The following is a 144,179-nucleotide window of genomic DNA, read 5'->3' on the forward strand; positions in this document are numbered from 1 at the left end:
GAGTCCACCCCAGAAGTACCCGCCCAAATTCCCAAAATTTTCACTCCCAGAAGGTAACTTGTCTGTGTTGTTGCTTTGTCCTAAGGTGTTCCACACCACAGAAAACACCCCTCTTCCTCCTCCTACTCCTTGTTCTGGAGTTTTATTGTGGGTTTGCCTTTGCAATGCGGCGTCTGCTCATGACCACGATGCAGATCCAGCCAAACCCTTGCTTTGGATTCAGAGGTTAAAAGGCCCTATCGCACAGAAACTCTGTGTAACGCGGACACTTGAGACATGAGATGTTTCATTACTTTCCCAGAGCAGTCACCTTCAGGAGCTGCCAGTAGCAATCCCTGTAGCTCCTACTCTAATTACTCTTCTTTGAAGAGCGGTGAATATACAGCACAACTGTGGAACAAGACCCAGCTCCGGCAAAGCCGCCGTTTCTCCTATTTGTGCTCTCTTGCTCAGCACAGAGCAGTGCTCAGGCAGCAGCTCATCCAATAGGGACACATTAATTTAATTACCACTTTTTGATTATGTTGATTAAATATAGTAACTGCAACCTCTCCAAACAGATCCATTTCACTCTTTCCTCCCTGACCTCTTCTTATTTTTATCTTTTTTGACTGTACCTACTCCTTGCCTTCCAAGTGCTCCTCATTGCTGTCTTCAGGCTTTTCTTTATCCCTCTGCACTCTTCATTTTATGTTCCTGCTCCCAAATTTTCTATGTTTGAGTTTTCCAGTCAACTCTGTTTATTTTGCCTAGCCTTTTCACTTTTTTCCTCTGACATAACATACGTGGGTTTCTTCTAAAATGTTTACAACCTCTTTATGTCCATCTCCTTTTCCTAATTATGAATCCTATCCTGTGAAACACAAGACTTGAGTCTAATGTGGCAAATACCATACTAGTATTTTTAAAAAACTGTTTGATAGATACATAGCTGGCACATTGTTAGCACAGGAAGGTAATTTTGGTTCAGATTCAGCTACTGAGATAATGAAAGTGTAAGAAGGATTGCTTTTGCTGTCTTTGTGGTAGTAGTAAGGCTATTTACACCAAAATAAGGATGTGAAGATACAAACTGGTACTAAACAAACAAGCCTGTGGGACTGACAGAAGGCCTGTGTGTCCACAAGTTCTCTTGGCCCCACGTTTCTTTGCTTGCTGAGGGAAAATCACCCTTCTACCACTACCTGTTTTGGGGAGATAACTGCAAAGGACGTGTATTACACTGATCTCAAAAAAGCAAGCAAGGAAGAAATACTATTTTTCATATAAGACAGCCAGTCTCCTGAGTACCCAGGCTCTTCTTCTGACATGAATTATGTGTGGCAGTTTCATATTGCAAGAAACATTTATCTGTGCTTACTATACACAAAATATAAATGAAGGCATAAAAGGAACACCTTTAAAGTGTTTGAAGACTACCTACTACTTTCCCCACCTGCTTTTCAGGAGAAAAAGTCCCACAATCTGCTCTTTTTCATATTTGATTTTAATTGAGTAGCCTTGTTATAAATTCAAAGGTAACCAAAGGGGTCTATTGTTGCTGTCTGAGTGATTGAAGGGTACAGCCTCCAGATAGAGTTTTGCGTGTAACCAGCATGGAAAAAGAGCAATATGATACGTTCTGCTGATTTTTAACTCTTGGAACCTATATTTCAATTTTTGCCAAAATCAATAGAGTCATGGAACACTTAGAAACTTGAAGGGTTGATATTATTAAGGTTCATAAAATTGCTGGGTGATGGCTCAGCCATTGAGATTAACTGGGCCTACTCCAGCCTGCAGCAGATCAATTACCTTCAGGCTGTTTTCTTTTAATAAAATTCTTCAGGCAATTTATTTCAACAGGTACCACCCACAGAACCTTGTTACAAAGGCACGTACTACTAAACTATTCTAAAGGTTTTAAGAGTTACGGTAAGTGTGCAAAAAACAGAGCATCACATTCTTAAATGTAAAGGTGCCCATATTCAGCAACTGTGAATTGCTACAGAAAACCTCTAACACTACTTCAGAAGAGCTGCATTTTTATTGTCTAAAAATAAAATGACATTTGTTTCAATCTATAAGATACAAGTAGTAAGAAATAAAGCTTGGGCTTATATCATCACAGGAATTGCATATTTTTTTGAGAAGTGCTATGTTTAATATCCAACATCACGTTTCAGACAGTGTAGCTCATTACTAATCCTGCACATCACAGTGAAAGGAGTGACTCCAATAAATCAGCACATATCTTTCTGTTTATAGCAAAAAAGGAGGGGAAGGAAAGAAATATACCTCTGAAAATAAATTTGATTTTTCTCAACTCTCAAGGGTGCTGAAGGATATTTACAAGTCCACAGGAGAGACATCATCTAATCAGATTGTCTTAACTTCTTTTGTCCAAGGAAAGCAAAATCCATAAGATGTTGCTCCACGGTTTTCTGCTGTCCCAGGACAAGGCACATTCTGGAACACAACATTTCTGTTTCTGCTCGGTCTTCTCTATCTCTTTGCTCACACATTTTCTGTGATCACTGGACTGTCTCTTCATGTTTCCAAATCACTCTGACAGATATCAGCAATCTCAGCTGGATAGTGGTTGTGACACACTGTGGATGGAAATAATTCACAGTCCTCAGGAATGAGCCCCTGCAAGTGAAGCACATTGGCCTTGGCAGTTCCTATATATTCTCTAACAGGACACTGGACGGGCACACCTCATGACTGAACAGTCCAGAGCTTGCTTTCCTCCCCTTCCACTCATTCTCATCTTCTGTATTGTTTCTTGACACCAGTTCTCTCTTTTTCTCTTGCCTCAAGTGAGACCCTCACTTTCTAGTTTATTACCAATACCAACCCCTTCTCTCTTCAGTCACCTTCAAGGTGATCTGAATAAGGGTGCCTGCAGAGATTCCTTTTTTCAGTCTGTAATGATGTTTCTTTTACTGCTCTGCTTTGTTCCAGTGGCACTGCCTCCAAGCACATTCTGCAGATTTTGTGACAAGGCTGCCATTTCCACCTACCACAGGGCTTTGCTTCTGTGAAGTTTGTGTTGATCCCCCACACTTTCACACGTTCAGCAGCAGACTTAATAATAGCAGGACTGCATTGTAGCAAGTTAGGGAACTTCAGGCTCCCTTTTCTTGGTTCATTTAATCCAAGGTTAGCATGCAATGAAGGCATGTTCTAGAAAGTATGTCTCTTCAGAAAACAATTGTGTGACTGCTGCATGGTTAGATGTAGTCAACCTAGCATTAAATGAGCCATTTTGAGTGCTGACAGCAAGAGAGCTGCAGCAATGTGGAGCTCAGAGCCTCAGGTAACTAACTGGGATGTTAGAGCATTTTGAGCTCCATGCCATATGGCCATATCTGACTTAACTCATTATTTATACCACTTGTGCTTCAGTCACAGAGCAGACAAATTCTTACTTACAGAAAGATCTTTATGAAAACAGAAAGAGTTGGGACCCATTCTTGTGAAGACCAGGCTAAATATTAAGTGCAGAAGGCAAAGAAGTCTTGTAAGGCAGAAGTAAAGATGCAGGATTGCCCTTGGAGTTCGTACACAGAGGAATTTTCCAGGGAAAAACAAAAATAGCAGAATGCAGTGGCAAGCTATTATAGTGTGTACCTTGTCCTATTTAAAAGCTTTGTGGGACCAGTGCGCTTTCTGCAGGATACAAATATTCCCCCTTGAGCTAACCCTTTAAACATACATTACCTGTATTCTGAAGAGGGGAAAGTATGCTACTGGTAGGTTAATAATCTGATCTCTACTTGCACATGTCTGCTTATATGTATCTTCTCTCACTTTTAAAGTTGCAGCTTCACTTTAACTTTTATATATATGAAAAACTCTGTAGAACTGGATTATCTGTGTCTGTATGGCTAACTGCTCATACAAGCAAAAACTTGTTTCTACTAGAAACAAATAAGAACAATTTACCTAGCTTGCCTACCCTGGCAACAACAACAAAAGAAACAAAAAAATCACGTATTTTGAATGAGAGGTCATGAAAGCCCTTCTATCTTTGACACAGAAATTACTTCCTTTGTTTTTATAATGTTGATTATAAGTCTCAGGCTTCCTGCTGCCAGAATAACACTGAAGAACATTAGTGACTCAGAAAACCTAATTAGTCTCCACCAGAATTTTTCTTACTTCTTTGCTTTCTGTTTCCAGTACCATATATTCATGCTACTTTAAGTGCTTCCCTGCAGCTCTGAAAACAAAAAATAGTTAAAAAAAAAAAAAAAAAGGAACGCTAAATACTATGACTTCAGGAAAGAAATTTAGGCTACACTGGGAACATTTTAGGTAGTTTTAACATGTTTACAGTTACCCTTCTTTCCTTGCTGCAGACAGAATGATGAAAGCAGCACAGCATTCATTATTCATTTGCCCTATTGAGCAGCTGACTGGGGAGATTTGGCAATGCCCCTTCCTAGGCATGGAGTGTGATCATCTCCTCCCAACTGAGGCCTGGAATGTTTCTGTAATTCTTCACTGTTCTGAGGACTTTTAACTCCTCTGCGTGACATAATCTCCTTACAGATTTCAAAATGAGGATCTCTTGCTGTACATGCCACATCCTCATTGCGTGGCATTTGGCCACTGTGAGTAGTCATGCTAATTTGGCATAGATGCCATGATTCACAGCCACAGCAACTGCATCTCATTATGCTTCTATTTGGAGGAGCAAATTACAGAGTAAGTTTTCCGAGGACCACAGAACTCAATATTTACAAGCAGAAGTGATGGATCCAGCTTCCCCTAACCTGATTTACTAGCCATGGTGGTTTTACTTAATTTTTTATGGAGTCAGTGGTTATCTGGTGTGTCTCTAAGTAGCAGCTGCCAAAAGATGCGTCAGAGAACACGGAGGAAACAGCTTGAAGCGACAAGCAGAAGCTTAAGTGATAACAACAGAACAGGACCATATGAACATGGGCTGAGCTACTACTATATCTCATGGCAGATGCTCCCCTATGTGAGATTGAGAATATAGACACCACTTACGGTGGAAATACGGGAAGGCCAGCAATGGACCGAGAACAGAAGCAGGAGAAAAGCAATGATCTGGAAGTGCTCACAGAATAGCTTTTCAGTGAACAACTGGCAGAGCAGCCAGAGGTGAGAAACGGTAGGGCTCCTGAAATATTGAAGTGAGTATATATATTCAATATGAGGCCATATTGAAGTCAGTACATCTAGACTGGTGGAGATTTACTGGCAAATCTGTTTTGGCAAGAGAAGCTTGTGGACCACTGTGAAATACAAACAGCTGTATCAGAAACAGCAGCAGGGTCTAAGCTTGCCTGTTCAGATGTTAGCAAGTTTATTTCTGTTTCACACTTTGCTTAACCTGATTTTCATTTCGGTGGGGATTCCAGAATGTGCTTTGCTGCCCTGGTTACTGAAGGTAGAGAAGAGGCACATTAAGACAGTGATAGAAAGTACCTCTGGCAAACTAAGCAACATGGCAGACAAGACTGAAGGCAGGATAATCCTACACATCAAACACCCCTTAAATGACAAACAAAATCGTGGCTTGGGAATGTTGTTTGCTTCCTGTGTATGACTGAGAAAGGGTGAATCCTTTATGACAAACTGAAGTGACTAAGAGCCACTTTGAGGGCTGCAGGGCATCCTTTCCTGGTAAATCTGGTCTTTTTGCTAGATACCTGATAAAGAGGAGGAAAAAAAGATAATGAGGCTACAAACCCTTTAATTTATACCATAAAAAACTAAAAATGTGATACAATTTTTACACAGAAAAGTTTTGAAAATGGTACATGGAGTCCCTGTTGGTGACTAAAAACAGCAGTTGCATCTTCTCATCTCCTTCCTCACCTTTTCAACTTTTTGACAATCTGTCTCAGAACATGATCCTAAATACTTCATTATACATTCTTAAACTTCATTAAGAATAGCACCCGACTCAGGCTTTAAAGACTGTGTTCACAAAACATTAAGATGTGTCACAGTATCAAGCAACTTGGTGGAATTCATCCCTTTTTTTCAATTTGTTCATGTGGAAATTTGTAGTGATCATGCCTTTCCACTTTCTATAAGTCCGACCCCTCCTTGCTTTTTGACATCACTTCTCTAATTTCTTGAGCTACTGCGAAACAAACAGAGCTCTTTTTCGGTTGGAACAGGGCATTTGTGTCTGATCAGCTGTGCTTGCAAAAAGGCACAACTCTAGCCCAATTTGAAGCTTATTTTTGAGGTCACAGTGCCCTCTACTGTCCGAGGCATCCCCTTTGCTGCTGCATCATGATCATGAAAAACCACAGCATGTGAAATAACACATTCATTTGTGTTTCAATATACTCTTCCGTCTAGACTTGTAGGCCAAGTCTTCGGTTGTTTGATTGAATGAAAAGAAAACAGATTGGTCAGGCCATTGTCATTTCTTGCTGACTCTAATGCTGCTTTGTCAGAGTTGCTAGTAATTTAAATTAAGCCACTGATCTATGCAGAGCTTCAATCACACCTGATTTGTAAATGTTGAGTAAGTCTACATAAGGAAGCACTTTGACATGCATGCAAAGTAAGAAAAATCAGGCCTGTGTTTCAGGTACAAATTGTAAATACCTCTGCCACAGATTTGTATTGCTCCAGGTGATCATTCCAGCTCTGCAGATACAAATTACCTGTTCCATACAGAGGTGTTCTTTACAAACTCCTCTTCCGTTTGTGTTTGCCCTCACTCTCTATCTCTGTGAGTGGCACTGTAGGTAGTTTCACTTCCTTGTGAGTGTCACCTGGAGCACCACAGACTGTCCCTTGAGAGAGCCTGGGACCATCCCTGCCCTCACACCAACCACAGACCCTTGGTGACTCTCCCTCTCTCACCCCAAAAGACCCATTCACCTTTACACAAGGCATGGGCTGCTCTAGCATTAGAAAATCCTACTTACTTTTGATGTTACCAAGACCAATGCAAATCGAAAGAAGTGTCTATAGGCAACAAAAATCCTTAGCCTCACCCACTTCTCAAGAAGCATGCAGCTGGTAGCACTGAAGAGATTATGTGAGGGGAAGGGAAAAACTCCTTCTAAAATACATTGTTTGTTTCATATTCTCAATTTCTTTTTAGTTTGACAGAATAACTCATTATGCTCAGACAGCAGCAGCTGACTTACTCTTTCACAAGACAGGTGCAACCACTCCAGTTCCTCAATGTGCTACAACTTGTTTCCCAGTAGGGGATCTTGTAGCATGGTTCCCCATGGCATGACACGTAGGAGTTCAGAGAATTTCCCTTCTGGAGAGGTCACATTGATGATATATATCAAGGTATATATTGATGATGGACTGAAGCCTGAATATAGGATAGCATTCATTTTCTCCTGCTAGCCCCATAGCAAAATGAGGAGAATTCACTAAATAGTGCACTTTCAGGTATGCACGTACAAGTGTATGTGTTTGCATGCATGTATCTATAAAAAGCATCTATAAAATACTGAAAAACAAACTGTGCTGCTGGGCACAGGAGGCATATTTCACATGACAGACCTGTCTTTAGCCATTTCTCCCATGCAGCTGTCACATCATAAAGTCACAGAGAATTTCATGAGTAGAGCTGTGGTCCCACAGTGTGTTCCAGGGCTGCATTGCAAAGTAACTGTGGCCCACTAGTAATCCTGGGTTTTGCTGAAGAAATACTTGATGGAAAGGATGCTTTTAAAATTGCCACTTAATGGAAGGAGAAAAGGATGTCAAAGAGCAGAATGCAGAATGACTGACAGAAAAATGTGATAAAGTTTAAAGAGATACTTTCTCTTTAGAGAAATCTTCCCAATCTGTTGAGGTGGTACTTGGAAAAATTCTCTCTGCCTTTCAAAGAGAAAGAGCTTCAATGCCCACTAACAACTCACGAACTGCCTGTACCAGGTTTAAAGTAACTTCATGTTAGCACACCATATGCAGAATTCCATTTTGCAGGCAGCATGGAACCTCCACATTTCAGCTGTCATTATAGCCTTATTGCCAGCATTATTAGAAAAACTGCAGAAGAAAGAATACAAAACAGATGGTGTCAGTCTTACTTCGCAGTCATCTATTAACTTTAGTTAGTACTGGAGAGATCTCAGTTGAAGGAATGTGTCCAACAGTGAAAACTGCACTTCAGGAAAGATGTAGAGCCACTGAAAGATAGGAAATTTTCCTAATCTCCTTTATCCTTTACTGTCATTCTTATTTTACATCAGCCATGGTAGTTGCAAAGCAGATTTAGACACCCCTCCACCAAGCACATATACACAGCAGAAAACACCCTTGAAATCTACATGAGGAAGATGTAAAATGTAGCCTGGAGAAGAGTAATCAGAGGGAATGAAATATCAGTTTTCAGTTAGGCAAAAGGTTGCTACAATAAGTGACAGAAGCACTGGATAAGGAGTGAAGGGCTAAAATTTCAGTCTGGGTCAGGTTAGATATTAGGGCTAATTTGTAAAGAAAGTATAGTTAAGCATCAGAATATTTAAAGAACCTGTGGAGTCTCCATTGTTGGGGCGTCTTAAAAACAAATAAGATAAACATCTTCCAGAGGTGGTTTAATTATAAACTGATCTTGGCTTGAATCAAGGAGATGATCTCTGAAGACCCCTTCCTGCCCTACCTGTTATTATTATATATCGGCTAATCCCTCAATGAGTATTTGTGAAAAAAATTCATCCCAGGTATCCCCTGACCCAGCTTTGAGCTGGAGACCACCCAGCTCCTAATATACTGAGGAAAATGTTACTTTTACCCTGAGATGCCATGTTATTTATCATAAAGGCTCTAAGTGACCTGGAGATTAACAGTCTTCTACAATGAAATGCATTGGCAACACCTTCAAATTTTGCCAATACCGGAAAAAGAAGAAGAAAAACAAACAAGAAAAGAGAACTCTGGAAGCAGAAGAGCAGGGACAAACATAATATTTACTTGGGCCTTTCTTTCGAGGTGGGAGAGCAGAAGAAGAAAAGAAGCAGGAAGAGGTAACGCTGAGTTTACAGTGGAAAACTAGCTTGGGTCTTATAGAGGCACACAGGCTTCAGTAATGGGGCTGCCACAGATCTACTTTGTAAGTACAGTGGATGGTCTAAAATGAGGTGATAACAAGGAAGAGACCTGTGACAATAATTGATTAGTAACATTGAGAATAGGGGATGTATATGTGGAATGAGAATGAAGAGGAGCAGGCAATAAATGAGGAAGAAAATGAAAAGTCAGAGGACAAAGAAGGAAAGAGGAAAAAAAAGTCGTATTAGAAAATAACCTTAAATGTGCAAGAGCAAGAGAGGCCTAACTAACTCCAACAAAGATTCTGTGGTTTTCAGTGTTTCATAGGTTTTTAAGGGAGTGCTATGGGTGGGGAAAAAAAAAAATCTAAGTGCTAGAGTGAATCTTGGCCCTGGAACCTGCATCCCCTGACCTGTTGGTTATAGTAGGTCAGAGACCCCAAAACCTCACACTCCTAAGGACATGTAAAAGCCAGTCAGCCATGGTTAAATTTCTCATGTAATTCAAGAGATTGAGAAGGCGTCCTTGTATGTACCTTTTCTACCCCTGGATAAAATAAATGTTGCTTTCTCATGGAATCATATCCACTCTATTGCCCACATTCAAGAGTGGGTCTGTTTGTCTCTTGTGTGATGGATTTTTGCTGCCATCTTCTTTTGAACTGACTCGAGGTTTCTTCCTCCTCAGGAAGAAACAAGTAAGTCCCAAAGGTCTTGTGAAGGACCTGTTTCTGGTCCTCCCTCCTCAATGTCACTTCTACCTGAATTAGAATCATAGAATGATAGAAAATACTGAGTTGGAATGGCCCCATCAGGATCATCAAGTCCAACTCCTGGCCCTGCTCAGGACACCCTAAGAATCACACCGTGTGCCTGAGAGTATTGTCCACACACTTCTTGAAATTAGACAAGGCTTGGTGCTGTGATCCCTCCCCTGGGGAGTCTGTTCCAGTGCCCAGCCAACCTCTGGGTGAAACTTTTTCCTGATATCCAACCTAAACCTTCAATCTCAGCTTCACAATATTTCTTCAAGTCCTGTCGCTGGTCATGAAAGTGAGGAGATCAGTGCCTGCCCCTCCTCTTCCCCTCACAACGCGGCTGCAGATTGCAAAGAGATCTCCTCCTCTCCAGACTGAACAGACCAAGTGACCTCAGCCACTCCCATACGGCTTCCCCTCCAGACCCTTCACCATCCTCATGGCCCTCCTTTGGATGTTCTGTAACAGCTTAATGGTTTCTTTTATATTGTGGCATCCAAACTGCCCCCAACACTCGAGGTGAGGCTGCCCCAGTGCAGAGCAAAGCAGGACAATCCCTTCCCTGGCTGGCAATGCTATGCCCGAGGCCCCTCAGGACACGCTTGGCCCTCCTGGCTGCCAGGGCACTGCTGACTCACATTCAACTTGCCATCAACTGGGAGCCCCAGGTCTCTTTTTGCAGCTCTGCTCTCCAGCATCTCATTCCCCAGTCTGTGCACACAACCAGGGTTGCCCCATCCCAGGTGCAGAATCTGGCACTTGCCCTTGTTAAACTTAATAGAAGAACATAGAAGAACAACTGCACCCCTTGTGCAAGAAGAAAAGGAAAGCTAAAAAAGGCAAAGAAGTTCTCACCCACCTTGTAAAAAGAAAGATTGCAGCTGCACCTTCAAGGTTTTCTTACATTTCTCCTGTAGTAAGCTCTACCTTAATAAACATGATCGAGTTTCTGTCCTATCTCTGCTCTGCTCCTCAGAGTTGCCTTGTTCTTGTCTTACAGTCCCTGTAATTTTAGCACTAATGGACTTGGAATATTTTTTTTCTAGGGTTTAGTCCTCCAGTTTCTTAAAAGCTCTCCAAATATGTCTTGGAAGAAGAAGGAGGAGTCTAAACTCAAGACCAGTCATATGTCTTTACTCCTCAGAGGTGTCAGAGCTATGGCAGACGCATGCTTTGGAATTTAGCATTTCCATTAAAAGAGATTTATTCCTATTTCACTAGGGAGTTCAGCTGAGACAACCTGATCCTTTTGCAGAGAATGTATTCATCCTTTTCAGTGTGTGATTCCATTTCTTTCATTGCGTCCACTTGAATACAAAATCCAAAATCATGAAGATTAAAGAGGAAAATAAGTCCTTAAGCTCATGATTTTTACTCAGTTTCCTGCAGAAAAAGGTGTCTGCATATGCCTATAGGAGTTTTTCTAATTATACCAATTTTTTTACTATTTATCCAGTTTCAACTTAATTCAACATTACACTTTAAAATAGTGGGGTGTGGCTTTCTAATTGGATGGCTTCTGCATTAATAACAATTTAGATCAACACAATCAGTGGGAGGAAAAGGGGACAAAATGCTGAGACCACAGCTCACTGTCAGCATGCTTTCTGAGACTCAAAGCGAAGGGCTGCAAACCTGTGAAAATGATTGCCACAGGAGAAAATACATGTGTCTTTATGCAAACATACAATCTACATAGTTTTGCCCTGAGTAAGGTGTTAGGTGTGGCACACTTACCCGGTTCAGCAGCAGCAAGTCCTGAACAACTATTCAATTACAAAACTCTGGTGTGGAAAGAAAGCTCTAAGTGGGTGCAGACATCTGCTTTAATCCTTGCAAGGCTTCCTGAGCTTTATAAATTGGCTTTTGTGTAAATGAAAATCAGGCTGTGTGTTTTCTGCCTTTTATGGTGTTGAGTGCATGTTCCAAAAGTATTTCAAGATTATTCCTTTGTTAAGATACAGAGCAATATTCTTGTTCTGTCTACCTGGAAGAAATTAGAAGTAGTGCATGTGGATACAAGCCAATTATTTTCTCTTGTTCAGGTTCATTTATTGCAGACAACAGTAATATTTGCTGAAAATAAGAGAGTAAAAAAAAAAATTATATTTTACCATCCATAATCCAAAAAGACATTTATGACTGCCTGGCTGCCATCCAACCAGTAAGTAGAAAACAAACAAACAAAACTATTGAGATAAAGACAAACCAGAGAAAAGCCTAATCAACTTAATAAACCTAAGTAGCTATCCAGTGCAGGCCAGCATGCTTTCATTCACCACGTGGATTTTGCACGTGAGGACCTGGTATAAAATCTGGGAAAACATACCCGAGGCAGACTGTGTTACATATTGTGTATAGGGAAAAAAAAAAAAAAAGGATATCGCTGCCTGAAAAACGTCCCAGGCAGTGAAATTGTGCAGCAGTGGCAGAAGAGGTTCCAGGCGAAAGAGTTGAGTTACCACTGTGTTACAGGGGCTTGAGGTCAGAGGAGAGGGGCCAGCGGGAATTTAGGCAATACCAGAGGTGGCATTTGGGGCACGTGGAAAATACTGTTTATGCAAATCTCTCTTTTTCCTCCTTCTGATTTTTCCCTCTCGCTGTTTACTCTCCCGCCTGCCTTGTCCCGGAGATGCCGAGCCCGCAGGCTCCCTGTGCCAGGGCAGCGGCTGCCGGGGCCCGGCGGGAGCCGCCGGCAGAGGGCACAGGGCGCCCGCGGGACGCGCGGCCGCGCTCCCTTCCGCGGAGGGCGGCGTGCGGCTCGCCCAGGTGGCATCTGCCTCGCAGTTGTATAACCCAGAGACCATTAGTCGTCAATTAGGAACAAACAAACAGAAAAGTTCCTGTGTCTCCGTACGTTCAGGGTAGGCTGAGTGTGAGGGCGCAGGTGAGAAACTCGCTGATGCCTGACAAGAAATCATGAGGGTGACTGCCCTCCATTTAACGCAGCCCGCTCCATCCTCCCCTGCCGTGGCCTTTGCAGTGAGTCACTCCCTGAGAAAAGTTCCCTGATGGTGTCACCTGAGCTGGAAGCATTTCCCTGAGCTTTGAGGTTTCACGGCAAGGTTGCGCTGTGAGTGGACGGCTGGGGCAGGAACTGTGTGCTCATACACATGAACATCAGCGTGGCCATCAGCTGCAACACTCCTAAGCACGTCAGAGAAGGAGGCTTGTGGCACAGAGCAGTGCAAGCTGTTGGCCACAAGCAGAGCACACGAAAGGGAACCATGTCTCTACCTGTGAAACGAGGCTGGTGGGAAAAGGCAGGGCTGGGGCACCTCCATCCTTCAGCAGAACCAGCACTTCACAATGTGAGATCAGGTGGCACCCAGGGTAGTGAGCAAGGGGATGTGGCCCTCAAAGCACTGATCTTGCACGTGCAAAAAGGCCTAAAGCTATCACAGCATACAAGCTACAGAAAAAGGTGTGAAAACTTGTATTGTCTCAGCCTTTACAGTAGTCAGGATTGCAATTTTACGTAAGAGGTGGAGTTTTCTCTTGGGATGGGGTTTTTTTTGTTTGTGGGGTTTTTTTTGCATCTAACAATAAAAGCTATGATGGAGTGGCAGTGTATAATACAGTAAAGATTAGATAGTCACGTGAAGGAGGGTCTTAGGACCCCACATGGCCAAGAAATTCAGTGATAAGTGGATTTGTCAAAAGAAAGATCTGGTTCCTGGAAGCGGAAATGAGTTTCTAATTCAGACCAAATGATTTTCAGCTGGAAATAGAAAGAGGAAACTATATCAGAAGTTGAAAATAAAAAGTTACTTGATAGGTAATAAAGTGTTTTAGTATTTTAGTTGAAACTGATGTAAATTAGTAAGTTAACAAGGAGTGGTGATTAACCTGAGGACACAGTCAAATACTTTCAGTGAACATGACATTGTGTATTTACCCAAAATGCATGTGTGTTCTTGTTCTTCATTTAAATCAGCCCTTTATACTCCTCCAAATTTAATTTTTGCATTATCATTTAATTCTGAATTCATTTTCCCCTATTTTTCCAGTTCATCAGCCAACCAAAAACCATCCACAAGCCCATTTTTTTAGCATCCTAAGGACTGTGTAAAGAGTGACAGGGAAAAGTCACTTTGCCATTACTGTTTATTTTTGTTATGTAACTGGAATAAATTATATTAGAAATAAACTTATTTGCTGACATAGCAATAACAGCAAAAGTTATTCTGTTTCCAGCCCCAAATATTAAAAAAAAAAGAAAGAAAGAAAAAATAGAGTGTTCAAACAAGAATTATGAGGTGGTTTATTTATTACTATCCTGAATTTTGAAACAGATTTATTTCACCTTAGTTTCCTCCCACCTTTCTTCTTTTTAATGGAAGGTGGGCTTCTCATGTCCATGCTTTTAATGAAAACACAAGGTGAAACAACACAAAACTCACAGTAAAATTACAAAAGAAAAAAAATCAGAGGATCCCTTGGAGCGAAAAAGGTTAGTTTCCCTAATGCTGAAGTGAAATGTTTTAGTCTTAAAATTAGATTATGGGGAATGCAGCCATCCCATATTAAAATTTAAAAGTAGTCTTATACCTTATAGCGCTACGTGTGGATATCCGATACATGTGGGTCTGGGTGGAGCAAGAAGAACTAGTTTATAAGGTCCTGTATGTATAAATAAGGAAATCCAGTTAAAACAGCTGAAACCACACTTGTGTTAAATGAACAAGCTCCCTGGTATGGTCCTTTCCATCACAAAGATGCATAATACCTATAGAATCAGGTTTATGCCACAACTTTTTCATGTTTAGGACTCATTGCTCTCTTTACTAGCAAAAGTGCAGACCATCACGTAACATTTTTGCAAAGGCTTTTTTTTTTTTTTAACTTGTGATTTCCTCACTAACTTAAAACATTTCATTCAAAAGCTAGTTTTCAAAGTGACTTCACATGGAGAAATCTATTTTAAGGCATTGGTTAATTCAACATCAGTGAAGTGTGGAGAGAAACAAAAATGAAGTCATTGTTAATTTTAAAATTATTTATGTCATATTCAATGGTGGGGGAAATTTTGCAGACCTCTCTTTCTTTTCTCAATTTTTTTCCAACAGATTGGTGCACTTATTAATTCTTATGGCTTTCATTAGTTAAATGAAGATGATACACAGTTCTCTGTTTCCTTTTCTGGGGTCTTTTTCGTCTTCTCTGAATAATTTCTCCATCTGGATGCACGTTCAGCACTTGCCATGAATCCCAGATAAAGCAGAAATCCATTATTGTCGTCCCATTTGTTGTCTTTGTGTGTTTGGATAACTGGTTTAAGCCACAGTCGTGCAACTTATTTTATGTGGACATACTCCAGAACCAAAGCAGTAAACAGAGAATTAGCAGTGTATTCTAACACAAAAATTTAGAGTAAGCATTCGTATTTCCTGTATTTAGGCATGCTTACGCTGGTGCTTTTTAAAAGTTTTTTCAGTTAGAATCTGGTATAGCTGAAATTTGGATGTATGATCTGCTTTTCCTTCAGGTTACATGTTATGGAAACCTTCTTTCTAAGTTAGAGTTGTCTTTAACTGTACTGCAGTTTTGTTTACGGTCACATTGCACGTGTGACTTTTAGTATTCTTTTTTGTGGTTTGCAATTTCTCATGTGATTTTAGGTTTTAAAATGCCTGCCCTATTCTTGTGTTATCATGCAGTGCATAGTCAGTGCAAAGTTTCATGCTTGGCACATAGAGCAATTCATCTCAAAATTACATGTTATTTGCTTAATTTGGTATTTCTATTTACACTAACTCTAAATACCCACTTGGATCTTATGATCAGCTTCCAATTTATTTCTACTGCTGCATCCGGACAGTTGCTATTTACGTCTTTCTGGATTTTCCAGTGTGTTCATTCTGCTGAAAGTGTCCATCTCATCACAGCTGCACTGCGGATTCACATTTCCAGAATAATACAAGTGTTAAAAATATTCTAAGCCATAAGTTTTTGTGTGTGTGAGAGAGACTTGTACATTGCAGATCTTAGGTTCTAGGCTCTTAGATCAGTCAGGGAATCCACAGCCTTGAGCAGCTCTAGGCACAAGCTGACAAGGCACTTCCTCAGCATCAAATACACTCTGTGTGTTTATATGTTTGTGGGCAAGGTGGGGACAAACCAGTCCCAACCCTGCTGCCTGCTTTGCTGCCTATATCAAAGCTCTGAAGAGGAAAACATTTTGCTTTTGCTGTTGGAGAAGTTTTACGTGCAGAATGGCAGCATCTGCTCCGGAGAGGGGGGAGGCACCACTTCCTGGCAGCGGTAAGGGCTTGCTGATCTGATGCTTCTCCATGTCATTTTACATTCTGACTTCTTTTATATCAAGACAGCTCGAACCCATTCCTTGAATTTTGGACAGCAAAATTCAGTTTTGCCTATATTGTAATGATGGCAACTCTGCCTTTGAGATAAATATATGGACTATTTTGCAAAGCAAAAAAGAACGAAGCTCTGAAGAAGAGGATCCACAAACAAACATGTCCAAAACCCCACAAAGACAGAACAAAGTAAATTAACCTCTTCAGCTCACATGAGTTCTCTTATTATTGAGTTAGCAAATAAAAAGGAAGTATCCATGTGTTCTCTAACAGTTTGGCCAAGGTTGAAAGAACAGGAGAACAAAGGCATGATATTATGGCATGGAGCAAAGGAGGCTTTAAAATAATTCAGGAACAAATGTTAAAGTGTTTCGGCTGGTCTCTGAGAAAAACCATAAAGCTTTCAAAATAACAAACACCATAGCAAAGACTTTCTGTACAGGACTCAGAAGCACGACTCTTACTAAAATTACTGCGAGCTGTGCATCTATCTTTGTAATGGCTTTGAAATCTCAGCCTATAATAGCCCTTGGTAGTCTTTTCCCTCATCAGTTATATAGGAAGGAAAACATTTCCTGGGACTGAAAGCACGAGTAGTTGTCCGTCCATAACTACTGAAATCATGCCAAGTTGTCTTAAGTGCTAGATAGACTCTACAACACATACTAATTCATTTAAGAACAACTCAGAAGTGTTTAAAGCCTTGTAAAGGAAATTATGGAGGCACAAGTGTTTGGCTTTTATATGTTCAGTCAAAAATGTACAAGATTCCTAGTGCTTTGTAAAATGAAGGAGCAAAGAAGGCCAAAGTCTTTAAACATCTGAAACAATCGAATAATCCTCTGGAAATGCACTGTTTGAGATGACTATGTTAACTGAAAATGGAGAGAACAAATAAACTGAAGCTGATAAATCCCCTGAGTACTACTAACTTATTTGTAATATCATGGGAGATGAGTAGTATGACTGGTGTCTCAAGTCTGAAAGCTATGATGTTCAGAGGGAAGGTAATTGAAGCCTGCCACTCCAAAGCCCTTGGTAGGTGTTCAGATATTATCAATGCAAATTTTACAGCCAACAATTTGCATCAAGATAAAAAGTAATTCCTCCTTTGGCTGCCTTGGGATCAATCCATGAGAGAGCACAGGAAGAAATAATAATTGATTTGTGATGATGTATCAACCATGCCTTTAAGATAAACAGAAACTGTCCTCTCCCACACTTGACTTTTATACCAGAGTGAAGACCAGTGAAGACCACAGAGTTGTTGTCTCAGAGAATCACGTGGGATTTTGAATAGAAAACCCCTCAATTGAAAGCAGTCCAATTTCAGCGACCCTATTAAACGCAGACTACCTGTTTAAGTATCACAACTTACTCCACCTCTGTGAGAACTCAAAGAGAGGGTAGTTTCTGATGACAGCAAATACCTAAATGATTTAGTATTTATACTTACAACTATATATGCATTGTCCCTAGAAGCTGACTGGAAGACAGTGCAGACTAGAAGTAGACATAGTGAACTTCTCCAGTTCCATATAATTGTTTTCACATCATTTAAGATGTCTTAAGACAGAGACCGAGGTAAAATCCCCAAAATCATTCTAGTTTGAGGTGACAAAGCCATATGAATGCATTGCCTTTGAAAGTGCAGATAACAGACTTGTGACACAGGTGACAGACACAGATTTTTTGGTATGTACTTTGTTTCTATGACTCTCTCAGAACAGCTGACCGAAGTTAAGCATCTAAATAGAGAAAAGCCACAGCTGTTCAAGGAACTGTATCACGTCCACCTTTTGGGGGGGGGTTGTTTGTTCAAATATCATCAATTACAGAGTCAGTTGCAAGCATTTTCCCTTTTTTAATTTGTCTTACTCTTTGAGCTATTCTACAGTTGTTGGTAATTTAAACAAAGAGCTAGCTGAGTGCCCCTTGCATATCTGAAGGACAACCATTCAGCTCACCATCATTTCTGCAACCACCCTTCTCCAAACACAAGAGAACACAGACTTTTGAAGGGGGTACTCCGGGAGTTTGTGAAAACATGACTCAAACCCCGGAGATTCTCTAGGACAAAAAACCCTGAAGCCACTCAAAATTACTGCATATATTCCTGGAAGGCTTCACAATGGGAATAAAAACAATTCAAAGTCAATCAAGAGGCAAAAATTGTAGAGAATGGTTGCTTGATTTTAATTCATCAAGTTAGGCAGTGTGGTTCCTGCAACAGACCTACTTTCCATCCTAAAAAACCTTAAAATACTGAATTTTGATGTGTCTGCCTGTCAAATTATATTTTATATTAACAGAGCTAAAAATGCTGCAGTGGTGATATATCTAACACTCTCTGCATTGGGAGAAATTATTATCCTACTCTTCAAAAAAACCTCTCTGTCCTACTTTTCTGGTAGGCATCCCCATAGGTTTTTCTTGGTCCCTCTGGTTATTACCCTGGAGAATAAGGACCAGCTTCTGTATTGCCTGCAAAAGTCCCTAGAGCCTCACTGACCAACCCTGATATCAATGACTAACTTTAATAAAGATCTTGAACATTAGACCACTGGCAGTTTAATTTTTATAGTTATCATTAGTGATTATTCTTAGTTTATATATATATTGAACTGTTGGTGTATGATCTAAATATTTTATGTGTATTTGAAATGACCTTGATTCAAAATATTGTTTATTGCTCTGTATTTCAAGCATACCATTAAATCAGTACATTCATTGTGCTCCTGCACAGGAAGTTTAGAAAATAGCATTCTCCAAATAATTTGTTTTCTGCCTGCTTATCTCCAAGATAGGTAATTTGGATATAAATCAGTTTTCTAAATGCGAAACACAAGGCAGCCTACAGTCATCATGACTACTCATCGGTCTCTTCAAAGTAACCCTACTGCGAGACAGTTCAGAATCTTCATTTTGTTTAATCCCCTGGTTTCTCTTTGGACAACAGCAAATAAAGGCTCCAACTATAGAGGTGTTTGTTGCACAGACAACTTGTTCCCAAAGGCCTTGATTCTGCAAAGTGCAAGGAGTTTTGCTGTTGCAGAGCCACTGCAATGCTTAAGCGCTGATGTAACTTCAAGCAAGCAAACCTGCTGATTTCAATGGGACCATTGGCATAAGTATGACTTGAACGAGTGTACAACCAATAGTTCTGATTCAGGAAAGTGCCAATGCACACGCCTGGTGTTACTTGTAATCAAGAAAGCCCCCTTAGCCTCAGGTTAAGCAAAAGACTTTCACGGCATTGAATATCCATGAGAGAATGCAGGTGTTTTGCTACTAAGATGCCATAAAAATATAATACAGAGACAAAAGGCATCATACAGAGTTACCAACTCAGCGATCTATCCTAATTTTCATATATTCCAAATGTTAATGAGATACATTAATGCACAGTTGCAACTCAGCATAGTTAAAGGTAGATTTGAATTACCTGAGGCTGTTATCTCCTTACATTCACAAACCAAGACAATGCTAATGCTGCTGCTGCTGCTGCTGCTACTGCTGCTGCCGCCATAACTTGGCACCTCACAGCTCTTCTATCCCACTGAGCTTCTTTGCAAACCAGGGATCTTGTGACCTAGTTGCAAAAGACCCAGCAGCTGATCTCAATTTGAAAACAAGATAAACTACAGGTGCATAACAAAAACTTTTGGAGCAACATGAGAATTTTGTCAGAAGCTGCTTTAAGGGGTGGCTCTCATAGGAAGCTTGGAAGTACCTCAAGAGATCATTTGATTATCCTAAGGCAAGATTAGCTTTAATCACAACATTCTTGACTAGTGCGTGTTCAACCTGTTCTAAAAGACCTTGAATGATAGGTATTCCTCCTTATATTCTCTGGGTAATCCTGTACTATGCTTCACTATCCTTCCTCTTTGAATACCTTAGATAGAGTCTTAGGTAACTCTCGCTTGCTTTAATGTATGCTATTACAATTGAAATAAAATCCTATTAAATAAAAAGCCTTCAGCAGTTATGGAGAGGAATTTATTCCTCACTTCTTTACATTCTTCACTTCTCCTGACTTAACACCCCTAATTACATTCTCTTCTTACACTGTGTTTCCTAGGTCTGTATTTACTATCTTGGGGACCCTGAGAACCCCATATTTCAGCCATTTATTTGGGTTTTGCTGGCAAACCCAGTAATTTTTGTGAATATGATTGCAAAGCATTTTGAAAAAAAAAAATTGTGTAACTCCATGCAAACTACAATTGTATTTAACTACAGTACAATTATCACTCCATATGAATCCAAGACTTGGACCACCTTTTGTAGATGAGCAGCCCTAAAGAATTTTGTATACTCTCGGAAACATCTGTGACTGGTTCCACTGCCCTCAGCAACTTGATTAGAGGAAAAAAAAAACCAGAAGCAGAAAGATTTGGCTAAATAAGAATGATATATCAAAACACCCAATATTTTAATGAAAGAAACTGCATATCCACACATTTGCACTTCTGTACAGTTTTTGTGATATATATATAATTTTAAGCTGTTTACAAATAACATTTAATGCTTCAAATATTACATAATGTTGATATTATATTTCTAGCAGAAATAAATATATTGCACTTAAAAAGAAACTTTTCATTAGATGTTGCTTCATAGTTTATGTTCACAACTTTTTTTTCCATAAAAAGATTTCCCTCTACCCCCACCCCATACACACAAACACACACTTCAGTACATGGTGAATGTGCTCACGCAATGCATTATAAACAACAAAGTCAACACAGCAAACAGAAGAACTGTGGTACATTCTGTTAAAGAGGTTACATCCAGTTTTTTACCTTCCTTACTTTTAAACCAAACCTTTCCTCATGTTTCTGAAGGTACAATTAAAAAAAAAAAAGATTGTTTAAATGTGCTAAAGGTAAAATACAGCAAACTGTATTTTTTGTCCTTAAACTATCATAAAAAGTTACTTCAGAGCTTATTTAATTCACTGCTTAGTTTTCTCTTAAAAAGATAAAATAAAGAAAAAGAAGTTGTCATTTGATAATCTAGAGATTATATGCAAGGACATTTGATTACAGAGTAATACATAAATCCTCTGGCCAGCAAGTAGGTGTTTAGTAAAGAAACCGCATCTCCTGCAGCAGAAAGTGCTCTGCAAAGAATAGTGAGAATAAAGTCTCACTAAAACCAAAATTAATCTTGCAGTGAGTGAATGTCATCCCCCTGGAGATGATGAGTATACGCACTGTGGCCACAACTTCCTCAGGACAAGAAGCCAAAACTGTTACACTGATCTCACTGTTGCTTTTACCCTTATCTAGGAGTAAATTCCCACAATTTGTATTAACTTACTCTTTTGGAAATCATCCCAAGTTTTTGCAGTAATTTCCATTGATATTTCTGTTTCTGCATAGTACACACGCATAAAAGGATGTACTGTGTAATCAAGTTGCCAGCCCAAATGCTTTTCAGTTGAAAAAGGTTCATTTTCAAGTGCCAGTTAGTGTTTGCTGGACGTTGGAAATGGCAAGTTCTTCCTACATGTGTACATGTTCATGCAGTGTCCCCGCCTTCGTGGATAAAATAGGCTGTGAGAAATTCTGCAATTGCATTCTGAAGGTTGTAGTGCCAAGCCTGTTAGCTACCATACAACTTACCATCCTTGAACTCATGAAGAAGGATTTCCATTAGGAACTCTATCTACTTAGACTATGCTTGTTTTTCAGTTTATACCCAGAAGAGTATGACTGAAACCCAGTGGCATTGATTTGGTATCTTTGACAGTGCCTCAGGCCATATAAAGCAATGCTGCAAACTAAGGAGCTAAATTAAAAATGGGGGGTTTTATGTTTAGATCCTCAGGGCTCCAAAAGTAGAAGAAAAAAAAATTCAGACAAATACATCCAAACCGGTTTTGTTAATATATCAGATGCTTTTGTTGGATTAAAGACTGGAGGGCGTTGACAATCTATAGATAAAACAGTAATTCAAAAAAACCACAAAAATACTTGTAACACTTCCGAGGAAAATTTTATCATTCTCTTTGAAAAGCATATTCAGGCATGTTCTCTCCATTCTTCTTAAAAAGAGACAAACAGGCCCCCTCCAAAAAAAAAAAACCCAAACAAAATCAAACATAAACCAGCTCCATTTTTATGAGCCAAGAAAAAAAGCTCATAAAGGTGAAGAGCACTTCTCATGGGATATAAAATGTGAATTGTATTTGGAGTATAAATTCTAGATTATATTTGGCATTCCTAGCCCATCGACCAACAACAGATGTTCTGTCCTGAAAGTGATACAATTTCGACAGCAGTATAGCAAGTCCTTAAATAAATTACTGGGTTAATGTCAAAGTGATAGAGATAATTTAATTTTTTTTTTCTTTTCTTTTTTTTTTTTTTTAGCAAAAGTGATTTCACTCTTTAACCAGTTAATTACAAATTTGCATTCATTTTCTGCCAGTTGTGAGTTCAGTGCAAAAGCTGATTTGTACTTGGGCTTTAATCTTTTCTGTAGTGTTCCTATATTGTTGCTGTCATTGAAGTCACTGTTCTTACTGTGAAACTTCTTTTTTAGATGACAATGTGGAATGAAATCCTGCCCCCGTTACAGCCAATAAATTTCCATTTGACTTCAGTTGGGCCAGAATTTTATTCCTGGAATCACTCCCATGCTTCCCCAGGCCCACAGGAAGGTGAGAGGGAAAGGGAGCAGAAACACTGCAAGGTGGCAAGACCTCTTTACTGGACGTCCTGTGACCTCTGTGAACTTAATCCCTTAAACCTCAAATCTATGCAACTGGTTTTGTAGGTAGGTCTGGGAGGGCAAAGAAGAGGAAATGAGGAACGGGCCTACCTATTCATCTCATTCCTGGGGAAGGCTGTGACAAGCTGCCTTCATTCCCTTGCTTGGGACCTGCCTGTGATTCTGCATTAGTGGGGAACCCAATCGATTTCTGCTGCAAAGGAATGAAACCATCAGAGAGCAACACAAGGAGGGATGAGCACACTGAGAGAGACTTGGTCTAACTGGAAAAATCAAGCTGTGGATTTTTCTGCAGATAGTTCTGCATCATATATAATACAAAATTCATCAGAGAGAATTTGGATTAGGAGTTGGCTCTATCATGTTTTTATATCGAGACAGCCTACTGCCATGTTTTCTCAGATATGAATCCCACTTCATTTGTAGTGGAAAGCACTTTTCTTTCATTTAATATTTTTGTAAATGAAGTTGTCAAAATCCACTTTCATTCTCCAGAAGCGGCCTGGAGAATTTTCTCTGAAACAGTATTGGGGCATTTCTGCATGCCAAATATTGGTATTCTCAGAGCAGGGACTGGGACAGGGCTGAAAAGATTGTAGAGTTTATTTTTCTGAATTAGCTTCATGAAGGAAGGTCATGTATGAGTAGCCTTTATGTCACATGATGACCATGCCTAAATCAGCCCTCCTGTTTCAAACTTGTTTCTGGAGTCCTGTAAAAGTTGCCAACTCACTTGACCCTTTCCTGATGGAAGTATCGGCAGTAAAGCTACTGGCTTGAATTCTGAACCTAACCATATCCTCTGCAACTCCAGGTAAGTTAATAAAGCTGCAGAAGGAACCAGATAAGAGAAACTGAATCTCCCCACAGGCTTTAGCACATGTCATCCTAGGGTTTTCGTACAACTCTAACAGAAGTCAAGCAACGGAAGAGAAAACTTTCTTCCAAACCTCTTCTGTAATTTTTGTTCCTATAGAGTCATATGTACTTGAAGAATTACATTCCTTTAGGGTCAGTATCACCTAATTTCCTGAAAAATAGGGGGTTTATATCAAAACCAGTTATAAGTAGACACAACCTTGCAACATGCACTTTTCCTGTGAATCTGAGAGCCTACAGCAAAATCTAATATTTGGGTATACCAAGACAAATTCAGTGTCTGATTCTGAGCCATTTAAATACCACAACGCTTGGCCTGTTATATTAATTTATGGAACTCCTTGTAGCAGGTCTGAACCCAGAAATTGTAAATAAATGTTCCTTTTTATTTACATACAGAACACAGGAGTTGCAAATTGGCCCAGGTCATTTTTCATCAGCAGGTCCAACAGTGATTAACGGGGAATTAGGGTGATATTGCAGATAACTTCATTGAAAAGGTGATTGAAATGGCCAACTTGAGAAGATTTCGAATTTGGCTACTAGAAAATACATAGTGATGGTCCTTTTCTGTGGGATGCATGTGCTTTGCCTTGCACTTTGCAGAGATGGGAGTAGGTGACTCAGTGTACCGCACTCTGCTTTTTATCATACGACACCAACACAGAATGGTCAAAAGTAGAGGAGAATAGAGGGAAATAACTCTGTTTTGTGTTCCAGCTCTACAGAGATCTGTAATATATGAGATTATATGTGCTAGTTCTTTTTGGCCAGTACGTGTGTTGTCATCCACAGCTTGGATGCAACTTGACACAGAAACTCTGTGTCGACTTGTTATTTACAGTGGAATCCCAGCTCTTGCCACACGGAAAACCAACATCACACTGGTACTGTTTCCAGCAGTGCAGAGGATTCATGCTAGCTCTCTGCAGACGTCATTATTTTCTTATGCCTCTATAGCTCCTCCATTGTATCAGACACAACATACGAGAAAAAGAGGACAGTACTTTGAATGAGAACCCCAAATACTAACTGAAGAGAAGTCAGACATGAATTTAAAAAAAAAAATTGTGTGAAGTTCTGTATTGATATTTTCCTAAGGAAACTCCACCATTCTTGTGGGACATGGAGAAACTGGTAGTACAACCCTCATTTTCCTGGCCAAGGAGCTTGTATAATAAAAGCCATGACCAAACCCAAGAAAATCCAAACATGCAGAAAGATACTCCAACGCCACTCATACCAGTCCATTAATTACAGTTTGATCCAGAGAGTCTATAGACTGATCTAGCCTGAAATTGGGTTAACTTGGCACACACGTGCAGCTAGAAACAGGTCTTCAGTGGCAAGCACAGCAGCAAACAAGCACTGTTTTAAAATTTGAAATCTTGGGTTTCTAAGTTTAAGTAACAGATTTTTCCAAATCAGAATTTTTCCTCATTATACCTTAACCAACAGTTAAATTGCTCCTCCTCAGATATAGGACAAACTTCCTTTTAGACTGAAGGCCAGAATACATTATTACTACTACAGTCCTGTAACACAGTTCTTTTTTTGGAACCGATAAGTGTTTTGTGAAAGAAACAAACAAAGAAAGAAAGACTTGTTAATAATGTTCTCTTTGTGATTATAGTAGCAACTAAGGAATACTGGTTTTGGTGAATATAAGCCAGTCTTAAAAAGGACAGTGGTCTTCTCCACTTTGTCCCATTTTCAGCAAATGTATGCTGAGATAGCCTAAAACATGCTCAAAGTTATAGCAATACATTTTTCTGTTTAGATGCTCATCAGTCACAAGAAGAGATGAAGATGAGTAATAGTATTGCCTTTTTCAGAATTCATCTAGCATATGAAAAAAGACCTATAGACAAGTAGTTTGTACACTGCTGCTTAAAGATAATCTCTTTCTGCTAGATATAATGCACCTTTGGAACAAGCTGCACGTGACCAAAGATCCTGGGGACTTTGGGATCCATTTTGGCTGTGTTACACATAGATCTGCTAGCAGCTCCAAGCTGCATGCTCTCTTCTTGTGATCCCTCAAAAGAGGAATCTATATCCACAATGCATTTTCTTAGCTGGTTTGTTACGAGTTCAGCACTCCTGCCACAGGCCTTTCAGGAAGGTCCCTTGTATTTTTCATAGCAAACTTGCACATTTAAAATCTTGTGTTCCACTTCTCTTACATCACTCATACAAACGGTGTCATCACTGCGGAGGAGTGACGCAGTCCTTGGATAGCTGCGTAAGGACCCTGCTGAAAATAATGGTGGTACCTTGGCATGTGGAAAGATGGGAAAGTGGGGCCACTGCCTTGCATGGAGCTGGCTATAGCAGAGGGTGTAAGAGGCATCCCCAGGCGGCTGTATGGAGGCAGAGATCCTTGGATCGGATGAGGAATGGGTGTAGCTATGGATGCAGTGCTGGTACCCAGGGCACTCAAAGACTGTGGATGCTGAAATCCCGGGAAACTGGTTGAAGAGGAAACCCAGGAACTGAGAGACAGGTTATCAGATGTTGTAAAGGCTGACCCTGCAAGCAAAGAGAAAGAAGACCTAACATTGGCACTGCGACACACAAAGCTGGGAAAGTAGCAAAAAAGGAGAAAACGAGTCTTTCACAGCAAGCCTGGTTTCAATGACCGGTTGTCACTGGAAATACTTCCCAAATACTTCCGTCTTTAAAATGTTATTTGCTGGTTGCTGTCCTTTATCGCTACATCTTAGACAAATTTCCATTTTCAGAAGCTGTTTGCAGTGGTTCAACAGTAAAATCAGCTTTGCACATCGAATATTTTAGGTATTAAACACTGAAGCATCTTGTAATGGTGCCACTAAATACTGAAATATCTACTCTGACATGGAAGCTCACTGAATTACATCCCTGCTTAGAAGACATGCTTGTAGATTTTTACATCAGATCCTTAGTAGAACTGTTTTGTTTTGGTTTTTTTCCTAAAATTTCAGTATGGCAAAAAATGCAGAAAAATGTAATTTGCACTACAAGTTTTCCTTTTTTTTTTATCCCAGTAAAACTTGTCAACACTACATCTTTCCAGTCAACCTGATTCTTTCTATAATATAGAACAATAAATTATAAAAACATAAATGTCAAAGTATTTGTTGTTTTTCCAATTGTGTACAATATTCTAATAAACAACACTAATTCATAGTAAGAGATGCAGAACATGCTCTGAAGGTAATTATCTACTTTTGATCAAATGGAAGTGTTCTGTTTGTCATTTTGTTTTGGGCTTGTTTAATCTGAAAAGTTCCAAAAATTATTTCCACAAATCTTTCAACTCTTTAAAATACTTTTTTCCTAAAGATTGAAGAAACATTAAAAAAAAAAAAAGAAAAATGGTTTCTTGAGAACTAATTACTTATTTCATGTTGACAGTAAAATTTTGGGGAAATGATAATTTGCTGGGATAATTACACATGGTCATTTTCAAATCTGATGATTCTTTTGCCCTTCATCTCTGTAGTTCCTCTATGCATCTGGTCATCATTATATGTCTGATTTCTAGAAATGGGGAATACAATAAAATGCTGTAAATAAACTCTTTGTATTCCTCTTCAAACAATAACTCTTGTGTCTTATGTATTTTCTTACTTGACCAACTTTCTTACTTTAGAAAATAAATTTGTTGACAAGAGTATTTGATGAAATATAAGTTCAATTCAGTATTGCAAAACATTCTGAGACAACAAATTTTGTAACAGGTATTAGTTTCCTAAATCTGATTCAAGAAGGGACCTTCATCCAAACTGTAGAATGAAGACATATGAAGACTTCTATCCGTCAAGGTAAACTTACTGGACTTAAGTATAGTAACCAATCATAGCCACATACTTAAACCAAAACTATAAGCAAAAAATAACAGAAATAAAAAATGACAATTGTTATTTTTTAAAAATCATAAATCTCTTATAGGATATACTCTCAAATCATGATTAATTTTTCCTCTGCTTAATGAAACAGGTAAAACAGCCCAGTAACAGGAAAAAGGAATTGTGCCAATTTAGCAAAGGAAACTTGAACCAAATCCTGGTCCTACCACTGAACCAAATCCTAACTGCTGGGAAATTAGAATCCAGAGCCAAACAGTAAGGATGGCACAATACTCACAGACCACAGCAAAACCCTAGACAAATCAGAGGGTATCTGAGCATTACTGCACTACAGGGAAAGAAGGATGCAAATCTGGATTTGCCCGGGTTTGCATTTGGCTCTGTTCCAGGTGGCTACTATGAATCCTGTGTGTGGAAGCAGGCACACAGAGAACTATGTATTTCCTATTTGTTAATTCCTTTGGAAATAGACATCTTGGGATAAATACAGTACTGTAGGTTACTGCTTCCATCTTTAGATGGCTGAAATTGGCTGAGCAGAGAATGCTCTGGGAGGGTGCTGAAGTAGTTAGAAAGCCTATCACTGCTATTTATTCCTTTGGTTTATGCAGAATAAGGTATGTGATCCTTTCTCATGAATGACTGTGAAATGATTGTGGGCCTGGAACTCTTCTATAAGGAACAGCTTAGAGAATTGGGGCTGTTCAGTCTTGGGAAGAGAAGGCTTTGGGGAGACCTAATTGCAGCCTGTCAGTGCTTAAAGGGGGTGTGTGAGAAAGCTAAGAACAAATTTTTAGCATGACCTGTTGTGACACGTCAAGGAGTAATGGCATTAAACTAAATGTGGATAGATTTAGACTAGATATAAGGAAGAAATTTTTTACTATGAGGGTGGTGAAACACTGGCACAGGTTGCCAGAGAGGGGCTGGATGTCCAATCCCAGGAAACATGCAAGGCCGGGCTGGGTGGGGCTCTAAGCAACCTGATCTAGTTGAAGATGCCCCTGCTCATTGAAGGGGGTTTGCACTATGTGACCTTCAAAAGTCCCTTCCAACACTAACTATTCCATGATTTTCATGAGGAACTTTCTCAAGCATCCTTTCCTGCTCCAACTGCAATGGTCTCTAATTGCAGCTTAGTACTCCAAAAAGTCACATACCACTTTTGCCAGCACCAAGGAGATTAGTAATTCTGAGGCAATCAAGGTCTCAAGGATTTTATAACACACACCACCCAGCACCGTATATATATGTGGCTCTCAACTCTTATTTGTATGGGGGAACATCCATCAGTTTTGCATGCAAGGTGGTTTTAAAATAAATCAGAAGAAATAAAAATATCTATGGAATTTCAATAAGAACATTATTTCTCTCCTTGTGTCTTGGAGGACTTTTCCTTATTTAAGGGCACTAGACCTAGAGAGAGAGCAAAGGTAGTACCAGTTACTCATGTGCAAGAGCATTATGATTTACCCTCTGTGCATGTCTCTGGTTGCCCAGAGCGCTCACACCCCATGTAGCATATGGCTCCCAGATTAGACAAAAGTTCTTTGCCATGATTCACAATCTTCCTCACTTACTCATTTGCCATATTGTGAGCAAATGCAGAACTGTACCTTTTTATTACACATAAAATTCGTTGTCATAAAGTATTATTTCCCTCTATGACACCTTTCTAAGGATTCTCTCCTGAAGAGATTTAATGGCCTGCTCTCATACGGAGGTTCACCTGGTTCATTTTGTCACTCCCAAGGGAGGACATCATGCTAGGAAGAAATTTAATTCTTGAAGAGAAGGTGCTTTTCTCTGAGCACTTCCAGCAATGGAAAATTTAATACTGTCTTCCACAATAGCTGGCCTAGGATCTAAGCTGACATGAAGCAAGGTAAGCCCCCAGAAGTATGTGAAAGGATGGCATCACACCAGGTGAAAAGTTGCTTTAGAAACTCCATAACCTAAGGGCCTGCTCTTAGAATAGACCTGTAAAAACAAGGCCACCTAATCACATTTTGCTGAAGAGCAACTCATGGTTAAAAATAAGTGTGTTTTCCCTGCACAAGTCCAAAGAGCTATGACCAGAAATAATGCTCTTATCTCTTAGCAGCACTGTATGAAGTTAGAGGACAAGACAAGGGCACTGCCAGTCGGAAGACAGATAGACCTGCTTTACCTCAAGTGGCTGTGGCATATCAGGCAGGTCACAAAGTCAACATGCAAAGTATAATGCAACACAAGTTTGTGCTAGTCAGCAATCCTACAGGAAGGGCTTGAGATCTATTTCCAGTGGCAAATTATGACAGATGCAATTTCTCCAGTAAGCATCCCCACAAAGAACAAGTCTGTCTTGCTACTACTTTTGCTTCTACTAACGCAGACAAACTGTTTGATAAAGCATTTGGGGCTAATTTCTTCAGCAGGAACAGCATCTTTCAGAGACTAACAGATAACAATTAAACATCAATTTTTCAGGGCGCTGCCAAGTTTTCTTCCTGAGGAGGCAAAATAGGTTAACCACAGGCTGGTTGAAGATGAGGTAAGTTGAAGATGAAATAAGATGAACTAAGTCCTCTGTTCACAGAAGGCTGGAGAGGCAGCAAGTGGCACATCTACATGGTACTTTACAAATGGTGTGGATCCCAGCTAGAAAATCCTGCCAAGAGATGGGGGGTGTTAATTTGTTCTCAGCACCACAGTAATGAAGTTGTCTGGTTTGCAGACATTTTGAAGAGGAAGCAGAACTAATTCTCTTCTGATGGCAAAGACTATATGGTTGTCTCTAGAACTGCCTCCTGAATTGAACCACGCACACCAGCGCCATGGGCGTATCAGATATCCCAAAGAGCCAAAAGGTAACAAGTATTCTTCTTCATTATAGGACTTCATGGCAGAGAGACACACCAGAGAAATACTTTAGAGTACCACAGTACTGCCTGTGGTCCTGCTTTTCTCAAGCATAACTGGGTCACAACAGTTTACATCATGAGCATGTTTTCCTACCTCTGCTTTGTGTTGCCTGGCTGTCATCGCCAAGATCATCTTCTCCTCCGTAGGTCCGAATGGGGGATCGGGCATAGGAATGCTTTTGGATAAGGCTCTCCACACTTTCTCTGTAAAAGGAAACAACCTAGTGTATCAATACCATCCTAAACACAATCCTAATTCATTTAGGTAAATACAATGCCTTTTCCTGTCCAGATCATAGCTTTCTCACACAGATTCTTGAAAATTTCTTAACAAAAGACTTACCTCATAGCATGACATTGGAAATGCCAGATTTGGCCTGTGTTTTTTTAATATTGCTGATCATCTCTCACCAGCTTCTCCAGCAAAGTAGAGTCAACTTCCTACTGCGTTTCCTGGATGTGGTCTCAGGCAGTGAATGTAAGACCAGCACTCTTCATAAATTTGAAAATGCAAACTCTGCAGTTATTTTTGCTGAGTGATGAGTCTGGGTTCAAAGAGACACCTGTGGTCCAGCTCCTTTCAAACAAGCTGTTGCATCACACATGACCACCTCATTTCCTCTCCCCTTTTTCTGGAAGCAGGGGCAAAGACAGGTGTGTCCAGACACAGCTCAGCTCTGACCATGCTCTCTCAGCACTGGGAGTCGAGGGCAGTTTGTAGCAGGAAGTCTACAGATACTACCGATCTCATGCCACATCTATTCTGGGAGGTTAGACGTGCCTGACAGGCCCCTGCCTTGCTGGTAGCACAAAGCACTGAAGTCACCCAAACCATTTTTAAATAGAAGGAAGGCATATCTGCATGATAAGCCTTAGTAGTTTGTAAGGAAGATCCAACCTTACACATTCCCAGAGCATTTCCATGTAAGTAGGTGGCATTATACCAAAGATGAAAATGACCTAGGCACATTTCCAAAATGGCTTTGACCTTCTGTTCCTGTTTAAAAAATCTAAGTAGCAATAGTTGTTTAAATATGCTGCTTGATGAAGCTTTTGTCTGAATTTACCATTTGTCTATTCATACTTGCGAATGCCCTTCGCTTAGAGAATATGTCTGCTGCAGAAATTCCAAGGAAAAATATTTTTCAAGTAACATGAGAAATCACAATGGCAAATGTTTTCCTTTCCTACAGAAAGTCCATTATGGTCATTTTGTCCTTGGTCTATCACTGGCATCATTACTTATGCTAGTGTCCTCAGAAAAAAAAAATAAATAAAAAGAGGATCTTATCAAAGTGATTTACTTGTGTCAGGATTGGAAGTGGACTGAAAGCAATGGCAGTTCCTACATAGAGGATAATATAATTGGATTACTGCCTTTTAAGTGATTGAAAACAGTAGGCATATCAGGGCTATCTCAAAGAAGATTTTCCAAAGAAAAAGACAGATGGCATTGTTTACATTATGTGCTGAATGCCTCTTGAAACATTAGGCTTTCTTCTGAAGCAGAATGTGAAATGCAAAGAATTTTACTTGACCAAAAGGACTATTTCATATAAGTAGAGCATAGCAGAATAACAAATTAGACCAGTGTTGTCTGAGTGATTTAGATATTGGTATATAAACATATTCATAATCACAGAATTATTAGTCTATAAAGGTCTGAAAAATAAATTTGATACAGGTGATTGTCTGTATTGTCTCTATTGACATTATTTCAAGTAAGGGTCTGCTTATAACAACAGAGATTACAGCATGTAATAATATCCTGATGCAACAGAAACAATGCAGGCTCTAGTTTTAGCACAGTGGGCCAATTTCACCTCTCAAACATTGGATCCAATGGCGGCTTGGGGATAAACTCACCCCAATAAATTTACATTTGAATTACCTACAGGGATTTAAAGCTAAATCAAATGCCCACAATTATTGCAGACAAAATTATTTCCAGATGGGTTTGTATGCTAGACAGAGAACTCTATTATTCTATATGGTTGTCTTCTTTTAAAGGAAAAAGAGAGATGACTTCTTAGTGAACCCTGAATCTGCAAAGTTTGAAACCAGGGAACTATGTGGTAGGTTTATTTATTTATTTTACGATGTAGTGTTGCAGATAGTATGCAAAAGGTTTTGGAAGATTAATCTCATTCATCAGCACAAGAGGCAATGGTTTTTATGGCAGAGGGAATGGTCTAATGTGGAAACTTGGATCAGAGAAAGCAACTAATCTCACAGAAACAGTTCCTTTTGTGCAGCTGAGATTCAAGATTCAAAACTGTATGGGCTTGTCTTGACTAACCACGTTGGTTGTTTATGCTATAATCACAAAACACCTAGTGAATTTTCATTTTAGAGGTTGAGGCTGTGATTCTCATCATGAGTGCAGAGCTGAGATTCACACCAGAATTTAGGCACCTGCTGCCACAGTCTTCAGGTGGGGTGGCCCCTCCTCTTTCCACATACAACACATGCTGCATATAAACCTCCAAACAGACCTACAAAATGCAAAAGGCTGTGTGCATCTAAGTGTGCAAAAGGAAACAGAGGAAAAAATGCAGTGTATTTTCTCCACTCATAAAGCTTGTCTCTGAGTTATCCTCCAAGCACTTTCTTCCACTTAGAAAAACAAGAGCAGAAGTCCGCATTTAGATTTCTTTCCTTCCCTTTGTGTTTCAAAAAGGAAAGGGGTGGTGGCCTCTGCACCATGCTGCAATATTCCATCCTCAGAGAACATCACTTTGAGTCTTGATAGGGAAGACAGCAGTTGCAACTCATTTAACCTATGAAAACATTTGGAGTTTCCCACATAGGTTGGAAAGAGGAGACTAAACTCCTCCACCATTTAAAGACAGAAGTGCCTTAAGACTTACTCCAATGCAGATATGCAGGAGGAAGCAGAACTTTAACAACAAGACTTAAGTGCCTGTGAAATCTAGTTCAGAATGCAGGAACAAAGCTGGCAATCTGGAACACAGATTCCTTCTTATACCCTTTTTTTCCACTGGGTACAAGAGGACTTGAATCTCAAAATCTTTCTGGAAATTCTCTTTATGGAAGTATGAACTCTTTAGGTTATCCCAAATATGATTCCCTGGAGAGATGATTCATACATTTTTTTCAAGTCTCAAAATATTATGATAACACTACTAAAAGGGAAAGACATTATTACCTCTGGCTTTATAGTTCTGTATGCAACATCAGATATCTCAATGTGGTTCAAAGGATTTATGGAAATAATTTTATAAATTACTGAATGACAAATCAATATTTTCCACTTTATGATTCCATGATCAATTTCAAAAAATAGCAAGTGAAGAGTATGGTGTGGTTTTTAAAGCTGTTTTGCATATTTTTCAACACTGTTCCACAGTAAACTGTCTGAAGAACCAAGTGACTTCCACTTACTCAATACTCAACTTCTGTTTCTTTGTTTGTGATCAGAGACTTGTTATCTAATATGGGGACCTAACAATTTTTACCTTTTAATGTGTCTTAGAACTCCACAGTTTCTTCTATTAGCAGGAAATTAGCATCAAACTTTGTTCTGAGAGATCAAAAACTGCCAATGGAATAAAGGAAAGATGTCTTCTTTCTGTCAAATATTTTTGTGTGGTCGAGCAACAAGTTTCAAGTCTTCCACACTGTTCTTCACCTCACAGATATCTTGCAAATACCCAGAGGAGGGGGGAAAGCACACACATACATACAATATATAACTATGATTAAGCTGTGCAATGTGTACAGCTGGATAATAGTAGGAGATGACAGGCTGGAGAAGAGCAAGTTAGGGACTGAAGCTGCTTGAGAAAAAGGATCCACATGCCAAATGGAAAGGAAAAAACTAAGCTCGTATTGGCAAGCACACCCACAGAGGACAGGCTGAGGAAGGACAAATGTGAAGAGAGATAATAGGAAAAGGAGCGCAGGCTGATCACAATAATCTGCATTCCAGCAGAAGCACACTTTGAGCCCACCCCTGTCAATAAACCTTATTATGAATGAAGCACTTCTCTCCTTTGTCCAAGAAATAAAACAGCAAAATTTGAACCTGAAATCAAATCATGCAAAAGGCTGAGAGAACTCATCAATCAGAAAGGGTTTAGGGTACACAGGGAACATCTTGCTATTCTGCAGGTTCTAACCTCTTGATTAAACATTTCACTCTTGCCTCTGCTGGCAACTGATTCCAAAACTTCCAGCTAGGGATGCTTTGTGTCGTGCAGCTCCAAGCTGAGTCTTTGGCTTTGTTTAGTTAACAGTGCCCTGTACGTACAGAGTAGCCTCAGACGACCAAAAGAAGATAGGAAAATCCTGATGTAACTGACAAATGAATCACTTAACACTTTACAGACCAAACCCAAGTTTGCCATGGATTTGAACTAGGAGAGGGCAGAAAATAGAGCTGGCTTGGTAAGTAGCTGAGGCTCTGTGAGAGGATGCTCACTTTCTTTTGCTGTCAACCCAGATTATAGAAATTCTCTCAGGAGATGATAAAGTCCCAGATTACCCTGAGCAGGATCTTTAATCAAGATGAAAGAACAGAGCTTCTTTGTAGGTGGGAGCAGGCATCTCTGGTGTAATTTTTTCTCCTCCTTTTGCTATTACCCTACGTCAGCTGTGCATGCATAGCAGCCTGGTGATCACCACAACCCTGGTTCTGAATTTGGCAGAAAGAAAAAGGCCATGGAAAGCCTACCTTCTCCCTTTGGGACAAGAATGCTTAAGAGAATATATTTAGTGTTGATGAAGGTGTCAGAAAAGCTGATTCAGAACTAGCTGGCTGGAACCAGGGCATCCAGTATCTATCTTAGATCTATACCATGGCTACAAAGAGGATGAAGTCTGATGTGAGGGGCAGCCATCCCTTCCAGTGGGAGCCAGGTTCAAGCTTGTTTGAAGACAACATGCTAAAGTCAAACTGCAGTGAAAAAGAGCAGATGGCTGAGCCAGGCACTCTGAACTTGTGTCTTCTGCGTAAGTTACTGTTTCAGGAATGGCTCCAAGAGGTAAAAATTTCAGAGCAGAGCTGAACAGTCTCTTAGTATTAACCTCTTTTTTTTACCCCTTGCTATCCAAGTGCTAGGTGTGCAGAAAGGTAAGGATATCCCCAGAATCTGCTCCCTGTTCCTGATGTCATGGGGTTTGCTTTTTTCTATTTTTTTTTCTTTTTCTTTGCAAGGAAAGGCAATGTTGATTAAAAAAAAAAAAAAAAAAAAAAAGAAGGAAAATAATAAAATAGTAAAACTGACAATCGTGTTTTGCTTGGCCATTCAGTCCAACACAAAGAAAAATACAGAACAGGATATAAAGTGTATGAATTATCAGTTTGCAGCCTGAATGACTTCTTTAGTTCTGCATTTCAAAGGTTTCCTTTTTTTGTAGCTGCCAGTTAGTATGTTTGGAAGAAAGCCCAGATAACAGAAGACGTCAGAAGTGAGGTGAGGTGAAGACAGATGGAATAAATGGGCTGAGAAGGCACAAAAATAAACTTGTCGGAAGTCGAACTGTAGTAGAACTTTTTTTTTAAGGGAAAAGATGACTAATTTGTCCAAGACACAAGTGCTAAAAACAAGTCTGTAAAAAAAAAAAATCTAAACCCAAACAAAAAAACCAACCAATAAACAAAACTCCCCTCAAAAAACCAACAAAAACCACTCACCTCCCAAAAAACCAGAACGACATAGCAGGAAGAACAAATACATTTCTGTAACAGCAGCTGTGAGTGAACAACTTATGCTGTCAGAACCACTGTCCAGATATCACTCAATCTTTCCATTCCTGTGGCTTTTATTTGCTATTTTGCATAGGCACAAACATACAGACATATTCATTTTCTACGTATACCTGCTCTTACACTGGTAGATGAATATTAGAGGCTGACCATAGGAACATAATTCAGGTTATGGATGGTCCATGGTATGGACCAAATCACTGAGCAGAACAAAGTAGTTCTGTTCCACTGCTTAGATTAAATGTGAACCAACCAGGGACAAAACAAGACCTACAGACTACCGTGGCTCACGTGACCTGACCCAAAAGCTAATCCACAGCCTCAAAACACTTTCACACGAAGTCAAAACTACCGGGCAACTGTTGGATGGATGCATCCATTTATATACAAAAAAGGCATCCATTTATATACAAAAAAGAAGGGAAATTAGTCTTAAATTATGAAAAATCTGGGGTTTGATCACTGTAGAAAAAAAAGTGTACCTCCACAATGATATTTACTGCCACCCTCCCAGTAAAAATCCAGCAGTTGTAGAAGAGCTGTAATATGCATGGATGTGACAAAGCCTGGCTGAAGCCATGGCATGGGAAAAGTAATGACATTTATGAAGAAGGGGCATGAATATACTCACCCTACTTCTCTCAACTGCAAATGAAAATGAGAAAACAATATTACATAGCCAGCCCCGTGGAGCTCCACTTCACTCAGTGGAGCAACCATTTCTGACTGTAGGCACAGCATAAGAGGTGAGGACAGAGCACTACTGTGCTTGAAACTGTGACTGGGGAAAGTCCCTGGAAAACTTCCTCTGGGGTGGAAACCATAGACCTAACTTGACATCATCCCCTCCTCTTATGCACACACTACATCTGCATGAGGTGGGTGGAAACAACTAGAATAATATTTTTATACCATTTTGCACAAGTAAGAAGCTAGATAACAGAAAACCTAAGTGAAAATGAGCCAAAGTATGAGTGCTTAAAACCTTGGGAGCTAAAGAGGTTTTAGCTGGCACAGGGGCTTTCTGCTGGGTGAAAAGGCACAGTTGCCTGGCTAACAACAAGCGGAGTCAGAGGAACCAGATTTGACGGGAATAATTCAGGTGTTTAAACATAGGCAGGTAGTGCTTTCAAATTTGCTAAGGCATCCAAGCCACCTGCAGCGTTCTGGAAGGGACGGCACAGAAAATACAGACAATCCACCCACCCATCTGAAGCAGAAGCTGAAGGCTGGACTAACCTCAGCAACATCTGAAATGGCGCTAGATACCAGGCATTTAGGCACCAGAGTCCCTGGTATTTTTCCCTAAATTCAGGACTCCTTCTCTTCCCTGAACCGGAACATCAGAGATGATTGTGACGCTGTATTTCCCCACCCCACCCCACCCCACCCCTAGCCCTGGCCACCCCCTCAGGCTCTCCCTACTGGTTCCTGTACCCCAACTCCGCCCGTGTACCGCCCCCGGCCCCTGAGAAAACCCCTCTGCGCTGGGATCACCCGGTCTCTCTGCCTCAGGGAGCTAGTTGGACCAGAGGTAACAATGAAAGTCCTCTTGGGCTGCCATGAGGGTCCCTTCTCTGCCTCCTTTACTGTTACCGTGCTGCAGAGCCCAGCTAGCCAGAGCAAGAGTGCGGGGCCATCTGGAAAGGCCTGCAGGAGGGCAGAATGGCTGCCCTGCCCTAAGCAGCCCCGCTGAGCTCTCTGGCAGGGTTGAGGCTTGCTAAACTAAACCTAGCACTGCAACAGATGATATCTCATGGCTGGTTGCTGGCATTCACAGACTGACAACTAGCTGAGAATGAAAGATCAGCTGGGAGTTTGACTTGTTGGAGAACTATGACAGAGCCCTACTTAACCATGGATGTGTGGCTAGGTCATAGAGCATGTATATATTTCTGGCTGTTGGTAGGGGACTTCCAAGAGTCCAGGAAGTTCTTCTAGACCAACAGTAGGCAGCAGGAATGGGGAAGAAGGCCACCCTGTGGGGTGAGCAGGGAAGGGATGGGAGAGAGGACGGCTGTGCACAGCCCATCACTGAGCATGTGACTTTGACTGATACTTCAGCAGGGAAGTACCCATATCCAGGCATTAGCATGAACTTTGTTTACAGCCTTATAAACCAGCATGATGTATTTCCACATCTCAGAGATGAAGCTCCTCAGGGGAAAATCTGGAATTTTATTACCATGCAAATCCAGTTGGGATGCTGCTCTCTGACTTCCCCATCCCCCCATCCTTCCCTTCTCTGCCTAAAAATGACTTGGGTGTGCAACCATACTTTTCCGTACTTCCTTGTGAAGTATCCCAGAAGCATTATTGGACTTGTGCAGATGGGTATACTCACTTAACTCTCTCCTTAATAGTTAAAAATCCACATCCTGAACGTGCCTATCACATACTTGGCTCCTGCTCTTGAAATTATCACCTTTTTCACTGACTTTTTTGAATGGTATGTGTAATTATGATGGATTTATTTATCTGTTTATTTTTAGCAGGCTAATTCTTCACAACAACTCGAAAGATAAATTCAGACTCAAGATTAAAAAAATTCATGGATTCTTCCTCTGCGTCCTTTATGCCTTTGGCAGTTTTTTCTTCAGCAGAAATGCCTCATTACTGCATTTGGCATCCCATAGTCAACACCACAGTATGCTAAGCTCCATGTTCTGGTAATTGCTGTTAATTGTTCAATTTTTTCGTTCACAACCACTATGGGAGCCTTTTTATAGTAGAGGAGATGTAAATACCATGTAAAAAGATCAAAAGGTGTGTCAGAAACTTATCTGAATCACAGTAGCTCCAGATAAAGTCTGCCCCATTGCTATAAATAGATTACCACAAGTAATGTAGGGAAAGGGGTAATTGTGAAAGGAACCTTGCATCCTACTAAAAATTCGGTATATACCAAACTCACCCAAGATTTTTTCAATAGTTAAAAGGCTTGCATATAGCTATGAGGACAAGGAAACCATTCTATGGTATTTAGACAGGAACAAAAGAAAACGCAGGGCATTTCAAAAGTTTTGCTGTTGCCTTCCTCTACTGTTGTGCAAATTTCACTATCTTGATATATATTGTTTCAGCTACAACACATACAATGCCCACAGCTTTAATCCTAAAGGCATTTTCAGCTTGAATTTCTTACATAAGGATCGTAAATCTAGAATGGGAAGCCTGAAATCGTTAAAGTCACATATTTATAAAATCATATTCAATTAGGTTAAAAAAGTGCAATTTCTGTCATCATGTCATAAAAAGATGTGTTTTTCTCTCAGATCTACTATAAAGAAAAGCTCCCTATATTGTTACAGATAGAGGCTGTTTTCAATCAGTTACAAGAAGCAATCCAATTACTGGATGGTTTAGTGCAGTAACTGACTCCAGACTAATTTAATTTCTTTAGGTCTCTAAAGATCAATTGATCTGATTTGTTTCCCTCCCCAAAGGCTGTTTAGGAAAAAGCAGGCTTAAATACCTGGAAATGAAATACAAAGCTCTGTACACTTTCACACTACTTAGGTCATTTGGAAAAGCTGGAACTCAGGATAAATGAGTGCTGCCTTGGCCCCAACATCACGGGATGCTTTACGGGAGGCCATTAGGATCACCACGCCACACTGTAGATTACACATGCATGTGCTGCGTGCACGCCTGCTTAGGGAGCAGTGCAGGGAAAGTATTTTCACAGCTCCTAGATAACTACTCAATTTTCAAGAGCTGTGCAAGAGTCCATTTGGCCTTCGTAGTCTTCCCTAGCAAATAAGTATTTTTCTCCAGCAGTGATCTTATAGTTTCCAACTAGACTGAGCAAGAGTCATGCTGTACTATTCAACATTCATCTATTTGCAATTCATGTCGCAATGGACATCAAGAAAGAAATTCCTCCTGTTGTCATATCTCACTTTGCTATTTCCTTTGCTTTTTTTCAGATTTCTTTAAGCAATTTTGCTGGTGCTAAGATGAAATATACAGAACCAGTAGGCACTTAAGAGAATGGTGTCCTCATCTGCCTGAATATTTTAATGCCAGAACCAAATAAACCCCTTCATATTTCTGGACCATTTGTATAACTTTGGCAATTCCCAAACGGTCTCGTACAAGCCCACTTGCATGTTACACTTTTACTATCTTGTGACTTGATGTGTTGTGCAGCAGGTTTTGTATTTTTAAATACTATTGTAATAGCAATCAGGGCTAAGCTTTCTAATTTAAGTCAAAATCAGACGTGACCCAAACTTGGGCTCTCAAATCCAGAGTTTTAATGTAAGTTTAATAGTTTTCACATTCTGTTTCTTGTATTTATTGTAGGCTTCACATTTGTCTGCCTTATCTTTCATGGCAACGTTTGTGCCTGGGCTTGGCTGCCTGTCTCAGGCTCTATTCTTACACTTATCAATAAACAAAAGGGCACTGCAGCTTATGCTCAGCATTTCTGACTCCATGCCATGTGCTGTTATAATAAGATGTCCTCCGGAAAAATTCCCTTCATATCCAGCACCACGATAGTCGGTTCATCCGCACAGCGGTAACCAAGTTTTTCTTCCAGCTTATCTGTTCAGACTCTTTCCGCCCTTGCAAAGCTGTGTTGTTAGATGTCTCCTGTCTGTAAAACAAGGAAACCTCTTCCAACAGGTCCTCCCTTGCTTACTTATTGCATACAAACCTGAGCTTTGGATGTTGTTTACCTCACTATTCTGTTAATACAGTCGACTATGCTATTTTTGTTAAATTTGCCCTTTTTTTCTGTTTGTTTTCATTTTCAATGAAGGCTTTCACTTAAGAAACAATTTTCAACAACTTTGCTAGTGTGCACTGCAGCCTACAAGCTTTCTTTCCCCAAATTACTGGTTTTTTACCCCTTTACTCAACAGATCACTAATGATCCAGTCACTAGTAAGGTGTAAAGGATACCACTATTTCCCATCCATGGGCCTGCTTAGATAGATGTACTTTTGAACTGCTGTGAAGGCTTTCTCTAGCTCTGTGGCTATGACTCCATTGAGCCGTTTGTCCTCTGTATGCACCTGTGAAAAATGATTCACAGATGCATCTGGATATCCCCACATAGGAGCCTGGAGAGGCTTGGCCTCTCCAAACTTTCTTTCATTATTGTGTAGGAAAATGCTCATAGGAAAAATTGGATGTGCTATATCCATCTCCATCGAGTTCTCTTCCAGCTTAAAGGACAAAGACAGCTTAATTTGCTTCATTTGCCAAGCTATTTGACACGATATGATAAAAATGTGGCGTGCTGGAAAGCTACCAAGAGATTGAAGTTTATTTCCTAACTCAGCTGTGGATTAATGCTTCTGTCCCTATGGCACAGTTGCTTCTAACGAGCTGTACACACACAAAACAGTTTCCAGATAAAGCTTTCCCCTGATGCAGCTTGTAATACAACTTTGGTGAAACAAAAATGGCATCTTTGTTGTTAGAGTGGGAGTTATGGGAGTCATCCTGATGGCAGTAATTGCCAGTTCAGCGTCTGGGACTGCTGAAGCAAATTTTGGGAGCTATCATCTCTCTTTTCCACTATGTTGAGCAGTGGGGAGCTGTAAAGACATTTTTCACAGGACCACTACCCTTGTTTCCCATTGACCCAATTCACAGCCCTCAACAGGATTAAATGGCATGATAAGAAAAAAGCTTTTCATTCTGAAGTTGTAAAACTGACCCTCTTCCCCCTTCAAGAAAGCCCCTGAGGAAGACAAATATATCAGCCCCAACTGGAACAGATGTCAAAACTCAAACCAGCTCTTTCTTCATAAAGTTTATAAGAATTTTTAAAGGATGTGGAGGAGTCTTACTATATGCAGTAAGATAACGTTAAAATGCACAGGTTCTCAGGAGTTGAAAGGATGCTTTTCCTACAAACTCTCTCTTCTCTTTATCTTATCTGCATGGAAAGTAAACAGAAAGTCCCCATTACCTCTCAATATCAGTGAGTCTGGAAGAGTCACGGAATCCTTTAGCAAAAGGGTTGCTGTCAATTTTCAACTTGGTTATCTGGAAACACAGAAAAGAGCAACATTACACAAATATAGTGTTAAGGTACTGCAGTGTACAAAGTGTTAACCAATCCATCCGCTGTGACCTCACTGCTAATTTTATCCGCGTGCCCCGTGCGTTTGCATGTATGCTGCTCTTGAGACACTGCAAAGCTGAGGAGGCAAACCAGGGTGTACTGCACATACGGCAGTGGAAAGACCAAAGGGCACAGCAGGCTCAGCCTTCCTGTTGCCTGGAGCAGGAGGAACCCACCCACGTACAGTATTACAGCTTCCAAATACTTTAACAGCATCAATCAGGTTGTCTCTTCCACAAGCAGTACAAATCACCCTGCTAACAGCTGAGCCTGCTTGATGGAGCCGCACATCAACCAGTACAAGCCCAAACGACCTGAAGCCATGGCTTCAGTTCAGCACCGCCTTTTCTTTTACTGGGATGGAAATGTTCTCAGCCAGGCCTACCAGCCACCGCACAGGGGCAGTTTAACTGGTTTTGTATGAAAAGAGGCTGAGGAAGGGAAGGAAAAATGTGGGGAGAACTCAGATTTAAACTGACAGGGCCTGCATTGAAGGAGTAACCCCACTGAAACTATCAGAGTCTTGAAAAAACACAGATCATGAATAAAAACTTTCCTCCCTTCTTCAAAGGTAGCTATAAACCTGCCCAGTGATTCAGTCAGCCTTTCCATTTTGACAGAGAACCCATTGACCAGGAATCCCTCCTGCCCCAAAGCATCTGAGCTCCCCTTAACTTTGCGGTGAAACTTTTCAGGCATATGGTGGTGACTTTCAATATGTTTTTTTGAGGACCAAGAAAAGAAATGCACCATTGTCCTTGTGAAATTTTCTGTCTATCCAACCAGTTTCGATTTGGTGAATAAAACCTGAGACATTATTGTAATATTTGGATTTTCCAGCCATACTTCTTCCAAGAGCTAAAAATAAAATTTTAAGTGGAAGTTAGACCTTGATGAGAGGCAACACAGGACCCATCCTACAAGGCAGTGAATGCCACCAACTCTAGCTTAAACCCACGAAAACCAACAGCTCTCAACATTTCATATCAAGGGGCTTTGTCAGCTTGACTTCCCTCAAAAAAAAAGCCTGTATCGAAGAGGCCACAACCTCATTTTTAATAACCGGGCCTCAAGACTCAGGAAAAAAAAAAAGGGGGATCTTTTCCAAATCCTCAAACAATGAAACACTCTCACCAAACAAATATATTTCAAAATGGGGTCGCTTCTCCCCCGAAACAAAAAAGAAATGAAAAATAAAGAGGACAACTGGACCCAACTTTTAATTCTGAGAAAGAGGTCTTCTGTGAGGAAAACACAGAGAGGAAGGGACATGCTAACAAAGGCAAATTCTGAGTTTTTAAGTAACACTCTTCCAGTGGTCAAACACCATGGACCTGAGTGCTGGTCGAGGGTTTGAAGCTGTCTCATGGCTCAGATACAACTGGTGGAAATAATGCTGAAGCCTTGCTACAAGGACCTTGAAACAATTCAGAAAGTTAGTTACAGACTCATTCTACTTCCAAGATATCCATAAGCCCTCAGCTCATGGTGATGTTGCAGCGTGGCGAGTCAGTGCCTCACGTCCACTGAACATTTTTATGGCAGCGTTTTGAAAACCACCTTTAAAAATACAAGCTCTAACTAGTTCCATTGACTGAGATCACCGACACACCAAGCCAACTGCACTACAAAACAATAAGGATGTCTATTCATCTCTTGAGCATATTTTCACCAATCAAACTTCCATCTTCCCGATATTAAAGTTTTGGTATGACATCACAGGAGAAACTTTTTGTATCCACCAAAGCCAGATGAGACTCACAATCATTTATGGCCATATTTTTCCTCAGAGACTGTCTCACAAACAATCAGAGAACATCTGCTAGAAAGCATTTTAAAATGAAATCTGACCTACAATTCAACTCTGTGGCAGTGGTTTGACTGTTTAAATAAATGCATGCCCTTTAAATCTTAAATTATGAGATAGTTTGTTGAAAGTGTAATGTATTTAGCTTTTATCTAATAACCTCCAGAAATGTAATCAATCCCTCCTTAAAACAGTTCTGAAAGAAATGGCAAAAATGAAAAAAGGCTCCATTTTCATTAGTCATAAATAAAATGACAACATCAACCTCTAGGGGTTCCGGAGATGTTCCATTGAGAAATTTCCAGGACTCAATGTATGTGCTTTGGGAAGGTTGGTTTAGAAACATCTCTAGTGTAAATATCATCGGTAGACGCAAATTCATCCTACAGAAATAAATTCCGGGTTTAGCTGGTTTTGTGCCTGTTACTGTTTTGCTGGTTTTTAAAGAAAGTTACATGGAAAAATCTAACTGCCTGTCCAAACATTATTTTCTTGAGATTGCCAGGTGCTGAGTGTGTTTTCTACGGCATTCAGATACAAATCTGAGTCTAAATCAATACATTAAAGCCTTAAAGCAGGATATGGGGTCCGTCATAAGGACTGACTTAATACTACTACTATTATCTTCAGAGCTTCCTTGGCCCCCTATGCAGTAGTTTAGTTTTATTCATAACATTTCAAATTTAATTACTTTTGCTTCATATTAAGAAACGCTGACTTCTTTAAACAATCCAGCAGGTTCATGGACTCTGTGATGCTACCTGCCCATATATTTGGACGGGGCCTGTATTTTTCTTAACTTGAGGGAACTAAGGAGTGAAATAGGTGGGTTTTTTTGAAGTACCATAGTCAGTAAGCCCTTAAAGCATGCTCTGAATCACACTGAAGGCAACGACATATTTCCACTGACTTAAATATTAAAGCCCAATCCACCATCAAGCAGAGCCTCTGTTCTCTGATTGTTTATAGACTTCCTAAAATTACTCATTAGCAATCCATTGTTATGATCTCCTCCATTTTGTATATATTATTCCCTGGCATGCAAATTGAAATTCAAACATCTGGATGTAATCTGGGCAGCCTCTGAAAAGCGTATCTCTGAGTGGTTTTCCTTACATTTGAGCCTTACAGCTTAATTAGTCGACTTTTTAAGCCCATGAAATTATCATGTGCAAACCAGAATCTCTCTCAGCTCATAGCTTGTGGCATAAAAGATCTCTGCAAATAAGAACAGTTCTTTAATGAGCTATAATTAGAAAATGACTAAATGTTAATATGCAAGCAGCTTTGTATAGACAGAGGGGAAGACGAAAGAAAGCCTCTTACTTGTCATTTTTACTCTCATGAATAACCCTTACGGCTCTTTGAAGTCTGTAGTACTACTGTATATTCAGGAATTACTCATGAATGTGAGTAAGATTGGCATGGAAAGGTAGGTTATGGCTGACATTTTCCTGGTTTACATGGGGCAGAAGGGAGTCTTCAGCAGGGTAGGATCTAGTTTCATCCATGGAAATTAGCTGCTCTACTCACCAGTTGATTCTGGTAGGCAGTAACAGCAGTAAAAACTGTCTCTGGAAAGATGAATGTCCTGAACTCTTCTGATTTCAGATTGAGCAAAGAAGCCGTGTGATCCTTCTTCTTAATGATGTGGACCCTTGGCTGGTACTTGTGCATGGAGTTCAAAATGATCTGCGAGAAAGAATGACACAGCACTGTCCTGAGAAGAGGGTTGACAGAGCCCTCAAAGCTATAAAACCATAGGGGGGGAAAAAAGAGATCTAATTAACACTGCAGGGGAAGTGTCTGAAATCTAACCAGCCAGGGGCTGGTTTTCAAAGCAAACTCTCCAGCTCCTTTGGGCAGTTCCAGGAAATGAAGGTGGAAAAGCAGGCATCCCAGGAGCTAGACTCCTCTCACTCCTACGCCACTGGTGAGCATGCATATCTTGAAGCATAAATACCTGTTCCTACAGGTGAGGTGTTTTACATACAGAATTAGTCACTACCAGAGTGTGCCCCAGTTGGCAGGTGCGAACTGAAAGCTAATGGCCAACACTCCCCATTTGCAAAAATGCGCAGGTGCACAATGAAAACAGTCACAAATCCCTCCAAAAAAAATGACGGAAAAAATTAGACCCATCCAAAAACCTACCAGCAGCAGCAACACAAACCGTCTGACCAAAAGTAAAACTCCACGTAGCCTTCCACTGTGGCAAACTCTTAAAACAAGCTACTTCATAGATGCTCTTCACCGCAGACTACCAAAAATGAGAGCAAGGAGGGAAACCAGTACGGAACCCCCAAATGACTGGGTTTTGCTATTCTATCCTCATTAATAATTGTTTACGAGCTCCCAAAACAATTCTAAACCCAAGCTACCAACCAACCAATTTCAACGTTCACTGGAGTCAAACCAAGAGTTCCCCTTGCTTCAGTTACCACTGGCTGGAGGCCTGTTTGGCTGCCTCTAACCACAGTATTACAATATAAGAATTAAATACAGAGCTCAGCTCACACCAGCCCTTGTTTTGGATATAATCACAGTCACAAGACAAAATTGGCAATGGTGTGGGTGGTTCTATTTTGCAGGGGCCATAACGACATTACAGTCAGCTCCGTACATCTGGAACAGCTAATGTGCATTCCTCAGGAAGCGTTAACTTCAGCTGAAACATAGCAGGAGCAGTGCAGTATTTCATGCTAAGTCAATGAGAAAGGTTGCACATTGCATTGGAGTGGAGAGCTTAGAGACAGCTCTATCATAGCTACAATTTCCATCAGCGTTTTTCTTTGCTGCTCCTTTGGGGCCAAATATTGCCAAGACTCACACTGGGACTTTGGGGGGAGGCACACAGCAGCAAGAAAGATATTACAGTGACAGTGAACCATCATCTTGGAAGTGTTGCATGTCTGCTTTAACCAGCTCAGGTCCTTTTTCAAAGCACTTCACCATTTTATACAGCAACACACACAACAGCCATGGACCTTGCCTTTAATACCCTTAGCACTTTACCTTCTCTTTGTAAAACTTTGTCTTGTTATCCTAGTAATTTGGAGTGCTCTAAGCAGATGGAAAAGACATTTTAAAGCAGGGTGTGTGGATGGCGATGAGCTTACTGAGAAGTTGGCCCACAGACCTCGGTGCTTTCCATTGCCTTTCATGGCCATGATATCCACACCAAGGCATTACATCTGAGCAGCAGTCAAGCGGAAGGAGGAAGAAGTTGTGACAGAGCAGCTCCCACACATGCCCTTTCCTTTCACTCCTCTCTGAATGCAAATTGTGATAAAGAAACTACATTTCTCAAACAAGAGCACGTAATCCCTTATGAAAGTTTTCCAAAAAATGAAGTGCACATAGATAACATCCCCTTCCATGGTACTCTATGTTTCTCATTCCCACCAGAGGCAAGTCTGGTCATTCATGTACCAAACAAGTACTGAATGTAGCCAGGAGGTCACAGAAGACCCATGGCCAAGGTAAAAGTAAATGTCACATTTCCTTCATGTGAGGATCTGTACCTGTAGTACTCCACCTGCACCCCCACACAAGTTGCTGGTAACACACACAGACACTCCTTACTATCCATGCAACATCTCATGTTAGGACTATATAAAAATATCCTAAAGGAGTTGGATCCACAGGGTGTACCTCACAGAGTAGCCTCCAAGAGTGGCCTCAAAGTCCAAGCAGTCCCCTCCTGCATGGTGTAGCTATCAGAAAATCCATCATGCCAGCTCTGTGACAGTCCTGCTGGCATGTCCCAAGAGATACATCAGGTGCCCCTATACTCATGGCAGCCCCCCTGCACACACTTGCTGGCAGCCACAGGCCCCCAGCCACCCCATCCACCTTTGTGCTGACAGCCTGCAGCAGGGAAGATGACCAGGATCCCTCCTTACAGGATCCTGATTGCTGTAAGGTCAGGCAGGTTTGTAGGCATCTGGCTCCCACTGGCTACAGACCAGTCACCAGAGGCAATCTGGATGCCAGCTGCAAAATTCCAAGGTGGTTTTGAATTCAGGAACTGTGCCGTGAATGCCACTTCCATATTCACCAAATAAGAGCATTACCACGTAAAGTTTTCTTTCTGAAAACACGAAGGTTCCTAACTTCTGCCTGGTTGACTCTAAAAAACCTTGGGCATAACTCCTTGCAGCTATTCCAAACCCCCTGCTTTCACAGTTATTTATTAAACATGTTCACAGCTTTGTGTTTGCTTTTGCAAACATCCATGTGTTTGAGTTTTGCTATTGTAAATGCCAAAAAACCAATTACAATAATGTATACACTCACAGCTCACCTCACCATAAACCAGAAATTATGTCACTCCAATGAAGGGCAACAAAAGGTCCTAAAGAAAGCACTCTGTGTGAAGAATGTCACCAAAAATCTGGGGGGAAAATGTCACATTCATAAATATTTTGCAATCAGAAAAATGGCAATTACTTGCTTGGCGGTAAAAATCTAGAGATAGGAGCCATTTCCTTCCTCTGGTAAGGATATCTGAAAGTGTTTCCATGGAGTGAGCTGTATGTCATGCACACAGAGATAAGACTTCTGCCTGGTGCTTGGGGAGACTATGTGCATAACTATGGGGTTACACACGCTGCTGAAGGTACACAGGCAGAAATGCTTGCCAACTCCAAAAGTCCCAGAATAAGAGAAAACAAACATATGCTAGAACAAACAAATGCCTCTCTTCTCTACAGATTCCTTTCCAGGAAGTGAACCACCCTACAAATAAACCACAATTACCTTAACACCCGTAACTGTCTTCTGGACGATGAAGAAAGCAAGAAAGTAGAACAAACTGGAATCGGGTTGGATCCCTGTTCCCTACCTGCAACTAGTATTTAAAGGTGTCTTTTGGGTCATCCAAATTTCCTCAGGAACTAACATGCCTTATCAAACGTAATTAAAAAGTGAAGACTAGCTTTTTCAAACTGAAGTGAGAGATTTCAGGAGGTGTTTCAATTCTCCTCTTCTCCTTGTACACAGGAGTTCAGAAACACCGTGGGCCATAGCACAGTGAGCCCTCCTTAAAGGCTTTAGAGCACTGATTTCTTCCTTAATTCTACTGATCATCCACTGAAGCATTCACATAGCTTCAATAAGGCAGCACATGAAACCTGACATCCTAATTTGAAACATAAACCCCCACAAAATATTAAAAAGAGAGGGCTCCGTGAAGGGGTAACACCTGTCACTCAAACCTCAACACAGGATCAAGCCTTCAGGGCTTATACTTAACTGAACACACAAAACTTTCCATTGTGGTTGGCTGTCCAGAGCCTTTGTGTAAAGAATGGGATCAACCTCTGCTTCTCCGGAAATTAATGGGAAGGCTGCATCTCAAACACTACAGATCATTTTCTCCCGCTGCCTGTATTTGAGATGATTACATCTTCTTGCTCTGCCACATGTCTCTGTTCCCGACAGCTCCTCAGACCTACTTCTTCTTCCTCCTCCTCTGGGCTTCTGGGAACTGCAGCACTCCTAACTAGCTTGCAATATACTGCTGCAAGCCCTTTATTAGAGGCACACATGGCCCCTGTTATGATGAAAAATGCTTCTTTTTAAGTGCTCACGTATACTGCTCTATCATCACTTGGTGATAGAGCCCACAAATCTTCAGCTTTGCCCTTCTACAGATTATGAAATAAAAGAGAAGAAAAAAACAAAACCATTCTCTACTAGTCATGAAGGGAACAACGGTGGGAACTGGCTTCAAGAACAATATATCCACAGATGGATCTCTACAAAAGAACAACACAGAGGCATCTATCTGGGCTTTTTTTGTTTATTTGTTTGGGGGTTTCAGCCATTTTGTTGTTGTTGTTATTTCCAGGATGTATTTTAAATTATCATGGCTGTGATTGAATGCTCAGTTCTTGAAATGAGTGAAAATTCTCTTTTGGATGAGAAACATTTGCACAGAACACAGCTGAGACAAATGGTCACTGTCTCACACAGTCCAGGCAAAAAAATACCACACTAGGAAAGGATTTCTGATACATTGTATTCTGCAATTATTCAGCTGAACAAATTAGTTCCCCCTACACATGCTTTGGAATTCAAAATCATTCCTCTCTTCCCAACACCTCATTTACTAACACTGCCTTTATGCTCATTCTTCTGAACTAAACTGCCTTGTTCTCAGCCAACAACTCCTTCAAATCCGTCCCCTTGCTCCTTCTGTCTTCCCTGGGAGAATCAACAAGCCCAGAGGCAACAATTTTAGCTCTTTCTTCACAATTTGGAGGCACTACCCAGTTGTTCCTGCACTTTAGAGGCATTTTTAGGGAAAGGACAGGACAGACAATACCTATTCTTATCACCTACTGCTAGGCAGTCAGGTAAGTAAAGGAGTTGTCCCCACTGACGGAGCATAGCAGGAACCCATGGCAAGCAGCTCTGAATCCTATTTACCATCTTCCAGCCTCAAGGCTTGTGACAAAGAACTGGCACCAATTAGAGCCAAGACCTGTCTCCTTCAGAGGCCCAAGTCCACCCTGTGGCACCTTGGCTTACAGTTAGCCTACAGTTATTTCAAGGGCAATTGAGGCACACTTATTTTTTATAATTTTATAGACCTTGCTTTGGTGTCAAGTCAGTATTTTCTTCTGACTCTGTGCCCATGCTGCAATGAGTCTGGAAGTAAAAGAGCTCTTATTGATGGACCCAGCCCTAACAGGTGACCTGAAGTGACCGGCAGGGAGCTTCCAAGCCCACATGTAAAAGCACGTGGGTTTGCTGGCTGTGGGACGTGGCAGAGCATACTGCCAAGTCACAGCAAACTGCAAGCAAAAGCACAACAAAAGGCTCATCTGCTTTCCTTCTATCCCTTGCTCTCATCCTCAGCTCCACCCTGAACTTGTCCCAGATGGATGTTTTGCCTCTAGTGGTAGCAGGGTTTGATCTGGGCTCTGCCCTATGAAACACTTTGTAAAATCCCGACTTTTAAAGTTGCCAATTCCGCAACAACAGAGGAGCCCAAAAGGGGCCTTAAACGTGTTAAGTCGGATGCATTCAAGCTTCACACATCGTCCCCCACTGTAGTATGAAGGGCTGGCTAAGAGAGGTAACATGGGGACCACGGCAGCCTTTCCCCATGGCAGTCTCTCTCCCATTTAGCCCTGTGGCCCAAGCAAGCAATTCCCTGGTGATTTCTTTTCCCTTTCCCACCCGTAGGGCTACTCACATGGCCATGCTGATCCAGCTCATTGTTGGTGAGTTTGACTTTTTCAAAGGACACCATCTGCTTCAGCAGTTGCTCTCCTGTGAATGGGGAGTCAGGGTGCACATACAACCTAAAAAAAACCACAGAAAAAATGCCTGCTCATAAAAAAAATCTCACCTCTGGGCTTGTGTGTGGGTACCATCTCTGTATGAAATTAAAATGCACATATCATTCTGCTTTTGGGATATGCAGTGGTTTCACAGACATGGACTTCCTGAGAGCTTAGGATAATACAAATCTGCTGCTAGAACATGACACCACTTCCCCCAAATTAATGAATTCCTGAAATAAAGCTATTAATGAAGGACAGTAAAGCAGATTACTTATTTAATTCACTAGAACATAACTCAGAATCCTGTGTCTGAGTGCTAGACTGCTCCTTAACCATCCCTATTATTTTATCCTGCTATCTAAAACGGAGACATTAACTAACATTTGCTGTTGTGTCTTTTCCCAAATGAAAAATTGATCATGTCTTTCCCCACAGCTGTACTAACAAGCACTTAAAATAACAATGACTACAGCTCCAAGAGAAAAAACATGGTGTCATTACAGAGATAATGGGGGAATGCAGATAAAAATGCATTTTTCTTTATATGTAACATTAAGCCGTGATAATGATTTTAACCTGCACTCGATCACACATTCGCTGTGGTGACGTCTGTTTATAAGAGGTTGAAGGCTGCAGTCCAGCACAGTGGTTTGACATGAAAAATTAGTTACAGCTCTGCTATTAACAATCCTACACTTGGGAAATTAAGCAGAAGAAAAGGAAGCAAGAAGACATGTAGATACAATGATGTATACATTATGACTACACTAATTACAAGTGCCATGCTATTTAAGAGCAATGATTTTATAGGAATAATGTATTGCTGAAAATTATTAACTCAACTGCTCTTTTGTGATGGCAAATTAAGAGTCGGGCCAGACCTTCAGCTAGTGCAAACCAGCCCTGTTCTGCTTCTGTCTGCATTGGTTATCACTCACTGAGGGCCTGACTGTCATTTTGGGTGATGTCTTTGGCCACACAAATGACTTTCTTCCATTAGGTGGGTGGGGCAGCACTGAACTGCCAGGTTAGGAAGATAAACATTTGTCCTTGTTGTTGAGCTACGATTTTAGAATGGAAAAACCACTAAATGGTGGGGCGTAACTCTCCAATAGACCACACTGATCCCTAATCAAGGAATGCCCATACTAAAGACACTGGGGATAACAGTCCTGTTGCTCAAAGAGGAAGGAGATTTGATCCTGCATTCTGTTTTTGCCAGCAGAATCCCCAAGACACAGTGAAGCTAAAGTGTTACCAGCACAGCTCACCTCAGATGTGCAGGATGTTTGCCTTACATTGATCCAAAGCACAGCTTGGCTGCTCTAGCTATGTCCATGGGAGGGATGCTGAGCCAGGATTCCTGTCACAATAAAATATTCCTAGCATGCAGGCGTCCTCACTGCTATAGACTCTGCTGATTGTACTGCAAAGCCCATAAAAAATGGTCATGTATCTGAAAACCCAAGACCTGGAATTGTGTTATGTCAAAAGAATCTTAGCTCTCATGAAAACTAACTTTGCCTTCCTCTAAAAAAACCTGAAAATTTCAAAATTTAGAGCCCTGAATTAGAGAAGGCAAGACAAAAAGAGTTCCAAACATGCCCTGCAACTTTTCAGCCAGCCTTGTGATTTTTTTTTTTTTTTTTTTTTGAGCCTGACTCCTAATTTTGAATGTCTGGATAGCTAATAATGTTTACTGTGATCACAGAGTGTCAGACTCAGCACGGTTTGGCTAATTGGGTCCAAAAAGCCAAAGTATTTCAAATATGTGCTGGGAATGAGTAAAGACCTCCCTGTGCTGAAAAGCTGAGCACAATTGTTTTACACCATGGATAGTTAATGCTTGGCACTGCTTTAGAACTACCGGGTGCCTGTAAGCTGAGTGCTAACAGGAAAGTCACTGAAGGATGGGCACCAGAATATCACTTACTGAAATGCAACAATAGACCTTACTTTTTTTACCCATTTGCTACACCCCATTGATCCCACTGCAACACAGGGTTCGACCTGGTGAGCTACACCTATTTCCCACACTTCTCCCACAGCCTGAGCTTGCACACCTCAGGGAAGAGGGTTGAACACTTGACATAGTGATTTCTGAAGCAGAAGTTGTTGGGAAGACCACGAGTGTGCACAAGGAAACAGGTCGGCAAGATAAATGTGCACATTCCAGCACAGCACACAAGGCTCTCCCAGAAGTTTGCCTGGGATCTGCTGCCTAAGGCCAGCCAGATGTGAGGAGCTGCTCACTTTGATTCATAAAGGATTGAGGAGCCATATTTGGGTGTGAATTTGCTCCACAGTACATAATGTTTAGTGATATATGCAAGGTTTGAGTACTGCTTCTTTCTTGTGTATTTTGGAATGCAGCACTGCACTCCCTCTATTTAGTTTAACAGATGGTCTGGTCCCACAAGCCCCATGCATGCTACTTTTATTTACCATAATATTTCAAATAATTTGCAAAATATAATACCATTTAAAGATTTCCTGCCTAGAGTTCTCCATAAGTGTGTAAACACTATAACTTCATTAAACAAATTATTGTAGAAAAATACAGTTAAAAAAAAAAAAATAGGGAGAAATTTTTGAGTGAAAGAAATGAGGCAAAAAGGGAAGAAGATCAAATAAAGGTACATGCTGAAACTTACTGAACTGATGTTTCACGCAGTCTTAACAATGTGGAAGACAAACACAAAATATCACATAGGAACTCTATACCCAGATAGCACTTAAGAAGATTTACAAAAGACTTTCTGAAAAGTATTTTTATTTAAGTGTTCGTTGCAACATAAACTTGTTCATTGCAACATAAACTTGCCTTCAACATTGACAGCAGGAAGACAAGGATAAAACTGGTTTTAATAGAAAGTTCCCTGAAGGGCTAATCTTTCAAACAGAATTGCAGAATACTTATTAATTTGAAAAAAACCAAAAGCCCAAAAAAACCCTACAAAACTGTCTTAGTGTTGAAAGTTTTTTTTTAAATGGAAAGAGTAAACCATCGAACTGGTTCAATCCTGCAAAGTCTTACACCCAGGCACAATGCAACTCCTGAATAATTCCTCTGATGTCACTGTGCCTGTGCAGATGCAGGCAATGGTGTGTGGGGAACAAGTACCTTGTTACCAGTGCCCAGACACTAAACACACATACACCTCTCACTGACACTCCTCAAATAGGCAGAACTAAAACCCTGTGTTTGGAGGACAAGAAATCATAACTTCATTAAGGGCTTCTGTTACTGGAGCAGGACCAAACTCGTTTCAAGATGGGAGGAGAACTACTTTTAATCTGTTCAAGCAAGACTGAGACCTCCCACCTCAAAAGATGCATTAATACTCTAGAAGAAGCACTGGTAATGCAAACATTGGCACGCTGAACCTCTTGACATCCTTTTTCTCACCAAAGTGTAAAGAGGACAACGTGCATAAATGTATCTGTAAGTACCATCCACACAAAGAAGCAGCTATCTCTGCCTGTGCTCTGATCAACAGTCTGTTTAACTATGCATCCTGAAAATAAAGCAGGAAAGGTGTACGTTTACACATGAGGGCAAAGCATCCTGAAAATGGAACAGCACAGATACACTTTTGCACATAGGGGCACTGATCTGTTGAGGACTCCTGAACGTTACCACAGTACAATAACAACTATTAAACTTCAAGAAGGTTTTATCCAACACTCGGCAGAGCAGTTGCTAATTATTCCAATCTCTTGTCTTATGTTCTAGTATTTCCTTGTTGAATGAGTCTGTGCCAGAGAGAGTGTGAATTAGTAATCTATTTAAAGGTATCCCAAAAGGGGCGTGAACAGAAAAATAAGAAGGGGGAAACCCTGCCTTAAAATTGTTTCTGTTCTTCTGTTATTCCTTCTTTTGATGCTGACTCCTTTGGAGCAGGATCTGTGTTTTTTCTTTGGGTTTTGATCAGTGCCCATTACAATACGTCAAATGAAGCCCTCAGACATTTACCACACTACAAGAAGGAGTTTTTGGCCACGAAAACAAAGCAGACATAACTCCTAGGTTGCTGTCTTTAATCACAGCTTCTTCTCTGCCTGCGCTTTTTGTTTATTTACTTCCCTGAACAGCCTTCCAGAGATCACCAGTCACCAAGATTTCAGTTCAACACTTTATATAAGGAAATCGTGCACTGTTTGGTGCCTATACTCACACACCAAAAAAATTTGTTTCCATTTCTTGCGTTTCACTTATAATTTCTGCCTCTGTAATAAGCAAGTTCTTAACCCCAGGCTAAGCCACCTGGAGCAGATCTGTGTTCCTGCACAGAGCCCTCCACAAAAAGTTTCTTTGAAGCCAGAGAGGCATCCGTGTTATTTCCCTATCTCCGGCTCTGACTCAGCAAAGCCTTTCGACGTGTGCTGCAGTCTTACTGGACTTGGGGACTGAAGTAGGTACAGAAGTGCGGGGCTGAATACGATGAAGTGTGGGTCTCCTCTGAAGTGCCCTCCCACTGCACAGCCCAGCGCTGCAGCCTCAGCTGCCCAGTGCTTAAAGGAATCAGTCAGTAATTATATTAATAGAATGACTTTAGCAATTAAACTTCTAAAGCGTTTGTTTCTGTATAGGAAAGGGAATTTATTTTACAGAGGGTTTTTTTTTTTTTTCCTGATGTATCAGAATATGTCATGATTTCTTAACGAAAAAGAAAGTAACTATGCTGTGGAACTGATGTGTATTTTGCCTGCTGTCTAAGAGATGATTAGAATCAAGAATAAAATCACTGGTTAGCAAATGTTGGATATGTTACAGAAATAATATCTTTTCAAGCCTAAACAGCAATGAACTGCAATTTATTTCTACTTTGGCTTGGCTGGTGGTGCCTGGATTGCTTTAAATTATGAGGTCAAATATTGAGGGGGCAAATCCAAGGGACAAATAATTTTTTTTTTTTAATCTTTCTTATCTGAGTCATGACAAACTTCATTAAAAAAAATTAAAATAAACAATATGTATAAAAGAACTCTTAACCAAATTCTACATGTTTTGGAATATTCAGTATAAATCAAACCTCAGGCAGAGATCTGAGGCCAGATTCTGCAGCTCAAAATTTGTAATCAGAGTTTTTAACCAATTTTGTTGAGCATGGACTCAAAATTTTAGAGCACTGTCTGCAAACAAAATGGAAAGATTAATACAAGGTATTTCTTGAAGAAAAAAAAAAGTAAAGAGAAATAAAAGACCAGCAATAAAATCTACAAACCTTGCAGGGAGAGGAGGGTCAGCTTTTCCAGCCACTAACCAGGAAGACCTGTGGTAGGCATATCTATATCTTTTATTGTCCACAGGAACTATATCCATTAACACAATATACTTGGCCTCAGGATCCACTCCCGAGAAGGAAACCCTGATCGTAGGAAACATTCTCCTGAAATAAAGGCAAATCAGAAAATAAATATTTGGGCAGAGAACAGAAATAAGAGAGCTTCTGAAAGGCTGCTAAAAGTAACAATTATATTTAAATCCCCTGAAAAAACTTAAAGCATCTATTGATTTTGTCTCCACATGATGGAAGCTAAATCTTGTGTCTCTCTAATAAGGAGACAAAAAGCAGCTTGAAATCGAAACGATACTTGGGAAGCAAAAAGAAAAATATGGTAAAGGTGAAAAAGTAAAGGAGAAATATACTATTTGCCTGTTAGTTAAAAGTACACAACGATTTCAGAAGATAGTTATAGCTAAGGTACATAAATCTTTAGAAACTTGGATTTTCTTTTAATTATTTATTTTTTACGGGATCCATACTACTGTAAGGGAAGTATTCCAGAAATTATTTCGGTCATTATTCTCCCATATGTTAGATGAGTGTTTTCTTAAGCCTGCTCACAATATTTTGAATGAAATTTTCAAAACTAGAAACTTTCTTTTCTGTACTAAACTTTTGACAAAACACAATTTTAAAGTGTAAGGTTATCCTGTGGACCAGAAAAAAAAAGTTAAATAATTTTTAACAGGTTATAATTTTGAACTTTAAACTGCATGTTTTATACCTACTTAAAAAAAAAAAAAATATATATATATATATATATATATATACCGATAGAACTAACCAGTTAGGGAAAAAAAATTAAAAAGCGTCTGGGAACGACATTAGTAAAAAGTAACTTTGGGGATTGAAAAACCCGAAAAGACATTTGTCTCCTCCGGACTGCATTTTACTGACCCAAACCCCAAAAGCTTTACTGAAGAAACGGCATGGTTTGAGGTGACAAGAAAGCCTGGAATTCTTTTGCGCATTTTTGCAACCGAGAGAAAAGAACCAACCAAACCAAGCTCTGACTTAATCATTCTCCCACGACCCCGCGTTCCCCTTGGTCTGTACCAACCTAGCCCCTCGAAATCACTGCGAGATTTTAGTCGCAGACCTGACTATTGGGGAAACAACACTTCTACCCTGCCGTCAGGACGCCCCGGATGGATTTCAGCCGGCCCCGCTGCAGCGCCCCGCTGCCGCCCCGGGCCGCCTCTCCCTCTGCCCCGGCGGAGCTCCGCGCACCGCTCCGCGCAGCGCCGGGCTGGGCCCGCCGAGGGGCTGCGGCAGTTACGGGGCTTCACCCTCCTCTTCCTCCCCTTAACCCAGCCGTGCTGTTCTCCCGTTACAAAAACCTGCGGGGTTTCGGTAATTTTGTCTTTTTTCCCTCCTGTCCAAAGCCACTTTTCGAAAGATGCCCTGGGGGAAGACCCGGGGCTGCCCAGCCTTACCTCCCGGATTTGGTGATGATCATCTCGGTACCCAGTTCATGAAACTTGTCCCAGAGCTCCTTGGTCTCCAGGCTGCAGGAGATTTTGGCCATCTCCTCGCTGGGGATGATGGGAGTGGTGGGGATGAGGGGCTCGGTGCACAGGGAAGAAGGGCTGCTGCTAAAATCCCCGTGAGGGTCCAGGCTGGATAAATCACTCAAAGGCTGGGCGCAAGAGGATTTCTCAACGAATTGTTCTGCAGGGTTTGAGGAAAAGGAGAGAGGGAGAGAGAAAAAGAGAAAGAGACACAGAGGATTCAGCCAGGACAACGCGACCACCGAGACGAGCTATTTAAAAAACTAAATATCTATAAAAAAGGCATTTTTCATTCGACTGCCGCCGCTCTGCCCCAGCACACCCGCAGACCCGGCTGATTCTTTAGGCATCCGCTCATCATTTGAGGGCAGCGGTGGTGATTTTCGGAGATGAACTCCGGGAAGAGCCCGGTGCGGCGCCACTCCCCAGAGACGCACCGGGGGAGACACCCGGGGTGCGGCGGGAGCGGCACGGTCCCGGCCTCGCCGCCGCCCGGCCGTGATCCACTCCGCGGGGCACGGCGGGGCAGAGCCAGCCCTGCGCGCTGCCCCCGCCGCTAACCGAGGGGTTCCACGAAAAGGTCACTAATTCTCATTAAAACGGGAGCGTTGGGCGCCGAGGGGCTGCTGAGGGCCAGGGTCACGCTGCGGGAGCACGGGAGGCTGCTCCTGGACTGCACCGCTGACAGAGAGCGCAACACAGAAGGAGCCCGAGCGCGGCCGCGCAGGCTCCGCGCGTCCTCCGCGGGGAAGAGAACCCCAAATACCAATTAAACAGCGGGCACGGGCTCGCCCTCCCGGAAAGCTGGGTCTGCCTTTCTCCCTGTTTGCTGACACTGAACAGGCTCCTTTGGAGAAACTGTCTCCAGGGGAGCTGCGTGCGGCCGCGCAGCCTACGCGGGTGCAGTAGCTGCTGCCGACGCTGGCCGCCCGCCGCGCCTGGCTTCCGCCGGCGCTGCCGCCCACCCCCGCCCGCCCCGGGAGGCTTCGGGCGCTTCAGCAGCTCCGTTGGGAGTTTCCGCCAGAGGCGAGGCCAGCAGGGAGCAGGGCTGCGAAGGCTCTGCCCCGGCTCCGCGATGCGGCACCGGGATACGGCGACGGATCCGCCGCTCGGCGCCAAAGAACAGGAGGAGCACGAACGCGCCCTGCCCCTCCAGGGAAAGGTTTTGCCTAAAGCTCCTGTTAATAAAAACCGAGTTACAGGCAGTCGTTTCCCTTCGATTTTTAGTTGAACGACATGCGGGAAGGGGTTAAAAAATTTTGAAAAGGCAAATTAAATAAGCGTTTTCAGAGAAAAAACCAACCAAACAAAGAACAACTCCACTAACACTAACTTTAACACCAACCCATGTAAATATGCCGATCGGGAATACTACAACATTCTCGGCCTACATTAGCGCCCAGACTAAAAACTGAAGTTCACAAGGAATCCCTAGACTATGTGAAATCTTTTGAGACAGTTGATTAGGTGGAGCAGACGCTGAGGGAGCTGCCTTTGCTAAATTCTTTTAAGATTGAGTGTAATCCTGTTCATTGGCGCCCTGAAAGATTAACACATATTTTGTAGTTTTCTGCGAACTCCTGGATACACGCAAGGATGACAAACCGCAGAAACTTGGGGGGCCGAGGGGGAGGAGGCGAAGATGTTAATGTCTTTTAAAAGCTTTCAGGATTCTGAATCGAGGCAACCGAATAGAAGCGAAATCGCTTACCCGAAAATCGCGAGCACTTAAACTCGTCCCGGTCTATGTAGAACAAAACAGCATGTATGAGCCTACATCGAGGAGCTGTGAAAGGATTTTCAGGTCTATGCACAAGTTTTACTACCCTTGTAAGCCTAGGCACGATAACAGAGAGTCTCTTAATTGACTTCAGAACCAGGGTGGATTTGCAATAAATATTTAAGAGATTCATTTCATATCAGTGAAGAGAAATGGAACTACCTTAGAGTGTGGGATTATTCTACAAATGGCGAGTCTGGATAAATAAGAGGCGTAACTGAAACTGGAGGAATTTAGGAAACTCTTTATGCTATAAACAGCCTCGCCTAAAAACGGCGATAGGTGATGAAGGCGCTCAACCTTCAAGCTTAGGTGGTGCTGCTTTTCCCTCCGCAGGGAAAACCTTCGGGCAGGGGGGACGCGCCGCTTCCCCGGCCGGCTGCCGGAGCACCGAGAACGGTGAGCCAGTGCGGCCAGGGTCAGACGGACGGACGGGAGCTCCGCACCCCACGGACACCGGCGGTCACCCCCATCCCCACTCACCCAAAGGCTTGATGGTGCTCTCGGGGGACTCCTTGTCCTTGGAACTGCCGCTTGACATGAGGGCGGCAATGGAGAAGGCGTTGGCCCGGGAGGAGAGCTGTGGCTTAGGGGGCGGCGTGTACTCCATGGCCACTGTGCGGGGAAGCGGCGCGGCTCGGTGCGGCGCTGCCCGGACGGGGCGGGCGGGAGGACCGGCCGGGGGTGGCGGACCGGGATACCGGGAGCACTCTGCTCCCGGCGCCGCGAGCTCCCCCGCCTTAACGCGGGGCCGCGGAGATCCTATCGGCCGGCGGCCAATCGGCGCCGGGACACGTCAAGGGCCCCGGCCCGGCCCGGCCCGGCCGCGGGGGAGGGGGCGGAGGCGGGCAGCAGCGGCAGCGGCGGCAGCAGCAGCAGCAGCAGCAGCAGCAGTAGTAGTAGTAGGAGGAGGAGGTGGAGGAGGAGGAGGGACGGACGGGAGGGAGGGAGGGAGGGAGAGAGAGGAGAGGAGGGGAGTGGAGGGGAGGGGAGTGGAGGGCAGGGCAGGGCAGGGCAGGGCAGGGCTCTGGCCGCCCGCGAGGTGGGGAGGGGGCGGCCGGCCCTCGGGACGGCTCCCCGCAGCCTCTCCCCTTTTGGGCAGCCCGGCTGCGGTTCGGGGTGCGCCCTCCGCTCCTCTGAGCCCTGGGGGCGGGAACGGGGGGGCAGGCCGCGCGGCCGGGGATGCTCCCGGGAAGGTCCCCAGGCTATTCGCTTTGCCGAGGCAAGAAACGGCGGAGAGGCGCTTGAAAGGATGAAACGTAACTGTGGATTTTTCTGGTACGTGCGTGTGAGTGTTAATTTTCTCTTCTACATTCAAATGTTAAAAGACCACAGCTTTCAAAGCAGCCGTTTTCGTCGTTGTGTGCTTTCCGCTGGGACAGAATGTTCCTTAAGGCTCATCGTGCCCTTGGTTTTCCTGCACCGGATCCCAAATGTTGTCATCCCGGTGAGATGTACTCGCCCCCACCGACTCCAGGGGAGACCCTTGCAGCATCCCCCTTTTAGCCAAACCAGCGCGTGGGCCGCTGATCGCACAGTTTTCTTCAACTCCATTTCATCGGCTGCGCCGAAATAGATGGTACTGATCAAGCACATAAGACAGAGAAAGTCGGGACGGGCTGATGGTACCAACGAGCAGATTATTCCAAGGTAGTGATTTAAGTAAGTTGCTCACCAGTATTCTTTCACACGTATAATAGAAACATACTCTCATGAATAAATAAATAAAGAAAAGCGGTGCGTTTAATTCCTTTAAATAAAAATATTACTAAAAATATTTACTCGCTAGAACGATTCACAAGAGGACATGCAACTTGGTCACTGAAGTTCCACCTTTTAAACCTAGAACACAATCCAAGAACTTTTAGTATGCACGCTTGTGCCAAGAGCCATACATAGCCGGTGTCTCTCCGTTCCTGCTGCACTTAATTAATTAATATGGAGAAACAATTATTCGGGTCACCCTTCACAGCCAGTGGAGTGGGGAAGACGAAACAGTGCTTTATCACTTTGAGTTCAGCGGGAACCAACTGCAGTTTGCCTTTTTATTACCTGAATTTTACCAATAGATAGAAAACATGTCACAAACGGGACGTGCATATTTAGAAGCGCCTGAAGCGTCTGGCAGAGGATTCTGGCGTCGCCCGCAGCAGTCTGGGGGCCCAGTCTAGCCTCAGGCATTAGCGGGAGGAGAGGGGCGAAAGGGGAGAGCCCGGCCAGTGCCGCGGCCGGCGAGCCGGGAGGGCCAGCTCACGAAGCATCGCCTCTTGCTTGACACAGGGAACCAGAGACGAGCGGTTCTGCCGACATCAATCTTAAGCAAACAAACAAAAAGTCCCTCCAACAGTTTACCACTTTATCCCGAGGGACATCCCGCCAAGTACGGGTCCGACTTCCCTGCGGGACAGCCCTGCTCCTGGGACCCCTCCCGGCGTGCGAGGGGCGGCGGGACGGGGGTCCCGAGCTCCCGGCCCTGCGCTCCCTTGGCTCTACCTGAAAAGCAGGGTTCGGCCTGCCTGAAAAGAAAGACAAAGGAGGGTACAAACAGCCGGGGAAATTATTCTATTCACCGTTCCTCTGGTGACGGGGCTGCCTAAGTCTCCTTTGGTTTCCTACCTACTGTATGCGCCGGGCAAATAAGGATAATAAAACCCACGAGCTCCCGTCAAAGTAACAGCACAGATCCTACTGGGGGAAAAAAAACCAAAAACGCTCAAACAAAAAACAATCTCTCTTTTTCCCTTGCTTATTTCTGTCCCCCAGCAGTGAGGGTAACATACCTGTGCCTAGCAGGGGCTGCTCCCAGTCCATCGGGGCTGAGGGGAGAGGGGTGGCGGGTGGCCGTGGACATTTCAGTGCGTCCGTCTGGGAAACACCGGCTCAGCCCCGGCAGCTGAGGAGCTCCGGACTGATTTCTGCTCTCCCTTGCCACCGGATTTCCAGTCCCGCGCGGCGCCCGGTCATTGCCTTGGCCCGGGGGAGGAGGACTCGGCCGCAGCGGGGGGAAGCGCTGCGCAGTGAAAGGGGCACGGCGCACCCGGGCGCGGAGACGAGCGGAGCGGCGGGCGAGGGGGAACCGAGGCCACGGCGCGGTCGTGGAGCTGGGACGGGGCTGCCGGTCACCTCCGGGCAGTGGGTTGCCCCTCTGGGAGAGGAACTGGCCTTGGGGGCTTGCGGGTCTCTGCTCGTACCTTGGAGGTAAAAAAAACGGGGTGGAAAGAAACCAGGAGCTTCGTTTTATTTTATTTTAAACGGGTCCGTCCACACGAGATGGCTCTTCTTTTGCTTGGTTAAGCCATGCAATTTTTCGCTCTATCCCACGAGAATCTATATTTTTTTAGGGGTTTTTTTTTCCCCTCGCTCCGCCTCTGATAAGGAAATGAGCCTTGTCTAGACGTCCAGAGCACCCCCCTCCTTCCCCGTGGGCAGGGAATGGGTCTCATCTCCGGCCGCCTAATTCTCGCTACGGCTCTCTCCCCCGCCGGGGCCGGACTGGGGAGACACAAGGATCAGGGAACCCGAGTGCGGAAAGGGAGAGAGCCCGGCTCCCCTGGGCTGCATTGCCGTCCCTGCCCATGGCCCTCTCCGGCGACGGGACGGCTTCCAGAGACCAGGGGGTGGCAGGGGAACATACCACCACCACAGTGCTCTTGATGCCTCTCTGCTTTCCCAACCAAGTGGATGTATTTAATAACGTCCGCGCGCTCTTCCCAGGGGATGCGAACCGGAGCTGCCAGTCCCCGCCGCACCCAGGCACAGAGCGGCTGTCACCACTGTACCGACCCCCTCCCGGGAGCAGAGTTACTGACCCTGCTGCTCCCCAACAGGGCGGTTGCCTCGTTTGAACCCGTTTCAATTAAATCCTTCGTTATTGTTTATTCGTTTATGAAGAACACGCAATCTACACTGCAGTTTGGTTTTAATCTAGCAAATCCATGTGTTTGTCGCGGGTGTCAGCCTGCTGTGGCAGAGACATTTCATTAGGCTTCATTATTCTTGTAAAGTACTTTTTTCTCCCCTTCCTTGGTCTAAAAAGCTCCTTACTCTCTTGTGCGCCAGCAAAAACCAGCGTGTGGTAATCGCTGCACACCTCGTCGCGTTCGTTCGGTTCCCAGCTTTAATCAGGATTAGGGCTCAGTTTCGCCGCCAGGTTTCAAACAAGGAGCCTGCGGCCCCCCTCCAAAACCCCTCTCTGATCCCTGAAAAGCCAAGGAGTAAACCCGATTCCGTGAAAACCATGAGAACCACTTCTTCCCGGCCCTTTCCTCACCTAGACAAAATCGCGACGGCAACGACACACGAGGGACAAAACACCCGCACAAACCCTCCGGCAACCTAGGGTCCAGAGGGATGGTTTCAGGTGAGCCTTCGCTTGTGTGACAAGAGCTCCGACGCTGCGCGTTTCTGCGCGGCCGCGCAGGGCCGCCGGCGGGGGGGGTGTGAGGAGAGGGGCGCAGACCGTGCGGGGAGCCGCGCTCAGGTTTTAAGCAACTCTTTCGCGTAGTGATGAGGGGCCGTCGCCCTTTCTCTCTCTCTTTTTTTTTTTTTTTATTCTCGCAAAAGCCCCCACGCCGCACACTTCTCGCCGCAGAGACAAACCTGGGCTGTGGTACCCGTGGGGCTGCCCCCCGGAAATGGGCCCGGCACCGAGCCGAGCTGGCACCCGCTCTTCTCCCGGCTGTCCCTTGGGATAACCTGACATTTGCATCCCATCCCTCCTCCTCCGTTACTTCCCCGTGTCCCCTCCGGATCCGTCGCCTGTGCGGAGGGCAAGATCACCTTTCCCTTTAATTAGGAACCTATAGGTGAGGGGTGCCGCTGCCGAAACCCTCCCTGCCTCCGTCCCACCCTGACCGCTGCTGGCCTGGTGCTGCCCGGAATCTGTGTCTGACCCTCCAGCCCACACCCCCTCTCCAAGGTAACCTACAGCATTGCTTTGGGATCGAGCTTACTCCTGCCTCGGGAGGGAAGAGTTAAAATTTTTTACTCTTTCTTATTTTTCACCCTTGTAGATGAGAACAGTTTCTCCAGTAAAAAGAATGGTGTTTATTCGCTCGGGCGGAGTCTCAGGATCGCCCGTTCGTGCCTTGCGAGCGCACCGCTACTTTACAAAGCGATGGTTACAGCACTACTCGGCTCCGGCTTGGGCTCTGCTCCTCTGCAACCTCACGCGATTATCAGCCCGGCTTTCAGGAGCTTTTTTCTCCTCCGCTGCACATAATTCTATTGCTCTGTCCGCCGGATTCCTCCTCTCTTTGCGCTCCCCGATTTCGGAGCAGCCCCCGCTCCCAGTGCTCTTGCTGCGGCAGGGACATCGCTCCACTGCCGCCGCTCCACGCTCTCCCCTTCACGGAAAGAGCCGCGCCAGCAAGGCAGAAGCCCACGTACCCGAGATCCAATTTCACAACAAAAACATCTCAATGTCACCTACGGCGAGAAGGTGGCTTATTGGAACAAAATGCGAGGCATTTTAAACCCATTAGGCATCTCCCAGATGCAAATCCAATGGTGGAAAGAGAAAGGCTCTATTAAGACCCGAGGGCTGACAATTAGATTATAGTCCAATTGCCAGTGGATAATGTGCTAAAAGCTTTCCCATTTAGTGTAACTCCTCGCTGAAAATTATTCACACTTTGCAGGCTGCCGCGCTCCTGAACGGGAGACGTCTTTGTCCGCGTAGAGCGCGAACAGCCGGGCATAACTCGACACAGACACACGGACAGATGCACACGCAGGAGGTCTCGCAGCCAGGAGGATCACTGAGCACATCCTTCCCGATCCAGAGCCGTGTGGCAAATCTGTTCGTGGTACAAGCTGACGAGCGCACGCACCGCCGCTACAAAGGCGCCAGGACAAGTGCCCCATGGGCGCACAGGCACCTCTTCCAACGTGCCATACTGTGTGTATTTAGCATGGTTTGTGTAGAGCATAGCTTGGAAGATCATCGAGTTCTCAAGCACACATTGCCGCGTCAGCTGCACACAATTAGACTTTAATGTTCCTTCATGTGCAGAAAATACACTATTTTCCGTATAAACCTAAAGTTTGTATTTAATGACAGGGATGACATTTTCATTAAAAATAAATATCTGAGTTTGGGTACTCCACAGATTATTTCTTTCAGTTTAAAACCGTCACTAAAAGCTGATGAAATTTTCACTGAGGGCTTGGACTCCCAACTCTCTGCGGCTATAATTTGAATTACCACCAAGCAGTACATGAGTTCGGATGTGATAATTTAATTCCAGTATTGCAAAATCTTTGTCATGGGGTGAGGGGCTTTGCAGCCGCCGATGCCGTGCCTGCCCGGAGGGCGTGGGGACTGTTAGCCTCCCTCCCCGCGGCGCGGACAGGCTCCTGCACCCCTAGGGAAGACGATGCTCTACGGCGGCCGGCCAGCATCACGTCCTGCCCCAGGGGAGTCCGCCCTGGACCGGAGGGCGGTGGAGGACAAGGCTGGGTTCCCCATAGCAGGATGGGGTAGGCAGAGGCAGCCAGGGCCTTCCTGACTATTCACTGAGGGAATCTCTGCCCCCCATCATGTCACACGTACCAAAAATCCTGAGCCTTTTTGGGTTTTTTAAAGGTATATACATATAAATAATAAACACACAAGTTTGTCTTGCTCACCTTCCCCAACGACACCGAATTGAAAACTAAAGCAAAACGAGTCATCCCCCCAGACACCCAGAACTGCTCCAGGACCAACGCAATGCACACCAGCCTTGAAGTGACCAAGCACCAGCTTTGGATTTTGGGGTTTAAATTGGTGGTCTGAAGTGTTATGAAAAGCCACATCTTTAATGCTCTATTTTTATACAACCATTTTATGCTCAATTTCAAACCAAAGTCCTTAGGAGCCCTTCCACCTGTTTTGCAGAGTTAGAGGAAATATGAATTAACTGGCAGAATTAAGCAGAAAGGCTGGAATGTTAGAGAGAAAGATGAGATCAGAAAAGCTCCTTCACAGGTCTCGAAAAAGACAACACAGAAACACATTGTCTGTCCAACTTCATTGGAGAGAACATTTCAATGGCATGCAAAAGAATCTGTTTGTCTAGTTTCTTTACACAAAAAGCATTTTTAATTTCTTTACTCACAAAGCATTTCAGAACACTTCAAAATTTTATAAATCATAAAATGTAACTTGCTTCCTTAGCAGATGGGAATATTATTCAAGATGAACAAAATGTGCTTATGTATACACTTCTCTATACACATACATACATCTGCAGTACCATACATTTAAACTTGCCCAGTGGTGCTTTTCTTAGTTGCCTTCCACAAAACAATACAAGCAACCCACGGTCTGCCACAGCACAAGATTTACTGTAAGCTGAAACCACTGCTTTGGACCAAAATTTTAGGGGAACACAAGACTTCTTTATTTCAGTGCTCATTTTAAAGATGTAAAAATTTATGTCCGTGATACGGAAGCAGTTTGCTGGAGGATCTGAAAAATCTGTTCTAGCTCCTGATTTTTGAAGTCTCACTGTAGTTAAGATATCCTGACAAGCACATGTATGTTTGTCTATTTGTCTGTCCTAGAGACAGGACGGAGCTTCTTCTTGACTTTCACCTTGATGATGGAAGACAAGAAGCAATTCCTGGCAGACTGCAAGAAAGTGATGGCTCCCTCTCCTTTGATTAGGTACAGTGGTCCACCTGAAATTCTGGGCTTGCAGTTTTCAGGAAAGCTGTCACTCACATTGTTTATTAGTTAAAGTAAATCTCTGGCTATTGTGTGACTTGATTGTGTAGTTGGACTGCTTGGAAAATGTACTCATTGCTCAAACTCCTGAAACAATAAAATCTCTTCTTTTTTTTCTTGTACCTGTGACAGATATTTTAAGTGAACCTCTTTTATTTTCATTTTCTTTCAGGCCTTTTTGTCTCTTTCCTCATTTAATATTTAATTTTCATTAAAAAATAATAAATCAGAACTTTTGAGCTTTATTAAGTGAGATTTGAATAACTAATTTATTTGCTGTTTGTTGGAAATTACCTGTTTAAGAAGTACTAATAAATAATAAATTGGCAATGTAGAAGTATTTAGAACAATCTCAGCTAAATAAAAAGTCTCAAGGAGCATTCTTTGGTTAAAAAAAATAATCAGACTTTACACAGCACTAAAGATGATCATGTGCATATTTATGAGAAAGGGCAAATTTTTTCCTCGACTTTTGCAGCCCTTGGATCGGTAGGAGAGTTTCAGAGTTGCCTGTAGTGGTGATATGAAAATAGGAATAGTGGGAAGTGCTGGGAAGAATAGAAACCTCAACAACTAAGAAAAAAGTTTCTGGCAAATGTTAAAACTTTTTTTTTTTTAAATAGAAGAGTCTGGTTTTGAGTCTCCATTTTGAGATGCCTTGGGCGTTACTTACTTCATCTAGATTTATAGTTCCTTGCAATTTTTTTGTTGTGTCCAAAGTTGTGTCCCAAAATATCCAAAGCTAGGAACCTAAAATTAGAGACTGCCTTTGAAACTGCTGATCTCTGCATATTTTCCCTCTGTGAACATACAGCAGTAGAAAACACGCCCAAAGACAATGAGTAAAGAGAATGAGTTTTGCTTTGAGGGCCGGCAGTAGAAAGCCTTACAAGAAGGCTATCAGCCATTTCCCAAAAACTTCGGGAGCATTGCTTTTCCATTTTTACTCAGTGATGTATCTGTAATTTGTGTCCACCTCTCCTGGTAGGTGTTAAGAAAAATGGTAGTTTTAAAAAAAAAAGGGAAAAAAAAAGAAATGAAGAAGATAGAAAACAAGGAGGAGTAAGGTGAACATAGAACAAAGAAGGTTTCATTTCTGGCCTAGTGGGCTTGGAAAGTGAGAAGAAGCGCTGTGGTTTACAACTCTCTCAGCTCATGCGGAGCAGTTTGTAACAGAGCGTGTGATACAGTCTGGGAGCAGCACTGCTGTCACTGAAGAGCTGCTCCAGCAGCCTTCTGCTGCCTGAAGCCTCACAGCCACAATCACAGAAACCCAGCGGGTGCAGAAAGGGTCCTGCTGCCGGACCCATCAGGCACCACAAACGGGGCCTGCCAGATATTTCTGGCTTATTTCCACACTGTAAGGATGGAGGGAGAAGCACTCCCACACCATGGCATGGTGAAAGATTGTTTTTGCTTATTTTAACAGTATGGGGAACCAGACTGGGGGTGTTCTGGCGTAAAAAGGATTTTTTTTTTTTTCTTAAGCCTGCAATTTCAAAAGCATTCGGGATTAGGGCTTGAAAAACATATTTCAGTACCCATAACATACTGTTGATTTATCTGGCAACAGCTAAGCTTGCAGAGGGAAACTAAGCTTATTTGAAATAATGTGGTCATAAATAACACTGGGGGAAAACAGTTCACAAGTTTGTGTAACTCCCAGCACACTCTCTGCTGGAAGGCTGACACTGAAAGGGTTTTCATTTCAGCAGCGTGAAGACAACCCTACGAGGTAAGCACTTCCTGCTCTGCCTGCACGGGTTTGCAAGAGAAGCCAGCTTGCTTCCATTAGTTATATCAAAGTGAGGAAACCAATCAACCTGGAATTTGCACCATAAAAAGTAGCTACAAGCCAAGTAGGTTGCCATCAACTTGCAGGTGATCAGAGGTGAAATTACAGCCTCTTTAAAGTTAGCAGTTCATTTAGCACGGATCAGAGAAGAGCTTGAACCAGTATTTCAGTTCAACTTTACCAGGAATTTTTGGCTGGTTTTAGAGCTTAACTTACTGTTGACCATAGTACAATATTCATAGTTGCTCTTAAAACCTTCACCAATAATGAGTGCAGTAATGAAAATACAAATCAAATATGCTTCTGGGTGACATAGAAACTAGCATTGCCCTATGACAGACATGAGATTATAGCAGTTTATATTTAATATAAATGAGTGTGTGAGTCTTTTGCTAATGAAGAACATCTACAGTCTTGTAGTGCTCAAATTTGGCAGTTTAAAATATAGCTAGACAAGAGTAAGTCATGTGTTAACCTCAAGCGTTCTTGCAGGATACAAAGCCAGGCTGGGTTTTTCTAGATACAGGAAAGGTTAACAAAATTTGACAGAGTTGTTACTGCTGTTACTATGAAACACAAATGAAACTCAGCTAATAGGATAATACCTTGCTGTTTGTCCTGAAGAAATAACCAAGAAATACGATCACAAATATAGTTTGTAAATGGGTGTAAGTAATGTACAATGGATATCATATCTCAGGGATAGAAACAAGGGGAAGTAAAAAGGTGTGAGAACAACTCCTTTCCAACAAAAAAGAGACAACACTTACTATCTATCATGCATCTTATTTTTTTCCACAGCAGAAAAATCAGCTTTTCTGGGCTTTTATTTAGATGATCTTTGGTTACACAAGGACTGAACTACATTTGCATTCCAGTGTGGTCTTTTGGCCCAGCACTGGGGATGTAAATGGGCGATTAAAAAAAAAAAAATAGAATCATTTGGGTTGGAAAAGACCTCCAAAATTGAGTCCAACCTTTGACTGACCACCACCTTGTCAATTAAACCATAGCACTATGTCCCATTTCCAGTCATTTCTTAAACACTTTCAGGGATGATGACTCCACTGCCTCACTAGCAGTCGATTCCAGTGCTTGACAACCCCTTCAAAAACTCCTCCCAGTGCCCAAACTGAACCTCTGGTGCAGCTTGAGGCTATGTCCTCTTGTCCTGTCACTGGCTGCCTGGGAGAAGAGCCTGACCCCCACTTTGCTACAACCTCCTGTCAGGCAGTTTTAGGGAGTGATAAAGTCACTGTGACCCTCCACTTGTCTCGTATGATTTACTCTCTGTAGACTCTGCACCAGCTTTGTTGCCCTTCTCTGGACATGCTCCAGCACCTCAATGTTTTTCTTGTAGTGAGGAGCCCAGAACTGGATGCAGTACTCAAGGTGTGGCCTCACCAGTGGTGAGTTCAGAGGGAAAATCACTTCTCTGGTCCTGATGGTCATACTATTTTTTGTACAAGCCAGGATAACTGGGCACTCTGCCGGCTCATGTTCAGCTGGCTGTTGACCAGCATCCCCAGTTTCTTTTCTGCTGGGCAGCTTCCCAACCACCCTTCCTGAGGTTTGTAGTGCTACATGGGTTTTTGTTGTGAACCAAGTGCAGGACCCAGCACTTTGCATCATTGAGCCTCACACCAATGGCCTCAGCCCATTGATCCAGTCTGTTTAGATCCCTCTGCAGAACCTTCCTGCCCCCCAGCAGATCAACACTCCTGCCCAACTTAACATCATCTGCAAACTTAGTGAGGGTGCCCTCAATCCCCTTGTCCAGATCATCAATAGAGGTATTAAACAGAACTGCCCCCAGTACTGAGCCTCAGGGAACCCCACTAATGACTGCTGGGCAAAAGAGATGCCTCTTGTGCAAAGCAACCATCAGTGGAAAAAGACAGCTCACTCCTCCTCCTTTCACCACTGCCCCGAGTCTGCCTGCTAGGATACTGCAAGGACTTTGGAGCAGGATTTGGCCTTTCTCTCTATCCATAGTTACCCGATATAGCCAAACCCTACCACAACAGAGCTGATGATTAGTAGCCAAGGCAGCCCCATGTTACACTGGTGGTTGATTAGCTTCCTTGTCTTCACCCCTAACAACTGCTGGGGTCTGGGAGAAACTTACTTTTCATCCATGGTAGTCTCTCAAATTTAGGGTTAAACATTTTGTCTTTTTCTCCATATGAGATCTTTTTTTGATTAAAATCAGCCTGAAGTCATAGGCTTTAATTCTCTCTGTACATGGATTTCAAAGTTAAAAAAAGATATTTGTCAAATAAATGATTACCTTTCATTAACTGAAACATTTTTCCAGTAATGGAAATTATTATTTAAAACAAGTTAAAATAGTATCTTTCAAGTTAAAAACTCTATTTTACATTGTCACTTTTTGGCAAATTAAGGATTTGATTAAGAGCTTAGGTCTCATACAAGTTGAAATGAGTGGGTTCTCTTTAAAAGTCCATGGCATCACCCCTTTTCATATACCTGAGTTCACGTTCCTCTTTCTGTTACAGAAACTCTTGAGCAAGTATGGAGCACAGAAACCTGTCATGCACCTTTCAACTTCAAAGACAGCTGCCAAAGTACAGTACAAGAATTAATATTCTGATATTTTTTTCTTTCTAACACCAGGAATGCTTTGGGTGACAGTGCCAAGACAAACCTTGTCCCTCAGGTTTGAGACACTTGGATGTAAGTGATCATGTGGAAAGTGATATCCACCTTTATATAGTGTACAAAATAGTAAAACTATTAGCATGGATCCCCTAAAAAGGCCTAAAATAAATGAGAATTGAAAAGAAAATTCCCTTTAGCCCACTAGAATAAATTATATGGATCTACTAAGCAGATAGTAAAACCAAAGCTGGCACCATGAAAGAAAGATAATGGTGTACAATAGGGCTGTAGGAGAGATAAGAGGGGGAAAGTTGGGACATAGTTTAGTGAGTATTTTAGAACAGGTGTTTTATGTCAAAAAGGGAAACCCAAGGTTAATTCTGGCAAAATAAACAGACATATAGACACATTGGATATTTGGTATTGGAAAGAAACCTAAGATGAAAGGTTTGAGAGAGAGAAAAAAAAATTTAGTGCTAAGTCTCAAAGATGGAAACACTAGGAAGAAATAGTGGCTTAAGCACAGCTGAAGTCTTACATCTGTAGTGACAGCTTTGCACCTTAAGTGATGCCTCCACCCTTCCTTGGCAATGCCACAATTAATCTTGATCAGTACAATGTGATAACCAGAACACAAGGCCAGAATTAACTGGTCTTAGACTCTAGCCCAGAACTGCAACTACTCTGCATTCCTGCTTTGCTTTGCCCAAACCCAGTCACAGTGATAGCAGCATGCTGCAGAAAAGGCCTCAGAGTCTGCTGACTAAAAGCACCACACAGAGACATGGTGTCAGTGCTGCCTATAAAACAAGGCACTTGGGAAGGCACCTTGATTTGTAGACTCTCTCTGAGCTTTTGCAAAGAAAATAAAGTCTATTTTTAAACCTGACCTTTCTACCCACCAACAGCTAATGACACAATCCTTTTCAATTAGGTCAGATTTCAGAGAGTTTTTAAAATATTTGTGTTAGCAAAGAAACCAATACTCGAACCCTTTATTTTTTCGGTTCAGTTTCAAAGGTTTGCATGCCTTTTGCACTGATGTGCTCCTAGGGATTGGGAAGAGCACTTCTATGTTTAACATGCAATCACGTTTCCAGTGAAAGAAAGACTGCATGAAATCTGTCACTTAATATCTGAAACCTGCATGGTTTCCTTTTCTTCAGTTTGACAGGGGAGATTATGCCCACAAATAAACATTCCCAATAGTATATTTGGGCTCTTACCACTTGGCATCTGTCAAACAACTTGCCATCAGCTTTCTAAAATTGACAGTTTCAGTAGATTTCTGCTAAATGTTGAAAAATAGTTTTGCTGACCTCTTCTTTGTTGAAGATTCAGACACCAGCTGAGGCAGCTGTCCAGTCTGCAGTATGATATAAGAGAAGAGGAATTAACCCAACAGAAATTGAATTTGGAAATGTCTTTAGAGAAACTACCGACTGCTGCAGAAAAAGGAGTATTACTTAGTTCTGCTGTCACTAAAATGGATGACATCTGCTAATCTACAGTGACTGATCCTCCTCTAATGTGTGACCTGAGAACTTGAGAACTGAATGGGTGCAGACCAGTCACAAGCACAGCACAATGGTCACCATCACTTTGCTGGTCTTCTCCACTGAAAACTGAGTATATACAGTTTTGAATAACATTTTAACCTTGTTATTTCTTGTCTATTTCTGGACCTTGCTCTTTTGCCTTAAAATTTGTGTCTGTTGTGCTTTCCATGGTGGTGATTGTGGAATTACAGGAAGAGCATGCACTTGTCCCACCAACAGTGGTGTAGATGGTAGCTATGTGGGGCGGGAGATGCAGCCACTTAGCAGAGAGTGGGATTTCAAATGTATCCATGTCACTTAACCTGTTTTTTTTCTGTTAACACAAATGTGCATTCTTAAAGATGCACCATGTTGAAATCCAGAGAACCAACTGTCATGGAAATGAGAGGGCTTTCACGGAAAAGTGAGAACCAAAAAGAACCAACTTTTGAGTGCATCTGAAACACGTAAGGGAGAGATGCATGGGCTACAGAGGTAGAGAAGGGAGGTTGTGCATTAGAGAAAGAGAGGAAGTGAAAACCATCTTTTCTTTTTCCTGTCTTTTTTTCAACAAAAGAATTTTCAGTTTATTCACACATTGCCTAAATCATCTGAATGCTATCTCATGTCATCACTGGCAGCTTACAGTCCTTGACATCTGTAACTCACTTTGGTTCTCATTTTCCTTTTAGATTTTTTTTTTATTGTAAAGAAAAGCAGTTTCTGCTGTGAAATGCCAGCTCTTTTTCAGAGCACATAAATATTGACGTAAAGTTGAAACATTGTCACGTTCAGCCACAGACAAGTTAATAAACAGTGATTATTCTACAGTGTTCTTCCTATGGTGTGTCACTGTTATATATTCTTAAGCCGCTGTTTAGATGGATCTTTGCTAACACACAAAGTCGCTGGTGAATTTAGCCCAGCTATCCACAGGAAACATGCCATGCACCATCTAGCAAAGATGGGGTCATTTCATCAGTTAACCATATTCCTGAACTTAGTTCTTGATATCTTAAAATAACCTCCCCTTGAAGCCATAAATCAGGGGGGAAGGATTGTAACAAACTGTTTTGCAGCCCAGCTCAGAGTGAATTATACTAATAGGCTGTTCATAACCTGGTCACATCATCTTTGTTGACTCATACAACTGACACCAGAAGCAGAAGTTCCTTGCTAGGCTCTTTACCTTGGTCCTTCAATGTGCTCATTGCTTTTATCCTCTGTTTATTAACAGGTAGTGGGGACATGAAACCTACTTATCACCATCTGTCTCTAGTAAAGAAGAGGCAGGCCTGACAAAAGGTACTTTGAATGTCCTGGGGGGGGAAGGAAGGGACATGAGAGACATAACAGAGCTGATGAAACTTTGAGGACACTGGTGCAGGCTTTTCCTGTGAAAGGAAAGACTTCATAGCTGGCTCTGCATATGGAACCCAGATTTTACAAAAGCTGGGTTCCCTTCTTAAGAAGAAAGACAAAAACCAGATTTACTATCTGTTCAGCAGATTTGATATGCATGTGCCCCACTGATACCAAATAGCTTAAGACATGTCTAGGTGAGGTCCTTTTTGAAGGCTTACAGTGAAGCTCCTAACAAGCTTGTTTAGCCATCCATATGCCAGGGACTGGAAGAGGTGAAAACTATTACATATGAGATAGTAGCACATGCCAAACAACTAAAGTTAATTTTTCCTCCTCTGGTATAATTTGAATTTACCAATTTTTTTGTTTGGTTGGTTGGCTTGGATTTTTGTTTGTTGTTTTTTTTTTTTTAACAGAATCTCATAACAAATGAAACCTATGTAATCAAAGCAAGGAAGAACATGTCAGAGCTCACAAAACTCCATGGGCTGGGAAAACAGACCAGTTGCCAAGGCTCAAGGAGCAAGATTGCTGGTACATCTACCCCATGCTCAGTTTTCTGGGGACCAGGCTATTCCTCTATGATTCAGTGGAGCAGTGGTATGTACAAATTTATGTACAGTTTCTCAGTTGCATGTATGGAAAGGCACATAAAGAAATATTTTGATTAGTAGTAGAAAGTAGTAGAACCTATGAAGGCTGGTCGCCCATGAATTTATGTCTTGTGATAAAGTCTACTATGTCAATAATTTTCTAATAAGAGACTCAAGCCATGAATGGAAGTATAAAGAGAATTTCTGCCTCCTATATTAGTCAGTCTATAGTCACAAAACAAGTAGACATTGAATATCATTGACATCCTGTCATTGTTTCCAAATTAAATTGAAATTACCCACGTAGTTCAGAAGTTTTGTTGGAGAAGGGGTGGGATAGACAGAATTGTTTCAACCTTTTTTTCTTAAGGAGACCAGTTTTGAGAAACAGGCAAGAAACACAGCTCCCTTACGGTAATATCACAACAGTGAAGCATATCTGTTTTGTGTTATATAAACTAAGACAGTGCTTTGGGTAAAAAACTCTGTGAGAGACATTAGGACATTTTGCAAACTGACCATGTGTTTAGTCTTGAAGATGAAGATCCTGTAGGTGAATCATTAGATTAGACCTCCCTTAACTAAAAGAGAGTGAAAGTAAATTGCACAGCATCCACATCAGGTGAGTATAGGAAGAAACAAAGGAGCAAAAGATCCATCAGACATGCCAAGGGGAAAAATCCTGTTATTTTCCTATTGTTTCATATCTACACTTCTGGGGAGCAGACTAGGCAGTGTTTAGCTTATTAACACAATACTTCAGGAACTTTCCCTGCTTTTGCAACTTGACCAGCATCTGGTTTAAAAAAAAAAAAACAACACAAACAAACCAATCAAAACCAGTATATGTGGGAATATTTTGCCCTTGGCAGCAGTGAAGAAACCCATATAAGTTATCTGTCAGCAGATCATCAGCAGCAGACATGACCCCATTTGGGTGGGTACTGCATCTATGCAAAGTATAGTGGTATGGAGAGGAACATAACAAGAACCAGGCTGAGCCGCTGCATGGCTCACGTGGAGAAGGGCTTTCTTTGCAGTCACTGTGGTGTGTCAAGGAAGTGGAGCCTTTTGTGAGTCAACAGCAGCAGGAATCGCTAAAGTTCCCTCAGAGGGACACTGCTGAAATGGCTAACAGACCCGAACCAGAGCTGTAAAGGATGAAAAAGACACTATTATATCATCTGAAACCTTCCCATGTGAGCAATGGGAAGCCTTTACTCATTCACTGGTTTTAAATGAAGCTTTAAAGCATTTGGGAACCAAATCTGTTGTTTCTTTTCCTCCTCGCAGAAGTCCTCAGTCCTCTGCAGAGCTTTGAAGAGCAGCAAATGTCATAATACACTAAGTAAGGAGCAGATAAGTAAAGACTGCTTTGGACAACTATCCTGTTAATTAAAATACTACTTGCAGGGCTGGGGGAACTGCAGATAAAACACCAGGGAATTAGTTACCAGTTCATCATATGACAGGCATCTTTGACATGTATCATACTGCTATCCCACTGTTTTTGTTCATGGCTAAATATACAAAACACTTGACAATATGGCCATTTCTCTACATTTGTGCTCTAATGGCAGTGGATTTTGGCAAAGTTATTTACTGCTGGTTCATTAGTGGCCCCCATGCCAAGTGCTGTGCAGTCCATTGCATCACTGAGGTACCAGCTACTAGAACCAGCATGAAGGAAAGATAATTAGAGCTGTAAGTTCAACAGACATTGGGTACTGCCTACAATTTTTCCACATTTTGACCAATATTTCACCAAGCACAGGAAGGCACCTGTGCCTTCATTGTGTAAAATTGTAAAATTTCAGGGCAATGTACACACAATTCTACTTTTAATGATCCAGTAATGCATATTCATAGAGAGATGATACCTGTATTAGCCAGCTCATGCCACTGAACTCTGCTGAAAGCAAAAGTAAGCTTTGTGGCTGAGCAATAGCATTAGGCAAGTATTTGTATAACAGGGGCAGCGGGGTAAATACTATTTATGAGCCATGAATATTTTTATGAGGAAAGATCACAAATCACAAATCACTTACCTTCTTATTACTTGTACAAATACCTTTTCTTTTTTAATACAGTGAGATTCTTCCTTATGTGTGAGTGTAACAGAAATATGTAGCACCAAGGCCAGCTAAAGCAAACGTTGGTGTTTTGCTGAGTATATGTGAATATTGAAGAGTATTGTACCCTCTAGAAAGCAGCAATGCAGGAGCAGGAAGGAATGCCCAGGAAATACATGAGAGCAGGACTTTGTGTTTCTACCACCCACAGAATACAGTGAAATTCAGCTGAGCTGGAACCACACAAGTGGTCATCAAAACTTGCAGAAATCTGTATCTGTGAATATTATTCTCTTCCTGAGGAAGTGGAAAAGGGTCTGTGGGGAAATGTTTTGTTTGTTTGTTTTGTAAAAGCATCTGCTTATCCTCTCCAGGTAAGCTGCAAAAGCCAGAAGACAAGGCTGGCAGCCTGTACAAACACACCATGCCAAGGACAAGGGAAGACAACAAAAAGGGTCTCTAGCAAAACAGCTACGTGTTCCCACAGCACTCTTCAGAGAAAGTGTGCCACCAAGTGTCTATTCAAATACAAGCTGCTAAAAGCAACAAGTATCTGATTTCAGTTAATTAATACATGGAACATCTGCATGAACGAAGCATAGAGTACTTTTCTGAATACTGGAGAGATGCAGCTTCACTGGCAGGCATGTGGCATTGCTTCTGAATCACTAGGTGTATCAGAGGAATCAACACGCACACACCCTGGTACATGAGGAAATAAGGAACTGAGTTACAGAATCTCAGGTCCTGGGCATTTCTGCTTAGGCACAGTGGTGCTCCTCATGAGCCCACACTTAGCTCATGCTAGGGTTGTCCATGCTGCTGCATTAATAACAACAACTAATGATGAAAAGGCCTTCTATCATGCTTTCCAGTGGGCCAGCTCAAGTTCTTTGCAAATAAGCGTAGGATCATGATTGATAGGAAAGGAAGAACTACATAAATTGTTTCAGCTCTGTCCCCTGAAGTACCAGAAGGTAAATGCATGGTAGGAAGCATATGCATGTCTTCCCAAGAATCAGCCCAGCATTATATGAAATAGAAAACATCTGTGTTCCTTTTTTGGTATATAAACAAAGGAGCAACCTGAATACAGATGCTTGAACTGGTACTGTTGTTCTCCTGCCATGCCAGGAATCCAAACCTGGACAGGCAGCTGTCAGTCTCCTGTCAGAAGCAAGCAGCCTTATGTACCTTGTGGGAGCAAACTTCTCTGATAGCTGTTTGGCAGCCCCTACAGAAGGAACAGAGAGTTTGTCTGAAAGGACAGATGTATCAGTGAAACTGAGGCATAAAGTACTTTGGAGAAATGGGAGAAAGAGAGAGAGAAAGAGAGAGAGAGAGAGAAGGAGAGGGAAAGGAGAGAGAAAGGAGAGAGAAAGAGAGAAAGTGCAACATGTCACCATCATAAAAACCCAGCAGATGCACTGCCTAAATGATGGCAGTGGTCGGAGTGTGTTTCTTCTTTCCTTACTATATGCATGTAGCACCTATGCAGATGTTCCTTCACCTCTATGCAAAAGTTCTATATGTCCAAGTAGTTTATTCCTTTCTCTTTCCAGAAATAAGCCATGGCATTATAAAACATACCTTATGTTCAAGAGCAAAATGAAAATTCAGAATTGCTAGCATGCCAAATACATTCTGCAGCCCACATCAGAAAAGTTTCAGGATATGGTAAAAGCAGGTTTTATTTCATGTCATTTGCTTCACTTACAAAGTAAATTCAACAGAATCACAGAATAAGATGAAGGACTTTTAAACCCTGAGTTAGGAGTTTGACTTAGGAATTTAAATAACTAATCATAAAAGATCCACTTTTAGTTCATTTCACTTGTTCTTTTTTTTCCGTGTGTCTCTGTATAGACAAGCTGTTAGACTGCATGAGCTTGGGTTGTCGCCTTCATCACAGAGTGAATGCAACAGGATCTTAATTTCAAGCTGTTAGCCACTATCCAAATACTACAGCAAAATTAGCAGTAATCCAAGTTTTAAGTTATACTTATTTTGTCTTTCAGATTGTAGGGGATCAAGGCATGTTTGGTTCATAAAGAAAAAAAAAAGAAGTCAGACACATGAAGTCTCTCAACCAGCACAATTCTCTGAGATTAGGAGACTGTCATTCAGCTTTCATCTCTAATTTTTCCCCTTGCTCGTTTTCCACCTAAACAAGAAGTGTTATTAAATCGAGAAGATTAGCAACATGACCAACTCTTTTTCTTTTTCCTCTGTGTTTTGCAAGGAAGGAAACATCCTGCAATCACTTGCAAAGCACATGGTCATAAGCACGCTGCAACTGTGGATACGGGTGTGCAAGTTGATCCTGCAGCTAAGCCTCCTGTTGCTTAAACAAGCAGGGCTACCTGTTCTCAACCTAATTTCAGTATTATGTTAGGGAGAGAAGTCTCTTTGTATCAGATCTGACAGGCATGTGTTCCTGAGGAAGTGGAGGGGAAGCCCTCCGTTCATATGACTAATTAGACAGGCTTCACGCTGGGTTGCTCTTTTTTGATGCTGATCCCTGTACTAATTGTCAGTTTGTTCCTTGGGAAGGCAAGGTTGAGTTCAAATGCTGCAGTGCCTTGTTCCCCGTTAGCTTTCCTGACCTTAAACTGATGCGAATTGACAAGGAACAGACTGGGGGAGAGAGAGCACGGTCCTTTCCCCTTGTGGAGAGTGTGTTTCGGAGCCACGGGGAAAAAAAACAGAAACAGGAGGACAATTAACAAGGCGCACTTAGATAAAACAGACAGTCATACCCGTGAAGCAAGAGCAGCAAGAGTTTAAGGAGAAAAAGGCAGCACTATCACAATCAATATACACTCACTTCTGGCTGAGATTCTCCAGCTCCCTTAGGAAAGTGTAGATGGTTTAATTTTTAACCAGATCTCCAATCGGATTTTTTGCACTGCTTTTATTCTGGTTGGATCTGCAACAGTTTAAAACCAAGCTACCACAGCTGAACCAGGCTCACTTCCCAACAGCTGCCTGCCTTTTCTTTTATTTTTTTTTCTTTTTTTCTCTTTTTTTTTCTTTTTTTTCTGAGGCTGTTTTAGGTCTGGTCGGGCTTTCATGGTAGGAGAGAAGGAGGGGGAAGAAAAGGGGAGCATTTAATCAAATCTGACATTCAGGAGCTCAATCCTGCAAGGTACTGAGCTCATTGACCTCAGTCCAGCAAAACAATATACATAGGACTTCAAAGGGGATACTCACATGCTTAAAGTTAAGCAGATGTCTAAGTGGTGTATTGGATTTGGGCCAGGGAAAGCAGGGCCTTCCAAAAAGCTCAGGCACTCCAGTGTGCTCAGGTCTGCAAACCACCACCTTTATCGGCTCAGCTCTCCATGTAACTCCAGAGCAGGTGTTACAATTATAGCAGGGGCTGAGATGAAAGGGGCCCAAGGGCTTGGCTGCAAAGACAGGAGAAAACTGGCAGTTTTCTGGGCAGTAGTTCCTGTTCTTTTCTTTGCTCTATTATGCTATTTCTGCTTTAGGATGAAATGAGGCAGCCAAATGCTCTGTTCCCCACTAAAGTCCTAAAATTCTAATTTACAATTGAGGCATGACAACTCCGCAAAAGAAGGAAGAAAGACTTCAATTTTGTTGGTTGGGCTTTTACCCTATTCTTTCTGATGCTTTTAATTTTAGTAAAATGGTTCAGGAGTAGAAAGGCACAGCTTTCTGATTTTGAGGGAAGACTGCTTGGAAATCACTGTATGTCTATGAGCATCCTCAGAGCCTGACTTGAAAAAAATGGGCATTGTGCAACTTTAACAGACTTTCTACCCCACTGAGCATACGTATCCAAGGGAAACAGGGGTTTTCAGCCAAGTGAGGACTCTCTTGGTCTGATTTCAGACATGATGGTCTCAGGAGGACTTCAACATGTCTTGGAGGTAAAGAGTGAACAAGACCCGATTCTGTGACGTTAACAGCAAGAAGAAAAAAATTCCAAGCGATGAACTCTACGAGAAATCTCTGTTTGAACTCTATTGGGAAAAGTAGTGATTATCAACTGCTCTGCTCCTCTCATCCAACGTCCTTAAATTAAATGTGTTCTACACAGGTACATTTGCACACACCTATATATCTTAATCTTCTGCTCAGTAGAATGTGGACAACCAGAAAGCTTAGTTTTAGACACAGCACTGATATTTTTCTGTCCACCTTAGCGCATGGGAGCATAAGCAAGTGGGAGGGATACAGATAGAATGTTTCAACCTCCAAATAAATTAATTCTGCAGAAGTTCAACTGGCTGGACAAGAACTATGCAATTACTGAAGATCTATGAAATTCCAGCCTCTGAAAGGTCATTGAGATATGCTAAGAACATGTATTAATCAGTACAGAATGTGAAACATCAGCTTTCTCATAAAAGTCATTACTAAATTACAAAGGCTTTACACAGCACTAGTAATGTTATTTTCAAATTTTCTTTCAAGAGCTGACATTTAAAAAAAGTTTCTGCTTAGGATATTAGTCCCTCTTCAGTGAGACTCTCCAAGTAAGTGAGAGACAGCATTCCACAAACAGGTGGGAGAAGCCAGCAAAAGGAAGAGTCCAGACAAGCAAAGCACTGTCGTAGATCCAACCCAATTTTAAATCTGTGGCTGAGGTAGAAACTTTTTAAATAAAAGTTTTTATTATACTAAAAAAACCTTCAAAAATCCACCCCCTCCCCCCACCCACTACAGCTTTCTTATTACTTCTTTAGAGCAGTTGAAAATAATTTTGTACTGCTGTTTTAATAGCCTACCAGTGTGGATAAGACTACTCTAGTCCTGCTTTCTTGTAATACCTCAGGAGAAAATGTCACCTTAGTCTTTCAGTTTCTGGGGGTTCAAGGTAAAAGACGACTTTTTCAAACTTGCTACAAGCATATATATTAAGGGCTGCCATATAACAGACCATACAATCTTTCTCCTGCTACTTTCTCTAGTTCCACTGTGGATGATTGTCTGGTCTGGAATAAAAGAAATAGAGCAGGCAAATATTCACCTCAGGCATCTTCCACTCGTGACATGGGAGGTAACAAAACATCCTTGTTTTCACGCTTGAAAACACGGGTTCTCTGTTTTAGCACTTCAGCAGCAAAACAGCTTCCCTGTCACTGAGTGCATCTGCAGTAGGCCCCATTTTCATTTAAATGATGGCTTTTCAACCATCTGTGGTCTAGACTTTGTCTATATAGGGGAAGACTTTCTCTTCAACACCTTTCTCCACACTCACATTAGCACAGACTTGCAGGAAACTTTCCTGCAGAACTTTATCAATAGGTGTGTTAGCAATATATGTCATAAAACTCTTTAAAAAAAGAAGGAGTGTAAAAGAGAAGTCACAAAGTGTCATACCTTGTGTACCTATTCCTTCTGAGCAAAAAGTCTTTGAAAACCTAAGCAACAGGCTCCATGTTCAGCCATGACATCTGTCCCTACATGTTCTCATTAATTGCTAAGGAAAGGGCGGACTTGAAGAATGCTAGAAGGCACTGTCCTACATCAAGTTTGCATTCAGATCAAAGTCTTTATTCCAAATCCTGTCCTAGATAGCCATTACAAAGCCTTGGATCAGGTGTTATGTTTTGGCCCTTCAACTTTTCAAATAAAAAATAATGGTTTCTCTTAGGTTTCTGATACCGTCCGGGGAGTCAGCGGTAATCTCCTACCCATCTCTGAAAGAACTGGTTACTTGCATCCTATTCCTGCACGTCTGGATAATGTTCCAACAGCATGGATTGAGTAATACAGATAACTTGGCCATAGCCACAGTTGTAAAATCTCCTGTTGCATCAAGTCATCAGAAACACAAATGCAAAGACAGAGATGCTGTCCTCCTGTCCTAGAGTTCCTACATCTGTAATGAAAACTCTCCATGTACCACAATTCCAGATAACAGTTATAACAAAAACACCAGAGTATAGATAGCACAGTATTTCCCCCCATCACCCTCTTCTTTTTCACACAGAAAATGATATAAGGCAAAAGGACATAAGGCAAAATGGCAACACAGCTTTGATAACAGTTTAGGTCCCATCATTAGGGCTACATCAGAACACAGCCAACAGTCAAGGTTTCCTAGAGATTGTTGTGGAAGGAATCTATTTCAGCATCATGCCTGTGCCATGTAGGCCATCTAAACCACAAAAGAACAGCAGGGTATCTTTGCTGCAGTTCAAGGTCACTTGTAAATGTCTATTGAAATGAGTCTCATGAAAACAGCAGTCTTGATATTGCAGAGGTCATCATCCCAGTGCTTGGTGTGTCGACATAACAATAATTATTTCACAATAACAAGCTTAGCTGCAACAATGGGGACCGAGTATTGGGGTGGTAGAGTTTCCAACCTGCAATTTTCAACCTCAGCCTCCCCATTCAGAGTGGAAATCACAGTGTGTGTGGCATGGCCTCTGATTGATGTAAAAGGTCACTGAAAGCAAAAGTGTAGCACTTGCTGAAATAAAAGTTTAGACTAAACAGCATGTGATATTGTCAGGACTTGACCATGTGAAGGAAGCTTTCATCACCAAATAGCATTTTACCAGATGTTCATGAGTGTGCACACCCAAACTCATAATCTCTTGTCTGTTAGGAAGAAATTCACACCATTTTCCTTTGTTCATTACAATAGGGTTCCATTTGGACTAGGTGATAGGAATATTTCAACATCTAACAGCTCCCGTTGCAGACAGCTGGGAGTGAATATTTGAAAACCTGGTTCATCAGCTATAATCACAGTGGGAGACAGAGGGTGAGCCTAGGAGAGCTCACCAAACACTGTGCTACCAACAGTTTTATTCAAAGGCTGCCACAATATGAAATGGATAAGGTGAGGAAAGGGGAGACTTTGGGGTAGATGGTGGTGAAATGTCATAGTGCTGTTGAGGAAGGAACAGAAAACTCTGTGTGGGAACAATTTGGGAGTAGGGAAGGATCTTGAAGAATGGGAGTGATGTTCTGGAAAAGTGTCAAAGAACTTGGAAGCACTGGGGTACTTGAACTCTAGGACAGGATGACTGGAAAGCAGAAGATTATGTTCCCATCAACCAGTCTCTCATGCTAAATCAGGAGAAGATGGAATTATCTTTAGCTAAAGATAAGCAGACTCATTAGGAGTCCAGGACACACAGAACTCCCATCTAATTTTTTCTTGCACTGGACTATCAGGACGCTCCCTTTCTAACAAGCTGGAAGTCTCCTAGCCTTTCCAACCTCTCTTGGCCATAGAATAGGTCTGTCAGAAGTTTCTAAGCAGTTCTGGATACCTTTCATGTTTGTGCTCTGTCTTGTAAAAAAGCTTCTTTCCAATATTCAAGAAATTCTAACATTTCCTTAGTTACCAGTCTAACTCAGATAATGCATTTGTTCCAGTTGTAGCCAAACAACAGTTTGCACAAAAACCCTAAACAAACACCCATCCCCTTAACTAATACTCCAAGGAAACCAACGTCAATGTTTGCAACAAACACCCCTCACTCCTGATAACTGCAAACTGAAACTCGGTTGTGAGTGGATTCTTCTGTTTAGAGCCTTTCAAAATGGTGTAAAAGTAGTGAATAGACTCTTCGCATATGAATCTTTACACAAATTTCCTAAAAGTTAGCATTTTTTTTAATGAAAGGAGCTAATGAAAATTTGACTATTTCATATTAAGGAGCAATGAATTATTCCTGAACGTAGTGCTGAGTACCATTAAAATAATTTATTTTTGGAGTACTATAAGGGGTTTTATTTAGTTTTCTCTTTGTTTCTTTTGGCCCCCATCTTCCACTGGCACAAACTGCCGTGACATTGGAAAAGCCAGTCCCCCATTTCCTGTTATGATATGCTTAAGACCCTTAAGACCTCCTGAACATCTCCATGTAGGAAAAGGTGAAGCAGTTCATTGAAGTACAAAACCACTTATTCCATAGAATCTGAGAACAATTTAGGTTAGAAAAGACCTCTGAGGTGCTCGAGTCCAGCCATTAGCCTAGCACTGCCAAGTCCACCACTAAGCCATGCCCCACATGCCCAGGCCCACCATGGGGCTCCCTGATGCACACATGCTGGAAAGATCTGATGGAAGGGGTTTAGCATGATCTAGTGCTAACAGCTGTGAGTTAACTTGGGCCATACCCAGCTTTGGAGGTGGCACTGGAGCAGCTGGAGGGAGCCCTAGGGCAGGGCTAGCAAAGGGAGTTCAGACTGGCAGAGCTTGGTTCATCTTGAAACCCCACACTACAGGGTTATTCGAGTCTCTCTACCACATGACACCTGGTGCAAATGAGCTATTGAAACAACTTCACTTCAGCTACAACTCACCACATACCCCCTGAATGTGTCACTGCCTCACAGGAAAATAAGTGTTCATTCAATATTACTCATGTTGGGACACAAGTAAGGGACAAGTGGAACAATTTACATTGAGGTAGCTAAGATATCTCACCTTTTAAGTGCAAAAAACTAAATTTCATTAGTTCTTCCCCACCCTGTCCTCACCCAAAAATGAGGCTCTGGGAGATACTTTATTTGATGCTATGATTTACAACAGTTTAACCTCCAGCCTTATGGAATCAGACCTCTCATGGTTATCAAGTAGTGTCCAAAGGTAAAAGACACCATCTCCATGACACAATTGTCTTATTTTTCACAAGTGTGAAACGTTAATATAAAAATAAATTTCAAAACAGGTCTTAGGTAAAAGAGCACAACATCAACTGAAAAATGGCTGAAGTAACAACAATGTTATTGAGGACAATCCAGACAGATTGTAATGGAAGAAGAGTGTAGTTAAATTTGACTTTCAGCACATATAGGTAAAACTAAGTCCTACAAAATAACTCATCATAGAAGCATCAAGAAATGTTTTCTTCAGTAAAGTAGGAATTTTAAATAATATTCAAGAGTAACTGTGCCTAAAAATGGTGGATGTCACAGCAAAAAAACTAGGGAGATGGTGGTATTTGCTTCTCCCAAAACACTTGAAGGTGCAGCTGATGAAATTACCCTGTAGCAATCCTAAAAGAAGGGAAGTACTTTTTCATTCAAATGGTTAAATTCTGGGACTTATTGCCACAGAAGGCTGTGAAGGCCAGGAGCATAAAACGAGATTCAGAGAAGAATTAGGCAAACCTGTAGAGGATAAATCCATCCCCCAGTGCGTATTCAAGAAATAGTGGTCCTTCTATCACTAATGTTTTCAAGCTGGAAAAATATGCCAGAAAGGGGATTCCTCTCTATTTGTCCAGCCAGCTTATAGGAAAAAACCTAACAGAGTATTGGCTTGTATGGATCTTTTGGTCTGGTTCGCTGTAGGAGTACTTATGGAAATGAAAAAACAAAAGTAAAAATCTTTTATACCCCTTATTTACCAACATATTTTTCCCATTTCTTTATCCCCATCTATCTGTTTCAACATGATGCTGTTTTCAACATGAAAGCCTGTTGGTAGTGTCCTACTGCCTACATTAATAATTAGTAAATATTTGAAAAACAGGTATAAAAGGGATTGTAAGAAAAAAAATGTCATCTTATAAACCAGGGACATAAGGTAATTCTATGATATATCAATTCAGTATTCTAGAGTTTGTGTTTGTTACTGTCTCTTTCAATTCTTGTTTAGAAATAATATAACTCCAATAATAGTTTAATGTTTTAAAATTTTTATACTAAGACTTAACAACTAAGAAAATCAGATCAAACCCCAAGAGTAATCTGTTCTTAAGACTATCCTCAGAAGCATTTCTTTCACCCAAAAATGTATCCTAAAAAATGTACAAAGAAGGAATATGGGAGATGAGTAGTTGGAGGAGACCAACACTTTGACTAGAAAGCAGAGACACCTCACACGGTACATGATTTTATCACTGTAATACAATAAAAATTCTAATTGATTATTTTTCCAGTTAAGGACATTTTTTTCCTAAACCTCTGTGCTACACTCAGTCTCCCATTAATTAAACAGAACTATGTTAAAACATACAGCATCAACCTGAGTTTTAACAGGTATTTCTCAGGAGCACCAGCCAGCCTGTTAACCACAGCTGTAGAAGCTGTAACATCACTGCTTGCAAGCACCTTGGGTGATAAAAGGACAATTTTAGTAAGGGAGAACCAACATAGCACCTACCTGAAAAAAATGGCATATCAAGGAAGGGTTACCTGTGTACAGCTGTCCTGGGAGATGGGCTGTGGGTACAGCTGTCAGTTGCATACAGGAAGCATCAACGTGGAAGTAGATGACTATTCACAGAAAAGTTAGATATTTGATGGAATTTTTAGTGCTACACTGACACCCCCTTCCCTGTTATTTCAGGGGTCTCCTCTCATTCACCACTGCAAGATCCAACAAGCAAGTGGTAGCTTTTCATGGCCCTTCCCTCTTTGGCACCATTAACCCCACAGACAATGCAGATGTTTCTCAACCCTAGGACCTCCAGAGGGACAAGAGCAAATCAGTCCACTCGCTTGCTAATCAGGAAATAGGTATATCACAACTTCTTTACTCTTCCCAGTTGGTTGTAGCAAGGTCAAGACCTGCCCAAGGGTACCTAGAGTGAAACCATAAGCACCTGAGAGCCCTTAATGCATTCCTTACCCCAGATATGCTCTCCTAGGCAGGGAGGCATATCTTTGTATACACATGTAGCTCCACAGCTGGTAGAGGGATGCTAGGTACTGATTTTAAGTGCCATGTAGATGCTATTTGTGAGTGCTGACAGAGAGCTTCACCATGTTCACTTATCTAGAGCAGTACTGCAACTCCTCTTCTGTATCTTCATTGGTGATAGAGAAAACAGCCTCTAGACTGACACCTAGAACTGGACTACTCAAATAGCAAGCTGTGATCTGGATTGAGACCACCCAGTGGTGGCAATATTGCCTGCTGGAACTGTTACCAGTAGACCCCACATCTTGGTAGATATGGAGACTGTGCTCCTCACAGCTTTCCTGGTGTCTCAGGAGGCTGTTGTGAAGCCATCACATGCAATAACCATCCTGGGATCTGGGTATTTCTTCTGGCTGATCATGGCTCAGCAAATATGATTTAGTAGCTGTGCCCTCAAGCCGTGTGCTGCAAGTTAAACAACCCCAGAGATAAGAAACTATTTTGTAATCACCCCAAACAATGAGTTTATATAACTCAATATGATACATGACACCTTCTTAGCAACCAGTTCAGCATCAGTTCTTCTCACTTCAGTAAGTTCAAACTTTTTGAAGGCCTGTCTAGAGCTGGATAAGAGAGGTATTTCTAATTCTTGCCTTCCTATGCTTCCTCAGGATTTTTTTTGTGTTTTAACGAAAAGTCTCTGCCAAAAGGATCAGTCATTTTTGAAAAGAAGAAGAAGAACCTGTATGAGAAATGAGAAGCTCACAAAACCAAACTGACCAAAGCACTGCACATCCGTATCTGCTACTGTGGAGACATTTTCAAAACTTTACAGTAGTTGGTTTTATTACTCTACCAAGTCTAGACCAGCACATAAACCAGCACATTGCTTAATTACAATTTAAGCAGCATTTGAGGTGGGATCAATACATTAGAAGATTAGGAACAACCCTCTTAGTAAGGGACAACATATACTCCTCTCCACCATGGCATAGCTTGCTGCCCATTTTCTTTAAGAGAGCCAGTTACTGCTAGAGAAAGAAATAAGAGATTTTAGAGAAAAACAAATCAAGGCCTTAATGAACTGATAATGATTTCTTTCTTTATGGTCAACAAGTACTTCTGTTCTCTGAGAGTGGGATCCAAAATCTGCTGAAGGTTATGGAGCCTCCCTATTGATTTAAATGGGCTTTGGATCTTCTCTAATTTCCTCCTCACAGTTTTATCTTATTTCTAAGGGGCCAGATGCTGGGTCCATATCTGCTCAAATCTATATTTTGCTAATGGAGCTCAGGTTTCTGTAGAAAGAAATGTAACCGAGTTCCCTTAATCCCCACTGCTGGGTGGCTCTAAAAGAGAGACTTAGTCCATCCTGCAGTGGCGAGATAAGAATCGTATTTTAAACCAACCTATTTTAAATGAAATTAAATAGCTGTCAGTGTTAATTGAGGACACTTGTCCCTGAAACAAAAAAAAAATCTGATTTTGTTTCTTCCTTCTACAAGAGCTGCACTTATGTCTCTAAATGTTGAGCTAAGGACGACCTCCTGGAAAACTGACATACAGGCATTTGTGCAAACTGCTTTTAGGGAGAGAGGTAATCTTCTCTAAGTTTCTGTATAATTTACATTTCACTCAACCTTAGATCATAAATAATGTATACTTGGATCTTTTAATAACAACTTCCAGTTGTTTGTGAGTGATGAAGTAACTTACCTGTGCAATGTTATACCCAAATTAAGAACAATAGTTATAAAAAGGGTACATGGAAAAAAAAAAAAATGCTGCAGCTGGGTGGCCTGTGCCACAAATGGTCTCATGCATGTGACATGGCATTTCACATTCTGGACAATAGCCTGGGCTGAAGCAGGGTCACAGAGCAGCAGAAGGGCTGTTCTGTGGTTTTATCTATAGGTGGTATTATAGACCACTCTATTCTTCGATGTCCTTTCTTTAAAATGTCATACAGATAAATAAATAAATAAATAAGAAGCAAATATGGAAAAAAAACCCAACCCAGTTTAGTTTTGATGGCAATTTAAAATGTTCCTCAAAATATCTGTTCTTGAAAAAAAGTCTAACAATCTGTTGTGTTGTCGCCTTTACTTCCAAAATATTATCTCTCTCCGTTAACATGAAGTCCTTTGTCAAGGTTTGCTATTCAGTGTCTGAACTGCACTAGTTTGACAATCTTCACAGGAAGAGACATTATCTTTTAACACACCAGCAAATATAAATGGAAGAAATTACAAGTTTTTAGGTTAATTTGTTCAGACAAGCAACAAGGTACCACGTCTGGTTATTAAAATAATGAATATGCAACCATCTCTAGAATTTCATAAAGAGATTTTCCTTTTAGTTGTGTCGAAGTAATTCCTAAATTTCTTCCTCTGAATACATACACCAATAAAGCTCCATCACTCAAACCTTTTCTAGGAGCTATCCAGAAAGAGCCTAACATGGCAGGAGAGAATTCACTCAGAGAAACACAAGAAAATGTAAAATGTCTTTTGGGACTCATTCTCTGTGTCTGATCAAAGCTGCAGACCCTAACTGAAGAAATACTACATACAAATTGTCTCATCTGCTATCCTTAAAATCGTAAAAGTAATGTCTCATCTGCTATCCTTAAAATCGTAAAAGTAATTCCCAGCATGATGATTTCCTCTTAGATTGGAGCTTATCCCTTTCTGCTTAGCTAGCTGGTGAAATGCATCCTGCTGTATGTGTTGCACTCTGGCTGGCGGGACTAACCAGGAAGCAGTGGTCCAAGTCCTGCCACTCTTGTGCTAGGAAAGTACAAAACTTTTTATATAGCTGTTAATTAAACTAAAACCTTTTTTAGCTGCTAAATCATATGCCTTTAAACGTATCAAAACAAATCAAGGGTCAAAGATTTATAAAATGAACAAAACAGAATGGACAAATTGTCTACAATACAGGATAAATTATTCTGGGTACTAGCAAAGTGGAAAATTCAGTGAAATAGAAAAAAAACCCCAAACCCCGAATGATCCCACTCCATTACGTTTAAAGAAGTCAAACCCATTTTGTCCACTGGTACTTTGGGTAACAGAAGAACTGCATTTTGTTTTCACACGTGGAATGAAATGAAGAATGTGCTCTGTAAAGGATGAATACTCAGAGGGGTTTTTCTTTTTCCAGCATGGTCTCTGCTTTTTTCTCTCTGCTTTTCCCACCTCTTCTTGCCCATCCCCAGTGCTTTTATTCAGAAAAACACAGCATGAATAAATAAGACCACCAGCAAGGATGTGAAATATTAGAGAAGGAATCTTGTCATATTTCCTTACTGTGGTCACATATAGAACCTGCTTAAAAACGAATACATAGCACATTACACATTAGACTTTACTAACACCCTCCTCCCACTTTTAGTTTTTCCATTTGATTTTCTCAATTCTGGGCTTTTATCACCACAGTGGTTTGATAAAAGTCCATCATAGTCGTGTGACACTGCAAAAAGGATTGTACTCTCAAGAACATTCTCACCATTTCTGAAGGACCCAATTTTTTTCACACTTGTACAGAAGGATACTTGCCCCTTGGGGTGTTTTCAACTCTACTTGAGTGCTGTGGTGTTTACATTTATACATTTATTCCAACTATGTCATTAAGTTAATATTTAATGGATTGTGTTTCCCCCCACCTGGCTGGGGTTAAGGTTAGATGAAGTCCTGCTGCCTGAGCACCAGCAATGAACGTTGAAGTTGTTGATATTGATTCCTATCACTGAGGAACATTAATACCTGAATGATTTATAGTACTGAGAATACTCTCCAAGGTTTAGGACTGCAAACACCTGTCCACAACTTTAAAGGGCGAGTGTATCCGTGTCAGGGCCCTGGATGGACTGCTTCATCCTAGAAGTCTGGCCATGAGAAGCCCTTGCAGGTCTCTTCCCTCCCTGATCTACACTGAGGCTCAGGCTTCTACCCCAGTCTCTGCCTGAGCTATATCTCCAGTGCTCAATCTCATATATCCCCATCCCTGACCCCTGGACTAGACGTCCTGGCTTGGCTGTGGACTGGCTTTACCACCATGGGCTCCTTTAATGACCTGGGCTCCTCTTATCTCAGCCTGGTGACCATCCCCAGACCTGCTCTCCTTGCAGCTGTTGAATACCATGGGATAGATCCCAAAAGATTCAGTAATTATGGGCTTAAATGTATTTTTATTATAAGCAATGAGCCACAGCACTCAACCTGTGCTTTGTGGCGGTGACTTCTGAAAGCATGAGTTTCTAGCCCATCTGGAGATCTAAATTCTGCAAAGAGCATGTAAATATTTGTTTAATGGTGAACATGGTGGGCAATGTTATGTTCACACCTGAACTTGATGATCTTAAAGATTTTTTCCAACTTCATCAATTCTATGATTCTGTGATTTGAAGACTTAGATGCATTATAAGGTGATATATATCTAGGCTTCACCTAGAACCTTCAACCTGAAAAATTTGAGGGGTGAAACCCTCTTTTCTCCCCAGAATATTTGGAGCTTACGAATTTCTGTCAGCTCAGAAGCAAATGCTGAGCAAGGCACTGGTGGTAAGAAGTTTTTGCCAAGAAAAATGCTTGCCACAAAAAGCAATGTTTTAATGAAAAATAAGATATTTATTGAAAACACATGATTATTTTGTGGCAAATCAGTACCAGTCTCAAAACCTACAAGTGGGATTGCCTTAGACTTTCCTATTCCTTGTTTTTCTTGTCACTTCTCTGTTGCTGTTAGGTAAACCATTTGCAGCTGTTTACAATTTCCACACAGTCCACAGTTTGGAAGATGAGAAGAGCCCATTTGGACTAAAGAGGACCATTTTTATAGCAGCTCAGAAGTGCCGGAGCCGGTGACTGCAATGGCAGCAGGAAAAGGCTGCCAGGAAGAAGACCAGCATTTTGCCTTTTTCATGAAGACATTATTGAGCTTTGGTACACAGACTGCCAGTGGGGTGTCCCTTTTTCTGTCTTTTTCTTGCCTGCTTCCTTCTCTCTTCCTCTTCATTGCAGCATGATGGGACTCTTACAGGGGCATCTCCACAGCACTGCTCCCATCTTTGCTGGGTATGGGGAGAAGCCAAAGGGGAGTAGAGAACCATAAGGGCCATGCTAAGACACAGGCCAAGTTTGCTTGGGTGGCTGCTTGCTGGTGACTCCAGCACAATGCTCAGAGCCAGTCTCAGAGGAAGAAGAAGGAGAGCAACACAGAAAATCCAGGAGACAGAGACATGAGCAACCTGTGTTTCCTACAAGCACCAAACTTTTTGAACCTGAAGTGCTTTACAGCTCTGCTCCATTAAGAGTGGCAGGATGAGGAGACTCCAATCCATCAAAGCCACAAAACAAATCCTGCCTTAAGCCATCGGGTTTCACATGAAAAAAGCCAAAAAGAGAAAACAGAAGCCAAAAACGTTCAATAAAACCACAGAGACAATAAATCTGCCCAGTTTCATGCAGAAAAGTTACCTTTGAAACATCCTCTGGCAAACCTGATGAGAGCTTCAGGTCTCTAATGAAACCTGAAACCTGTGGGCTTGTGTTTTGGCTGTTAACTCGGCACAAGTCAGGGAAAGAACTATCCCCACAACCGGAGGGCGGGGGGGGGAAAGGCTTAAAACACCTTTGCCACTTCCTTCTTCCCAAGGCATTCCTGGTTCCTGGCACTGCCAGTAGGAGACAAACCCTGCAGATTCAGCGGGAACTGACGGGAGAGAGATGCTGCCCACATTTCTGTGAGATTTTGGGTCAGGCTTAGGGCTTGCTCTGCACCCAGCCGCAGGAATGAGAGGAGTGGTACTCTCCATCACTATCTTTTAACTGTAAGGATACATGGGTAAAGTACACAGAGTGTTTCCCCATGACTCCTCAGTGAGTGATACAGGGATTTCCTCTTCAAACACCTTCAACCCCATCTTTACCTCTTTTCCAGCTAGTTAATATTATTGCTATGGCAGAGACTTTAGCAAGCCAAGAGAAAGTGCCAAAATTGCTACTTTCCTAGGGACAGTGGGTAAAGGGCAAGACTGCCCTGAAATTAGCAGATAAGACCAGACCTTAACTGAAGCTTTTATCGGTTGTTTGTGTTCACCGAGGCCAGATGATTTTCAAGGAGCCGCTTAGAGATTTAAAGCACTGATGTGACAGGAACTCTTTGATTTTAATGTTCCTGCCCTCTTCTTGCAGCCAGTGTTTATGTAAACTTGAGAAAAACTGCCACTACTGTTCATCTCCCTCATTTTTCAGCCTTAATGGTAATTACATTCCACGCATGACAGGAGACTCAGCATAGCATTCAAGACGGGGGCTGTAAATTTGCCTTTGACATGCCATTACTTTGCATTAAGTCACGATTTCATAGAGGGGGAAAAAATAACATGTTGCAAAAGTGGGGGTGTAATGAGCACTGCAAAAAACATATTGTTGACGTGCATAAATGGTTTCAATAAAATGCTGCAGCTTGAGATTTCCAGGGACATCCAACTGATGGAGGAATGACTATGTAATTGGATTTTAATGGAAGAAAGGGTTCCAGTTTCATGTCAGATCTTTTTTTTTTTAGGGAAAAAATTTCTATTTGTCTGTGCAAGATTGCTACTGTATCCTTCTTTGCTCTTGGCTTTTTTCTCTCATCTGCTAAGCACTCTCTTTTCTCAGTGCCGTGGAAACATCCCATGCGACCAAATATTTATTACATCTGCCCAGTCCTGCTTGAACTACAGACTTTAACTTAAGATACTTATTTTAATGTGATACTTACTTAGCAAATAATTTGCTCCTTCTCCTTTATTTCATCTACTTGAGGTTTACTGTTCCAGATACAATCTGGTAAGCTGATGGTGTGAGGGAGTTAAAATACGTAATAGTTACTGATTTTCTCCTCCAGATAGAATGCTGTCTGCATGGACACCTGACTGATGGCCATGTATGTCATGTTTTTGAGAAGAAATAGCAAACTGCATCCTTAACAAACTCCCACAAGATACAGCTTACAACTGCTTGTTGTGTGACACTCAGAACATTGCAATGTATGCAAGCATCATCTGAGGCATCTCACAGGCATGAGCAACAGGCAGCAGAGCACAGAGGAGACATTTTGATTAGGAAGTGAAGTTTGTCCTCAAGCTCCCAAATATCATTACCCATCTGAAATGCATCCCCAGCAGCCACAGACTGAAATAAATGGACCACAGTGAGAGATTTCAAGCAAGTCTTGACATAAAAACATCTTTGACTCCCAGTTTCAATCCTGAAACAAAGCCAACTGCTCTGGGCAAGGATTATTTCTTTAGCACTTCAGTTTCAGCCTTGGCTCCAAGCTCCTGGTAAGGAAAGAGGTGGTTTTACCTTGAGCAGAAGCCAGGTTATTCCCCCACCCCCATCTCACGCCACCTCCCCTGCCAGCAGCCCCTCCAGGATAACCCCTGTCTGCTTCCATGGCCCCAGGCATCATGCAGCACCTCTTCCCCTTGCAGTCCCTACCTCACTTTGCTGGCACAGACTCCAGCTGAGGCCAGCCCAGGCTGATTTATCTGTTTGCAGTGGTCAGTTGTGGCAGGTGTTGGCAAAGGAGTGCAGTGGGGATTCAGGGGCATCACACCACCCCTCTGTGCCAAGGGGCCACCCAGTGCTGCAGCCTATATCTCTTGGGAGCAGCAAGGTGCCACCACCTCTCAAGCATGTAGGCAGCTTTGAGATTATTGTAGTTTTAAAACTACCTCTGTTGAACCAGCTGCTTTTATCTCCATCCTGGCGAGCAAAATATGTGTGTGTATAATGAGCCAAAAGCTGCATCCGTTACTCTGCAAATGCCCTAGAGAGGGGAACTACTAAAAAAAAAAAAAAATAGTTCACCTGTATGGTTAATCCAGCCTATGTTGAGAGGAAAGAACCCAGCAGTATCTTGCTCCTAATGGAAACAGACTGTACACCAATTATATTAGTTTTCATTCTTTAAATTACAGATTAGATTTTAAAATTCCACACTGCTCCCAAAGACCTTTTTAAAGGCCTTTTTCAGGGTTTTATCTTGCAGCCCTTACAGAACTTGCTTTAGATGACAGAAAAAAAAAAGCAGAAAAAAACCTTAAGCTCCAATCGATTGCTCTGGTAATGGAAATGGAAACCCTGCTTGTCCTTATTATCATGAGCCTTATTACCCTTGTCATCACCACCACCATTATGCCATGAGGCTTTTATTCTCCAGGCATTGTGAGGAGGTTCAGCGGCAGAAGGGGCAAGCACCCAAGCCTCTCCCTGCTCAGAGCTGCAGAGCCACACTCCCATCTGTCAGTGGTTCCCTTAAGTGGTGCTTTATCTTCTCTGCCTAACGACTTACACTTTATTGTATCTGTCTCACAGTAATGCCCCGAGTTCTCTGCTAAAATCAGGGATCCCCTCCAACGACTGCCTCTGCAGGCTTACATAAATTCCCTGCCTCTCTGCAGTTCAAACCATCAGGGCTTTCTAGGCTGGATCCCCACCCTCTTATGATGCACTGATTTGTACCTGCTCTAATCAATAATTGTCTAGAATACCCACCATCCAATTCAGGAAACATGGTTCCCCTGAAGCAGAACATGGAAAACCACATTTCCTATGGATGCAGAGGGTCAGATTTCATTATTCAGCCTATATGCAAGTCCAGGTCAGCTCTAGTGACTTTAATAGAAATTGCCAGATTTTTTAGGAGGATTAGTGAAAGCAGGGTATAGCCCACAGCAAACACTTTTTAAAAATGCCATGTTAATGACTTTTCTGCAGGCACACAAAAAAGTCTGCAGGTAAGGAAATGTTGGCAACCTCGTGGTTTCAGTAGGATTATTCTACTGTGATTGGGTATTTTTGTAGGCACAAATAAGCTGGAATAAGTATACATTTTTCTCCCGAGTGACATACAACAAACTGGAATTGGAGTGACTGTGCAGGAAGTATAAGGCCGGAATGTGGCAATAGGATTAAAGGAAAATATTTCCCCTCATCTGGAAATCTTGGCAGTATATGAAGAATTTCCTCAGGTTCTCCAAATGATGCTTTGCTCTTCTACAGATCCTATATTTAATAGAGAACAATACCTCTAAAAGGGTATTTCAGAAAGAAGGTTTTTCCAATCTGATGAGTATCAGTGCTCCTGATACTAAACTCCTGTGGGCACAAAGCCCTCAAGGGAACTCTGGCACATAGAGACGTGGTTTAGTTGCAGTGCTACGTCAGCAGCTGCACTCTGTGATCTGAAAGCTTTTTCCAATGATTCTGTGATTGCTTGAAGGTGCTAGAATGGGCTCCCACAAAACATGCCACTTTCCTATTATCTCCCTAAAATACCTGAGGTCCATATCTCCCTGTGGTCCTTGGAATCCACCACTGCTCAGGGAAAAGGGAACTAGTGTAAGAAGACTGGGCTGTTGCTGGCAAAGTACCAGTGCCTTCTCCAGGAATGGAGCAGTGGGGTCAGGAAGGGCACTGCAATCACCCGTCCACTGTCCTTCTGGGACTAAAGCTGGCACCTGTGTGTCACGGTCTGTTGTGTCACGAGGATGGTGCCTATCTGAGCTGAGCTGCAAGGGTGCTGTGCTGCAAGACATAGATGTGCTCAAAGGGCTTGGGAGAGAAGGCTGTAAAAGCTGAGGGACTTGAACCTTGATCTGAGCCTTACGCTTATGTCCTGGGCTCCAGATCCTTACTTCAGCTGGCAGCCAGACCATCTAGGAACTCTCACATCCCTCTTCCTCCTTTCTTTGCCTTGTGCACCACTCACAGTCTAATTAGCTGTTCCTATTATTGCTACCTTTCTCCCATGATTGCCTTGTTCACTCCTAACAATGAGGAATGCGACTGGCTGGCAGTTATCAGCTAATTGGGGCTGAATAAGGTCACTGGCTAGGCATTATCCTGACCAAACCAAAATGCACATTGACATTCAGTGCAAACATTATCCTCTGCATGAAATAGCCCGGCTTTAACCAGAAGCATACCTTCCAAATTCGGGTGAAGCTTCTCTGCAAAATCTCTGCTGTGATTCTGTCAGATCCGAGGGGACAAGCTGCAAGAAAGGGTCCACAGTGGCACATGCTGTGCGCACACTGTGCGAGCAAGTTCTCTGGCAGCCTTATTCACCGAGGCACCCAGTGAAGTGACTGTGGTTCAAACTAGGGTCGTCACTAGGCACTGATCACGAGATGAATTTCTGCATTCAGTGAATCTCACACATCTGCACATCACAAGAATGGTCCCAGAGAGTCTTGCTGTATGCAGGGAGTAGATGCTTCTTTTCCACAGACTGTTTGGCAAGGTTGGAAAACCTTGCTTCCAAACATTCATTTGATTTCTGAGTGGCTGCCCTCTTTAACCTTTTTAGCATCCTGCTTTTATTTGCTAATGGTCTGTTTACACCACCGAAGTTTTGTTGATATGAGTAGTTGAGACATGCCTATTAATCTTCCTAATGTCCATATTCATTTGCCTGTTCATGCATCACCCTGCCTTTTTTTCATTATTCTTAATTCATTTGATAAATCTTTTCATGATTCAATTAGAAAACTGAAATAATACCCTGTGACTAAGGTACCAGTCAGACATCATGCTTAAGTCACAAATGGGCTGGCTAAGAGGTTTGATGGACAAGAAGGTATGAATTCTGACATAAGAAGAAAATATATTTGTAATTCATTGAATATCACTTCCTCTGCAGTTAGGATGCAAGACCCACAACACAGGCAGGTGTTTGCTATGGTTATGTTCTCTGGGAGGAAATCTGGGTGCCCTGCATGGATTGCCTTGAGGATGAGTGAAGCGTTAGCCAGTGCATGGTGGGCAGGGAGGAGACTTTCACCCACAGTGTAGGTCCTAGGATGGTTGCAGCAGTGACTCCACAGCCTAGGGAGGATAGCTCTTAATGCCAAGGGCAGCTATTCACCTAGGAGCCCAAACCAGGTCCTGTTCATGAAAGAACAGGATTTTGCTTTTGGTGAAAAGGTAAATACGGTCGGTGACTTACAAATGGAAGCTGGAATTGCATCTGACCTTTTGTGATTTAAGATTGATTTCTCCTCATAGCACTGTTCTCATTTAACAAGGATCCCAGATTCTCAGAGCTGATACATTCAAATACACAAGGAAGTCTGAGTATTAGAAGGATATACCTGCAGCTCAGGCTGGCTGTACAGTTGGCAAACAGTGAGTGCTCTCTCCCTTGAGCAGCAGGGGACAAGGGGTGGAAAAGGGGGGGCACTGCTGGAAAGGCTTCATGTGCTGATCGTTGACACTCAGATTTCAGATTTTCTGACAGAAAGCAAAAAGACTTAACCAATCAAGAAGATTAACGGCGATGAGGTTGAGGTTCAGCTCTGATATAAAGTGATTTAACACTTGGCTGTGCAAAACACCAAGCAAGAGAGTTTCCTTGTGCCTTCAGCCAAGCAGAAACCCTCTGTGAAATTATCTAAAATACTGGCATCCTTTATGAGCTTTCATCCCCTCACCATCTGGTTGCAGTTGGCCGAGGCTGTTTCCATGCAGCACCCTGCACTTGGAGCCCACGTGCACAGGCAGCTGTGTGTCAGGGATGGGGCTGCCCACCTTCCATACACAGGAGCCCACTGCTGGGCTGCTCACACATTTCAGTGCACCCAAATCTCCCTGGTCAAGTTTCTATTTCAGGACAATTTTATAACTTTCATTTCAAATAAGAAGCCTGCTTCAACTGAGAGCCAGTTTCATTGAAGGGGAGTTTACAACTTCAGTGTACTTTAGTCTGGGCTTTCAGTGAATAGAAGTGACTTCAGGTTTGCTTCAATGTAATTTAGAATTCTTATTTGTTCAAAAATGAAGATGATGCTGATGCCTATCTGTCAGTTATCCTTTCCTTAGCTTATCTGCTTTCTCCTTTCCCCCTAGCTTCTCAAAACAAAATGTGCTTGCTTTTGTATCTAAGAGAAGATGATTAAACATATATATTATGTTTCACTGAAATGCAGGAAGGACTATTTTGTCTTTCCACCCTTTCCCTTTAATTCCATGGACCAAGATAATGCTTATTTTTTGATTGCATGTGTTACCTGACAGCTGACAGAAGCAGATTGACCTGGACAATATGTTTCCCATGTCCTGGTAGAACCAAAAAGCAAAACTTTCAGCTGTTAAAAAGGATTGGGCAGGTCATTTAAAACTGTCAGTTAAATTAGCAAGTCAATACTACACACAGTTTGGCACTTAATTCAATAGATTCTTACGGTATTTTCTTTTTGGGGTCCAGTATTTTATTATTTCAGATTTAGGCTACATGGATACTTACTGTTTTTATTCCTTAGTTAAAAATTTGGCTTTATGCATTTCCTCTGGAAGTGCAGATGAGCTGCTTCATGCAGCTGTCATCCCCCTCCTGCCCAATCTTAGGATAAAGTGACCCATTTCTTGGAGGACTGTTATGAGCCCTGGCCAATCATCTCTTATCAACAAAGCTTTAGGGGCAACACATTACATTATGCAAGAAGCCAGGAAGTGGGCTGACTCTCCCTGTACTATAAATATTCTGGGGAATGAAGATGACAAAACAGTATAAAAGCTATCTGGCTTTTAACAACTGGGATACTACTTTTATTGTTCATTTCCCTCAACATACAATTTTAACAAAAATGGCTGTATCCTGTATTTTCAGCAAGACCATGTTGGCCCCTCAATTTAAAAAAAGTCTAGATGAAAGGAATTACAATGAGTAGGTATTATTTCATGAGGTAATGAGCAGAACAGATATGCCAATCAAGTAGAGACAGACATTACATACCCTGCTACTGTCAGCAAATGCGTTTACAAAAGGAGTAACAAACCAAAGTCAGTCTGGTTCCTTCGTTCTTACCTGTTCTCAAGGGGTGTCAGTTTACTACAGGAAATTGTTCTATTTCTATTTATTTCCATTTTGGCCACACAGAGTTTCCCCCCAACAACTGACGCCATATTTGCCTTACCATATGGTGCCTTGATAAGCTGAGATGGGTTTCTGGCAGGGGGTCAGGATCCCTTGCTCCATCCTGCCAACTTTCCCCGGCCAGCAGCTGGCTCTGGGTGCAATGTGACATCCCACCAACCCCACAGATACTGCCGGGATGTGGTAGCAGTGATCTCTTCCCGGGTACTCACAGTACCAGGAAGTGGCATGTGAATTTGGGAATGGGTCATGTCCCTTTGATGACTGATTGGAGCCACAACCCGGTGTTGGTGTCCTCTCCCTCCCCAAAATCTGGTCGGGCTGCTAAGTGATGCCACTGCCCCTCACCCCTGCTCCCATCCTCCAGCAACTGGTGGAGACTGGAGATCCTTGCCCCCTTGGATTCCTCCTGGTGAGCAGTGACTCCAGCAAGTATCTTCCTCGCAGTGTCAAGGCTGCGGTTTGGCTCTTGGTGCCAGAACACTGTTGCTGGCTACAGTCCCCAGATGTCTTTATCTGTTTATGTTTCCCCCTATCAAGGCTTTATTCTAACACCCACAGTATCAGGGCTTCGGGGAGGCAGGGCAATGTCCTGGGACTACCTCAGACATCCATTTTCCAGCAGAAGGGCTGGGACCTTTTGATGCCAGACAGCCCTGTAGGATGCAGAGGTGAATTTGCTCACCCCATGTCTCCAATTTAATATCTCAAACTCAGCACCAAAACTCTTTCCCTGATAACTGTAACTAATGGCTTTTGGGTTGCAAGGGGATGTTTTAGGAAGGACAGAGCCTAGTATCTTCTCAGTCAGGGACCACAGAGAGTTTTAGTAATGCAGGGTTGGGTCTGCCCAGGTCTGCACCCCACCACGTGCTACTGACACCCCTGCTGATGCATCCCCTGCGCCTGAGCATGCTGTCCTTCCTGAAGGAGGCCATGAGATAGGGGTAAAGAAGAGTGGGGGAAGAGGACACCCAAATGGTGGTGGGTGGGAGAAGAGATGGAAGGAGATAATGCCACTGCTTAGATGTGAGAAAAGGAGCTCATGTGATTCCTACTTCCTTTGTTGTAGTCCAAGAATTTCTCCTAATATATTCAGTGAAAACACCTCTATTCTAATAAGATCTCCAATGAGATTCACCAGAAAACTACCTACTGACCCTTAGGACACAAATGAGTTGATGTGTCTGCACCGTGGCATCAGACTTGGGGGTGGTAGGGATGACTGGAAATCATGTAGGCAGTTATGAATTTACAGCCCCTTTCCAAAAGAGACACAGGTTCTCGGAAAAAGAGTTCATCAAGGAAAAATCCCAGAAGAAAAGTAGCTGGGTAAATTACAACAATTCTAAGATTGGTATTAGTTTCTAAGTGCTTTAGAAAAAAGAGAACTAAAAGTATGTGTGTTGTTCTTAAACTTTGGACAACCTCTTCTCAAGTATATATAAAGCACCTGGAAATGAAATGTACTTTGTTTTAGGTAAACCTAAGAACACTCTCATCACTAGTTCAATCCAAAGCATTTTTTCTTAGTTGTTCATTAGACAGGGAAAAAAGTCATTTTGTGCTAATATAGGTTAATTCCTTTTTAAATCATTGGCAGAAAAACCCTACCCCAAAAGAATCACACATTCTTGCAGCTCAAATTAGAGCTGTCATGGAAGGTCAATGAACTTGGGCTTCCCCATCACACCAGTATTCTTGAATATTTAATGCACATGAAAACATTTCCTTATATTTCCTGAGTACCGAAATCCACAGTTACATTTAGTTACATTTCCAAATAAACTAGCTTCATTTGCAGAAGGTGTGCAACCCCTAAGTGGCTGAAACTCCTAACACACCAAACCTGCTGGGTTGTTGTAATACCTTAGCATCTTTGGGAAAAAAAAAAAAAAAAAAGTCAAGTCAAGTGTATTTAGGTTATATAGATGGCTTCTGAAATCTCTTTAAAGACTGTCTTTAGGGCACCAAATTTCAAACTTTGATCCAAATCTAATATATTTGCATACTTGCTCTGTGTGCTGAAATACTTTAGTGGAAAGGGGTTAAAAGAAGTTTGGTTCTAAGCAAGTTACTATATTATGTTGTCTTCCCTCATTCACCAGGTCAGAACAAAGCTTTCAGTTTATAACAAGGTGCCCCTATTTTGATCATTTAAAGATTTTCCACAGCCAGAAGCTGCCTTCATCATTTACTGCATAAACTGTGGATTTAATTTGAAATTGAAACTCTTTGGCTAAAAACTGTTACAGATCACACTCAGTACACTGGGTGAAATGTGTATCATGTACACCATGGGCAACTCTAAAGGGATTGATATCCTGTATTACCAGTGGAGCTATTCCAATGTCACGTGTTAAATTTGTCTGGAAGATTCTTCTAGTATTTCAAATGGCAAAGGCTTTGTTGGGAGAGTAGAACATCAACACATTTAATTAGAGTGTGAATATTTCCAAACTGTCCTAATGAGAGCTTGTGCATCCTCAAATTTTTCAACCCAGCAACAAGAATTGAACATATTTGCATGTTGAGAAACATATGGGCCATTTACAATAAGAAATATTTTCCTTGTCTTCTTGTATGACTGAAAAGATCATAATAGCAGATTTAATTTTTTCTTTAGTCCCCTGGAGAAATTGAATCAGCTCTGACATTGTTGATTTTTTTCCAAAAATTGAAATCTTTGTATCAATTTTTAATAAGACTGTAAGTGACAAATCCACTGGAACATTAGTGAACATTTAAATACTAATTAGCTAAGCCACTGCTAATCTCTCCTCAGCAGAGCTCACAGACACAAATGTCAATTAAACCTGAGTTTGTCCCCAAGGAAAGAAAGGTCAGAGGGTAGTGTTCAGTCAGCTGTGAGATTATGTTAAGGCACTGTTAGGAGTAATAATCTCTGAAAAAAAAAAAAAGAAAAAAAAAGTAAAGAAAACAAAGCCAAACTTTCTTTTACTTTTTTTTTTCTTTTTAAATAATTGCATTAATTATGGGGTTGAGAGGGGAGAAACAAGGGAAGAATTACAAGAATTGAATCAACAACAGTTGCCTCTTTAGCAACAAACCAAACAACAATCAATCCATTGCCTAAGGAGTTAGGAGACAGCTCGTTCCCTGCTTAGAGTTAAATCATTGAACATCTCAGGCAAGCTCCTTTTAGTTTCCACCAGGTTAAGATTTAGGTTTTTATTTACTCTTGAACTGCTGTGAACTGTTTAAATTTGAGTTGGTTTTCTCTTTTTTTTCCCTCTTCTAAAAACACCCCCAACCTTCCCGAAAGAAAATCACACCTGAAAACCTCATACCCCTCCATCCTTCCCAAGACCTGTGGATCTATTTGCTGTGACTAATAAACACTAACAAATTAAGTCGTGTGTGCTCACCACACTCCCCCAGTTTGCTTCTTTTTGCTTTTCAGAACACTTTATTCCAGTTCTGCGCTTAGGAGGAGGATGGCTTTGAGTACACAAACCATCCCATTAAAGTGAAGGGACTTCTCCTGCACTTCGGATTACACAGCTCCTCAAGTGCTTTCGTAGACTGAAGCTGCAACTCATTAGAACTGGCAGCACAGGGCTATGTTTAAGTATATGCTGCAATGTTTCCACAGATCATTTATTTATTTTACATTGATGGACTTCAGCACCTGTTTAAAGTTAAGCACTTGCTTCCTCAACAAGGGACTCAAATACCTTCTTTTTAAGTTACACCCAGCATCCCTTCTTCCCCACAGGATCTTCCAAGGAGAGGTTGCGTAAAGTGCTGCTTCTGAGACAGCTCTCCTGATAATGCAAAACTATCCCCTTCAAATGAGGAGGTAAAGCACAGAAAAGGCAATTCCTGAGCCCAGCTCCTGTTGTGAGAAGTGTGTAGATTAACAGCTCCCTCTCATGAGAATAGGGTTCTTGTGTCAGCCTGCTTTGTCAAAACCTTATATTTTGTATAAATTTTGTGAAAGGGGATGGGCAGCCAACAGAGTGGTAGAGTTAAAGCTGGTATCGGGGTATGCGGAAAGTGCAAATTGCTATGGGAAATGTTTTGAAAAGCCTAACAGAATGAAGTTACATAGCTCGGTGAGGCCTCAGGTATAACATAAGAAATCTCCCTATTCTTGGAAAGGTTTAGTGTTAGAGCCTCCTAACTGTACTTAAAAAAGAAAAAGAAAATCTTATAAACCATTCTTCCAAAAACAAGATAAAAATCCCCAGCATAGCTCAAAAAAAAAACAAAAAAACCAAAAAAAAACCCAGTGCTGGTTTGTATATAATGATTTATTTAGGAGCTTTGGAGAAATCTCAGCAGAGAAAAATATTACAGCTTGCTGTCATAATTTCCTAAGGTTTAAGTGTTCATAGATTTGTAATGTTCCAAGCTAGGAGGGGCCACTCTGTTATGCAGTCTGACCTGCTATATATCACAGGTCATTACATTTCACCAAGTTACCTTTGCATCAAGTCCAATAAATTGTGTTTTGCTAAAGACTATCTCCAGAAAGGCATCCGTCTGGATGTAAAGACTTCAGGAGCCAGAGAATCCACCCTCCCCCCACTAGTGTATTCAAGTGATTAGACTCACTGTAATAAAAATGTGTGTTGTTTTCAGCTTAATTTGTCCAGCTTCAGCTTCTAGCCACAAATTCAGGTTATGTTTTGCTTCAGTGGACTGTAAAGTTCTTTGGTGTTCAGCCTTCTCTTCCAGTGAAGATGCCTCTCCGGAGGACATTTATGGAGGGTAAACATGCATAAGAAGCTCTAAGTGATTTCTCTCCATCCTTTGGTGCTGTTTTATAGCTGTTTCTGTACTCTCTTGGTATACACCCCACAAGCAGAACTTGCTGAAACTGCAGTATTCCAGCATCATTCTCACCAGTTCCAGCCACAGAAAAACTCAGAGCTCAGTAACCTCTTTATTTGTGTAAACATTACTGCAAAGAGAACTGGAGTACTGTGCTGCAATCCCCTGCTTTTCTTCTGCCCAATATAGCCGGTATAGCCTCTTGGTTTTAAGAATTCAGCCTCTTTTCTTGTAGATGAGGGCTGTATTTTTTGTTCTAAGGTATACAAACTGGTATTTTAACTGTACCAGTTTGTTTCACAGGGCTATACTTACCAAGTCATTCAGACCAGTTTATATCACTGCTTAGTCATCCCGATTTTACCATTCAGGTAGTCTTTGCCTTATCTCCAGATTATGGTTTTACTTCAACTCACAGATAAAGATGTCGAACTGCCAGGTCAAATATGAGCTGCCACTGAATCAAACAAGAAAAGTCCACATTCAATTAAAATTCCTCATTTACTTACAACTCCTTCAAGGTTTAGTCCATCTCATGTAGACTTTGTTAGCAATGTGTAATGCTGGCATGCAGAAGGTAGTGTGATAAATACCTTACAAAACTTCTTTTAGCAATAAACTTTATAATTCCAAAAGAGGAGGACATCAGCTTTGATCTAAGATCTGTTCCTGTCCTCTAATATTTCCCTAACAGAGCCTTGTAGAAATTCATTCTTTATTTTGACTGAGCCTGATGTTTGGCTCACTGGTTTAAGTTATCCCGCTTACTCTTTGTGGCTACTGACTGTCTATTTAATATGTAAATATTGGTAGTTTTACAGAGTGTCCGAGGTCTTGTGTGGTCTAAGATTCGACAAGATGAGCCTAAACTCACATATTTATGGTCTGAAGATGCCTATTTTGCAACCACTTTAACATGCAAAGAACCACATTCATGTGACCTTGCTTAAGTAATTTATGGGTCTTTAGCAAGAAGATCTTAAAATGTGCTATTTTAAAGCCAAAGGAACTAAACCCAGAGGACTTTGAAAGGAATAAGGTGATGTTGCATGACTTGAACCAGTCACTCACCTTTATCCCTCAGTCATTTTACATGAGAGATGGCTACTGAGTAAATGCAACTGTGCTTATACCTGAAGATGTTATTTGTGCTCCAGAGTTTGTATGCTCAAAAGAATTGTATTAACTTCACTCCAAATGTAAATCCCTTGTGGGCTTTTTCCAGGCCAGGGAGACACGTGCACATACCGAAATATTTATTTTGCCATTCATTTTGACACTGGCAGCCCTGACTGGTGGGGCCACAGCCAACTTATCAACTCTTCTTCCTCTCAAATCCCACATGCTGGCAGGGAGTGTGTCCATGTCCCCATCCTGCCCCATCCCATATGGCTGCCTGTCACTCCTGCCTGTATTTTTTTGGGTTCCAGGCCTTTTCCTTACAGTTATCCTGTTCCAGTCACCGCCAGTCAGAGTCATGCTCGCCAAAACTGATAGAGTTGTAATTTTGACATGTCAAAATTGTTACACAAGCAGAAATCTCCTTGTCCCCAGTGGCTTCCGCTCCGGCATGGACACTGTTTTCCAATAAAGCCTACTTTGCTCCAAACCTAAAAGGATGCAGATGCATTTTGTACTGTGCAAGAAACAGGACAGCTGTAAGCATTGCACAAAAATCCTGACTTCAGCTGTAATCTTCAGATAACTCCTGCTATGTAATGTGCTCAGCACCAGGGGAAATATCAAAGGACGTTTCCAAATAATACTTTCACATAAAAACTTGCTAAATGGCAGACCAAATCCTCAGCTGGCCCGCATCACTGCAACCACGGGGGTTTATCTCACCAGGAATCTGGTTCAGCATCATGTACATAGACTTAATGTGTTTTTTCTTGCCACTAACAAGAAAGGAAAAAAAATTAAAATCCATAGAGTTATAGCAAAGAGGCTAGGGATTTACCTGAAGCATCTACCGATCTTTTAGCTTGTGAAAAAATGGGGCCTGAGATGATGGCCTCATTGTAGAAACACAGAATGATTAGATACCTAATCTGCAGCATGTCTTTCATCCCAGAGCATTTTCCAAACATTACTGTCACAGCTTGCTTTCCCTGATAGCTCCCCGGGTACGTGATCACACTGTTTTATTAGGGGTCCAAGCTGCATTTCAGCATGGCTGGCTACAAATGCAGACGGGGGCCTTCAGTTGGGTATCAGACTTGCAGCTGGAGCTCTTTTACATTTCCTAGGTGCGTACATTTCAGGATCCATTCACTTTCAGGGCTTTGTAGTACAGGATGACCCAGAACACTCAAACTCCAAGCACCAGGAACTGGCAGTTTGAGGGTAAACTTCAGTGAGAAGTTTGGAGGAGGAGGAAGCCCAAGGAAGTGGAAGCCCAAGGACCAGCAGTTGTTGCTGGATCCCTCCATGAGCAATGGGGATGGGTAAGCAAGACAGCAGTCCCTGGCATCAAGGCCTGAACTACTCTATAAAAGGCAGCTCTTGCTCTCTCAGTAAAACTTGGCACATCAGACATAAGAGATGCTAGTGCAGACACCACCAGAGAGGTCTCTCCCCTCTGCAGCAAGCACCCTCATCATCAGCCATGCTCTCCTAACACTGCAACCAATGCATATTCCATGACACAAGAGGGACAAGGTGCCCCAAATAGGGTGTGGGTTTTTCTTGGCTGGCCAGCACCCATAAATCTTCAAAAACATAAATCAAAGCTCCTTGTAGACCCCAAAATTTTCTTCCCTGACACTCAGTATTCCAACAGAGCCAAGACAGCATCATTATATTTTGAGTATTTGCACAATATACTAAGAACAAAACAATTTGGGGATTCATGTGAATTCAGCTGGTTTTATAGTTGGCATCTGGACAACTGCCACCACTCCTTTCCCCCTGCTGACCTTCCTTCCCCCTCACTCCTGTCTGACATTTGCTACTGCCCCCATTGACTCTTCCAGCAATGAACCTAGTGAGTCCAGTGCCCCACAGTCTCCCACCCAAGCCAGGGAGCCCTCCTCCTCAATGGGGCAGCTGCCAGGCGTGGGCAGCTCCAGACTTTCAAGCCCGGATGATGCCAGGGCCACATTCTGCCTTTCCTCTGCAGAGAGAGAAAAGCACCACCACTGCAGGACCCACAGAAATCTCCTTTGGCACATTATAGCTGCATTAGTAAGACTGCAGTCTGCAATTCCCACATCCTGGATAAAACTCCCTCCCTCTTCTGATTACTGCTAACTCATACTTTCCAGAACTGATTTATCCCAGGCCTCATAAAAATGTTTCAGAGCAGCCAAAGCATGTTGCCTTCAGAGCACACCACATTCCTTCTAGCACCAGGTATTTTAAAAAGACATATCCTCAGGGAGGATGTCTCTCCCCGTCCAACTCCTATATACAAAGGCTTCACACTTACCTGAAATCACATAGGGTGCCAGCTGGCCTGACCTATCATTTCTGTTATTATTAGCACTGGTAAGGTCAAGACTTGTTTTTTCTGGTTCCCACCTCTTGCTCTGAATGAGCCAATAAAAGAGAGGAAGGATGGAAAGAGGGAGGAAACAGCTGAGCCTCTCACAGGACCATGGCATGGGAGTGGCAGCAGCTGGAGTAAGATGTTGGACTTTCCTAAATCTCTAATTATGCTCTACATTTGGTCACTTACCCTGTGCATGAGGTCACTGACTTGCTCTGCATCTCCACAGATGTCCTATTCCTACCCTGCATCTTCTTTCCAGGAGCCATAGGTTCTTTAGGGAGGAGCAAGTCACTGTAGGGACTGCAGTGCAGGACGGCTACAGGTAGCCCAACCCATCTTTGATGAACAGATACCTTCACCCCAGTGAGGCTGGGCCAGTAAGCAGGGGTCATCTGCCCATGCTCTGTCAGGACTATGATGCAGCACTCCTAAGATCATGCCCTCCAGCTCTGTGAAAACACAAACTTCTTGAAAGCAATGATGCCAAAAAATTTGCTTCACCATGCACCTTGACCAATCACTTTCCCTCTGTCCATTACCAGACTGGTTTTGGCTGGAGTCTGTGTATGGTAAAACACCGTAAAATGAACCATTATCTTGCACTGGCATTACTCTACATAAGAAAAACACAAAGTATGCTAAAGCAGAGCCAAGCAGCAGCAAAATACTGCAATGACCTCTTGTACCCCAGGGAAAAGATCTGCCAAGAGACAGCAAGCTGAGGGTCACTTGTCTTCTTTGAATTCCTCCAACATTTTGTCCTGCTCTTTCAAGGATTCCACATTTTGTCTGGAGAAATGAACCAGTGACACCAAACAACCTTAAATACTCCCACATGTAATCACATTCCCATAACAACGAAAGTGGAATATACCTCACAATCAAAGCCTTTGAGTTCCTCCTGTCATGGCGGGGGGGAAAACAGAGAGGCAATGGAAGAAGAGTAGAACACAGACCCTTAGTTCTTGTTTCTTACAGTCCTGACACCCCTGGCAGAGCACTGTCACATATGCCTGCCCTTTGGGGCTGACACTCATCGCGGAAGGGGCTGTGCAGACACAGAGGAAAGAATAAACTCTGCTCCTAGTACAGTTTAGATATTAGAGTTACTAATTCCTATTACCACGTCTGCTTTTGAGGGGCAATGGAGATGTCTATGACTTTTTGCTTCACTTTATATCATGCAGGCCTGTGTTAGTCTCACACAAATACAACTATGCATGAATTCATTTAAGTAGGAAGAGTCATCTGCTTCGAAGGACATTAGATAAAGTTCTCTGAGTGTGATTAAAACCAGTGGGACTGCTCAGTGGACTCTGGTTAAAGCCCTGCTTTACAGGGTTTCTATGCTGACATATCCATCTGGTTTCAGCAGTTCTTTTCTCTCCAAAACAGCAGATCCCCATCATTCCTGACACCAGGGAGGACACCACAGAAACCAGTCAGATGTCTGCAGTATGCAACATCTCCCCAGCCAAAAAAACATCCTACAGGCTTAACATAATAAGTCATTGTATTCTTAAAAAGCAGCAGACACAGTGATCACTCTCATTAAGGAAGCAGGACAGTTTTCTTCTATAAAACTACAGCCTTCATAAATGTTGTAACTGGTCCAAAGGGAGAAGTGGAGTAGTTTGGTAGCCTGAGGACAAATTCACAATTTCTTCACATGCTGTTGCCCAGCTGGGGGAAGGATGAATGGGGAAGGGGGAATTGGCAATGCTGAACTTCACTTTTTCATCCTTTTTTTCTTTAGTTCAGAGAGCACTGTTCTCACTGTGAGGCAGTGGATCACTAGAGGGACAGCTTTCCTCCCAGCAGCTGGACCAAACACAACAGTTCAGCCTGCTTTCCAGGCTCATCCAAAACATCCATAGCCAAGGCCCTTGGCTCTTAAAATTCACTGCCCCTAAAAATCTTCACAGGAATTGATTTGATGGGGCTGTCTCTGAGAGCGGGTCAGATGTATCTATTTATATTGAATAGCAGTATGCTTCCCTACATCTGCAAGCTCTAAATAGGTGTATTAACAAGCGATCTCAAAGCTTCCTGGCAGCCTAAATTGCCTTTCCTACTTTATTGTTCTACATGAAGTAGACCACAGAGATGCCAGGTAGAGAATGAATAGGAGAAAAAAGAGCAGAGATGCAAAGCTGGAGGTTTTCATGATAGGGAGAAAGAGAAAAAGATGACTTGAAAAACACCACATAATTCCTCTACCATTAAAACCAGCAAAACAGTTGCTGAAGAATTGCACATGACCATAATTATCAGATTAAGTCTTGCAGGGAGGGACATACAGCTATGGCAGAGAGAATCCAAACCCCTTTTCCTGTCTGTGTTGCCCCACAGCATGACCATGTACCCATGCAGTGTGTATGGTGTGCATTGTAGGGTGAGCAGCTCCCCCACTCAGGAGGGCTGAGACCATGGGAGGTTTGTCAAGAGAGATTTTCCCATGTCCCAAGAGGATGGAGGGACCACACATTTTTAGGAAATGGTGCTTGCCAGTGAGTATCCAGCAAGACTATGCATTACAGAGCACTGCAACAGCAAGCCAACTGTACAACCCTCAAACACAGACTGTGTCTTTCTCCCAGTGTTTTCCCAGAGGTTTCTGGTGAGAGTCCTACTAAATGTAAGTTTGAAAGGGTTGAACCCAAGCTCCCACCACCAGGTAATTACAACGGGTAACAGATTCTGTCAGGTAGTTTTTGTGGCGACCAAGGAGAACAAATGCACCATTGAAATCATCGAGACAAGGACAAACTTTTGATCCTTTGGCAGCTAGATAATTTATGTATGGTGATTATTTAACATGGCATTAAAAGGGATTTCTTGTTCTACCCTCATTCAATTTATATTTTTCCGATCACTGATGTCACTGTATGACTAATTTTGTCATCTGAAGGAATGAATGCATGCTAGGATGCCAAGCCTTTTTCTGAATTAAACCTATAAAGCCCCACGTAAAATAAAGATGTTCAGCGTGACATTATTTTACATTAATATGACACAGGAGCACCTGTAGACCCTGAAAGTTACAGACATCTTGTGTAATGTAAAAAAGACCCCAACATATAAAAAACCCAACATGCCCACATAGCTACAGCTATTATTCTACTTCTTTATACAGCCAAAGCAGTCAAACTCTTTCTAGAAGTCTGAAAAGATCACCTGTTAAGACTGACTAACCTAATTTGTGATAAAAATACATTATAGTCCTTTTGTGCATAGTACAGACAGATACATCCATTCCCTGCAGCTTAAGCTTCCTATTCCTTCTAAAATCTCCTTATTTCTTGTGCTGTCATTCCATTTACTTATATATATATATATATATATATATATATATATATACACACACACACATATATTTAAAAATGTGTTAGATTCTGTTACAGTGGAAGCATGGACAATTTTAATTTTAATTTCACTGTCTTTCTAATAGCAAGGGTTTCTGGGGGACAGTAACAGCAGTTTTGCCCTAATGGTACAGCTTCAGATCCATTTTATCCAGTGATTACAGTGTGTTTCCTCCAGCTTATTTAGTACGTGTCCTATTGGATAAGTACATGGCCATTTATATTTCAATCACTTTTGCTGGTGGATTTAAAACAAAAACAAAAATCCAGGACAGGATCAACATGTGCTTTACTTACCAGAGCCGTACAAGAAGTGTTGGCATTGCAATACCAGCCCTAACTAGCAATTCCTTGTCCTTTTCCTTTATAGTGTTGTTCTTGGTGTGCAGACTGTTGTCTTTGAGACTAAACTTTCCCCAAGAGAGTTTCCACCTCACCTAATGATCTTCTCTTCCCTTTTTCCATGTTTCTGTTCTGTTCATTAACAACTAATCATGCACAGTGTTTACAGTCTCTCAAGCACAGAAATACTCTTATTTCAGCACGAAGTCATGCACCTGGTTATCCCAGCTAGAATTTTCTGGATCTGAATGCATCAGGCTTCTGAGGTCTGATGCTTTGCAGTTGCAATGGCAAGCTAACATTGAAAATGCCCTATGGGGAATGGATGTGTTTTACTGTGGCTTTGTTTACTTGTTTATTGAACTGAGTTGGTTTAATTGTTAGCTATTCAGATTTATAGGTTACATTGATCTAAACAATTCCCTAGCCAAGTGGCAGAGAGAAACCCTGAGGCTCTGGGCTTTGGTAAGATTAGATCCGTTGTGTATTAACCATGTTTAAAAGCAATCAAGTCAAAGTGCTTTCAGCAGACTCCCCCAGAGACATCTATCCCTCTTGCCCACCTTGCTCCAGTCTGCTGCAGTTTTGTATAGCCACAGTGGTCATGTATATGAACCATAACTTGTCCACTAAGTGTCCCCATTTGTGCAAGCCTTTAGTGTGATGCAAACCTCAGTTTGAAAGTGTTAGCTCCAAAGATTGGGAATTTAAAGTGTTGTCAAAGCAACAGAGCTGCTGTTTACCTCACTTCAAGCTTCAGCATGACCAAATCGAGCCTTCTCTTAGAGAATTACTTTTCAAAATATAAAGCAGAACTTCAGCATGTGGGATCCATTTTTACTGCTTCCTTGCACCCTTGTGCTTCTTTCATGTAGCAGCATATTTTAATTGCTTTTAGTAAAACTGCTTTCCCCAAGTTGGGCAGGCTTGTTTTGCAGAAGAAGAGTGCTTTGTAGTGCTACTTCTCTGCTTTTAACTGAAATCGTAGCAGAAAATGAAACTTGAACAATGACTTGTCACACTTTCCCTGGCCCAGTTTAAAATAAGCTAGGCCTTCTGAACAACCTCCAGGCATGCATTTTTTTGTGGACATTTTCTGTCCCAAAATCACAGTGGGAACCCCCTCAATTCTTCTATTCCTACTACTATTTTAATGGCAAGATGAATTTTCACAGTTTTGCACTATGACCAGGGAAGTGCTAGGAGAATTATCTTTAAATGCCTCTATCCAACTTTATAAAACATGCTACACAGGCCTACTGCACTTACATCCAAATTATATAGGAGCAGCATCCCTGAAACAGCAAAAAGAGTGAGAGAGAACCAGATGCATGATGTTAAATACCAGTTGCACTGATGTACATGTGTATGTGTATGAATCTGCCCAGCTAGAGCTTCTGTGGTATTTGAAAGGACAGTAAACCCTAAAGAGCCTGAATGTTCACAGGGGAGCTTATCAGTTGTTGATGAGGCCCTGTCCAGCCTTACAGACAGCCAGTTTCCTTCTGCACCGGGGCACTAGTTTGCAGTGGAGCCAGCAGAAAGGTGATAAGCTGCGGAGAAGATTTTTTAGGAGTCTTGCCTATCTTGCACACCAAGTGGCCAGAGCACATTTTCCACAGTTGCCACTTACAGATAGGCTGGCTGTTCTCGGATAAGGTCAAGAAAGAAATAGGAAAATGGGTTCCAGTTTGCTTCCTCTTGCAGTCCCATAGGACTCCGAGGTTAGGCCAGACTTTTTTCTTCCCACCCCCACCCCTTTTTAAATACATAAATCTCCCAGAGCTTATAACTGCTCCAGACAAGGTAGCTCTGGAGTCAACTCAGAGCAAGAGACAGATTTCAGACAGGCTATCAGCAATTCCCTGTCTGCAACTGCCAGGCAGGAAAAGGCTGCAAGTTCTGCCAGCTGATAGCAAAAGCCTTGGTTAAACCAAGCGGTAAAACTTTTTCAACCCTCTCAGAGGAAAGGGGTTCTTACAGAATTCACCTTTTGCCGCATTTCAAGTGACTCTTTTTGGGTCATGCACCAAAATAAGAGTGAGACAGAGCAGGATGGCATCACTTCCCTGGGAAACAGCTCCAGGACAAAGCAGCCTCATCCCTTGCTCTCCAGGCTGCTTCTCCAGATACAGTGGGAAATGCAAATATGCGGTGTCGGAGGTTAGCATTCAGGGTAGATAACAGTGGGATACTCCATAGGGGGGCTTAAGATGATGTCTGAGATTGTTGTATCTTCATCTTTCAAACTTGCTCTGAATGTTTGACCCCCTCCTTGCAATTATTAGAAGCAGACCCAAGCATTATCCTGGTCTCTGCTTTCCAGGATTGCAGGCTTACACTTGCAGGTTAAAACATTTTACCCCCAACTTCTGATGATGACAAGAGCCATCTCAAGTTACTTGCATGAACTTTTGTTTAATACTCCCCTTGGGATAACACTATTAGGACATAACATACACAATCACTATAAATCTGGTGTTCTGAAGGACTGTGGTGATGCATCGAGTGGGCAGTTTTACAGCATAGAGGAACTCTGACAACTGCAACATTGCATCAGCCCCTCTAGACACTCAAGTGAATGTTTTTTGCTATTGCCTCCCACCAAAGAGAATCCCAACAGAAGAAAGAGATTTGAGAAAAATGCTACGTGATGCTTCAAAGGCTTAGCTGAATCTTTGCCGCTCTAAGGCATAAATTTGAAATAATAGAGAGTGTTGTGTTTGAACGCTGATGTGCCAACCGTTTCGAGCACTGCCAGTGTTTTAGGGTCAACATGTTAAAGAGGAAATGGCTGAAGGGGAAAAAAGGATTTCAAAACCTTCATTCCCAGCTCAAACTATCTCTGGAGTCTGAGGTCTGCATTGTGAAGATGTCCGTGTGCTGCCATCTTTTCTGTTTCATGAAGGCATTGACATCTCCAACCTCTTGCTAGCACAAATCAAAAGCCTCTCCGACAAGATTCTCCTGCAAGCTATTGTGACAATTTTGTCCTGTTGATGTGCAGAGGCTGTCCCCAAAATACGTTCACACCTGGTTCATGCAGTACCAGGCACAAGGCAGCCACAGTTCACCTCCCTCTAGCCCACAAAGGGAGAGGAAAAGGGGCTTATTTAGAATTTGTGTGGTTTCCACTTGGCCTTGCACACCCAAAATAGGGCTTCTTCCATCCACACAAGTGCGTCAGGGAGCTGCCAGCATCCTCCATGGCTGACAATCACCAGGGCCCTGGCAGCTTCACCCTGTGCCGTGCCAAATGCCTCGCAGTCCCTTGCCGCTCCTTTGCAAAGTAGTAACACTTCTAATTAGTGAAAAGACCTGCCAAAAAGAGGGCAGAGGTGGGATGGGATGACACAGAGGTGGCTCAGTTGGGGCAGCCATGCTCCCAGCAGTAACGAGGCGCTGAGGCTGGAACAAGAAGTAGCTAAGAGAGAAGAAAGGGCAAGAGGGGAATATTTTTCTGTCAGAACACAAATATGCTTTAGACTAATGTCTAGTGCCAGTGATATTTTAATCTCATTGGCAGGGAGCTGCTCTTCCATGCAGGGAGAAATAGTTTGGGGTTTTTTTGGTGTCTTCCTTCAGGTGGAGGATCACATGAAGGAACGTGCTCCATCTGCCAAGTACCACCCCAGCACTAGGGGTGAGGAATATTCCCTGACCTAACAATCAAGAATTCACTAAGAAAAAATAATCTTATGGCTTGATTCTCTCTCAGGGAAATTTTTATTTTGGTGACACCAGTAATTGCAGTGCAGTGGCTCCTGAGCACTCTGGTGCAAAGAACAGAAGAGCCAAGAATGCAAACTCCTGGGCCCTCAATCCTATTTAGCAGCAGCAATTAGCAAAGCACCAGTATGGCTGAATTGTTCACTGCAAGACCACCTCCATGACCCCTTTGTCTACCAGCAGCTACAGGAGCACTGGTGAACATCCTTGATACTACCAAGAGGGCTCAGCACTGAAGTATTAATCATCATTCAGAAGGGTCCAACACCAGAAGACAGCATTCTTGTTTTAGGGTCTGCAACCAAAAAGCACCGAGTGCAGGACAGAAGAGGTTTTCTGGGGTTTTGCCCCTTTACTCCCAGATACCCAAAAGAGCCACACACATGCATGAGGACATCCCTTGGAGAGCCATCCGTGTCACACAGACAAATGTACTGCCACAGCAGTGGTTTTCTGCACTCCCATTTGCAAAACACTTGTTCCTTGCAATACTCGGATGTTATCCTCGTGCAGCATTTCCCAATGACACAGAGATAAGAGGTCAGCACCTGCTTCTCCTGCAACAGGTCTGCAAACCCCTTCTCCAGAATAAACCCTTATTTTCATACAAGCTAGTTTTCTACCAGGGAGATTTTACTAATTCCTGTCTTATTCCTGATAATGAAATAGCTCAAAATATAGGGTGTAGGAAAGAGGAAACTTTTGACTGAGTTCATACCACATTCTATAGTTCCTAATTAGATGGCTGTCTACCGAAAAAAAGTAGTTGCATAAGTTACTTGTGATAGCTGCCTGAATTAGACCTGGGACTATTAAAGCAGCTCAGTTTACCTAGGGTGGTAAGAGCCATTCAGGCCACCCTTCTACTTTAGTGAGTCAGTGGAGGAGTCTAAGTGCCGCTGGCACCCAGTTCAATCTTTATGTGCTCCTGCAACATTCACCCAGAATATTCACCTAGCACAGCTGGAGGAATTCTCATTAGGAATGGACAAGAAAGGAAAAATATGCTTTTGCTCTAAAATCTGGAACATCAAAGGGTGACCCAAAGTAAGAAAAAAAAAAGTTCAATTTACTCTTTGCAAGATAGGAGACTAGGAAACTAGACCTGGAGACTTAATATTTAATTTGTCAGTGTATCAAATGCCACTCCTGAGAGCTTTCATTGTACTGTAAAGAGCCTCCAGTGTGATCCAAAGCAGTAACAGGGCATTTGTTGGGCAAGAAGGAAAATTCACAGAATTTCATTATGCCAAGGGACACCAAAAATTGGAGAACAGACAGTGGAAAAAACACATTACTGAAGATTGGGAGCAGAGGTCTGCCAAATCCAGAGAGTGAAAAACAAAAGGGCTGTAACCTATACTGGATAATATCAGAGACTACAGTAAAAAGGTTAAATCATCCCTTTCTACCACATGTTTATGGCCTGCCTTTGTTTAGGCTTACAAGCCTGAAGGCTCCTTTTTCCCTCTTGATGACTAGTCTTGGGGATTTTTTGTCATCATTTTGTACAAGATACTGCTTTTCTTCAAAGAGCTCACGTAGACTACACTGCAGAATTACGACATTTGTCACTCCAGAAGAGGAAACACCAAACAAGCACATAAACAGGGAGAGAGAAAAAACACATCCCAAAATAGACCAGTCCAGCAACAGAGACATACACAGGCTCTCTCGTGAAATGTGACAATCAATATAACAAAGAAATTAAATCCCTGCCAGCCCTCTAATAGACATTGTGCATGCTGAGCCTAGATATTTCCTCCTCTTCCTCTCTGCTTTAAGAGGGGGCATTAGTTGAGCCAAACATGAAGCTAAGCCTGCCAATAAAGATTTATTGGCTCTGCTGACAAAGTCTGCCAGCGGCCAGAGGCATTGTCACAGACTCAGTGAAGGCAGGACTATAAGAGCTGCTCAAGAAAGCATCACTCAGACTGACGGGGGCTAACCACTGCCTATGTTTGCCTAAACTGCCAGCTAATTGAGGTGGGAAATGACTTCTCAAGAAGACAGACACTCCTCCTGATCTTGATTAACTCCCTTTGTATTATGGTTTACAGAAATATGTCAGAGTTCTCCATCAATCTGCCAGCAAGTCTTTTCTCTAACATATTTCAGCTTGCCACTTGGCCTTTCACTGTGGATAGGTGCTGCCACAGCTGATATAGCTCCCACATGACATCAGGGAGTAGCACTACCTCTTCCTGCTGGTGCTGACCTTCCTCCTTTGCAGCAAAAATGAAGCAAGCCAGGAACTTCAAAGAAAAATGGTATACTGGAGTAGTTGTAGTTGTGTATTTGTAAGTGAATACTTCTCAGGTATCTTTTCAAATCCTTCCAATGACTGAGAATAGTTTTTTAAAGATTTGGGGACAATGCCACTGAAGAAGAACAGTGCTGCTTTGAACACATATCTATGCATCATAGAAAATGTGGCTTTGAAGGAAAGGTCAAAAAAACCAAAATACCTGCTGTGTTAGTCAAAAGATATGGGGAAGTGATATTTAATTTGCTTACTGGCTATCAGAAATATATAAGAAACAAAATTAGGAGAAGGATAACTCAGTCCATACATCACTGAGGTTTCTTATAACCTTGAGACTACAACATGTATCAGGTTCAGGTTGGGTTGTCAGATGAATGGCTCCTTGTAGATGTTCTGTATTGCTTCTTTGGGAAAGACCTCTTTTCACTGTGTCTTTATACAGCATCTAGTTCAGTAAGGCTCTGCTCCAAAATGAAAGTCTACAGGCAGCAATACAGAAGCCCACTTAAGAAACAATTACCCAGTACTAAATAGCTGGAATAAATGGCAGGAAATATTCTACTTGCTTAATCTGTCATTCTGTTATCACTAAGTCTACATAATATTCCAGATCCAAAAGAAAAGCAGACTCAAAATTCACATTTGTCTTTTTCCGTTACCCTGGAATGTAGGTGGTGGGCATTTGATTCCTACATATATGTATATATGCCAGATCATTAAAAGAGATAAAGAAAGTCTCTTTGTTAATTTGCAGAGTGCTAGGAAGCTAAAACTTTTGGTAAGTTTATTTTCTATTTTAAGTTCATCAAAAGAAAAATCTTTCTCATTCCCATATGCAGCTATATATGTAAATACTGATCTTTTATTATCTTCATGCCTGCAGAGTCTGTGTGTCTTCCATCTGAGCCATAAGAGGATGTGCATTAAAATGGAGTCTGTGTAAAAGATACCTGATGCAGTGCTCCACAGTCAACATTAGTTTGAGAGAGGAGTGTACAGAGAAAGGTGAACACAGAAACAATACATGGAAACCAAATGAAAGGTCTCTAGGCTGGACATTTTGTAAAACATCTTTGTGGTGTGTAAATTAACAGGCTATTTTCTCTCAACTTCTCAGATTAAGTTGTTCCTGAATACCTTAGGCAGGATTTTTTTTTTTAAATAAATGCCAGTGTCTCTGAATTTTTTGCTTTCTTATAGGTGACAAAGATGCATAAGTAATCATTTTCAAACGTCTTACAACCTTGTGGATCTTCATCAGCAGACACAGAGAGGGATTCACATTTAGGAGTAAGAAATGAACTTGGATCAATTGTGGACTGGCCTGTGAATGCTGTGCTCTTTTTACTTCCTTTCATTTTTTAAATGTTTTTGTTGTTGTTGTTTTTTGTTGTTGTTGTTGTTTTTTTAGGATAGGATGGGTTAATTTCCCAGTTCTACACAATTTATCTGTGCTAGGCTGGAAGAGTGTTGAGTGGGAAAGGGTTTCATTGTCCACTAGGGCCTTATGGCTCTTCAACACCCACCACTTCTGCCTCATGTCAAAGAAAAGCAAATAGGTTTATTAAATAGCTGTCAGGCCAAATGAGGCTGTACAGAGAACAAACAGAAGGGAAATTGGATTAGAGGCAGAGTACATGCCACACTAAACAAGGGTACAGATTTACGGTTTTCTCGGTGTAACTGGACAAAAGACTTTGAAGATGAGCTTTGGGGATGGGGGAGCCAAAGTCTGGGGAAAAAGGGGCAGATGCCCACACAGCCCCAACAGAATGGCAGTCATCCTCCTCAATAGCTGGGAGCACAGAGGTGAAGGTGCCCCTCTCCCCTTTCAAACTCCTAGCTGTATTTCTCCAGCACGTTCTCTCAGCATGTGAAAAGGAAGAAAACCCAGGCTGTCCCTTGCCCACCTCCCTCAGGGAAGATGCCTTCACCATGACCTTCCCAGGTGTCAATCCTAAATCACACCATCTAACCCAAAAGAGGCAACAAGATAGAAATAGAGTCATAGCTGAGCTAAAGAGAATTAAACTTTCCCTGATAAAAGCTTTGGCTCACAGGCAGGCTCAGAGAGGTTGGGCTCTTTTGCAAGTGGCTGATAGTTATTCCCAGAGAGAGCCCGGCCAAATTCTCACCATAGAGGAGAAAGTGCCAAAATATTTTGAAGTCATTTTTAGCTGAGAGAAAACAGAAGGAAAATACAAACACACTCACCAAAGGGACTGCAGGAGCTGGTAAAGTCAGAAGGATCATAATGGGCCAAGCAATGGAAGGAGCTATGTGTTTTGGGCTAGAAATCTGCAGACCTCAGCTAGCTGCAAGTGCAGTACCTGGAACTATGACCTGTGTTGCTGTAGCAGCCTGAATTTTCCTTGTGCTGGATGAGGAGTATACCACATCACCCACAGCACAGTAATTGACTCCGCCGTGAGAAGAAACAGGCTGTAACTTGTTGACCCTTGCACCTTGACCTTCAAAACCTGTGGTTTTGTCTCCCACAGCCAAGCTGGATAGCAAAGTGCTAGATATCAGGTGCTCCTCCACACTCAGGTCCAAAATCAAGCACTTTTCTGGATCTTCACCTCAAACCACATCAGGTAGGTTGGGTTGATATCCTCCTCTGACTTATTTAAGCACGTGGTGGGCATTGCCCTTTCTTCATCTCTTCACTGTATTACATGCTCTGGTATTTCTTGATCAGAGCAATTTCTAAGATAATTTTTCCTCAGAGCAGTGTGCATTTGGAGTTATTCTTGATTATTTAACTTGTGAGACTTTGGAGAGCAGTTGTCAAAACTGACATAAGGCACTAAAATGGTGCACACACCTTGACATGATGCTGCAAAAAGAAAGGTCTTCATTCCATGCATGGTCCATGCACCATGTTCTCCAATCCAAGCTCATTTAAGTGCTTAATGTAGCCTAACAAACATCAGCTGGTTTTCAGTCACTTACTGAAAATTCAGCATCCAAGAAAAAACTTTGGCTTTTCTGTACTCCATCCAAAAAAATCCTTAATTTTAATGAATGAACCAGTGAAATTCTTTGAATAACTACTGTATTAGGATGTTTAAGATGACAGTTGAGACCATAAAGAACCATTCACATATTCTGGTAAACAGAACAGAGCAAATTGCAGAGTTTGGGGGTTTTTTTGAAGAGGGAAAGTACAATGAGGATGGCTTGTGTCACTCTGCTACTAAAATCTTATTTCTCAAGGTCTTGGCCTGAAAACATAAATTCTCCTTTAGTCATTAGGGGCTGGACCGAGACTAGTACTCCAAAACACTAACTAGCTTAGGTCCTTTGGTAAGCACAGTGTGATGTCTGACCAATAAGGTCATTGTAAAGGTAACAAGGTCAGTTGAGGATCCTGACAGTAAGAGCAACAGTTTCAGTATGAATGGGACTACCCAAACAAGTTGGCATGGAAGGAGAAGGGAAATGCCCCAGCTCACAGTGGGCCTTGGCAGCCTTTCCTCATGGCCGTGCCACAGTGGACAAGGCTGGGAGACACCATACGCTTGGCCTCTGGGGCACTGCTGGCTCAGGAGGGGGACAAAGCTGGCATCCACAGCACGTTATCTGCAGTACATTTGACTGACAGGCGTCTGTCGTCAGTGGCTGAGCAGAGCAGCCACAAGCAGCCACAAGCCACAAGCAGCCACTGATCGTCCTGCTCCAGGGACAGCTTGTCCAAAGCACCCATTAGCTTTGGCTCACTCTAAAGGCCAAGAAATTTGCTGCTGTGCTGCAGGCACAAGTTGCCTCTCTGAGCTTAGTAAGGTGCTATCATAAACCACAAAATTAGGTGTCATGGTGGAAAGTGCTTTGCACAGCAGTCACATGGCAGTGTGCGGTAAGAATGGTGTGCTATATTAGCAAGAGAATCCAGGCAAAATCCACCTCAAGATGCTCAGGGCTAATTCCACTTACAAGAAGTTGTGTTTCTTTTGTCTCAACACTGAAAATCCAAAGGCTTCCTCTCTTCCTTCCCACCAAGTTTGCCAGGAGCCAAGGCTATTGTTACCAGGGAGCGGTTGAAACCCCTGATGTACTGCAAGAATTGGAAGCGAAAGCCTGGTTTCAAATGCATTTTTGCAATGATTCAATCGGTATGGTTTGCGATGCTGTGGCTGTGCTTAATTTTATGGTCATATTACATGCTGATAGATCTTACTTTTTTTTTAAATTTCACTAACAGAAAGCATCAGTATCTTGCCCGTGAATTATCTAAACAGTTTCAGCTCTCTCGATAATGAAACATAAATCAGAGGGCAAGTTGATTAGTAGCATGCTTGTAAAATATTGCACATACGCCAGCACTGGTAAAAAAAGTTCAAGCCAAATGTTATAGGCTTTGGCTTGTTGGCTTAAAACAAAACAGCTAGAACTACATACATGTGAAGTGTTCATTATTTGTACCACAGCAGCACACACAGGTGGTAGCTATGAAGTAGGTCAGTATTTCATAGAAGACCGGCCCTACTTTATCTGGGGCTGAGAGCAGGATGACTCAATAACAAGAAAGATTTTGAGGAAGTGATGACTGTTGGTAAAACTCCTCATCATCAGAAGTGAGACTCATCCATTTTATTACGAGCAGATTTAAGACTACACAAGCTTCAACAGGAAAAGGCTTAGAGTAATAGCAGTCCCTACAGAAAATCCCACCCATTATGTATATACCAATGCTGAATTAGAGAGCAACATGGTAGAATCACAATAATTCAAATAATGATGCAAACACAGCAACAGATCTGGTGTTACACATTATTATAAACAGAAGAGGTTTTTAATTGAGACCACAGTACAGAATTGTTCAGAAGCCACAAAATGGGTAGTATTAATGTTACAAAACCAGGTTCTTTGTAAGAGCCACCAGGCCTTTCTTTTCCTATATGGAATAAAAAAAGAAAAAAAAAATCAGCAGATAATATACCATTAAGTTGCTTGGTGGCTTTGTCTGACCAGAGATTTTGCCTTGAGCAAGTTTCCTGTGCAGTTGGGCACGTGATAGGCCTGCAGACAAAAGTGTTATGCTAGATACGGAGACCAGACTTGACTGATTAACACATATTACAATATAGAAGCAACTATTGAGGTGTTTGGAACGTGGCATGAGCAGCAGATTGATCAGCCTCCAAAACAAGCTGTAGATGATGTCCAGTTTCTGGTAAAAGTACGGTAGAGACAAAGCAGCCAAACCTCAGAAGCCACTGAAAGCTTCAACCAACCAACCAAGAACAACCCATGGATTGAGGTAGTCAAGTTTCAATAATCCATGAAATTACTGAAGCAATAAAAAGGAAGCAAGTGAAAATAACATGTGCCACAGGTTAAAGTCTTAGGAAAAAGGTAGGTATGCTGTAGCATGCAGTTCTGCTGCAGTAGGAGGGGACCTGCAGAACAAAGCAGGTGGTGGAGAGAACCCAGCTGCGTACTGCACTTGACTGAAGGGGTGCTTCAGCCTGGGACTCACCCACTTCCCCCAGGCTTAGAACCCATTAGCTGGAGCACATTGGTCACACATCCTCTGCTTTCCATCCACAAAGAAGAAACAAGGTTTGTGACCTCCAGGACTGCCTCACAACACAAACCAAAGCATGTTAAGTGGGGACGTGTGGGAGACAGACTTCAAAAGTGCTCCTGCCCTACAATGATACACTAACACAGGGTGGAGCCTTGTTTATCTAAAAGTGTAACTGCATTGCAGAAATTTTCTATTCAAATTTTGTAACACGATATTTTTCATTCTGTGATGGAACTTCTTTTAGGGAGCGTACTGATTGCAGTATTCTACAGCAAGTACTACCACCAAAAAAAACCAGTTAGCATGCTGTTAATATCATGCCATGTGCTTCAACTTTTAGTCAGTCCTGAAGTGATCAGGCAGTTTTACTACACCTAGGGATCACTGGAGATCCCTTTCAACAGAAAATATTCTATCCTAGGCTTCATGACCATGCCTGAGTGCAATAATGTGGAGACAGCAGATTAGTGTCATTATGCCTCTCTCAGAAAAAAAACCTCCACTGAATCATTTGACTTCGGCATGTATGGGAGATGGACTGGTGCATGGACTGGTGTCCTGCAAGGTAGGACAGAGCAAGCTGCTGTAACACTATGCTGAATATAACAGCATGGATGCACATGTCCGAGATTCATCACCCAGAAATGTTAAAGCATTCTTTCTACCAACATGCACAGCAAAGTTTGCTCATCACGCTAACCAGGCTGCTCATGCTAGTTTACCATTTCCATGGCATCTTTGAACTACCACATAAGGAAATAATCTAGGACCAGCAGCAGGAAATATCTGTGATCACCTCCTAGTATGCAAAGTTATTCTACCCTCAATCAACAGTTCCCCTCCCCATCTTTTTCTGAAGACAGATTGTTCCTTCTGAGTAAGAAGTAGATACCAAGATGCACTGAGTCAAATTTAGCCTTGTAGCCCATGGGTTCATGCAATGGGTTTGCAGACACCCATACAGCCTGTTGTTTCATATCAACTTCTATGGTTCGGGTAGATGCTATCAAAAAAGCTGTATGGTCACACCATTTTCTCTAAACAAACAGACTGTGACCACAACAAGAAGTCTAAATTCACAGCCATGAATTTCTGAAAATGAGACCATGCAAGCTATACTTAGTTCTCTTGCAAGTTTAACAGCAACTTGCTCATCCAGTGGCATAGAAAAGATGCAATGCTGAATTACACTGCCTGGATGTCTCAGGTAAGGTGGTATTCTGTCATGCAGAGAGACACTATTTGTCTGTCACCCTTGGGGGTGGCTTATGGGTCACAGAGGATAGGTAGGTATTGATACTGGACTGCTCTGAAACCTCTTTCATAACACAGTGATGAAGGAAACTTGGTTAATGACAAAGGAAGACTTTCCTTTTATTATGGTTCCTTCTTGGCAAGGATCTCACTTCAATAAACACATTTTAAAATAATCACCACTGGTCAAGGACAAAGTGAATCTCTCAAGTCAATTTGACATAATTCTGTTTGATTTGAAGTTTATCTACTATTTGATAAATCGTGGCCTGTCATCCTTCAGGGGCGGCGGAAAACCAGGTCCTCAGTCTTTCACCCTCTCACCTTCTGGGCTCTCTGGACTTGAAATTTTGATTTGAGTCCCTTCCCAGATGGTATCAAAAAAGGCAAAAGGTTTTTTTTTCTCATTCTTGATAGGCGAAGTCCCAGAAAAGTAATACATTAAACACTAACCTGTAGCTCCAGAAAAAAAACAGGACTAGTAGATGTTTGCCAAAGCCTGAATTAGAGACCAGCGACTTGAGATAAGATAGGCAATCAGTTCTGACTCTGCCACTGCAGACTTCTGGTCTACTTGCAAGAGAAGACATGTCATCGTTTCTCTTGACAGTCCCCAGGATTTCAGGGAGAATGCCTAATAGTCACAGGAGAAAGAGGGAAATGAAAACAGGACTCTTAAGGAAGAATGAGAGGCTTTAGGAAAGAAGGTCTTAGCTTTATTTTTAACAGAGAGTCTACGACAGCGCTGAGTAAGGTTATATATGTTTGTGTATGTCATCATCCTTGGCCAGGAAGACTGAAACATAGTGATGTAACATAGATTTTGTTGTTGCATCAATCCCTTACATAAGAGTCACATTGCCAGAAGAGGTCTGAATAAAAAAGAAAGTCAGTTTATTCTTTGCACTGTTCAGTAGTTACTTGAATAACATGCATTTTTAAATTAGAATTTCTCCTTAATCTGCTTATTCCTCATAGACAAATAAATGGGCCATCTTACCACTGGTAACACGTTTTCCTAGACCCTTCATGCAGACAAAAAGTCATGTACTATATTGACTTTACAGCTTCTGTCAAGAAACAAAGGGATCGCAGCTATACATTCCACTTGGTGTTCAAACACTGAAGCAGTCAGACCAAGGTGGTCAGTCCATGGGACTGGTTTCCTAGGCATGCTTCTGAGGCTCACATTAACCTTTCCAACACACTGGCAGCACGGCAGAACCCTGCACAGCAGGAGCCAAATGTGAGCACTGCAGACATGCAGCAGCTGCTTTTGCTGTCAGCTGTGGCAGGCTCTATTTCTTATGACTAGCTAGGGAGTAGGAGAGGAGAGGTGCTAGTCCATAAACAGTTATAAGCTGAGGGAAAACTCCCTTGATATTGTTTCTTTTCTGAAGTGTAAATTCTATACAAGCATGTGTCATTAAAGAAATCTTTTTTCTGCTGCAGTTTCTCAGGAGACTACAAAATACTTTGCAAACACATCTAGTTATATAGAAATGGTACCTTATTCCATCGGGGAGGAAAAAATGTTCTAGTAAGGAAGCACAGAAGTTTCACTTGCCCAGTTGTTCTTGACTGGTTGAGAGGGTGGTTGTTCTCAAAAACGTTCAACTACTATCACAGGTACCCAGAGAAATACAGTACTGCTCATCCATAGCCAGACTATTCCCTGGACTGGTACCAAAAATAGCAGATGAAAGTGGTTATGAATCATGGTTTGGTGGAGAAGGGAAAAGGCAGAAGGGCTGTTGGAAGGACTACCTCCTGTCATGGTGCACAGTCCCTGTCACACAGAGTGTATGAGTTCTTATCTGGCTGTGTGGGCCTCCCCACTTTCCAGACTAATGCCCTCCCCAGTGCAAGTGTGGGCTGCTTCTATGACCTCTACTTATATGATGGCTCTGGCTGAGCCATTTGACACCAAACCCACTGCACATGTCCCCTGATTTCCTAGTACCTACCTCAGCCAACACTAATCAAATCGGAAATACTTCACAGGAGGGGTCTCCCTTCCTCCTCCAAATGAAACATCTCCTCCTGCTGTACACTCTCTCTTTAATTCTGATGCTATTCAGAATAGAAACTTAGGAAGATGATTATTGCAGTAGGGCCTCTTCCTTCTTTTCAGAGACAAACAAAATGAAAAGTTCAAAAGCCTCTTGCTTTTGGTCACAGCCTTCAGGCCAGTTTGCCAGGAGGCATATGTATGTACATTTGTATTTTATACAGACTTTCTTCTTCCTTCCCTCAAAGTAGTTGTCTAAAGACCACACAGTATGCAGCATTTGGAAATTTCTTTCTTTTTTTTTTCCCCTCTGGAGCTCATTCTAAAGTACTTCCACAGATATTTTTCTTGCTTTGTGTTGCGTTTCCTCTGTAAGCTTTAAAAGACTTGGCAACACAACTTCCCTGGCTGGTATAAATACAGCTATAGATATTTTTAAATCACAAAAGCAAACCTTCCTACTCCCCCTCCCTCCTCCCCAAAAGCCATATCATGCAAGAATCTCTCTCCTCCTTCTGATGGAAGTAATTTCATTATTTTAAAAGCACTTATGCAACCAACAGAGGCGACACCATGTGTGTGTGCATACACAAGCCTCCTCAGGAGTCAATATGATTGTGCCTTCTCCCTACTTTCTCCTTTCTCTATCCTTTATCAGTATTAATAATATTTTTTTTACATTTTAACCAGGTACAGGTTGATATCCACTGTATAGACCTTAAACATGAGTTTCCAATGTGCGGTGTTAAATCGAAGCAGGTTGATACATTTGGTGGAAAGGACACAGAGAATGCCCTTTTGATGAATTATACAAGTCCAGTTTAATCATGGAAGTTGCTTCCTTTCAACAGAGGATTTTAAAAACTGCCCCCTAACCAGCAGGTTAACTCTAAACATCTCCAGCCCCTGTGTGTGCTTGGGGATCTTCATTTATTGCAGAGCTTTCCCTTATTCTAAAACAAACTAACTGCAGTGTCACTTCTTCCTAGTCTTTGGAAAACATATTTGTCAATTTTTGGTTCAAATTTAGAATCTCTCACATAACTTTGCTTGCTACTGAAGGTATCTATTTTCTTGTCCATTAATTTAATTTTTCTGAAATCTGCTTCTACTGATACATTTCCAACCAAAAAAAGGCATTTACCAATGCTATATATGCCTAGAAAGCCACCATAATAAACAGCTGAAGACAATGTTAACATAAACACAGTGAAACACCCCCAAAACTCTGAACCAGGGCAGCCTACCAGAAGGTCTGGACTGAGACAGTCATTCCAGATATAGTACTCCCATTTCAATACTTGGTCATCTCAGACAATCTATTTTCCCTCTCATCTCCTGAAAAGTTAAGCAGCCCAAGGCAGGAGAAGCTTTGGGAGTTTTTGACCATTCTCAGTGACTTTTTTCAAGCAACAACCAACCCAATTTTGGAAAATATTTGTACAGCCTTTCTTCTGTTATAAAGAGTTGCACTTTCATGTACAGCTAAACAGGAATAGTGTGACAGGTGGAAAGGGAAAGTGTGGTATTCAACAATCCCACCTTTGTCTGCTGGGCTATGGGGAGTATGAATTGTGCTGTCCTCTCTCCAAATGTCAGTAACTCCTAATCAAAACTCCTTCAGTCCCTGCAGAGCAGAAAGATCTCTGCCCATGGTGACAAAGATGACAAATAAAGGGCTGCATAATAGGTCTTATCATCCAGTGATATTTGAGCTTCTTCAGACTTAGAAACTGAAAAGATAGCCTGAAGATGCCAGAGATACAAAATTAGGATTATACTGAGGTGTTAGAGAGGAAAAAATGTTTATTTAAGTATACTATTCCTCATGCAATTCCCGTTCTCAGATGTGTTCAGAAGCAATCTCCTGGAAGGGCTCTACCGAAGCCCCTGAAACCAAATCTCTCCCCCCTGGCTTTGTAGCCTGGAGTGTGTGATCCTCACTAAGGGAGCTGAGTGATGTTTCTTCAGGAGCAAGGGCATTGGGGTTGTTGGTAGTTGCAGTAACATTAAGAGTGAGACAAGAGCCTGTGACACAGTGGTCATTCAGCACACCCTAGCCCACACACTTCCCTGCTCATCTCACTGTGCACTTTAATGTGCATTAAGCATTAGAAAGTCCTGTTGTACTCTGCTTTGCTGGCATCAGAGTTTCTACTTCAGCCAGATCTTCCCATCACTGGTGTTAATTGTCCGTTTTTATCCCCAAGTATCTGTACTCCCTCTCTCCCTGTAGACTGTTCTCCTACACCCAACATGTGTGTTCTGTATTTCCAGACACATCCTCGGAGCTGCCTTGGAACACATCTGAGTCTCCCAAGTGCCAGAGCACTGGAGGAGGCAGGGACCAGCAAAGGGCAGGTTTCTCCCAACATCAGGCTTATGTGGAAGGATCAGCCTTAGGAGACCAAAACTCAAGTTTGACTATAAGCAGAGCTGGTGCAGAGCTGAATCACAGGTACTAGAGTGTGCTTTTCCCCAAAATGCACACAGCTTCTCTGCTACAAAAAGAGCCATGGTTGCAGAGGACAAAGGAGGCTGTCAGCAGTTTAAAAGTCTTGCCATGTGTCTGCTAACTTTTATTATTCAGTATGAATTCAAACAAGAATATTCTATTTTCATGGGAAACTGGATGTTTTTTAATTTTGTAAGACAAACAGAAGAAAGTCTCTACACACCTCTCTCTGTCATCAACAAAAGAATTAGTGAGCACTTTTTACCCTGTCAAGGAAGAAATAAAAGATACCTCAAAATAGTGATGTCAATGCCACCTTTAAGTATAATTTACTCAATTTCTTTGCTTCAACTTATTTTTACCTAGCTCAATGTTTAGAGGAATGAATTTAGTATGCAGGTTACCTTATAAAGATTACAGAAGACACCTACAGATTGTACACTAACACCTTATTTTTCTTAACTCCTGCACTCCCCAGCAATATTTCTTTTGTTTATATGTTTGGTCAACTGCACAAGTAACACTGAAAAGAACCAAAAAATTAGATGAGAAAATATTTCAGAAATCAGTCGTCAGCATGAGATAATCTCCATTTGGAGAAATAGCAACAGAAGATCTGTGATGGACCTGCCAAGAAACAGCCTGTAGGAGATATCAAATATCACAAACCTTTACCAGGACTCCCATAAAGGCAGCACAAATATGGTGCTACTCCATGGGGCAAGTTCCTTTAAGGAAAATGAGCAATACTGTGCTGTTAGCTAATAGCATAGTACCGCTCATTTTCCAAAGGCATAGTTGGCAAAGGAAGACAAACTGTGGAATAAATGTCAAGAAGAGTAAGAACTGGGGAAGCGATGGCAAAACAAACATAAAAAACTGCCTCCAGATGTTCAAGCAGATCCCCTTTTCCTCTGATCAGAGTGGTGGAGCAAAACTGCAGCTGCTCTTGTGTCTGTTCAAGATTTATATTAAAAATGAAAGCATCAGCATTTGCCTGTCCTTCTTCAGGGTGTGCTAGAGTCACCCGGGCTCCAGCAGAATATAATCTGCACATGAAGGTTAACATGGTTGAATCAATCTGATCATGGATGAAAATTCAGCTGCTATCGATTCCCCGCTTACACTGATTGCCCTTCCCGGGTCAGAATGGAAACCCATCCCATTGTTCAGTGAATACAGTATTCTGTTCACTACATCAATTACCCTGACCCCAGGAGGTCCAAAAGCCTCCCTGCTCACCCATTTACAGTGACAGCTGTCATGCTAATGAATCCACATTGACATTATAATTAAACCATTACACAAAGTGAGGCCTCACTCTCAGCTGTACAGACAACACACACAAGGCCACTTTGGAGAGGCTGCCTATTAGAAAAGTAGTATAGCAAGAGGAGGTATCTGTCAAGTTTTAGAAGACAAAAAATGCAGGCAGAAGATGCAAACTTAGGTTAGAAAACAAGGACAGCTCTTGAAGGGACTTTTGTTTTCTTCTTTAGGGAGGCTTTTGCTAAAGTGGTTTCATGGCAGATTCCTGACAAGTCTCCTTTTGGAGTACATCTTATAGAAAAAGAAGCACTCTAGGACAATAACAAACTTCACAAGCAGAGTCAGAAGCACAAAGATCCCCACACACTCTTCACTCACCTCACCTGAGCTAGAGACCTCACACATCACAACCAGACCAAGGATAAAAAGCAAGCTGAATATACACCAGTTGATGTAGACATATGACAATTGTCATATGTAGAGGAAGAGGGAGCTGCTAGGTACTACATACCCATTCTGCTTAACTGAGGCCCTGCTCCATAGGGGCACTGCAAACGTAGTCAAGTCATAATCCTCTTGGAGTTTCTTTACATAAGGTGCACCCTTTTCAACTTTGGCCACTGCTGACCAACAGTTTCCAAAGGTTTTTCTGTAGTAATGGATTGGGTGGATAGAGTTTCCTATCATGCAAAGGGCTCTTTGCAGACCAAAATGTAGGTAGAAGAAGAAGGCTTGAAGAGAAAAATATTGCTGTTTAGGAAGAGAAAAAATGCTCTTTTGCCCTATTCTGTGAGTACTGATCTTCCCAAGTAATACTTTACAGTTATATAGAAACCTATTACATAAAGCCTAGTAGTCACTGAAATATCTTGTTCTAAGGAAGTATGAATTACATATGTCCACCTAGATGGAAAGTATAACCTACAGAAGGCAGTGTTATCAGGTGTGCAGAGGTCATCAATTTGATAGTTTGAAGTCACACAGTCTGGCCTGGACAAGACAAAAGGGTCCTCTACCCATATTTAGTTTACCAGGAGTCTCTCATTGGAGTCTGAGAGGATTTAAAAACTGTGTTTTGGGTTTTTAAAATTAAATGCATTCAAGTACAGGGATAAGCTCTGGGATGTTATTTCATGTTGCTATTTGGGAGTAAATACTCATATTTGAGTACTGAAAAACATTCAGTGTAATGTTTTATGTCAGGCTTTCAAACTTGGTAAACTTAAGGGCATGGCTGTCATTCAACAGAAGAGATCACCTGAACTTAATTTAAGGCCTTTGTGATCATCCTGAAGTGATTTCAGATCTATCACAATGAAGAGGAATTAATGAGTTCCTGGGACTATGTAGAGGCCTCTGCATCTGTGTTGCAAATTTTTAGCAGAATTCAGCTTTCATGTAACTCAGCAATTCTAAGTGGCAGATGATTAAGCTACGAAGACTTGACTTCTCTGCCCCTTCAGGTCATTAAAAGCTCCCCAAAATGTACCTTGTTGGTTTCTAGTAACTAAGGAGGTTGTACAGCTTCTGCATGTACCACGTTAAATATGTTCCTCCCAAAACTCATGGCAAAGAGTTGGTTATACACACCATTCCTGTCCTTCCCCACCTCCCCCCCTAAAAAAAAGGCAAGCTGGACTTGTTTTTAATTACTCGGAAAGATAATTAATTCAACTTTTAAAATATAATAAAAATGTAATAACTTTTCCCTAGAAAATTCAGATGTTCTACAATAGATGGAGACATTCCAGTCATTTTCCCTATTGAAAGAAAGTACATGTCACACTTCCAGCTGTTTTTAGAGTTACCTTCTCCAACTGATAAGCCTGCATGTTTCTTTCCTCCTTTCATCCCCTCTCTACAGAAGATTACCCCACATCCTAAAGTGAAAAGTAGAAAGGAACAGACATAAAAGGCAGGTCATGGAGTTAAGCACTCACAAGTTGGGAAGTGCCAAAACCATGGCTACCCTGTGACCCTTAAATCAGCCCATGGGTGGTGAACATACTGTGTGTTTAGTTCTGTTACCTTGCACAGATCCCATTCAGTGCACAAAGAATATGCCCAGCTATGCAGCAGCCATCAGTAGAAGAACAATGGCAAATTCTTATAAATCACAGGAAGACCCAAGGAAGCACACACTGGGAATATCATATGGCATCATGTGGTCTTCCACATAAATGATCAGAAGAGCTAAAGTCTTAAATCCCCCATTATCATATTAAACCAGTCCAAAGCAAACATTTAGTACTGGAAGGGGATATGACCTGGTGAAGTTATGGGCAGTTGGACCTTGATCAACAATTTCAGCAGCAGGTTACACTTCTGGTCCTACTTATAACACTGCATGAACAGAACAAGACCTTAGAAATTTATTTTATTTTTTGCTTTTAAATGAGCATAGCTCCTTTGCCATCCCTAGGGCTGTGCAAGTCTACAGAAGTTGAAGACTGCCTGTAATGTATGTTGTGTTATTCTGGTTTCCTAAACTGTACTTCGAATGATGGATGGGAGGCTGAGGCAGCTGATAACAATGTTAAATGGTGAGAGACCAAATATGCACCAGTAGCTCAGCTAAAATTATGTAGCTGGCATAGAGCTGGGCTTGGGTTGAGAAACAGATGAAGTGTCCTGAGAGTGTGTCAGGCCTGGAGTCCTTGAAATGTGGTTTTCGTCAGCAAAACATCTTTCTCTTGGGGGATGGTGCAGAGGGAAGAGTGTGACTTTTAAAAACCACGAACGTGAAGATTTCTAATCAAGGATACAGTCAATACAGTAACTGCGATATTAAAGAGATCAAGGATACAGGCTGCTGGGATCAGCTTGCTCCTCTCTGAAAGGGGAAGGTGCACAGATAGGGAGGGCATCTGCACATTTTGTGCTACTTTCTTGTGCCCAGGACAGGTCCACCTATATGCCTCATCAGGAGTTTAGATCTTCTTAAACCACTTAACATTTTTACAGTGGGATTCTTCTCTTCCATGGTCTGCATACTGCACCTCAAGGAGCACAGTTAGGTCCAGTTACTCTCTTCTGAAGTTAGTCTTGCTCTGGTAAATCTATGGGATCTGTGGTGCCTATCCTCTGGTGTAACAATTTGCTAAAGTAATCCCAAATCCACAAGTATTGACAGACCACAACATTAATGTTTTCCCCATCAGAACCTTTCTACATGTGGATAAAATCCAAAACATTTTTGCCGAGACAAGTACTTACAAGTGCTGGAACACTGGCTAAAAAGAGTTTCCCCTCTGCCTTGGTGTATTTAGCAAATTCTAATGGTAGAAGAGACATCAGTGACTGAGACAATGTGGAGTTCTGCTGTGAAATAGCTGTTCTCAGCTGAAGCAAGACAACTTGAACTGAAAGGCAAAGTTATATGGAGTGAAGACTTATCAGGCCTCCAGGATAAGATACTTCAGAAAATAAATCTAAGCATGAGTTTGTATGCTTGCTTTTCTGTTCTTAATATTTTAAGAACTAAAGTTATTCAAACACAGCATTTACTATTTCCTCATGTTTACAGAATAGCTGAGGCGTCCAGACATTTCTGAACTATGACCAGTCAATGATGTTTGGATTTGGGCATTCAGTCAAGACAGAGGCAGAGAAGGGGGCAAAGAAGTCAGTAAGTCAAAAACCTAATTTTTGCATTTCAGTATTTTTCCTCTATTCATCTGTGTCAGTCTTAACAATGAGGAGAGCTGCTTTTCGGTGGTCTGTCCCTTTTTACTGATGGGTCCTGAAGATCCCCCCAGTGTAATCCCTACTGCCTGAAATTTTACAAGATCCCCACAGCTCTTCAATTACCTTCGTTGGCCTGTCAAGACTCCAGCATCTCAAATTCAGTTAGCTGGTGTTTGGACCTCTGCCAAGGGCCAGCCTTTGCTCCTAATGACAGCCAGCTGAGGGGACACTGAGAGGGGCTGAATTCAATTTGCAAGCCCTCTAATCTGATTAGGGGAGCAGGGTTTTTATTTTCTCCAAAGTTTGCAGTAGCCAGGATGAATGATGGCCAAAGGATGAGCTGTCAACATCAACAAAGACTTGGAGACAAAAGAAAAAAAATGAGGGGGTATAAAAATTTTTTTTAAGAAGAGAAACATGTCTGCTGTGATTGACAGCAGAGCGAGCTGTTGAGTGAATTGTTCAGGTGACAATGTTGTGTTTGCAGAGTGTCACTCTGTGTGGGCTGTTAAAGCAGGAATGGATCCAGCTACCAGGCAGATGTCAAATTCCAAGTAGAGCTTTTCTTTTTTTTTCTAAATAGATCCAGTGTCCGGCCTCTAATAAATATTGCACTGTTCTCCCATTTGGGTCTGAAATATGTAATACTTTCTCTGTTTTCTACTTTATGATACTCTATTACAACTACTCAGCTGCAACAAAAACTTGTTCTATAGGCACACATGCTACATTTTTATTCTTCCACATATGAGCATTTTGTCTTCTTGAATGGACTTGAGAATCACTCTGCTAAAGGCAGGTATCACTTCACATTAAAGCACTTTCCTCAAGCATCCAGGTTTTATTTTATTCACTTCATAATACAATTATGACAGTCCAAAACCGCTTTCTCACTATGATTTTCCTAATGTTTGAACACCTTGCACACTCAGTTAATCTCTATTTTTTGTATCACCAGAACATGAGCCTGGAGGAAGACGGCAATTCTGCAGGCTCTGCTCTTCTTCTCACAACACCTACTGACTCTGCACACATTTATTTCTACTCACTTAAGTCAGATCCCGAGGATAATTATTTAAAGAAAAAGCATTCTCTGATGAACAGGTACAGAGCAGGCTTAGACACCAATCCAGTAAAAAAGGCCCATAACAAAACACAAGAGATAGTCATACACTCAGGATTTCCATTTAGACAGTTTTTGTGGTCTAGAATCCATCTCATAAACCATGACCAAAGCAAACACATTTGGAGAAAGAGATGCTAAGGGAGAACCCTGATTCCAGATCTGACCCTGAAGTATCACAGCAACCTTGACTTGGACAGTGGAGTGACACCAGTATTTTTCACAGCCCTACAAAGGTCATGATGACTTTAGCTATCCATGGGAACCCCTGAGAAGGATACATTTTTCAGAGAGAGGGCTTGTGAGACTTCCAAGTGGAAAGATAAGATTCTGCCAGCCCCTCATAGCACCCCCAAGGCAACATAATGGTTAGCAAAAAACCTGGCTCAGGTGACCCATAACACCACGTTTTCTCATCACTCTGTAATATCCACCACAAAAATTCACTCTCATCCTATGAGCACATCAACTGGCAGAGCAGCATGAAGCGGCAATTTTGAGTATCAGACTTGAGAAGAGAATCTGAAGTACCAGCAAGGTAGGAATCAAGTCACCACCACCACAGCTTCACCTGAGATTAGGAAGACAGGCATGGTCTCAGAGATGACCAGGCAGGAGCTGGTCATGTCCCAAGAGCTGTGCACCAGTCACAGGAGGAAGGGAACCCAACATTGCTCAGGCAAGCAGCACTATAGTCTTGTGAAGGGGCACAAAGCTGTCGCATCATTTGCCTTAGCGTCTGAAGGTCTGAAACAGGGATTGGTTTTGAGACGTTTTAAAGGTGCTTCAAAAAGAGAAACAAGCAGAAGAACCAAGGAGTGAATATGATAGAGAAGGGGCTGTTGTTGAAACCACAAAGAAGCAGAGAGGATTAAAACAAAAATGGTAGTAATTCTCCTCCTATTCTCCCACAAGCTATATCAGGAGTTGTGCACAGGCTGCCCTTCTAGCAGGAATCTCTCTTTGTTAGCAATCTTGACTCACTTGCCATGCTGAAATATTTCAGTGCACTCACCTCAGGTAAGACTTCCCTTAACTTCATAATTTGGTGATGGAGAGCTGATGAAGGGGTGTCTTTCAGCCATGTGCAGAGCTCTGCAATCTCCTGTGCTCGAGAGTGGAGACCTAGCATTTGGGAAGTAGCTTGTCATCTCATCAAGAATGTGCTTTCTGCCTGTGCCCATATTCAAAGCCTCTGCAAAAATAAATTAATGCTCACAAATGTTCAGCTGGAACATATTAGCTTGTCTGCAAAGATCCTTGATGGTCCCTTGCTCCAACCTCCCTCAGTTCTTGTGTTCAACTGGATTAGGCTGTCTCCACAGAACATCCCAGGGCTAAAGGGCCAAGTGAAATGCTTGTTGCAATTATTCTTTTCTCCTGTCTATCTGAGGTCTCCGTGGAGCCAGACAGGAGAGCTGACAGCAGCTGCCTGTGTTGTGCCCTCTGCTTTCCTTGATAATGCTCTGGCAGAGAAGAATGAGAGCAGCCTGACAAAACTGCAAAGGGGTGAATAAGCAGAGAAGAGGAAGGAGACATGAAAATGAAGCTCAGATGAATGAGGAAAGCAAGTAGGAAAGGAGATACAGAAGCAGATATGGACACAGGCAGGAAGAGTGGCAGCTGGGAAGAGCAATTTTGGAACAGGAGGCAAAAAGAGAAGACACACTGGCCTTCTGGAGCCTGGAGTCAGCAGAGGATGCCCTTTGCAGTCTAATAGCAATAACAGAGCTCTGACCTCTTATAAGTTACATCTTGAGCTTAGCTAATGCAAGAACCACGATCCTATTTTACTATTCTTGGTATGTTGCAAATGTTACATGGGTAAGAAATTACAACCCAAATATCACGGTAGTGGAAAGGAAAGGCTGTAAAACCAAACACTTCAGTGTCAGAAAGTGGCAGAATTAGTCATTGATGTCTTTTAACCTAAGCTTGTACAACAAAACTGTCACCTGTGTTTGTTATTTGTTTTTTATTTTTATTGAGAATAAACGGACCAGTATGGATGCCTTGCCTTTTCCTTGGCAGGCATCCATTCAAAAGCATTAAATTATAGAACATATCATCCTATCAGTAACACTGCAAGCGAGAAGCCAAGTGTGCATTCCATATTCTAGATCTCTCTTCATAGTCTAATAAGACTCTGAAAAGCCAAGCCAGACAACAAATGGAGATGAAAAAGGCAAAAGCACTGAACATCCTAAAAAGCCTATGGATGACAAAACTTCAAATGATGGCGCATGTGTTTACATCTTATTTGTGGTCATTAATGCAGTTACAGCATGGGAACATTTGGCCCATTATTCATGATATGCAGAAGATGAAGAAGAGTAACACACTTAATTGAAACCCTTGTCAAAATGAAAAATTAATTATCCCTCAAAGATTCTCTGTCAAACTGTCTCTTTCTATTTGCTGCGCAAGGGTAATATCAGCAAAAACAGCTCTGCAAGTCCATGCTACCAAGAAGCACACATTATATATGTACAAGTAATGAAGGCAGGAGCCAAGTCAAGAATTCTGCTATGAAGAACACTTTCCTCAGACAATGCCTACTCCAAAAACAAACCTGTTTTTAGCAGGGTTTTGGATAAACATCAGGCATTGCAGCTCAAGCATGGCTGTCTCAACTCAAGAGAAGAGTTTCTGAGAAGAAGAAAGGATCATCACCCAACTACAGAATGGTCCAACAGTCTGGACACTCTACCAGATAAGGAAAACTGGGGCTCTGCTTTGAGTAAAAGCAACAAAATTCTGTGATGAAAGAAAGGACCAGGAGGTCATTGCCTGTTTTGGATTCCTGCTGCCTCTGCAAACAGTCCAGAGATCCTCCAGGGGAACAGAAACTAAGGACAGGGACTTCCACATTTGAAAAACTACTGAGGAATGGTAATCATTTTATGTCCATCCCTCTTCTTAACCAGGAAAGCAACAGCAGCCCAGGCAGGACTCACACACCTCCAACTCTGTGACTCCTTTTCCAAAAGGATGGACAAGGAAAACTAAACAGAGCACTTTGATAGAAGGCACAGATAACAGGACAGTGGCCATCTGCCCAGACCCAATCAGAAACATTCATTCCGTTTCTAAGTCTCCCTCAAGCAAAGGCCTACAGTTTCCATTTACCCAGATACTTGCTTTCTCCCCTGCCAAGCACTAACCCCGAGACAGAAAGAGCAAAGTCCCAAGTGCGTGTTAAAGGCCCCAGTCTACCAAACCTAGAGCAGAGAAAGACCCCTGGCTTTTTTCACTTTGCGCCACATTATCACAGAAAGGTGGATTAGAAGTTATCTCAGCTCTGCTTTCTCTCAGAGCTCCTTGGCAACACAGCCACCAAGATATAAATATGCACACACAAAAATTTGCAGCAGGAGTATGTGCACGCACACAAGCCAATAGGCAAAAGCATTTCAAGGCATGGGGCTGATATGGCCAGGAAGGCAAAAGACTTCATGAATTTCTGGAAAGAAGAGAATATATTATCCTCTTCTTGAAATTTAGCTCTTTTTTTAGGGTAAAAAAAAAAAACAACCCCACCTCAGAAAATAAATAACTTCACACTTGTCCTACCTACCACCAGCAAGCTTCACACAGATTGCAAGGGATCAGCAGAAGTTTCAGGCCTCCATTGTACAAAATATAACTTAAGAAGACTTAATTTGACTGAAGTAAGGTTGAAAAAGGCCCAACTTAAACTGAGTGTTCATAAGCATGCTAATTAGAGGGCTGTAGGCAAGACAGCTTCCCATTGCTGAGTGCAGCCGGAATGTAGCATTTCATGGACCACTTATTCACTTTTCTAGACTTAGGTGGCCATTAGCATTTGCACCAAGAATAGTAACACAGTGGTGTTACAATTTCTGTTCAGCTATGATAACAGCACAGAAGGACAACAAACACCAGGTGTGTACACAATAAACCACAGTGTCCCATGCAAGCAGGAGCCCAGCAAACCTACTGCTGTCACTCATGCTGCTCCTATCCAAAAGGGTCAAATGGACCCACCACACCAACTTCCTGTGCATAGCAAGCGCCAGATACCTCGCTATCCAGCTCTACAGAGTACCAAAAGCTGTTCTCAGCAAAGGCTAAGACAAAGGCTGCTCACCACAAGCTTCTTATAGCCTTGTTTTCTTCCAGGCTAGCACTTGTGCAGGGAGGGCCTTCCCCATCTCTTTGGATGGGAGATTTCCTACAGGTGATGGGTATTGATGCAGACGCGTGGAGCAGAAACTCCTTCTCCTGGGTCAGGTGGGACACGGGTTTGGCAGGGCATTTTGGTAAATTCTAGCTCACAGTTGTCCTCAGACACAGAGGAATCTCTATTTGCTTCCTAATAAAGCAGCACCAGGTTGGGAGCAGAAGCAACCATGTCAAGAAAGCAGTGATGGGAACATTTTTGGGCTTGCACAAGCTCTTCCCTTGCAGCAGATAACAAGAAATTGTTTATTGTTACAGCTGCTTCTGTATCACTTTCTTTCTTTCCATGTATGCAAAATGCATATTGAATGTTGTGCAACAAGATGAAGAAACATTTATTCTGAGATGTCTGTATAAGTTGTTATTATGCCCAGAGCACAGCCAATTGTGATCCAGATTCTGGAAACCTTTCTGTGACTCAGCTTCATCACTGTGAGCAGTGTTTCTCAAGTCCACATGGCTCCTGTAGTCTGCAAGGAAAGATCAAATATAAGAGTTTGCAGTGGAACATGGGAGTACTGCAAGTGGAAGACATTCTTCAGGAAACCTAGGTTCCAGGAGGGCAGAGATAGGGAAAATATCACTGATTCTGGTCTACTGACAGAGTTTTTAGAGAAGAAAATTTCAAATAGAACCAAATTCATTGTGAAACACAGGAACTCTTGGCCGATCTCTCGAAAAAATGTACAAATCCCCAAATTTCTCTACTTTATGATTTCTTTTCTCTGTACAACTTTAGAAACCTCCATTAATTCCAAACTTTGAATGTAGTATTTGAATCCAGGCATTAATATTGATTTTTAATTTGATATGAAAGAGGACAATTTTTTGGGAAAAAAATCATTAGTTTTTACCTTGACAAATTCCTTTCCCTGCCTGTGCAGCCATGCCAAAGGTATATGTATCTACTCCTGGATGATTTTTAGGCAGCCTTTTAGACCATCATCCATCTCCTGAACTGCCATTCCCAAATGCTATTACTTCCCTCTAACAAGTCTCTTTTCGGTCCTCTTGGTCCCTGGGGTCTCAGTCAACATCTGGCTGGGTGAGAAGCCCAGCAGTCCCTTCTGGTTTGTTTTCTGGCAGCTGATATTCCAAGGAGTTAATACTTCATCATGAAAGAAGATCAGACTCTTCCCCTAACGTGATTCTCATTAGTGAACTGCTGTATCACGGTCCTTTTATGTTTAATCTCCTAAATTAGTTCAAATAATGACTCTACTGCCAAGAAAGTTTACAAAAGAGTATCATTTTAAATAAATACACACAAAGTAGTGACTAAGTGCACTTCAAACCTGCATTTACTCACCCCAGCGGGCTACAGTCAAAGGGCTATGCAGGGATGTCACAACACCACTGCCACTAATTCTGTCCTACACAAGGGAAAGGAGGGCTCCAAGCTTTGGGAAATCCCTGACTGTTATTTGGGGCAATAGTTCCATATATGTCCTGGTATTAATATCCAGGCATTAGTAAAGAGCTGTTAAATAGTTCATTTCTAGGAAAGCTATAGGTTAGATATCTAAATCTCATCTTCCTTTAAACTCTTACGAAAAGTAGAATACATTTACATGATCATCTACAAAGGCAGAATGATTTGTATAAACTAGGTGCTACTGCTTTTTCTTAAAATAGCAGTTACTGACAAAGTGGCACTTTTTTTGTCTGTGTTTTGTACATAAATCTTGGAGTTAAGCCATTTTCAATAGCATGCTTTCCTTACAAATCGGGTATTAAGCAACAATGAATTCTTTCAGGAAATACTCTTTGTTCAGTTAAACAAGTCATCTTCCAAAAGCTCTGAAATTACTTGGTATTTTGAAAGGTGTTCATTCCATGATATTAACTAAAGATACTCTTGCCTTTCTGCAGGTCTTTGCTTTGATTTTTTTTTGTAAATCTAGAAAAGCAGATAATTACATAAAATTTTCACATAACGTTTCAACAAAGAAACTAACATTTCCAGTTTTAATGTCTTCTTTGAACAGTTAAAATGTTTTCTCTTCAGGGAATCAGAATTAATACCCTGAGACTTCTTTCAAGGAAAAAAAATTAACAAATAAAATGAAATAGGGAAAAAATTGTTTTCATATGTTTTTACTCTTGTCTCCAAGACTAATGCTGGAAAACCACAAGAAGGTAAGGGAAAGAAGAACTTACCACAGTCTAAATTATCTTCATTTTCCTGTGGGACCAAAGAGAAAACAACCAAATGTTCTATATGGGGATTTTTCTAATGAAAACTCCTGTAAGCTCTACTATGTCTAGTTCAGGGTAGGGTCTCTGTATCTCATTATTACCATTTTGAATATTGAAAGTCTCCAGAAGTGATCAAGGGTAATTTTCTATGTGTGGCAAGACCTCCCCAATTACTGAAGAAAATATGATTGTTTTTACATTCTGTAGAATTGGACTCACTTATAAGTTTGACCTGTTTCTTTTTCAAACAGGAGACACTTTTTTCCTAAGGAATTTTTAGAAATATATTTTAATTATCATGGTGCAACACAGAGCATTGAGGCCTGGACCGTACAAAAACACTCCATGGGAGAGGATGTGGAGTCCCTCAATATCTTTGCCCTTCGGAATAGCCCTGCCCAGGTGTCCATGCACAAGAGCAAGAAGCAGGACACAGCTCTTATATCCTGTGTTTAAAGTCTAGAAAGATGAGCATGGATTCAGAAGAAACCCAAAACTTATCTCAGTAATACCATGGTTTTTAAGGATAGCTGTTACCCTGTGGATTTACTTGATTTTTATTGAAATTCTAATGCTGAAAACATTAGGAATCCTATTTGTTGTCTCCTAAGCACTCCTTCCAGACTCAAAGGAAAGGTCAAGGTTATTATTTCTTATAATCCATAATGAGAAATTTTCAGATATTGGCAATGATGCTTTGATCATTTTTTGGTACACCTTAAGCCCAACAACTGTGTGTTGTTTTCCAGGCAAGGATAGTGAATAAACCCCTTAGTCTGAGTACCTGCCACCTGGGTCAGGGAATGCACTTCCTCCTAAACAGAAACGTACACATATATATACATAAATAAGAGAGAGGGGGCAAGACAATTTCTCAGCTACTCTCAGAAGAAAGCTCTTTCATGATGAAAATTTTACTTAAGAAAAGCTCCTAAATCAATTGCTCCCAGGCGAGAAGGGGAGGAGGGAGGACGAAGAGGGCTGCATTTCCCCCGATCAGCAGTTTTCCATTGCCCTCCCCTGCTTCCTTCCGTCTCCATCAGCAGGTTGCAGACAGCGTCTGGAGTCTGAAAAAAAGCTGACCCCATGGCAGGACACCTCCAGGTGCTTGAATGGGCAGTGAAGGCCTTGGCTGATGATGCCAAAATGTAGTCCTGGTCCCTTTCCACCGCATTGCTTTCCAGCAGAGTGAGAGCAGGGCTCCCATATCAGTATAGCATACCAGAGACTTAGAGGGGCTTACCAGGCTGTTCTGTTTAGGGGATAA

General features: G+C 42.0%; 1 protein-coding gene across 1 annotated transcript; it reads right to left on the reverse strand.

Annotated features, from left to right (window-relative positions):
• Positions 1-25,894: 25,894 nt before the first annotated feature.
• On the reverse strand, positions 25,895-60,573 carry TBX20 (T-box transcription factor 20; the record flags this gene model as incomplete). Its single annotated transcript, XM_082283232.1, has 8 exons — positions 25,895-26,235; positions 30,555-30,664; positions 42,121-42,197; positions 45,617-45,775; positions 51,291-51,399; positions 56,610-56,774; positions 58,109-58,343; positions 60,447-60,573. 8 exons carry the CDS (start codon positions 60,571-60,573, stop codon positions 25,895-25,897), a joined length of 1,323 nt encoding a protein of 440 aa, XP_082139358.1.
• Positions 60,574-144,179: the final 83,606 nt, after the last annotated feature.

The sequence above is a fragment of the Coloeus monedula genome (assembly GCF_965178545.1).
Source record: "Coloeus monedula genome assembly, chromosome: 1".
Taxonomy (NCBI): domain Eukaryota; kingdom Metazoa; phylum Chordata; class Aves; order Passeriformes; family Corvidae; genus Coloeus; species Coloeus monedula.